Source organism: Hemitrygon akajei, chromosome 17, assembly GCF_048418815.1.
Source record: "Hemitrygon akajei chromosome 17, sHemAka1.3, whole genome shotgun sequence".
Taxonomy (NCBI): domain Eukaryota; kingdom Metazoa; phylum Chordata; class Chondrichthyes; order Myliobatiformes; family Dasyatidae; genus Hemitrygon; species Hemitrygon akajei.
This window is the reverse complement of record NC_133140.1, coordinates 25,078,956-25,223,134: the sequence shown is the minus strand read 5'-3', so window position 1 is coordinate 25,223,134 and position 144,179 is coordinate 25,078,956. Positions and strand designations below refer to the sequence as shown.

At 42.8% G+C, this 144,179-nt stretch overlaps 1 protein-coding gene and 1 long non-coding RNA gene across 2 annotated transcripts; one reads left to right on the top strand and one right to left on the bottom strand.

Annotated features, from left to right (window-relative positions):
• Positions 1–66,588: 66,588 nt before the first annotated feature.
• On the top strand, positions 66,589–110,482 carry LOC140740542 (adhesion G-protein coupled receptor G1-like). The gene is made up of 10 exons (XM_073069794.1): positions 66,589–66,684; positions 67,384–67,524; positions 67,762–67,881; positions 96,965–97,007; positions 97,095–97,198; positions 100,286–100,413; positions 101,839–102,107; positions 106,433–106,532; positions 107,970–108,247; positions 108,629–110,482. The coding sequence occupies exons 1-10, from the start codon at positions 66,604–66,606 to the stop codon at positions 108,706–108,708; spliced, it is 1,344 nt and encodes a 447-aa protein (XP_072925895.1). The 5' UTR covers positions 66,589–66,603; the 3' UTR covers positions 108,709–110,482.
• Positions 104,983–125,037, bottom strand: LOC140740543 (uncharacterized). The gene is made up of 3 exons (XR_012101875.1): positions 124,768–125,037; positions 109,210–109,355; positions 104,983–106,716 (listed from the first exon to the last, which is right to left on the bottom strand). It is a non-coding gene; the product is annotated as an uncharacterized lncRNA (long non-coding RNA).
• Between the last annotated feature and the right edge of the window lie 19,142 nt (positions 125,038–144,179).

Here is a 144,179-nt window from a genome sequence, read left to right as displayed (position 1 = left end):
ACCACTCTGGTCGTCCCCTGAGGGGCTTCAATGAATAGTACAGTACTCAATATACAATTCTGTCTCCAAGAGACAATAGCCGTTATCAATGGTTTTGTTTCGCTGAGGCCAGGACACATTCCAAACCTTGTGGATTCTCTCTCATTTCCTGGGTCCCAGACCCGAATTAATAGCGATCTTGTGATTCTCAAAAAGGAGGGGGCGACTTTGTACCCTTCGGCCCCTCAGAGTTGTGGAACATTCGTAACACCCCTTTCCTTCTAAGATTTTTACCACCGGTAAAAATGAATTAATACAGAGTCTTACAGGATTTTTTAGAATCTAACGCAATACAAAAGTTTTTTTTTTCACTACAGAATAATACAGTTATACATTCAATTCAGCATCTAAACAGTTAGTGATTACATTGTCACTTCCTTTAATATCTTAACATCTTGTACCTTAATATATTCTTGTAGCATCAGACTCCAATTTGATAACCACCTATTTTTATTCCTTTTCTTCAGCAAACAAAAACTAAAGAGTTGTGATCTTAGCTTACATGTATACTACAAAAGTTCATGCAAATACTAATCTTTATTTTACTTTCAAACCTAACAGTCAAACTTCCATGGGGGTTGTCTTTATTATTCACATGCTTTGTCGAAATCCCTTAAAACCGGATCCTGTTGTTTAAAATGGCATCCCGTCAACCCTCGCCCCTTTTCCAGTTAACTCCCATGTGGTTAACTTGTATACTAGTGTGGAATAAGCTTTCGCATGCTCCTTTCATAGGAGTTATTTTATCAACAATGTGTTCCAAACTTAGACCATTTTCCAAATTTCCACACAATTCTTTAATTTTAAGCAAGTTGTTAGTTTTATCTTCAGGACCCTTCATGCTATTAGTTTTCAGTTTAAACTCTGCAAGCGATCCCTCTTTGTTCAAACAGCATTTCAAATTCTGCCTCTTCACAGCACACTCTTGAATAACAATAGCGTGTGGGGCACCTTTACATTCCAAATCAACCTGTAATTGATTTGCAGGCACCGTGTTACCAAGCCATTGTCTCTGTAGCCTGGTTGCTGCTTCTGACATCAATCCAGACTTTAAATTTTCTTCATTCAATTTAGGAACTACACTTTTCCCTTTTCCTTCAATAATAATATTCACCTCACCACCTTTTATCTCCTCACTAACTTTTAACACACCTTCGAACACAAACAGCTGGGAATTCTCACTTCCCACTATTACCAAGGTTAACCCTTTCTTCACTGAACCAAGTCCATCTGACCCACAAGGACTGCATTCCTTTTCAACTGAATCAAATACCTCAGACATTTTCTGAGCTCCATTACTAGGTTCAGTACCACATGCATCCACATCTTGAACACACTCAAATGGGACATCTGCCTCTTCCAGGCTTTCAATACCCATACCCTTTTCAAATTCTAAATACCCCTGATCCTCCCAGTTACTCTCTGGGCAACTCCCTTCCGGAGTAAACTCAACCCCGCGGGCTGAAACAACCTCATCTGCCAACCCAGCAGACTTCTTCAAGGTAATGGCATCCTTTTCATCTAGGACTGCCCTCATTTCATTATTGGGAACACCTTTCGAATTTTCAACTTCTTCAAACAGTTCTGCCAAACCAGACAGATCATCCATGTCCAACCCTGGACCTTTTAACAGCCTTATCTGTTTCTCATCTTTACTCCGTGCCTCTATAAATTTCCTCTTGGCTAAGGGAAGGTCTACCTCCTCTCCCTTACTCTCTTTCACTTTCCTATTCTCTGTTTTACCACCAACTCCTCTTGGTACAGGGTCGGTAAAAATGTCTTGGCCAAATCGATACTGGCCAGATTTAAACTGGTCTCGTTCTCAGCTGCCTTTCTCGACATGCTGTGAGTGGTTGCGCATGCGGGATAGATCTTGGAATCTAGGGGCGGGTCCTCAACACTTACAGTCTGGCTCGTCTGCTCCATGGCCGACCAAATGTCACCATCAGCTAAATCGTTACCCAGAAGGATGTCTATGTCAGTTCTCGGGAATTCGGATCGCACCCCTATTTCAACTGGTCCAGATACCAGCTCACAATTTATAACGATCCTACGCAAGGGCACCACTTCTGTCCCTTTTCCTATGCCTCTCAAAGCTACCTCTCCAGTCTGAGGACCAAAATCTAGTATCTTACTGCGAATCAATGACAGTTCAGCTCCCGTGTCTCTCCAAATCCGCACTGGAACTGGTGTGTCTCCCTCTTTCATAGACACGGTTCCTTCTGAAATACATTTCTCAGACCCCTCTCATATTCTGTCTACCTGGGGCTTTCTCGTTGATTTACTGATCACCACAACACATCCTGTAGGTACTGCTGCTTTCCATTTTCCTGTCTCCTTCCTCGGAGCAAAGCACTTAGATGCAATATGACTCACCTTTCCACAATTAAAACAGGTCAAGCCAGGAACCCTCCTGCCGTCTTGCCTTTCCTCCTCCTTAATTTTACCACTAGCTCCCGGCGGGATCTCTGCCTCAGCCGGCAGGCTTTCTCTACCATTCCCACGGTCTCTCTGGTAACTTTTATTTGAGGAAAACTTTGTCTTGTGGCTTAGGGCATATTCATCTGCCTACCTAGCAAATTCGGAGATGGACTTATTCGACTTCTCATTCAAATACATCTGGATATCATCCAAAACACAACCTTTAAATTCTTCAATCAGAATTAACTCCCTGAGATGCCAAAAATCTTCTTCCACCATTTCTGCTCCACACCAACGATCCAAGAGCACACCCTTCTCATAGGCAAACTCTGCATACGTCTGATTCCACCCTTTCTTTAAATTTCTGAACTTTTGTCTATAGGCTTCAGGTACCAATTCATAGGCCCGAAGAATGGCCTCCTTCACTTTTTCATAATTCTCAGACTTCTCCTCTTCCATGGACAATGCCGCATATGCCCGTTGTGCCTTCCCTTTTAACACACTTTGTAACAACGCCGCCCACTGATCTCTGGGCCACTTCTGACTCACTGCCACCTTTTCAAAATGCAAGAAATAATTATCAACATCTGTCTCCTCGAACGGAGGTACTAACCTAAACTCCCGACTAACATTAAACCGCTCCTCTCAGTCTGGCCCTTGAGCTCTTCGCTTTTGCCTTAACTTCTCCATGTCCAAGTCATGTTGCCTCTGTTTCTCTTTCTCCTCATACTCCCTCTGCTTCTCGGCTCTTTCCTTCTCCTTTTCAGCTGCTTCTGGCTGTTTTAACTGAATTTCATGCTCCCTTTGTTTTTCAGCTCTTTCCTGCTCCCTCTTCACCTCTAACTCCTTTAGCTGGAGCTCATGCTCCCTCTTCACCTCTAACTCCTTTAGCTGGAGCACATGCTCCCTCTTCACCTCTAACTCCTTTAGCTGGAGCACATGCTCCCTCTTCACCTCTAACTCCTTTAGCTGGAGCTCATGCTCCCTCTTCACCTCTAACTCCTTTAGCTGGAGCGCATGCTCCCTCTTCACCTCTAACTCCTTTAGCTGGAGCACATGCTCCCTCTTCACCTCTAACTCCTTTAGCTGGAGCTCATGCTCCCTCTTCACCTCTAACTCCTTTAGCTGGAGCGCATGCTCCCTCTTCACCTCTAACTCCTTTAGCTGGAGCTCATGCTCCCTCTTCACCTCTAACTCCTTTCGCTGGAGCTCATGCTCCCTCTTCACCTCTAACTCCTTTAGCTGGAGCTCATGCTCCCTCTTCACCTCTAACTCCTTTAGCTGGAGCGCATGCTCCCTCTTCACCTCTAACTCCTTTAGCTGGAGCTCATGCTCCCTCTTCACCTCTAACTCCTTTAGCTGGAGCTCATGCTCCCTCTTCACCTCTAACTCCTTTCGCTGGAGCTCATGCTCCCGTTGCTTTTCGGCTCTTTCCCTTTCCCTTTCGCCTCTTTCTTTTTCCTTTTCAGCTGCTTCCAGCTGTTTTAACTTAATTTCATGTTCCAACCTTAATTTCTCCAACTCTAACTGAGCCGTCCCACTAGCTGGTGCCTTTTCAGGGATATTTTCCAATACCTCAGCTGAAAACACGTTCTTCACAATATAGTACTGAATTATGGCCCTCCGCACCTCTGCAAGGTTTAGTCCTTTCGCAATATTTATCAAGTCCGACTTTGTGGCAGCCTCTAGCGCCTCCAGAGTCGGGTTTTCTATAAATTTGTCAACGTCCATCTTTGCTGGTTTCCCGTCTGGTTACCCGCGCAACCAGACCCACGTTTGGACTTAAATGCCTGATTCACTGGCCCCCCAATTTGGTATCAAATCTCGAGACGAGGCCCCCACTGTGTTACGAACCCCGTAACTGGGACACCTACCAGCAAAGATAGAGAGGTCCGTTGAAGTCTGATGTTACTATTTTAAAAGTATTTATTAGCAAAAATACACAAAAATAATATCAATGCAAATACACAGATAATATACGTCGTCAATACTAAATCTAAAAGTGCGGGTATAATAATAATCAATAAGAAATAAGCTCTATCGTTGTGTAGGGGATAATGTATTGTCCGATGAAAATATAAAAGTCACTCAGTTCATGCAGGCTGCAGCCTTTGGGGACCGCTGGGTTGCAATGGTTGGAGAGAGAGAGAGATTTGGAGAAACTTGCCGGCTTTCCTTTTATGATTACGATCTGTCGGAGTCTCGTTGGTGTGGCCGTTCACTTGTGGCCTCTCCTTTAGCTAAGCCGTTCTTCCGTGGCGAGCCCGCCAATCCCAGGCAAGGGAAGGATGCACACGAACCCTCCACCAGCTGTCGCTATTAAACACAGTCACGGGATTTCTAGCGTGTCTCCTGGTGCGTCTAAAGGGGTTGTTCCCCAGACCCTCTTATATCCTTACTCACGGGGTTTCAGATGTCAATCAGGTTGGGATGATGCAATCCTTCAACCAGACCACTCTGGTCGTCCCCTGAGGGGCTTCAATGAATAGTACAGTACTCAATATACAATTCTGTCTTCAAGAGACAATAGCCATTATCAATGGTTTTGTTTCGCTGAGGCCAGGACACATTCCAAACCTTGTGGATTCTCTCTCATTTCCTGGGTCCCAGATCCAAATTAATAGCGATCTTGTGATTCTCAAAAAGGAGGGGGCAACTTTGTACCCTTCGGCCCCTCAGAGTTGTGGCACATTCGTAACACACTGGATTAAACTTCATAAGAGGTGATAGTATTCTAGCCTTGGCACAACTGTCGAACATTCTTTGTTGATTCAAGTTTGGTCCAGAATTTCCATTTCACCCATGAGATGGCATTCCAGAGATCGTACCTAGACCGCTTGTAACTTTCTTGGTCACCATACTTGAATGCCGCTTATCTGGCTCTCAGCAGATTGTAGATCTGATAGTTCATCCAAGGACTCTGATAAGGGAAGAGTAACTTATTTACACTCATCTACAGCTGTATAAATAAAGTCCATTACAACTAAGGTGTATTCATTCAGATCCCTAGATGAGTCCTTGAACATGTCCCAGTCCACTGACTCAAAGCAATTCCATGGCCACTCCTCTGCCTCCTGCAGCCACCTGTATATTGTCCTGATCATCTGGAGCCTTGCTCTTTAGCCTCTGCCAGTACACAGATAGGAGAAGGACAGCCAAGTGATCTGATTTACTGAGACGTGGTCTTGGAGTGGAACAATAATCATTCCTTAGCAATGTATAACAGTGGTTCAGTATGTTGGGAACTTCGGTAATATGTAAACAATCAACAAGATGGTGAATTCCATAGATCGAGCTAAATGCATGTAAAACCTTATTTAAATTCCAGTTTAACTCACTTCTACTTCAGTAGAAATTGATTTGGACAAGTATAATTTAATGAAAATTCAGAAAACAGGCTATTAGGAACTGCAGAGTAATTGGAAGGATCCTCAGGCAGGTTGATTGAGTATTGAATACAGCTCTGGTCATCAAACTACAGGAATGATGAGTGTCGTCGTAAGAAGCTGAAGGAAAGTAGATAGTCTCGGCTATTTCGCACCAGAATGTAGATTCCCAGGAGTGACATTATAGAGTGTTTGATAATCATTAAGTGCTTGGATAGGATAGATGCTCAAGGTCTTTTTCCAAGTTCAGGTGAGTCCAAAACTAACACGAATGAGCTGAAATTCAAGGATGTGATGACCAAGCAGATTCAGAGCACTGGATCAGTTCCCTAACAGTTGATTGTGATTTTTATTTCCTTACAGCGTATGGCAACAATCAAAAATGGAAAAGTCAGTAACTAAATCTTAAACATCGTGAGAGACATTCCGCTCTTAGATTCCTTTCCCATTTAACCAATTTATGACCAATACTGATGTTCGTTCATGGAACCTGGCAATTATTAACTGCTTTCCTCTGCTACGTGTTTTCCCAAAGTAAATCAGGATGAAATACAATGCAAATGATTCCAATTTTGGGTGCGGGGTGGGGGGAGGTTTTGCAGAATAATGTATAGTAAGATCCCACCTCAGACATTATGGTGCATGGTCCAGACACAGCGTGAGGCCGGTGGAGCTCCGGTTGGCAGGTGGGATCCTCCAAACTGCTCACCAACTGTGACCATGTGTGTGAGGTGACTGAATCTTACCCATGATGCACCATGTCAGTGCTTTCCTCCACCACTGATCCCATAGTGATCACCTCCCACTGTCACTCAACGTGACCAAGGATGACTGACACAGACCCAGCAAACACTGGGCCTCCATCCTTCTCCTCAACTCATTAAGCAGGGTGTCCAGATCCACACCAAAAACCACAATGCTGCAAATCTGAAGTTAAAACACAAACACTGGGAATGATTGGTGGGAGGAGGGAAGCATGTGAAATGAGACACAAGGTTAATGTTTTCCCACTGTTCCTCAACCGTCTTACCAAATAGCCTGTACTCCCAATCCACATTAGCCAGCTCTTCCCTTATCCTGTTGTAGTCTCAACAGAGCATAATACACTTGTTCAAGCATAATACACTAGTTTTAGATCTAACTATTTCATCATCCATCTGTATGTGAAATACAGTTATACTATGATCAATCTTTCCAAGATGGTCCCTGACTGCAATATCATTAATCTGACCTGTCTCATTGCACTGGCCTAGATCTAAGATAGTATTTTCCCCTGTAGGTTCACTAACATCTGCTCAAGAAAGCCATCATGGATGCATCCTATGAAGTTCTCCGTAAGACTTCCTTCACTAGCCTGATTCACCCAATCTGTGTGAAAGTTAAAATCCCCCATGACAACAGCCATTCCGTTCTTACAAGCCTCAGTTATTTCTTGCTTAATCGCCTCTGCCACTGCAAAATTTTTATTAGGTGTCCTACAGACAACTCCCACCACTGATTTTTACCCTTTATTATTTTTAATCTCTACCCAGATGGATCAACACTCTGCTCCATAGATCTTATATCATCTCTCACAATCACCCTGAACTCATCCTTAATTAAGAGAGCCACCCCAACTCCTTTCCCTTCCTGTCTATCTTTCTGTACTACCTGATACCCTTAAAAATTTAATTCCCAGTAATCTTCACCTTCTAACCAGGTTTCTGTAATGGCTACTAAATCCCATGCCTTGGTATTGATCTACACCACAAGTTCACTAACCTTGTTTCTAATACTCTGGGCATTTAAATAAAGTGTCCTTATACTCATTGTCCTTTTAGAATCTAGTGACCAATGCAATTTTTGCTTTTTACTTTTATTCACACTACTCTTGCTTCTCTCTTCACTAACTCTACCTTTGGTCTTTGCATCACTTCCCCCTTCGTTTCTGAGTGGGATCCCATCCCCCTGCCATATTAGTTTAAAACCTCCCCAGCAGCACCAGCAAACAATCTCCCTAGGACATTGATCCCGGCCCTGCCCAGATGTAGACTGTCCTGATGGTACAGGTCCCACCTCCCCCAGAAGTGCTTTACTGCTCTCTGCAGATCCTGTCAGCCCAGAGCACAGCAGTTCCCGTTCCAGGCTGAGATGCAACCCAGCAGAATACCCAGACACGGTTGTGTTACTCTATTGCCATCTTGCACTTCAATCTGCCTGGAAGCCAGCAACCGGAGCACAAATAGATTATCTGACTGGCCAAATAACAGCAAGGATGAACAAATAAGCAAGTTTTATCTTGTTGCAGCAGTGGCCTGGAGCGTTAATCACCTGAGTTTTACTGGAGACCTGCCGATGGTATTTGGACAGTATGTTCCTGCAGTTTGCTTGATTAAAGTCACCAGCAATGTTGAACAGAGTATCAGGCATTTGCTGTCTTAAAAGGTTGACGACTGAGTATAATTTGTCCTGTACTACCTGAGTGTCACTTGAAGTAATATGTAAACAATCAACAAGAAGGTGAATTCCATAGGTTGAGCAAAATGTATGTAAAACCTTATTTAAATTACAGTTTACTCACTAAATGTAAATTCACTGCGGCCATGTAAAATTTATCCTCAGTTTGGAAAATCAATGGCAGGTAGAAATTGATTTGGGCAAGTCTAAGTTAATGAACATTCGGAAAACACAGACCATTAGGAACAGCAGAGTAATTGGAAGGATCCTTAGGCGGGTTGATTGAGTATCGTTTACAGCTCTGGTCATCAAACTACAGGAATAATGAGTGTCGTAGTGAGAAGGTGAAGGAAAGTAGATAGTCTCGGCTATTTCACACCAGAATGTAGATTCCCAGAAGTGACGTTATAGAGTGTTTGATAATCATTAAGTGCTTGCATAGGATAGATGGTCAAGGTCTTTTTCCAAGTTCGATTTATACTTCAAGGAGCGCGAAGTGCAGAATCAAATTTCACTGTGATTATTGTACGCACTATTATCAATTGTTTGGTGACAATAAAGTAAAGTAAATTACAGTAAAGTTCAAATGAGTCTAAAACTAAGGCGAAAGAGCTGAAATTTAAAGATGTGATGAGCAAGCAGATTCAGAGCACTGGATCAGATCCCTAACAGTTGATTGTGATTTTTCTTTCCTTACAGAGTGTTGCAACAATGGAACATGGGAAGGTCAGTAACTAAACCTTAAACATCGTGAGAGACATTCCGCTCTTAGATTTCTTTCCCATTTAACCAACTTCTGACCAATACTGATGCTTGTTCAGGGAACATGGCAATTATTAACTTCTTTCCTCGGCTACGTGTTTTCCCAAAGTAAATCAGGATGAAATACTGTGGAAAACTATGTATACCTGTTTGGACACGCCCCTCTGCTGACTGCTCCTGAAGCTCCTCCCACAGACCCCTGTATAAAGGTGATTGGAGGCACTGCTCCCTCCTCAGTCTCTGAGATACTGTGCTCTGTTTTGCTGCTAATAAGAGCCTATTGTTCGCCTCCCTTCTCCGAGAGTTATTGATGGTGCATCAAATACAATGCAACTGATTCCAATTTTGGGTGCGGGGTGGGGAAGAGGGTCTGCAGAATGATGTATAGTAAGTTCCCACATCAGACATTATGGTACATGGTCCAGTCACAGCCTGAGGCCCGTGGTGCTCTGGTTGTCAGGTGGGATCCTACAATCTGATCACCAACTGTGACCATGTGTGTGAGGTGACTGAATCTTACCCATGATGCACCATGTCCTCAGTGCTTTCCTCCACCACTGATCCCATAGTGATCACCTCCCACTGTCACTCACCGTGACCAAGGATGACTGCACAGACCCAGCAAACACTGGGCCTCCATCCTTCTCCTCAACTCACTAAGCAGGGTGTCCAGATCCACACCAAAAACCACAAAGCTGCAAATCTGAAGTTAAAACACGAACGCTGGGAATGATTGGTGGGAGGAGGGAAGCATGTGAAATGAGACACAAGGTTAATTTTTTTACTCAGTCATCTTCTTCAGATCTGGAGAAGTGAACAGAATTGAATTTGGATGTCATCACAAGTGGACGTCTACCCTTTATTTCCAGCCTAGAGTGCTCTCAATAGCATAGTTTCCAAGGCAGTTTAACACTTAACCACGTTGTTTCAGATCATGAAGAGACAAACTGCAGCATGATGGGAGATTTCCACCCATGAACAATGTTGGCCAACAACAGAGTCTTTTATGTTTGTGCCATTGTCATGTTTGGAAGCCTGTTTTTGGTTTTAGATCAAATTATGTTATTTTGGTGTAAAACAGTGTGCATTGTTAACATGGAAGCTCACACAGTAAATAGTTTACACGATATTAATAAATACAACAAGAATGAGTGTAAAACTGCAGAATGGTGTGAAAATGACAGTGAAATCTGAGGAAGTGCAGAGGAAAATACTAAAGTGAGAATAACCAAGGGATGTCAAGTTATGAATGAGAAAATGTCAGCACGTAGGGAAAGAGACGTGAAAAGAGGTGATTGATTCAAATGTCTGTTAGCAGTGGGGAAAAATTTGTTCTTAACTCTGGACACCCAGGCATTCACGTTCCTGTATCTTCTCTCAGAGGATAGATTACAGAAAATGTAATGGCCAGGGAGGCAGACATCTTTGCAGATAGTACGAGCCTTCCAAAAGCAGCACACCGTGAAGATGGACTGGATGGAACGACCTGATGTATCTGCGATGGACTGGGCTGAGTTTAGAACATAAGAACAGAACAACATAAGAAATAGAAGCAGGAATATGCCATCCGGCCCATCAAGCCTGCCTCGACATTTAATAAGATCATGGCTGATCTGTCCATAACTCAGCTCCATGTAACTGCCTTTTCCCCCCAAACCTTAATTCCCCTACTATGTAAAAGCATATCTAACTGTATCTTAAATATACTTAGTGAAGAAGCCTCAACTGCTACCCTGGGCAGAGAATTTCACACATTCATCACTCTCTGGGAAAAACAGTTTCTCCTCATCTCCATCCTAAATCTTCTCTCCTGAATCTTGAGGCACTGTCTCCTAGTTTTAGTCTCACCTACGAATGGAAACAATTTTCCTACTTCGTCTTATCTATCTCTTTCAAAATTTATGTTTCTATCAGATCCCCTCTCATTCTTCTGAATTCCAGAGATAGACGTCTCAGTTGACTCGATCTCTCCTGATAAGTTAGCCCCTTCATCTCTGGAATGAACCTGGTGAACCTCCTCTACACTGCCTCCAAAGCCAGTACATCCTTCCTTAAGTATGGAGACCAGAACTGCACACAGTACTCCAGGTGTGTCCTCACCAGTACACTGTATAGTTACAGCATGACCTCCCTGTTCTTGAATTCAATCCTCTAGCAATGAAAGCCAACATTCCGTTTGCCTTCATAATAACCTGTTGCACCTGCAAGACAACTTTTTGTGATTCTTGCAAAAGCACTCCCAAGTCCCTTCTGCACAAAAGCATGCTGCAATCTTTCACCATTTAAATAATAATCTGTTCTTCTATTGTTCCTTACAAAGTGGATCATCTCACATTTACCAACATTGTATTCCATCTGCCAGACCTTGGCCCACTCACTTAACCTATCTATATCCCTCTGCAGACTCTCTACATCCTCTGCATAAGTTGCTTTTCAACTCAGTTTAGTGTGATCAGCAAATTATGCTACACTACAATCAATCCCCTCTTCCAAATCATCAGTGTCATTGGTAAACAGCTGCAGGCCCAACGCCAATCCCTGCGGCACCCCACTCACCACTGACTGCCAACTAGAGAAACACCCATTTCTACCAACTCTCTGCCTTCTATTGGTTAACCAATCTACTACCACTGCCAATACACCTCCTCAGACTCCACGCGTCCATACCTTATTTATAAGTGTTTTGTGTGGCACCTTATTGAACGCTTTCTGGAAATCCAAGTATATGACATCCACCTGTTCCCCTGTATCCACAAAGAACCCAATTAAGTTTGCCAAACAGGACCTGCTCTTTCTGAATCCATGCTGCATCTGTCTAATGTAACCACTCCTTTCTAAATGCTTTGCTCTTCTTCCTTAATGACAGCTTCAGACATTTTCCCGACTACAAATGTTAAGCTATCAGACCTATATTTGTCCGACATTTGTCTGTAATGGCCACTAAATCCCATGCCTTGGTATTGATCTATGCCACAAGTTCACTAACCTTGCTTCTAATACTCTGGGCATTTAGATAAAGTGCCCTTACACTTATTGTCCTTTTAGAATCTAGTGACCTTTGCAATTGTTGCTTTTTACTTTTTTGCATTCTACTCTTACTTTTCTCTTCACTAACTCTACCTTTGGTCTCTGCATCACTTCCCTCTTCGTTTCTGATTGGGATCCCATCCCCCTGCCATATTAGTTTAAAACCTCCCCAGCAGCGCTAGCAAACAATCTCCCTAGGACATTGATCTCGGTCCTGCCCAGATGTAGACTGTCCTGATGGTACAGGTCCCACCTCCCCCAGAAGTGCTTTACTGCTCTCTGCAGATTCTGTCAGCCCAGAGCACAGCAGTTCCCATTCCAGGCTGAGATGCAACCCAGCAGAATACCCAGACACGGTTGTGTTACTCTATTGCCATCTTGCACTTCAATCTGCCTGGAAGCCAGCAACCGGAGCACAACTAGATGATCTGACTGACCAAATAACAGCAAGAATGAACCAATAGGCAAGTTTTCTCTTGTTGCAAGCAGTGGTCTCGAGCATTAATCGCCTGAGTTTGACGGGGGACCTGCCGGTGGTATTTGCACGGTATGTTCCTGAAGTTTGATTAAAATCACCCGCAATATTGAACAGGGTATCAGGCATTTGCTGTCTTAAAAGGTTGATGACTGAGTATAATTTGTCCTGTACTACCTGAGTGTCAGTTGAAGTCATATGTAAACAATCAACATGATGGTGAATTCCATAGGTCGAGCTAAATATATGTAAAACCTTATTTAAGTTCCAGTTTACTCACTAAATGTAAATTCACAGCGGCCATGTGAAATTTATCCTCAGTTTGGAAAATCGATGGCAGGTAGAAATTGATTTGGGCAAGTCTAAGTTAATGAACATTCGGAAAACACAGACCATTAGGAACTGCAGAGTAATTGGAAGGATCCTTAGGCGGGTTGATTGAGTATCGTATACAGCTCTGGTCATCAAACTACAGGAATGATGAGTGTCATCGTAAGAAGCTGAAGGAAAGTAGATAGTCTCGGCTATATCGCACCAGAATGTAGATTCCCAGGAGTGACTGTATAGAGTGTTTGATAATCATTAAGTGCTTGGATAGGATAGATGGTTGATGCACCATCAATAATTCTCGGAGACGGGAGGCGAATGATAAGCTTTTATTAGCTGCAAGAGACCACGATTAGCAGCAAGAGACCACCACACAACATCCTGGAGCTGAGGGGGGACAGTGCCTCAAATCGCCTTTATACTGGGGTCTGTGGGAGGAGCCATAGGAGCAGTCAGCAGAGGGGCGTGTCCAGACAGGTATACGTAGTTCACCACAATGGTTCAGGTCTTTTTCCAAGTTCAGGTGAGTCTAAAACTAACACGAATGAGCTGAAATTCAAAGATGTGATGACCAAGCAGATTCAGAGCACTGGATCAGTCCCCTAACAGTTGATTGTGATTTTTCTTTCCCTACAGTGTGTTGCAACATTGGAAATTCGAAAGGTCAGTAACTAAACCTTAAACATCGTGAAAAACATTCAGCAATTTGAATCTTTTCTGATTTAACCACTTTATGACCAATACTGATGCTCGTTCAGGGAACTTGGCAATTATTAACTGCTTTCCTCGGCTACGTGTTTTCCCAAAGTAAATCCGAATTAAATACAATGCAAATTATTCCAATTTCAGTGCGGGGTGGGAGAGAGGGTCCGCAGAATGATGGATGGTAAATTCCCACCTCAGACATTATGGTGCATGGTCCAGACACAGCGTGAGGTCAGTGGTGCTCTGGTTGGCAGGTGGGATCCTACAAACTGATCACCAACTGTGACCATGTGTGTGTGAGGTGACTGAATGTTACCCATGATGCACCATGTCCTCAGTGCTTTCCTCCACCACTGATCCCATAGTGATCACCTCCCAGTGTCACTCAACGTGACCAAGGATGACTGACACAGACCTAGCAAACACTGGGCCTCTCTCCTTCTCCTCAACTCATTAAGCAGGGTGTCCAGATCCACACCAAAAACCACAAAGCTGCAAATCTGAAGTTAAAACACAAACACTGGGAATGATTGGTGGGAGAAGGGAACCATGTGAAATGAAACACAAGGTTATTGTTTTTGCTATGTGCCACAAGTTCATTAACCTTGTTTCTAATACTCTGGGCATTTAGATAAAGTGCCCTTATACTCATTGCCCTTTTAGAATCTAGTGACCTATGCGATTTTTGCTTTTTACTTTTAATCACACTACTCTTGCTTCTCTCTTCACTAACTCTACCTTTGGTCTCTGCATCACTTCCCTCTTCGTTTCTGATTGGGATCCCATTCCCCTGCCATATTAGTTTAAAACCTCCCCAGCAGCACTAGCAAACAATCTCCCTAAGACATTGATCCCAGCCCTGCCCAGATGTAGACTGTCCTGATGGTACAGGTCCCACCTCCCCCAGAAGTGCTTTACTGCTCTCTGCAGATTCTGTCAGCCCAGAGCACAGCAGTTCCCATTCCAGGCTGAGATGCAACCCAGCAGAATACCCAGACACGGTTGTGTTACTCTATTGCCATCTTGCACTTCAATCTGCCTGGAAGCCAGCAACCGGAGCACAAATAGATGATCTGACTGACCAAATAACAGCAAGAATGAACCAATAGGCAAGTTTTATCTTGTTGCAGCAGTGCCTTCGAGCATTAATCGCCTGAGTTTGACTGGAGACCTGCCGATGGTATTTGTACAGTATGTTCCTGAAGTTTGATTAAAATCACCCGCAATGTTGAACAGGGTATCAGGCATTTGCTGCCTTAAAAGGTTGATGACGGAGTATAATTTGTCCTGTACTACCTGAGTGTCAACAATCAACAAGATGGTGAATTCCATAGGTTGAGCAAAATATATGTAAAACCTTATTTAAGTTCCAGTTTACTCACTAAATGTAAATTCACAGCGGCCATGTGAAATTTATCCTCAGTTTGGAAAATCGATGGCAGGTAGAAATTGATTTGGGCAAGTCTAAGTTAATGAACATTCGGAAAACACAGACCATTAGGAACTGCAGAGTAATTGGAAGGATCCTTAGGCAGGTTGATTGAGTATCGTATACAGCTCTGGTCATCAAACTACAGGAATTATGAGTGTCGTAGTAAGAAGGTGAAAGAAAATAGATAGTCTCGGCTATTTCTCACCAGAATGTAGATTCCCAGGAGTGACGTTATAGAGTGTTTGATAATCATTAAGTGCTTGGATAGGATAGATGGTCAAGGTCTTTTTCCAAGTTCAGGTGAGTCTAAAACTAACACGATTGAGCTGAACTTTAAAGATGTGATGACCAAGCAGATTCAGAGCACTGGATCAGTCCCCTAACAGTTTATTGTGATTTTTCTTTCCCTACAGTGTGTTGCAACATTGGAAATTCGAAAGGTCAGTAACTAAACCTTAAACATCGTGAAAAACATTCAGCAATTTGAATCTTTTCTGATTTAACCACTTTATGACCAATACTGATGCTCGTTCAGGGAACTTGGCAATTATTAACTGCTTTCCTCGGCTACGTGTTTTCCCAAAGTAAATCCGAATGAAATACAATGCAAATTATTCCAATTTCAGTGCGGGGTGGGAGAGAGGGTCCGCAGAATGATGGATGGTAAATTCCCACCTCAGACATTATGGTACATGGTCCAGACACAGCGTGAGGTCAGTGGTGCTCTGGTTGGCAGGTGGGATCCTACAAACTGATCACCAACTGTGACCATGTGTGTGTGAGGTGACTGAATGTTACCCATGATGCACCATGTCCTCAGTGCTTTCCTCCACCACTGATCCCATAGTGATCACCTCCCAGTGTCACTCAACGTGACCAAGGATGACTGACACAGACCTAGCAAACACTGGGCCTCTCTCCTTCTCCTCAACTCATTAAGCAGGGTGTCCAGATCCACACCAAAAACCACAAAGCTGCAAATCTGAAGTTAAAACACAAACACTGGGAATGATTGGTGGGAGAAGGGAACCATGTGAAATGAAACACAAGGTTATTGTTTTTGCTATGTGCCACAAGTTCATTAACCTTGTTTCTAATACTCTGGGCATTTAGATAAAGTGCCCTTATACTCATTGCCCTTTTAGAATCTAGTGACCTATGCGATTTTTGCTTTTTACTTTTAATCACACTACTCTTGCTTCTCTCTTCACTAACTCTACCTTTGGTCTCTGCATCACTTCCCTCTTCGTTTCTGATTGGGATCCCATTCCCCTGCCATATTAGTTTAAAACCTCCCCAGCAGCACTAGCAAACAATCTCCCTAAGACATTGATCCCAGCCCTGCCCAGATGTAGACTGTCCTGATGGTACAGGTCCCACCTCCCCCAGAAGTGCTTTACTGCTCTCTGCAGATTCTGTCAGCCCAGAGCACAGCAGTTCCCATTCCAGGCTGAGATGCAACCCAGCAGAATACCCAGACACGGTTGTGTTACTCTATTGCCATCTTGCACTTCAATCTGCCTGGAAGCCAGCAACCGGAGCACAAATAGATGATCTGACTGACCAAATAACAGCAAGAATGAACCAATAGGCAAGTTTTATCTTGTTGCAGCAGTGCCTTCGAGCATTAATCGCCTGAGTTTGACTGGAGACCTGCCGATGGTATTTGTACAGTATGTTCCTGAAGTTTGATTAAAATCACCCGCAATGTTGAACAGGGTATCAGGCATTTGCTGCCTTAAAAGGTTGATGACGGAGTATAATTTGTCCTGTACTACCTGAGTGTCAACAATCAACAGGATGGTGAATTCCATAGGTTGAGCAAAATATATGTAAAACCTTATTTAAGTTCCAGTTTACTCACTAAATGTAAATTCACAGCGGCCATGTGAAATTTATCCTCAGTTTGGAAAATCGATGGCAGGTAGAAATTGATTTGGGCAAGTCTAAGTTAATGAACATTCGGAAAACACAGAACATTAGGAACTGCAGAGTAATTGGAAGGATCCTTAGGCAGGTTGATTGAGTATCGTATACAGCTCTGGTCATCAAACTACAGGAATTATGAGTGTCGTAGTAAGAAGGTGAAAGAAAATAGATAGTCTCGGCTATTTCTCACCAGAATGTAGATTCCCAGGAGTGATGTTATAGAGTGTTTGATAATCATTAAGTGCTTGGATAGCATAGATGGTCAAGGTCTTTTTCCAAGTTCAGGTGAGTCTAAAACTAACACGATTGAGCTGAACTTTAAAGATGTGATGACCAAGCAGATTCAGAGCACTGGATCAGTCCCCTAACAGTTGATTGTGATTTTTCTTTCCTTACATCTTGTAACAACAATGGAAATTCGAACGGTCAGTAACTAAACCTTGAACATCGTGAAAAACATTCAGCAATTTGAATCTTTTCTGATTTAACCACTTTATGACCAATACTGATGCTCGTTCAGGGAACTTGGCAATTATTAACTGCTTTCCTCAGCTACGTGTCATCCCAAAGTAAATCCGAATGAACTACAAGGCAAATGATTCCAATTTTGGGTGCGGGGTTGGGGGAGAGAGTCTGCAGAATAAAATATAGTAAGTTCCCACATCAAACATTATGGTACATGGTCCAGACACAGCGTGAGGCCAGTGGTGCTCTGGTTGGCAGGTGGGATCCTACAAGCTGATCACCAACTTGGACCATGTGTGTGAGGTGACTGAATCTTACCCATGATGCACCATGTCCTCAGTGCTTTCCTCCAGCTCTGATCCCATAGTGATCACCTCCCACTGTCACTCAACGTGACCAAGGATGGCTGACACTGACCTAGCAAACACTGGGCCTGTCTCCTTCTCTGCAACTCATTAAGCTGGGTGTCCAGATCCACATCAAAAACCACTGTTACGTTCCCCAGTAACCGGGTAATTTTCCAGCAAAGTTAGATGGATCCACCGAAGCCTGATGCTACTATTTTCAAATGTTTTTATTTATAAAGGGGCACAAACGTATGGTTAATACAAAACATTCAGATCATATACGTCGTCACAACTCAATCTAAAGCACAGGTATAGTAATAATCAATCAGAAATAAGCTCTACAGTTGTCTAGTGGTAATGTAGATATATATTGTTTACTGGATATTTAAAAGTCTTTTTGCGGTCACTGCAGTTCCACCAGCCGCCGTCGGTTGTGGTGTCGTGTTGGTGCACTTTTGTTAGAAAGAGAGAGAGAGATGTCATTAAACAGCTTCACCTGCCCGGGTCCCTACGGAGCACCGCCGTGGAATCAGAAGAGCAGGCTTCCCGGTTGTTAGTTAAAAGCGATTGTCCGTGATTCCATCCACAGACTCCCGATCCAGAGTCTAATGCACATGGCTTCCTTCAGAATGGCGTCCCGCTCCGACGGGAAGCACTATCGTGTCTTCTTCGTGTGTCTCCTTGGTGCGTCTGAGGCCCCGCCTCGGCAGCCCACCTTTTTATCTGGACTGGCAGGGTTGTAGATGTCAATCGGGGTGGGGGGGGGGGGGTGAGGTGATCTTTCCCCCATTCCCTATCTCACATGGCCCTGAAGGTTTGCACGTAGCCCACGTCCTTATTCCACAAAAGGTGCCTCCCAAGACAATGGCTGTGCCTTGCTGAGCGGCCAATCCACATTCCAGACCGTAAGGCTCTCTCTCTCTTGCGATTCTCCCAAAGGAGGGGGCTGAGGTCATAACACCTCCCCCCATAGCAGGTTTTTTACCAGCGGTTAAAAACAGGTTGGTACAGAGTTGTACAGGACTTCTTTTTTTTTGAATCTACATACTACACAAGCTTTTCTCTTCACAGAGTACTACCGTGATACATTCAAGTCAGTATCTAAACAGGTAACAAGTACAGTGCCCCTTTCTTTAATATCTTAACCTCACATGCCGTACTAAAGTCTGGTAGCATCAAACTTCAGCTCAATAACCACCTTATTTATTTATTTTCTTCAGCAACATAACTAAGGAGGTGTGATCTTAGCTTAGGTGCATCTACAAAAGTTTATACAGATACTAATCGTTTTGGTCATGGTATTTCTCCAGCAGGTCTCCAAAGGGGTTGTCTTTATTTTTCACAGGCTTTGGCGCAAATCCGTACAACCGGCGTTGCTGTTTAAAAATGGCATTTCTATTACCCATCGCCTTTTCCCGGTGAGTCCCCCCGTGGGGAACGTGAGTAATTTGGCGAGGTACTCTCCCGCCTTTCCTTCCCACAAGGGTTATTCTCTTAACTCCCCGTCCCCAACCTAGTCCATCAGGGGAATTTCCACCCACGTCTTTAAGGCCACCCAGGTAGTTAACCCTTTTTCCAAGACCATACAGGCTGATGTGTTTCAGTGCGAACCTTTTCCTCCAGCCGCATTTAAATTTCTGCTTCCTCGCAGCACTTTCTTGAATAACAATAGCGTGTGAGGCACCTTTACATTCCAAATCAGCCTGTACTCGATGCACAGGCATCAATCTAGACTTTAACCTTTTTTCATTCGAGTTGGGAACTACAGATTTACCATTCTCCCCCACAACAACAGTTATCTCCCCATTCATAAACTCCACATTAACTCTGATCACTCCCCTCAGCAAAACCCTCTGGGAACTCGCACTCCCCAAGGTTAACCCTTTCTTTCCCGAACCAAGTCTATCTGCTCCAAAAGGACGACTGTCTCGTCCAGCTGAGTCAAATACCTCAGACTTTTTCTGAGCTCCGTGACTAGGTTTAGGACCACGGGCATCCCCATCTTGGACACACTCAAATGGGGCATTGGCCTCTTCCAGGCTTTCAATACCCGTAACCTTTTCAAATTCTAAATTCCCCTGATCCTCCCAGTTACTCTCTGGGCAACTCACTTCCGGAGTAAACTCAACCCCGCGGGCTGAAACAACCCCATCTGCCAACCCAGCAGACTTCTTCAAGGTAATGGCATCCTTTTCATCTAGGACTGCCCTCATTTCATTATCGGGAACACCTTTAGAATTTTCAACTTCTTCAAACAGTCCTGCCAAACCAGACTGATCATCCATGTCCAACCCTGGACATTTTAACAGCTTTATCTGTTTCTCATCTTTATTTCCTACCTCTAGGACCTTTCTCTTCGCTAAGGGAGGATCTACCTTCTCTCCCTTACCCCCTTTTACGTTACTATTCCTCGTTCTACCGCCCTCGAAACCCTCGTGGCACAGGGTCGGTAAAAACGTCTGAGCCAATTTTAAACTGCTCGCTTTCTCAGCTGCCGTTCTCGACAGGCTGCGAGTGTCCACGCATGCGGGATAGCTCAGGGACTCTATGGGCGGGGCCTCAACACACACCGGTCGGCAGGTCATAGTAATGGCCGACCAAACTTTTCCTCCTGCTAAATCGTTCCCAAGGAGGACATCCACATCAGTTCTCGGGAATTCTGATGGCACCCCCATTTCAACTGATCCATACACCAGCTCACAATCCAAAATGACCCTACGCAAAGACACCCTTTCTGTCCCTTTTCCTATTCCTCTCAGGGCTACCTCGCCCGTCGGAGGTCCGAATTGTAATACGTTACAGCTAATTAATGATAGCTCCGCCCCCGTGTCTCTCCAAATCTGTACGGGAATTGGCGGGTCCCCCTTCCTCACAGACATGGTTCCGTGTGACATATAAATCTCCGACCCCTCGTGCTCTCTGCTCCCCTGGGACCCTCTTGCCGATTTTCTGATTACCACTGCACACCCGATAGGGATCGCTGCTTTCCCTCTCTCTGGCTCCTTTGTTTCTCTTTCTCTTCTGCTTCTGCTTCTAGCTGCTTTAGCTGGAGCTCATGACCCTGTTTCATCTCTAATTCCTTTAGTTTGAACACCTGCTCCCTTTCCTTTTCCTTTTCTTTTGCAGCCTGTTCCTCAGCCTTTTCCTTTGCATCTGCTTCTAGCTGCTTTACTTTAAGATCATGGTCCAACCTTACTTTCTCCAACTCTACCTGATCTGTCCCACTCGCTAATCTCTTTTTGGGGATATTTTCCAAATCCTCAGCTGCAAACACCTCCTTTTCAATGTAATACTGATTTATGACCCCTCACACTTCCTGCTTTTTCATTGATGACCTCACCTCTGCGAGGCCTAACCCCTTTGCCAGATTTACCAAGTCTGATTTGGTAGCCGTCCCTAGCGCCTCTACAGTCGGATTTCTCATAAGTTCACCCACATCCATCTTTGCTGGTTTCCTGTCTGGCTACCTGCGTAACCAGATTTAAGTTTGGACTTACAGCCCGATTCACTGACCCTCCCCTTTGGTTTCAAATCCGGGACGAGCCACCCAATTGTTACGTTCCCCAGTAACCGGGTAATTTTCCAGCAAAGTTAGATGGATCCACCGAAGCCTGATGCTACTATTTTCAAACGTTTTTATTTATAAAGGGGCACAAACGTATGGTTAATACAAAACATTCAGATCATATACGTCGTCACAACTCAATCTAAAGCACAGGTATAGTAATAATCAATCAGAAATAAGCTCTACAGTTGTCTAGGGGTAATGTAGATATATATTGTTTACTGGATGTTCAAAAGTCTTTTTGCGGTCACTGCAGTTCCACCAGCCGCCGTCGGTTGTGGTGTCGCGTTGGTGTACTTTTGTTAGAAAGAGAGAGAGAGATGTCATTAAACAGCTTCACCTGCCCGGGTCCTTACGGAGCACCGCCATGGAATCAGAAGAGCAGGCTTCCCGGTTGTTAGTTAAAAGCGATTGTCTGTGATTCCATCCACAGACTCCCGATCCGGAGTCTAACGCACATGGCTTCCTTCAGAATGGCATCCCGCTCCGACGGGAAGCACTATCGTGTCTTCTTCGTGTGTCTCCTTGGTGCGTCTGAGGCCCCACCTCGGCAGCCCACCTTTTTATCTGGACTGGCAGGGTTGTAGATGTCAATCGGGGTGGGGGGGGGTGAGGTGATCTTTCCCCCATTCCCTATCTCACATGGCCCTGAAGGTCTGCACGTAGCCCACGTCCTTATTCCACAAAAGGTGCCTCCCAAGACAATGGCTGTGCCTTGCTGAGCGGCCAATCCACATTCCAGACCGTAAGGCTCTCTCTCTCTTGCGATTCTCCCAAAGGAGGGGGCTGAGGTCATAACACCACAAAGCTGCAAATCTGAAGTTAAAACACAAACAATGGGAATGATTGGTGGGAGAAGGGAACCATGTGAAATGAAACACAAGTTTATTGTTTTTGCTCTGTGCCACAAGTACATTAACCTTGTTTGTAATACTCTGGGCATTCAGATAAAGTACCCTTATACTCATTGCCCTTTTAGAATCTAGTGACCTATGCGATTTTTGCTTTTTACTTTTAATCACACTACTCTTGCTTCTCTCTTCACTAACTCTACCTTTGGTCTCTGCATCACTTCCCTCTTCGTTTCTGATTGGGATCCCATTCCCCTGCCATATTAGTTTAAAACCTCCCCAGCAGCACTAGCAAACAATCTCCCTAAGACATTGATCCCAGCCCTGCCCAGATGTAGACTGTCCTGATGGTACAGGTCCCACCTCCCCCAGAAGTGCTTTACTGCTCTCTACAGATTCTGTCAGCCCAGAGCACAGCAGTTCCCGTTCCAGGCTGAGATGCAACCCAGCAGAATACCCAGACACGGTTGTGTTACTCTATTGCCATCTTGCACTTCAATCTGTCTGGAAGCCAGCAACGGGAGCACAAATAGATGATCTGACTGGCCAAGTAACAGCAAGAATGAACCAATAGGCAAGTTTTATCTTGTTGCAGCAGTGGCCTCGAGCATTAATCGCCTGAGTTTGACTGGAGACCTGCCGATGGTATTTGTACAGTATGTTCCTGAAGTTTGATTAAAATCACCCGCAATGTTGAACAGGGTATCAGGCATTTGCTGCCTTAAAAGGTTGACGACTGAGTATAATTTGTCCTGTACTACCTGAGTGTCAACAATCAACAAGATGGTGAATTTCATAGGATGAGCAAAATATATGTAAAACCTTATTTGAGTTCCAGTTTACTCACTAAATGTAAATTCACAGCGGCCATGTGAAATTTATCCTCAGTTTGGAAAATCGATGGCAGGTAGAAATTGATTTGGGCAAGTCTAAGTTAATGAACATTTGGAAAACACAGACCATTAGGAACTGCAGAGTAATTGGAAGGATCATTAGGCAGATTGATTGAGTATCGTATACAGCTCTGGCCATCAAACTACAGGAATGATGAGTGTCGTAGTAAGAAGGTGAAGGAAAGTAGATAGTCTCGGCTATTTCTCACCAGAATGTAGATTCCCAGGAGTGACGTTATAGAGTGTTTGATAATCATTAAGTGCTTGGATAGGATAGATGGTCAAGGTCTTTTTCCAAGTTCAGGTGAGTCTAAAACTAACACGATTGAGCTGAACTTTAAAGATGTGATGACCAAGCAGATTCAGAGCACTAGATCAGTCCCCTAACAGTTGATTGTGATTTTTCTTTCCTTACAGAGTGTTGCAAGAATGGAAATTCGAAAGGTCAGTAACTAAACCTTGAACATCGTGAAAAACATTCAGCAATTTGAATCTTTTCTGATTTAACCACTTTATGAACATTACTGATGCTCATTTAGGGAACTTGGCAATTATTAACTGCTTTCCTCAGCTACGTGTTTTCTCAAAGTAAATCCGAATGAACTACAAGGCAAATGATTCCAATTTTGGGTGCGGGGTTGGGGGAGAAAGTCTGCAGAATAAAATATAGTAAGTTCCCACATCAGACATTATGGTGCATTGTCCAGACACAGCGTGAGGCCAGTGGAGCTCCGGTTAGCAGGAGGGATCCTACAATCTGATCACCAACTTTAACCATGTGTCAGAGGTGACTGAATCTGGTGATCACCTCCCACTGTCACTCAACGTGACCAAGGATGACTGACACAGACCCAGCAAACACTGGGCCTCTCTCCTTCTCCTCAACTCATTAAGCAGGGTGTCCAGATCCACACCAAAAACCACAAAGCTGCAAATCTGAAGTTAAAACACAAACGCTGGGAATGATTGGTAGGAGGAGGGAACCATGTGAAATGAAACACAAGGTTAATGTTTTTACTCAGTCATCTTCTTCAGATCTGGAGAAGTGAACAGAATTGAATTTGGATGTCATCACAAGTGGATGTCTACCCTTTATTTCCAGCCTAAAGTGCTCTCAATAGAATAGTTTCCAAGACTGTTTAACACTTAACCACATTGTTTCAGATCATGCAGAGACAAACTGCAGCATGATGGGAGATTTCCACCCATGAACAATGTTGGCCAACAACAGAGTCTTTTATGTTTGTGCCATTGTCAAGTTTAGAAGCCTGTTTTCGGTTTTAGATCAATTTAAGATACTCTGGTGTACAACAGTGTGCATTGTTAACATGGAAGCTCACACAGTAAATAGTTTACACGATATTAATAAATACAACAAGAATGAGTGTAAAACAGCAGAATGGTGTGAAAATGACAGTGAAATCTTAGGAAGTGCAGAAGAAAATACTAAAGTTAGGAATGAGAATATGGCAGCACGTCTGGGAAGAGATGTGAAAGAAGTGATCGATTCAAACGTTTGTTAGCAGTGGGGAGGAATTTTTTCTCAAGTCTAGACACCCAGGCATTCACGCTCCTGTATCTTCTCTCGGAGGGTAGAATAGAGAAAATGTAATGGCCAGGGAGGCAGGCGTCTTTGCAGATACTACGAGCCTTCTGAAAGCAGCACACCATGAAGATGAGCTCGTTGACTTCATTAACTTTGCCTCCAACTACCACCCTGCCCTCAAATTTACCTGGTCCATTTCTGACACCTCCCTCCACTTTCTTCATCTTTCTGTCTCTATTTCTGGAGTCGGCTTACCTACTGATGTCTGCTATAAGCCCACGGACTCTCAAAGCTACCTGGGCTATTCCTCTTTCCCCTACTATGTAAAAATCTACCTAACTGTATCTTAAGTATATTTAGTGAAGAAGCCTCAACTGCTTCCCTGGGCAGCGAATACCACAGATTCACCACTCTCTGGGAAAAACAGTTTCTCCTCATCTCTATCCTAAATCTTCTCCCCTGAACCTTGAGGCAATGTCACCTAGTTCTAGTCTCACCTACCAATGGAAACAATTTTCCTACTTCTATCTTATCTATCCCTTTCAAAATGTATATGTTTCTATGAGATCCCCTCTCATTCCTCTGAATTCCAGAGATTATAGTCACAATCGGTTCAATCTCTCCTGATAAGTTAACCCCTTCATCTCTGGAATCAGCCTGGTGAACCTTCTCTGCACTGGCTCCATAGCCAGTATATCCTTCCTCAAACATGGAGACCAGAACTGCACACAGTACTCCAGGTGCGGCCTCACCAGTACACTGTATAGTTACAGCATGACCTCACTGCTCTTGAATTCAATCCTCTAGCAATGAAGGCCAACATTCCGTTTGCCTTCTTAATAATCTGTTGTACCTGCAAGACAACTTTCTGTGATTCATGAACAAGTACTCCCAAATCCCTTCTGCACAACAGCATGCTGCAATCTTTCACTATTTAAATAATAATCTGCTCTTCTATCATTTCTTACAAAGTGGATGATCTCGCATTGACCAAGGTTGTATTCCATCTGCCAGACTTGGCCCACTCACTTAACCTATCTATATGCCTCTGCAGACTCTCTATGTCCTCGGCACAATCTGCTTTTCCACTCAGTTTGGTGTCATCAGCAATTTTTGCTAAGTTACACCCAGTCCCCTCTTCCAAATCATCAATGTAAATGGTAAACAGCTGCGGGCCCAGCACCGACCCCTGTGTCACTCACTCACCACTGACTGCCAACCGGAGAAACACCCATTTATATCAACCCTCTGCCTTCAATTGGTTAACCAATCCACTATCCCTGCCAATACACTTCCTCCAACTCCATGTGTCCGTATATTACTTATCAGTCTCTTGTGCAGCTCCTTATCGAATGCCTGATGGAAATCCAAGTACACGACATCCACCTGTTCCACTCAATCCACTGCACTTATTATGTCCTGAAAAAAATCCAGTAAGTTTGTCAAATAGGACCTGGCTTACTGAATCCAAGCTGTGTCTGTCTAGTGGAACCACTCCTTTCTAAATGTTTCACTATTTCTTCCTTAATGACAACTTAAGGCATGTTCCTGACTACAGATGTTAAGCTAACTGGCCTGTAGTTGCACTCTTTTGACTATGTTTTTAAAATGTGCAATGACAGTTGCTGTCTTCCAGTCCATTGGGACCTTCCTAGTGTCTAGAGAATTTTGGTAAATGATTACCAACGCATCTACTATAGACTCCGCCAATTCCTCGGCACCCTGGGATGCATCCTATTAGGATGAGGGCACTTACCTACCTTCAGGACCTCTAGTTCGCTCATTACCATATCTTTAGTGACAATGATTTTATCGAGGTCCTCATCTCCCATTTCCATATAACCATATAACCATATAACAATCACAGCACAGAAACAGGCCATTCCAGCCCTCGTAGTCCGTGCCGAACTCTTAATCTCACCTAGTCCCACCTACCGACACTCAGCCCATAAAATATTATTAGCATATTACACGTGTCCTCCACCGTGACGACCAACACAAAATAGTCGTTCAATGCCTCAGCCATTTCCTTACTGCCCAAAATCAATTTCCCCTTGTCATCTTCCAATGAGCCAAACTTAACTTTAGCCACCCTCTTCCACTTCATATATTTATAAAAACTCTTGCCATTTGTTTTTATATCTTGTGCTAATTTACTTTCATACTCTATATTCCCTTTCCTTATTTCTTGTTAAGTTGTTCTTTGTTGATTTTTAAAGTTTCCCAAATCTCCTGTCTCCCACTGCTCTTTGCGACTTTGTACACATCAGCTTTTAATTTGATACTATCTTTTATTTCCTTAGTTATCCAAGGCTGGCTCTCCCCACACTTACTGTCCTTACTTTTGACTGGAATATACTTCTTTTGAGCACTGTGAAAAACCTCTTTGAAAGTATTCCACTGTTCCTCAACTGTCCTACCAAATAGCCTGTGCTCTCAATCCACATTGACCAGCTCCTCCCTCATCCTGTTGTAGTCGCCCTTGTTCAAGCATAATACACTAGTTTTAGATCTAACTATTTCATCATCCATCTCTATGGGAAATTCAATCATACTATCATCACTCTTTCCAAGAGGATCCCTGACTACAAGATTGTTAATCTTACCTGTCTCGTTGCACAGGACTAGATCTAAGAAAGCATTTTCCCCTGTAGGTTCACTAACATCTGCTCAAGAAAGCCATCATGGATGCATCGTATGAAGTTCTCCTCAAGGCTTCCTTGACCAACCTGAATCACCCAATCTATGTGGAAGTTAAAATCCTCGATGACAACTGCTGTTCCGTTCTTAAAAGCCTCAGTTATTTCTTGCTTAATCGCCTCTGCCACTGCAATATTTTTATTAGGTGACCTATAGACAACTCCCACTAGTGATTTTGTCCCTTTATTATTATTAATCTCTACCCAGATAGACCCAACATTCTGCTCCGTAAATCTTATATGGTCTCTCACAATCGCCCTGAACTCATCCTTAATTAAGAGAGCCACCCCAACTCCTTTCCCTTCCTGTCTATCTTTCTGTATTACCTGATACCCTTAAAAATTTAATTCCCAGGAATCTTCACCTTCCAACCAGGTTTCTGTAATGGCCACTAAATCCCATGCCTTGATATTGCTCTACGCCACAAGTTCACTAACCTTGTTTCTAATACTCTGGGCATTTAGATAAAGTGTCCTTATACTCATTGTCCTTTTAGAATCTACTGACCAATGTGATTTTTGCTTTTTACTTTTATTCACACTACTCTTGCTTCTCTCTTCACTAACTCTACCTTTGGTCTCTGCATCACTTCCCTCTTCGTTTCTGAGTGGGATCCCATCCCCCTGCCATATTAGTTTAAAACCTCCCCAGCAGCACTATCAGGTATCAGGCATATGCTGTCTTAAAAGGTTGACGACTGAGTATAATTTGTCCTGTACTACCTGAGTGTCAACAATCAACAGGATGGTGAATCCCATAGGTTGAGCAAAATATATGTAAAAACTTATTTAAGTTCCAGTTTACTCACTAAATGTAAATTCACAGCGGCCATGTAAAATTTATCCTCAGTTTGGAAAATCGATGGCAGGTAGAAATTGATTTGGGCAAGTCTAAGTTAATGAACATTCGGAAAACACAGAACATTAGGAACTGCAGAGTAATTGGAAGGATCCTTAGGCGGATTGATTGAGTATCGTATACAGCTCTGGTCATCAAACTACAGGAATGATGAGTGTCATCGTAAGAAGCTGAAGGAAAGTAGATAGTCTCGGCTATTTCTCACCAGAATGTAGATTCCCAGGAGTGACGTTATAGAGTGTTTGATAATCATTAAGTGCTTGGATAGGATAGATGGTCAAGGTCTTTTTCCAAGTTCAGGTGAGTCTAAAACTAACACGATTGAGCTGAACTTTAAAGATGTGATGACCAAGCAGATTCAGAGCACTGGATCAGTCCCCTAACAGTTGATTGTGATTTTTCTTTCCTTACAGTGTGTTGCAAGAATGGAAATTCGAAAGGTCAGTAACTAAACCTTGAACATCATGAAAAACATTCAGCAATTTGAATATTTTCTGATTTAACAACTTTATGACCAAAACCGATGCTCGTTCAGGGAACTTGGCAATTATTAACTGCTTTCCTCAGCTACGTATTTTCTCAAAGTAAATCGGAATGAACGACAAGGCAAATGATTCCAATTTTGGGTGCGGGATTGGGGGAGAGGGTCTGCAGAATAAAATATAGTAAGTTCCCACATCAGACATTATGGTGCATTGTCCAGACACAGCGTGAGGCCAGTGGTGCTCTGGTTGTCAGGTGGGATCCTACAATCTGATCACCAACTTTAACCATGTGTGTGAGGTGACTGAATCTTACCCATGATGCACCATGTCTTCAGTGCTTTCCTCCACCACTGATCCCATAGTGATCACCTCCCACTGTCACTTCACCATGACCAAGGATGACTGCACAGACCCAGCAAACACTGGGCCTCCATCCTTCTCCTCAACTCATTAAGCAGGGTGTCCAGATCCACACCAAAAACCACAATGCTGCACATCTGTAGTTAAAACACAAACTCTGGGAATGATTGGTAGGAGGAGGGAACCATGTGAAATGAAACACAAGGTTAATGTTTTTACTCAGTCATCTTCTTCAGAGCTGGTGAAGTGAACAGAATTGAATTTCGATGTCATCACAAGTGGACGTCTACTCTTTATTTCCAGCCTAAAGTGCTCTCAATAGAATAGTTTCCAAGACTGTTTAACACTTAACCACATTGTTTCAGATCATGCAGAGACAAACTGCAGCATGATGGGAGATTTCCACTCATCAACAATGTTGGCCAACAACAGAGTCTTTTATGTTTGTGCCATTGTCAAGTTTAGAAGCCTGTTTTCGGTTTTAGATCAAATTAAGATATTCTGGTGTAAAACAGTGTGCATTGTTAACATGGAAGCTCACACAGTAAATAGTTTACACATGTAAAATACCATATCTTTAGTGACAGTGATTTTATCGAGGTCCTCATCTCCCATTTCGTCCATAAAATATTATTAGCATATTACACATGTCCTCCACCGTGACGACCAACACAAAATAGTCGTTCAATGCCTCAGCCATTTCCTTACTGCCCAAAATCAATTTCCCCTTGTCATCTTCCAAGGAGCCAACCTTAACTTTAGCCACCCTCTTCCACTTCATATATTTATAAAAACTCTTGCCATTTGTTTTTATATCTTGTACTAATTTACTTTCATACCCTATATTCCCTTTCCTTATTTCTTCTTTAGTTGTTCTTTGATGACTTTTAACGTTTCCCAAATCTCCTGTCTCCCACTACTCTTTGCGACTTTGTACACATCAGCTTTTAATTTGATACTATCTTTTATTTCCTTAGTTATCCAAGGCTGGCTCCCACAGACTTACTGTCCTTACTTTTGACTGGAATATGCTTCTTTTGAGCACTGTGAAAAACCTCTTTGAAAGTATTCCACTGTTCCTCAACTGTCCTACCAAACAGCCTGTGCTCCCCATCCACATTAACCAGCTCCTCCCTCATCCTGTTGTAGTCTCCCTTGTTCAAGAATAATACACTAGTTTTAGATCTAACTATTTCATCCTCCATCTTTATGGGAAATTCAATCATACTATGATCACTCTTTCCAAGAGGATCCCTGATTACAAGATCATTAATCTTACCTGTCTCATTGCACAGGACTAGATCTAAGAAAGCATTTTCCCTTGTAGTTTCACTAACATCTGCTCAAGAAAGCTATCATGGATGCATCGTATGAAGTTCTCCTCAAGGCTTCCTTGACCAACCTGATTCACCCAATCTGTGTGAAAGTTAAAATCCCCGATGACAACTGCGGTTCCGTTCTTACAAGCCTCAGTTATGTCTTGCTTAATCGCCTTTGCCTCTGCAATATTTTTATTAGGTGGCCTACAGACAACTCCCACCAGTGATGCTTTCCCTTTACTATTCTGATCTCTATCCAGATGGACTCAACATTCTGCTCCACAGATCTTATATCATCTTTCATAATCAACCAGAACTCATCCTAAATTAATATTACCAGCCCACCTCCTTTCCCTTCCTGCCTATCTTTCTGTATTACCTGATACCCTTAAAAATTTAATTCCCAGTAATCTTCACCTTCCAACCAGGTTTCTGTAATGGCCACTAAATCCCATGCCTTGGCATCGATCTATGCCACAAGTTCACTAACCTTGTTTCTAATACTCTGGGCATTTAGATAAAGTGCCCTTATACTCATTGTCCTTTTAGAATCTACTGACCAATATGATTTTTGCTTTTTACTTTTAATTCACACTACTCTTGCTTCTCTCTTCACTAACTCTACCTTTGGTCTCTGCATCACTTCCCTCTTCGTTTCTGATTGGGATCCCATCCCCCTGCCATATTTGTTTAAAACCTCCCCAGCAGCACTAGCAAACAATCTCCCTAGGACGTTGATCCCGGTCCTGCCCAGATGTGACCGTCCCGATGGTACAGGTCCCACCTCCCCCAGAAGTGCTTTACTGCTCTCTGCAGATTCTGTCAGCCCAGAGCACAGCAGTTCCCGTTCCAGGCTGAGATGCAACCCAGCAGAATACCCAGACACGGTTGTGTTACTCTATTGCCATCTTGCACTTCAATCTGCCTGGAAGCCAGCAACAGGAGCACAAATAGATGATCTGACTGGCCAAATAACAGCAAGAATGAACCAATAGGCAAGTTTTATCTTGTTGTAAGCAGTAGCCTCCAGCATCAATCGCCTGAGTTTGACTGGAGACCTGCCGGTGGTAATTGTACAGTATGTTCCTGAAGTTTGATTAAAATCACCCTCAATGTTGAACAGGGTATCAGGCATTTGCTGCCTTAAAAGGTTGACGACTGAGTATAATTTGTCCTGTACTACCTGAGTGTCAACAATCAACAAGATGGTGAATTTCATAGGTTGAGCAAAATATATGTAAAAATTTATTTAAGTTCCAGTTTACTCACTAAATGTAAATTCACAGCGGCCATGTAAAATTTATCCTCAGTTTGGAAAATCGATGGCAGGTAGAAATTGATTTGGGCAAGTCTAAGTTAATGAACATTCGGAAAACACAGACCATTAGGAACTGCAGAGTAATTGGAAGGATCCTTAGGCAGGTTGATTGAGTATCGTATACAGCTCTGGTCATCAAACTACAGGAATGATGAGTGTCGTAGTAAGAAGGTGAAAGAAAATAGATAGTCTCGGCTATTTCTCACCAGAATGTAGATTCCCAGGAGTGACGTTATAGAGTGTTTGATAATCATTAAGTGCTTGGATAGGATAGATGGTCAAGGTCTTTTTCCAAGTTCAGGTGAGTCTAAAACTAACACGATTGAACTGAACTTTAAAGATGTGATGACCAAGCAGATTCAGAGCACTGGATCAGATCCCTAACAGTTGATTGTGATTTTTCTTTCCTTACAGAGCTTTGCAAGAATGGAAATTTGAACGGTCAGTAACTAAACCTTGAACATCGTGAAAAACATTCAGCAATTTGAATATTTTCTGATTTAACATCTTTATGACCAAAACCGATGCTCGTTCAGGGAACTTGGCAATTATTAACTGCTTTTCTCAGCTACGTATTTTCTCAAAGTAAATCCGAATGAACGACAAGGCAAATGATTCCAATTTTGGGTGCGGGATTGGGGCAGAGGGTCTGCAGAATAAAATATAGTAAGTTCCCACATCAGACATTATGGTGCATTGTCCAGACACAGCGTGAGGCCAGTGGTGATCTGGTTGTCAGGTGGGATCCTACAATCTGATCACCAACTTTAACCATGTGTGTGAGGTGACTGAATCTTACCCATGATGCACCATGTCTTCAGTGCTTTCCTCCACCACTGATCCCATAGTGATAACCTCCCACTGTCACTTCACCATGACCAAGGATGACTGCACAGACCCAGCAAACACTGGGCCTCCATCCTTCTCCTCAACTCATTAAGCAGGGTGTCCAGATCCACACCAAAAACCACAAAGCTGCAAATCTGTAGTTAAAACACAAACTCTGGGAATGATTGGTAGGAGGAAGGAACCATGTGAAATGAAACACAAGGTTAATGTTTTTACTCAGTCATCTTCTTCAGAGCTGGTGAAGTGAACAGAATTGAATTTCGATGTCATCACAAGTGGACGTCTACTCTTTATTTCCAGCCTAAAGTGCTCTCAATAGAATAGTTTCCAAGGCAGTTTAACACTTAACCACATTGTTTCAGATCATGCAGAGACACAACTGCAGCATGATGGGAGATTTCCACCCATGAACAATGTTGGCCAACAACAGAGTCTTTTATGTTTGTGCCATTGTCAAGTTTAGAAGCTTGTTTTCGGTTTTAGATCAAATTAAGATATTCTGGTGTAAAACAGTGTGCATTGTTAACATGGAAGCTCACACAGTAAATAGTTTACACATGTAAAATACCATATCTTTAGTGACAGTGATTTTATCGAGGTCCTCATCTCCCATTTCGTCCATAAAATATTATTAGCATATTACACATGTCCTCCACCGTGACGACCAACACAAAATAGTCGTTCAATGCCTCAGCCATTTCCTTACTGCCCAAAATCAATTTCCCCTTGTCATCTTCCAAGGAGCCAACCTTAACTTTAGCCACCCTCTTCCACTTCATATATTAATAAAAACTCTTGCCATTTGTTTTTATATCTTGTACTAATTTACTTTCATACCCTATATTCCCTTTCCTTATTTCTTATTTAGTTGTTCTTTGTTGACTTTTAACGTTTCCCAAATCTCCTGTCTCCCACTACTCTTTGCGACTTTGTACACATCAGCTTTTAATTTGATACTATCTTTTATTTCCTTAGTTATCCAAGGCTGGCTCCCACAGACTTACTGTCCTTACTTTTGACTGGAATATGCTTCTTTTGAGCACTGTGAAAAACCTCTTTGAAAGTATTCCACTGTTCCTCAACTGTCCTACCAAACAGCCTGTGCTCCCCATCCACATTAACCAGCTCCTCCCTCATCCTGTTGTAGTCTCCCTTGTTCAAGAATAATACACTAGTTTTAGATCTAACTATTTCATCCTCCATCTTTATGGGAAATTCAATCATACTATGATCATTCTTTCCAAGAGGATCCCTGATTACAAGATCATTAATCTTACCTGTCTCATTGCACAGGACTAGATCTAAAAAAGCATTTTCCCTTGTAGTTTCACTAACATCTGCTCAAGAAAGCTATCATGGATGCATCGTATGAAGTTCTCCTCAAGGCTTCCTTGACCAACCTGATTCACCCAATCTATGTGGAAGTTAAAATCCCCGATGACAACTGCGGTTCCGTTCTTACAAGCCTCAGTTATGTCTTGCTTAATCGCCTTTGCCTCTGCAATATTTTTATTAGGTGGCCTACAGACAACTCCCACCAGTGATGCTTTCCCTTTACTATTCTGATCTCTATCCAGATGGACTCAACATTCTGCTCCACAGATCTTATATCATCTTTCATAATCAACCAGAACTCATCCTAAATTAATATTACCAGCCCACCTCCTTTCCCTTCCTGCCTATCTTTCTGTATTACCTGATACCCTTAAAAATTTAATTCCCAGTAATCTTCACCTTCCAACCAGGTTTCTGTAATGGCCACTAAATCCCATGCCTTGGCATTGATCTATGCCACAAGTTCACTAACCTTGCTTCTAATACTCTGGGCATTTAGATAAAGTGTCCTTATACTCATTGTCCTTTTAGAATCTACTGACCAATGTGATTTTTGCTTTTTACTTTTAATTCACACTACTCTTGCTTCTCTCTTCACTAACTCTACCTTTGGTCTCTGCATCACTTCCCTCTTCGTTTCTGATTGGGATCCCATCCCCCTGCCATATTTGTTTAAAACCTCCCCAGCAGCACTAGCAAACAATCTCCCTAGGACGTTGATCCCGGCCCTGCCCAGATGTGACCGTCCCGATGGTACAGGTCCCACCTCCCCCAGAAGTGCTTTACTGCTCTCTGCAGATTCTGTCAGCCCAGAGCACAGCAGTTCCCATTCCAGGCTGAGATGCAACCCAGCAGAATACCCAGACACGGTTGTGTTACTCTTTTGCCATCTTGCACTTCAATCTGCCTGGAAGCCAGCAACAGGAGCACAAATAGATGATCTGACTGGCCAAATAACAGCAAGAATGAACCAATAGGCAAGTTTTATCTTGTTGCAAGCAGTGGCCTCCAGCATCAATCGCCTGAGTTTGACTGGAGACCTGCCGGTGGTATTTGTACAGTATGTTCCTGAAGTTTGATTAAAATCACCCTCAATGTTGAACAGGGTATCAGGCATTTGCTGCCTTAAAAGGTTGACGACTGAGTATAATTTGTCCTATACTACCTGAGTGTCAACAATCAACAGGATGGTGAATTCCATAGGTTGAGCAAAATATATGTAAAAATTTATTTAAGTTCCAGTTTACTCACTAAATGTAAATTCACAGCGGCCATGTAAAATTTATCCTCAGTTTGGAAAATCGATGGCAGGTAGAAATTGATTTGGGTAAGTCTAAGTTAATGAACATTTGGAAAACACAGACCATTAGGAACAGCAGAGTAATTGGAAGGATCCTTAGGCAGGTTGATTGAGTATCGTATACAGCTCTGGTCATCAAACTACAGGAATTATGAGTGTCGTAGTAAGAAGGTGAAAGAAAATAGATAGTCTCGGCTATTTCTCACCAGAATGTAGATTCCCAGGAGTGACGTTATAGAGTGTTTGATAATCATTAAGTGCTTGGATAGGATAGATGGTCAAGGTCTTTTTCCAAGTTCAGGTGAGTCTAAAACTAACACGATTGAACTGAACTTTAAAGATGTGATGACCAAGCAGATTCAGAGCACTGGATCAGATCCCTAACAGTTGATTGTGATTTTTCTTTCCTTACAGAGTGTTGCAAGAATGGAAATTCGAACGGTCAGTAACTAAACCTTGAACATCGTGAAAAACATTCAGCAATTTGAATCTTTTCTGATTTAACCACTTTATGACCAATACTGATGCTCGTTCAGGGAACCTGGCAATTATTAACTGCTTTCCTCAGCTACGTATTTTCTCAAAGTAAATCCGAATGAAATACATTGCAAATGATTTCAATTTTGGGTGCGGGGTTGGGAGAGGGTCTGCAGAATAAAATATAGTAAGTTTCCACATCAAACATTATGGTGCATGGTCCAGACACAGCGTGAGGCCAGTGGAGCTCCTGTTGGCAGGTGGGATCCTACAATCTGATCACAGACTGTGACCATGTGTGTGAGGTGTCTGAATCTTACCCATGATGCACCATGTCCTCAGTGCTTTCCTCCACCACTGATCCCATGAGCAATCTTCTCCCACTGTCTCTCAACATGACCAAGGATGACTGACACAGACCCAGCAAACACTGGGCCTCCATTCTTCTCCTCAACTCAATTAGAAGTGTGTCCAGATCCACATCAAAAACCACAATGCTGCAAATCTGAAGTTAAAACACAAACGCTGGGAATGATTGGTAGGAGGAGGGAACCATGTGAAATGAAACACAAGGTTAATGTTTTTACTCAGTCATCTTTGTCAGAGCTGGTGAAGTGAACAGAATTGAATTTGGATGTCATCACAAGTGGACGTCTACCCTTTATCTCCAGCCTAAAGTGCTCTCAATAGAATAGTTTCCAAGGCAGTTTAACACTTAACCACGTTGTTTCAAATCATGCAGAGACAAACTGCAGCATGATGGAAGATTTCCACCCATGAACAATGTTGGCCAACAACAGAGTCTTTTAAGTTTGTGCCATTGTCAAGTTTAGAAGCCTGTTTTTGGTTTTAGATCAATTTAAGATACTCTGGTGTACAACAGTGTGCATTGTTAACATGGAAGCTCACACAGTAAATAGTTTACACGATATTAATAAATACAACAAGAATGAGTGTAAAACAGCAGAATGGTGTGAAAATGACAGTGAAATCTGAGGAAGTGCAGAAGAAAATACTAAAGTTAGGAATGAGAATGTGCCAGCACCTCTGGGAAGAGATGTGAAAGAGGTGATTGATTCAAACATTTGTTAGCAGTGGGGAGGAATTTGTTCTTAAGTATGGACATCCAGGCATTCACGCTCCTGTATCTTCTCTCGGAGGGTAGAATAGAGAAAATGTAATGGCCAGGGAGGCAGGTGTCTTTGCAGATTCTACGAGCCTTCCGAAAGCAGCACACCATGAAGATGAGCTCATTGACTTCATTAACTTTGCCTCCAACTATCACCCTGCCCTCAAATTTACCTGGTCCATTTCTGACACCTCCCTCCCCTTTCTTCATCTTTCTGTCTCTATTTCTGGAGACGGCTTACCTACTGATGTCTACTATAAGCCCACAGACTCTCAAAGCTACCTGGGCTATTCCTCTTCCCACCCTGTCTCTTGCAAAACTGCAATCCCCTTTACGCAATTCTTTCATCTCCGCTGCATCTATTCTCAGGACGAGGCTTTTCATTCCAGGACAAAGGAGATGTCTTCCTTTTTTAAAGAAAGGAGCCACCATTCTTTCACCATCAACTCTGCTCTCAAATTCATCTCTCCCATTTCCCGCACATCTGCCCTCACCCCATCTACCCACCACCCCACTCGGGATAGGGTTCCCCTTGTCCTCACCTACCACTCCACCAGCCTCCAGGTCCAACATATAATTCTCCGTATCTTCCGCCACCTCCAACTGGATCCCACCACCAAGCAGATAGAAACATAGAAAATAGGTGCAGGGGTAAGCCATTCGGCCCTTCAAGCCTGCACCGCCATTCAGTATGATCATGGCTGATCATCGAACTGAGAACCCTGTAGCTGCTTTCTCTTCATACCCTCTTTCCCTTCATCTTTCCCTCCCCCACACTTTCTGCTTTCTGTAAGGATTGCTCCCTACGTGACTCCCTTGTACATTCGTCCCTCCATCCCTTCCTACCGATCTCCCTCCCGGCACTTAGCCTTGTAAGCAGAACAAATGCTACCCCTGCCCTTACACTTCCTCCCTCACCAGCATTCAGGGCCCCAGACAGTCCTTCCAGGTGAGGCGACACTTCACCTGTGAGATGTCTGGTGTGATATACTGTGTCTGGTGCTCCCAGTGTATCCTTCTATATACTGGTGAAACCCGACGCAGACTGGGAGACTGTTTCGCTGAACACCTACGCTCTATCCGCTAGAGAAAGCAGGATCTCCCAGTGGCCACACATTTTAATTCCACGTGCCATTCCCATTCTGATATGTTTATCCATGGCCTCCTCTACTGTCAAGATGAAGCCACACTCAGGGTGGAGAAACAACATTTTATATACCGGCTGGGTAGCCTCCAACCTGATGGTATGAACATTAATTTCTCTAACTTCTGTTAATGCCCATTCTCCGCTTCTTACCCCATCCCATTGTCTAGTTATTTATTTATTTGATTGCTTTTGTTTGTTTATTTATCTATGTATGTATGTATTTATTGATTTATTTTCCCTTTCTTTTTTTTCTCTCTCTTTTTTGCCTCTCTGTACCTCTCACAATCACTCCTTGCCTGCTCTCCATCTTCCTCTGGGCTTCCCCTCCTACTTTCTTTCTCCCAAGGCCTCCCATCCCATGATCCTCTCCCTTCTCCAGCTGCATATCCCTTTTGCCAATCCACTTTCCAGCTCTTAGCTTCATCCCTCCCCCTCCAGTCTTCTCCTATCATTTCGGATCTCCCCCTCCCCTTCCCACTTTCAAATCTCTTACCATCTCTTCATTTAGTTAGTCCTGACGAAGGGTCTTGGCCTGAAACATTGACTGTACTTCTTCGTATAGATGCTGCCTGGCCTGCAGCGTTCCACCACCATTGTGTGTGTGTTGCTTGAATTTCCAGCATCTGCAGAGTTCCTCGTTTTTGCACCATGAAAATGGACTGGGTGGTAGGACCTGATGTACCGGCGATGGACTGGGCTGCGTTTAGAACATAAGAACAGAAGAACAGAAGAAATAGAAACAGGAATAGGCCATCAGGCCCATCGGAGCCTGCCCCGCCATTCAATTAGATCATGGCTGATCTGCCCGTAACTCAGATCCATCTACCTCCCTTTTCCACATAATCTTTAATTCCCCTAATATGTAAAAATCTACCTAACTGTATCTTAAATATATTTAGTAAAGAAGTGAATATATTTACTGCTTCCCTGGGCAGCGAATTCCACAGATTCACCACTCTCTGGGAAAAACAGTTTCTCCTCATCTCTATCCTAAATCTTCTCCCCTGAATCTTGAGGCAATGCCACCAAGTTCTAGTCTCACCTACCAATGGAAACAATTTTCCTACTTCTATCTTATCTATCCCTTTCAAAATGTATATGTTTCTATAAGATCCCCTCTCATTCTTCTGAATTCCAGAGAATATAGGCACAATCGGTTCAATCTCTCCTGATAAGTTAACCCCTTCATCTCTGGAATCAGCCTGGTGAACCTTCTCTGCACTGGCTCCATAGCCAGTATATCCTTCCTCAAACATGGAGACCAGAACTGCACACAGTACTCCAGGTGCGACCTCACCAGTACCTTGTATAGTTGCAGCATGACCTCACTGCTCTTGAATTCAATCCTCTAGCAATGAAGGCCAACATTCCGTTTGTCTTCTTAATAATCTGTTGTACCTGCAAGACAACTTTCTGTGATTCATGAACAAGTACTCCCAAAACCCTTCTGCACAACAGCATGCTGCAATCTTTCACTATTTAAATAATAATCTGCTCTTCTATCATTTCTTACAAAGTGGATGATCTCGCATTGACCAAGGTTGTATTCCATCTGCCAGACTTGGCCCACTCACTTAACCTATCTATATGCCTCTGCAGACTCTCTATGTCCTCGGCACAATCTGCTTTTCCACTCAGTTTGGTGTCATCAGCAATTTTTGCTAAGTTACACCCAGTCCCCTCTTCCAAATCATCAATGTAAATGGTAAACAGCTGCGGGCCCAGCACCGACCCCTGTGTCACTCACTCACCACTGACTGCCAACCGGAGAAACACCCATTTATATCAACCCTCTGCCTTCAATTGGTTAACCAATCCACTATCCCTGCCAATACACTTCCTCCAACTCCAAGTATCCGTATATTACTTATCAGTCTCTTGTGCAGCACCTTATTGAATGCCTGATGGAAATCCAAGTACACAACATCTACCTGTTCCACTCAATCCACTGCACTTATTATGTCCTGAAAAAAATCCAGTAAGTTTGTCAAATAGGACCTGGCTTACTGAATCCAAGCTGTGTCTGTCCAGTGGAACCACTCCTTTCTAAATGTTTCACTATTTCTTCCTTAATGACAACTTAAGGCATGTTCCTGACTACAGATGTTAAGCTAACTGGCCTGTAGTTGCACTCTTTTGACTATGTTTTTAAAATGTGCAATGACAGTTGCTGTCTTCCTGTCCGTTGGGACCTTCCTAGTGTCTAGAGAATTTTGGTAAATGATTACCAACGCATCTACTATAGACTCCGCCAATTCCTCAGCACCCTGGGATGCATCCTATCAGGATGAGGGCACTTACCTACCTTCAGGACCTCTAGTTTGCTCATTACCATATCTTTAGTGACAGTGATTTTATCGAGGTCTTCATCTCCCATTTCGTCCATAACATATTATTGACATATTACACGTGTCCTCCACCATGACAACCAACACAAAGGGAGGCAGGCATCTTTGCAGATACTACGAGCCTTCTGAAAGCAGCACACCGTTAAGATGAGCTCATTGACTTCATTAACTTAGCCTCCAACTTTCACCCTGCCCTCAAATTACCCTGGTGCATTTCCGACACCTCCCTCCCCTTTCTTCATCTTTCTGTCTCTATTTCTGGAGCCAGCTTATCTACTGATGTCTACTATAAGCCTACGGACTCTCACAGCTACCTGGACTATTCCTCTTCCCACCCTGTCTCTTGCAAAAATGCTATCCCCTTCTCACAATTCCTCCGTCTCTGCCGCATCTGCTCTCAGGATGAGGATTTTCATTCCAGGACGAAGGAGATGTCTTCCTTTTTTAAACAAAGGGGCTTCCCTTCTTCCACCATCAACTCTACTCTCAAACGCATCTCTCCCATTTCCCGCACATCTGCCCTCACCCCATCCGCCCACCGCCGCACTCTGGATAGGGTCTCCCTTGTCCTCACCTAACACCCCACCAACCTCCGGGTCAATTCTCCATAACTTCTGCTACCTCCAACCGGATCCTACCACCAAGCAGAACTTTCCCTGCCACATTCTTTCTGCTTTCTTCAGCGATCACTCCCTATGCGACTCCCTTCTCCATTTGTCCCACCCCCATCCCTTCCCACTGATCTCCCTCCTGGCACTTATTCTTGTAAGCGGAACAAGTGCTACACCTGCCCTTACACTTTCTCCCTCACCACCATTCAGGGCCCCAGACAGTCCTTCCAGGTGAGGCAACACTTCACCTGTGAGTTGTCTGGTGTGATATACTGTGTCCGGTTCTCCAGGTGCAGCCTTCTATATACTGATGAGACCTGAAGCAGGCTGGGAGACCACTTCACTGAACACCTACGCTCGGTCCACCAGAGAAAGCAGGATCTCCCAGTGGCCACACATTTTAATTCCACGTCCCATTCCCATTCTGATATGTCTATCCATGGCCGCCTCTACTGTCAAGATGAAGCTTGGAGGAACAACACCTTATATTCCACCTGGGTAGCCTCCAACCTGATGGCATGAACATTGATTTCTCTAACTTCTGTTAATGCCTCTCCTCCCCTTCTTACCCCATCCTTTATTTATTTATTTATTTATTCATCTAGCTATGTATTTATTTATTATTTTCCCTTTCTTTTTTTCTCTCTTTTTTCACTCTCTGTCCCTCTCACAATTACTCCTTGCCTGCTCTCCATCTTCCTCTGGTGCTCCCCTCCATTTCTTTCTCACTAGGCCTCCCATCCCATGATCCTCTCCTTTCTTCAGCTGTGTATCCCTTTTGCCCTCAACTTTCCAGCTCTTAGCTTCATCCATCCCCCTCCTATCTTCTCCTGTCATTTTGGATCTTCTCCATCCCCTCCCACTTTCAAATCTCTTACCATCTCTTCTTTCAGTTAGTCCTGACGAGGGGTCTTGGCCTGAAACATCGACTGTACTTTCTTCCTATAGATGCTGCCTGGCCTGCTGCATTCCACCACCATTTTGTGTGTCTTGCTTGAATTTCCAGCATCTGCAGAGTTCCTCGTTTTTGCACCATGAAGATGGACTGGGTGGAAGGACCTGATGTACCAGCGATGGACTGGGCTGTGTTTAGAACATAAGAACAGAAGAACTTAAGAAACAGAAGCAGGAATAGGCCATCCGGCCCATCGATCCTGTCCCGCCATTCAATAAGATCATGGCTGATCTGTCCATAACTTAGCTCCATCTACCTGACTTTTCCCCCAAAAACTTAATTCCCCCACTATCTAAAAATATATCTAACTGTATCTTAAATCTATTTAGTGAGGAAGCTTCAACTTCTTCCCTGGGCAGCGAATTCTCAAGATTCACCACTCTCCTGGAGAAACAGTTTCTCCTCATCTCCGTCCCAAATCTTCTCCCCTCAATCTTGAGGCAGTGTCACCTAATTCTAGTCTCACCTACCACTGGAAACAACTTTCTTATCTTATCTAACCCTTTCAAAATTTATATGTTTCTATAAGATCCCCTCACATTCTTCTAAATTCCAGAGAGTATGGTCGCAGTTGACTCAATCTCTCCTGATATGTTAACCCCTTCATCTCTGGAATCAACCTGGTGAACCTCCTCTGCACTGCCTCCAAAGCCAGTATATCCTTCCTCAAGTATGGAGACCAGAACTGCGCACAGTACTCCAGGTGTGTCCTCACCAGTACACTGTATAGTTACAGCATGACCTCACTACTCTTGAATTCAATCCTCTAGCAATGAAGGCCAACATTCCGTTTGCCTTCTTAATAATCTGTTGTACCTGCAAGACAACTTTCTGTGATTCATGAACAAGTACTCCCAAAACCCTTCTGCACAACAGCATGCTGCAATCTTTCACCATTTAAATAATAATCTGCTCTTCTATCATTTCTTACAAAGTGGATGATCTCGCATTGATCAAGGTTGTATTACAGCTGCCAGTCTTGGCCCACTCACTTAACCTATCTATATGCCTCTGCAGACTCTCTACATCCTCAGTACAATTTGCTTTTTCACTCAGTTTAGTATCATCAGCAAATTATGCTACGCTACAATCAATCCCCTCTTCCAAATCATCAATGTAAATGGTAAACAGCTGCGGGCCCAGCACCGACCCCTGTGTCACTCACTCACCACTGACTGCCAACCGGAGAAACACCCATTTATATCAACCCTCTGCCTTCAATTGGTTAACCAATCCACTATCCCTGCCAATACACTTCCTCCAACTCCATGTGTCCGTATATTACTTATCAGTCTCTTGTGCAGCACCTTATTGAATGCCTGATGGAAATCCAAATACACGACATCCACTTGTTTTCCTCTATCCACTGCACTCATTATGTCCTCAAAGAACTCCAGTAAGTTTGTCAAACACGATCTGCCCTTTCTGAATCCATGCTGCGTCTGGCTAATGGAACCACTCTTTTCTAAATGTTTCACAGTCTCTTGCTTAATGACAGCTTCAAGCATTTTCCCGACTACAGGTGTTAAGCTAACTGGCCTATAGCTGCCCGACTTTTGCCTAAAAATTGGCGTGACGGTTGCTGTCTTCCAATGCGCCATGACCTGTCCACTGTCTAGAGAATTTTGGTAAATGATTAGCAATGCATGTACTATAGCCTCTGCCAATTCCTCAGCACCCTGGGATGCATCCTATCAGGATGAGGGAAATTACCTACCTTCAGGACCTCTAGTTTGCTCATTACCATATCTTTAGTGACACTGATTTTATCGAGGTCCTCACCTCCCATTTCGTCCATAACATCATTCTTTGGCATATTACACGTGTCCTCCACCATGACGACCAACACAAAATAGTCATTCAATGCCTCAGCCATTTCCTTACCACACAAAATCAATTTTCCCTTGTCGTCTTCCAAGGGCCATCATTGACTTTAGCAACAATCTTCCACTTTATATATTTATAAAACTCTTGCTACTTCTTTTTATATTTTCTGCTAATTTACTTTCATACTCTATCTTCCATTTCCTTATTTCTTGTTTAGTTGTCATTTGTTGCTTTTTAAAGTTTTCCCAATCCTCCAGTCTCCCACTACTCTTTGTGACTTTGTACATGAGCTTTTAATTTGGTACTATCTTTTATTTCCTTAGTTATCCAAGGCTGGCTCTCCCCACACTTACTGTCCTTACTTTTGATTGGAATATACTGTGAAAAACCTCTTTGAAAGTATTCCACTGTTCCTCAACTGTCCAACCAAATAGCCTGTGCTCCCAATCCACATTGGCCAGCTCCTCCCTCATCCTGTTGTAGTCTCCCTTGTTCAAGCATAATACACTAGTTTTAGATTTAACTATTTCATCCTCCATCTTTATGGGAAATTCAGTAATACTATGATCACTCTTTCCAAGAGGATCCCTGACTACAAGATTGTTAATCTTACCTATCTCGTTGCACAGGACTAGATCTAAGAAAGCATTTTCCCCTGTAGGTTCACTAACATCTGCTCAAGAAAGCCATCATGGATGCATCGTATGAAGTTCTCCTCAAGGCTTCCTTGACCAACCTGATTCACCCAATCTATGTGGAAGTTAAAATCCTCGATGACAACTGTCGTACCGTTCTTACAAGCCTCAGTTAATTCTTGCTTAATCATCTCTGCCTCTGCAATATTTTTATTAGGTGGCCTACAGACAACTCCCACCAGTGATTTTTTTTTCCCTTTACTATTCTTATCTCTATCCAGATGGACTCAACATTCTGCTCCACAGATCTTATATCATCTCTCACAATCAACCAGAACTCATCCTAAATTAATATTACCAGCCCACCTCCTTTCCCTTCCTGCCTATCTTTCTGTATTACCTGACACCTTGAAAATTTAATAGCCAGTAATATTCACCTTGCAACCAGGTTTCTATGATGCCCACTAAATCCCATGCCTTGGCATTGATCTACGCCACAAGTTCACTAACCTTGTTTCTAATACTCTGCACATTTAGATAAAGTGCCCTTACACTTATTGTCCTTTTAGAATCTAGTGAACTTTGCGATTTTTGCTTTTTACTTTTATACACTCAACTTGTGCTTCACACTTCACTAACTCTACCTTTGGTCTCTGCATCACTTCCCTCTTCTTTACTGTGTGGGTTCTCATCCCCCTGCCATATTAGATTAAAACCTCCCCAGCAGCACTAGCAAACAATCTCCCTAGGACATTGATCCCGGTCCTGCCCAGATGTAGACTGTCCCGATAGTACAGGTCCCACCTCCCCCAGAAGTGCTTTACTGCTCTCTGCAGATCCTGTCAGCCCAGAGCACAGCAGTTCCCGTTCCAGACTGAGGTGCAACCCAGCAGAATACCCAGACACTGATCTGTTACTCTATTGCCATCTTGCACTTCAATCTGTCTGGAAGCCAGCAACCGGAGCACAAATAGATGATCTGACTGGCCAAGTAACAGCAAGAATGAACCAATAGGCAAGTTTTATCTTGTTGCAGCAGTGGCCTCGAGCATCAATCGCCTGAGTTTGACTGGAGAGCTGCTGATGGTATTTGTACAGTATGTTCCTGAAGTTTGATTAAAATCACCCACAATGTTGAACAGGGTATCAGGCATTTGCTGCCTTAAAAGGTTGACGACTGAGTATAATTTGTCCTGTACTACCTGAGTGTCAACAATCAACAAGATGGTGAATTCCATAGGTCAAGCAAAATGTATGTAAAACCTTATTTAAATTCCAGTTTACTCACCCTTTGTAAATTCACAGCGGCCATGTGAAATTTATCCTCAGTTTGGAAAATCGATGGCAGGTAGAAATTGATTTGGGCAAGTCTAAGTTAATGAACATTCGGAAAACACAGACCATTAGGAACTGCAGAGTAATTGGAAGGATCCTTAGGCGGGTTGATTGAGTATCGTATACAGCTCTGGTCATCAGACTACAGGAATGATGAGTGTCGTAGTAAAAAGGTGAAAGAAAATAGATAGTCTCGGCTATTTCGCACAAGAATGTAGATTCCCTGGAGTGACTGTACAGAGTGTTTGATAATCATTAAGTGCTTGCATAGGATAGATGGTCAAGCTCTGTTTCGAAGTTCAAGTGAGTCTAAAACTATGACGATTGAGCTGAAATTTAAAGATGTGATGACCAAGCAGATTCAGAGCAATGGATCAGTTCCCTAACAGTTGATTGTGATTTTTCTTTCCTTACAGTGTGTAGCAACAATAAAGAGTTCAAAGGTCAGTAACTAAACCTTAAACATCGTAAGAGACATTCAGCTCTTAGATTCCTTCCCCATTTAACCAATTTCTGACCAATACCGATACTCATTCAGGGAACCTGGCAATTATTAACTTCTTTCCTCGGCTACATGTTTTCCCAAAGTAAATCCGGATGAAATACAATGCAAGTGATTCCAATTTTGGGTGCGGGGTGGGGGAGAGGGTCTGCAGAATGATGTATGGTAAGTTCCCACATTATGGTGCATGGTCCAGGATCAGCGTGAGGCCAGTGGTGCTCTGGTTGACAGGTGGGATCCTACAATCTGATCACCAACTGTGACCATGTGTGTGTGGTGACTGAATCTTACCCATGATGCACCATGTCCTCAGAGCTTTCCTCCACCTCTGATCCCATAGTGATCACCTCTCACTGTCACTCACAGTTACCAAGGATGACTGCACAGACCCAGCAAACACTGGGCCTCCATCCTTCTCCTCAACTCATTAAGCAGGGTGTCCAGATCCACACCAAAAACCACAAAGCTGCAAATCTGAAGTTAAAACACAAACGCTGGGAATGATTGGTAGGAGGAGGGAACCATGTGAAATGAAACACAAGGTTAATGTTTTTACTCAGTCATCTTCTTCAGATCTGGAGAAGTGAACAGAATTGAATTTCGATGTCATCACAAGTGGACGTCTACCCTTTATTTCCAGCCTAAAGTGCTCTCAATAGAATAGTTTCCAAGGCAGTTTAACACTTAACCACATTGTTTCAGATCATATTTTGACAGAACTGCAGCATGATGGAAGATTTCCACCCATGAACAATGTTGGCCAACAACAGAGTCTTTTATGTTTGTACCATTGTCAAGTTTAGAAGCCTGTTTTCGGTTTTAGATCAAATTAAGATATTCTGGTGTAGAACAGTGTGCATTGTTAACATGGAAGCTCACACAGTAAATAGTTTACACGATATTAATAAATACAACAAGAATGAGTGTAAAAAAACAACAGAATGGTGTGAAAATGACAGTGAAATCTGAGGAAGTGCAGAAGAAAATACTAAAGTTAGGAATGAGAATGTGGCAGCACGTCTGGGAAGAGATGTGAAAGAGGTGATCGATTCAACCGTTTGTTAGCAGTGGAGAGGAATTTATTCTTAAGTCTGGACATCCAGGCATTCACATTCCTGTATCTTCTCTCGGAGGGTAGAATAGAGAAAATGTAATGGCCAGGGAGGTAGGTGTCTTTGCAGATGCTACGAGACTTCCGAAAGCAGCACACCATGAAGATGAGCTCGTTGACTTCATTAACTTTGCCTCCTACTATCACCCTGCCCTCAAATTTACCTGGTCCATTTCCGACACCTCCCTCTCCTTTCTTCATCTTTCTGCCTCTATTTCTGGAGTTGGCTTACCTACTGATGTCTGCTATAAGCCCAAGGACTCACACAGCTACCTGGACTATTCCTCATCCCATCCTGTCACTTGCAAAAATGCCATCCCAGCCTCCCAATTCCTCCGTCTCCACCGCATCTGCTCTCCGGATGGGGATTTTCTTTCCAGGACAGAGGAGATGTGTTCCTTTTTTAAAGAAAGGGGCTTTCCTTCCATCACCATCAACTCTGCCCTCAAATGCATCTCTTCCCATTTCACGCACATCTGCCCTCACCCCATCCTCCCGCCAACCCACTCGTGATACGGTTTTCTATTACCCATAGTGCTTTCCCCTTACATTCCTTCTTCACCTCTCCTGCCTCTCCCCTACCTACTTCCGCTCCCCCACCCCTTGATCTTTTCTCTGATTGGTTTTTCACCTGGCACCTACCAGCCTTCTCCTTACCACCCACCCTCCTCACAGCTTCTTAATAGGGCCCCTACCCCCTCCCTCTTCAGTCCTGATGAAGGGTCTCGGCCCAAAATGTTGACTGATCATTACCATGGATGCTGCCCGACCTGCTGAGTTCCACCAGTGTGTTGTACGTGTTGATTTGACCACAGCATCTGCAGTGCACTCTGTGTGTTAACACTTGACCACGTTGTTTCAGATCATATTTAGACAAAACTGCAGCATGATGGAAGATTTCCACCCATGAACAATGTTGGTCAACAACACAGTCTTTTATGTTGTGCCATTGTCAAGGTTGGAATGTGTTTTTCTGTTTTAGATCAGATTATTTTATTTTGGTGTAAACATGGAACATTGTTAATACGGAATCTCACACAGTCAATAGTTTACATGATAGGATAGGGTTCCCCATGTCCTCACCTACCACCCCACTAGCCTCTGGGTCCAACATATAATCATTCTCTGTAACACCCGCCACCTCCATTGGAATCCCACCACCAAGCTCTTCATTCCCTCCCCCACTCTTTCTGCTTTCCGCAGGGATTGCTCCCTATGTGACTCTCTTGTCCATTCGTCACCCCCCACCATCCCTTTCCACCAATCACCCTCCTGGCATTTTGAGTGTCAACAATCAACAAGATGGTGAATTCCATAGGTGAAGGTAAATATATGTAAAACCTTATTTAAGTTCCAGTTTACTCACTAAATGTAAATTCACAGCGGCCATGTGAAATTTATCCTCAGTTTGGAAAATCGATGGCAGGTAGAAATTGACTTGGGCAAGTCTAAGTTAATGAACATTCGGAAAACACAGACCATTAGGAACTGCAGAGTAATTGGAAGGATCATTAGGCGGTTTGATTGAGTATCGTATACAGCTCTGGTCATCAAACTACAGGAATGATGAGTGTCATCGTAAGAAGCTGAAAGAAAATAGATAGTCTCGGCTATATCGCACCAGAATGTAGATTCCCAGGAGTGACTGTATAGAGTGTTCGATAATCATTAAGTGCTTGCATAGGATAGATGGTTGATGCACCATCAATAACTCTCGGAGATGGGAGGCGAACGATAGGCTTTTATTAGCTGCAAGAGACTACGATTAGCAGCAAGAGACCACCACACAACATCCTGGAGACTGAGGGAGGAGCAGTGCCTCCAATCGCCTTTATACTGGGGCCTGTGGGAGGAGCCACAGGAGCAGTCAACAGAGGGGCGTGTCCAGACAGGTATATGTAGTTCACCACAATGGTTCAGGTCTTTTTCCAAGTTCAGGTGAGTCTAAAAGTAAGACGACTGAGCTGAAATTGAAAGATGTGATGACCAAGCAGATTCAGAGCACTGGATCAGTTCCCTAACAGTTGATTGTGATTTTTCTTTCCTTACAGAGTGTTGCAAGAATGGAATATGGGAAGGTCAGTAACTAAACCTTAAACATCGTGAGAGACATTCTGCTCTTAGATTTCTTTCCCATTTAACCAACGTCTGACCAATACTGATGCTCGTTCAGGGAACCTGGCAATTATTAACTTCGTTCCTCAGCTACGTGTTTTCCCAAAGTAGATCAGGTTGAAATACAATACAAGTGATTCCAATTTTGGGTGCAGGGTGGGGGGAGGGTTTGCAGAATGATGTATAGTAAGTTCCCAACTCAGACATTATAGTACATGATCCAGACACAGCGTGAGGCCAGTGGTGCTCTGGTTGACAGGTGGGATCCTACAAAGTGCTCACCAACTGTGACCATGTGTGTGAGGTGACTGAATCTTACCCATGATGCACCATGTCCTCAGTGCTTTCCTCCACCACTGATCCCATAGTGATCACCTCCCACTGTCACTCAACGTGACCAAGGATGACTGCACAGACCCAGCAAACACTGGGCCTCCATCCTTCTCCTCAACTCATTAAGCAGGGTGTCCAGATCCACACCAAAAACCACAAAGCTGCAAATCTGAAGTTAAAACACAAACGCTGGGAATGATTGTTGGGAGGAGGGAACCATGTGAAATGAAACACAAGGTTAATGTTTTTACTCAGTCATCTTCTTCAGAGCTGGAGAAGTGAACAGAATTGAATTTGGATGTCATCACAAGTGGGCGTCTACCCTTTATTTCCAGCCTAAAGTGCTCTCAATAGAATATTTTCCAAGGCAGTTTAACACTTAACCACGTACAACACGCTGGAGGAACTCAGCAGGTTGGAGAGCATCCGTGGAAATGAGCAGTCAATGTTTCAGGCCAAGACCCTACATCAGGACTGAAGAGGGAGGGGGCAGGGGCCCTGTAACGAAGGTGGGGGGAGGGTGGGAAGGAGTAGGCTGGTAGGTGCCAGGTATCCCTCCCCACCTACATCCGGGATACATCTCATGCCCTCCACCTCTTCAATAACTTCCAGTTTCCCAGTCCCGAACACTTCATTTTCACTATGGACGTCCAATCCTTATACACTTTAATTCCCCATCAAGAAGGCCTCAAAGCCCTCCGCTACTTTCTTGACAATAGACCTCACCAGTTCCCCAACACCACCACACTCCTCCGGTTGGCGGAACTGGTACTCACACTTCATAACTTCTATTTTGGCTCTTCCCACTTTCTTCAGACCTAGGGTGGAACTATGGCACTCACGTGGGCCCCAGCCATGCCTGCTTCTTCGTTGGCTATGTGGAACAGTCTATGCTGCAAACTGGTACTGCTCTCCAACATTTCCTTCGCTACATTGACGACTTCATCGGTGCTGCTTCCTGCACCCATGCTGACCTCGTCAATTTCATCGACTTTGCCTCTAACTTTCATCCAGCCCTCAAATTCATTTGGTCCATCTCGGATACTTCTCTCCCCTTTCTCCATCTCTGGAGACAGACTGTCCACTGACATCTTCTATAAACCCACTGACTCTCATAACTACCTCAACTATACCACTTCCCACCCTGCCACATACAGAAATGCTATTCCCTATTCCCTGTTCCTTCGTCTCTGCCACATCTGCCCCCTGAATGAGGCTTTCCTTTCCAGGACATCTCAAATGGCCTCTTTCTTTAAGGATCGTATTTTCCCTTCTGCAGTCATCAACGATGCCCTCACCCGCATCTCCTCCATTTTCCGCACTTCAGCCCTCACCCCATCATCCCGTCACCACAACAGGGATGTGTTCCCCTTGTCCTCACTTACCACCCCACCAGCCTCCGGATCCAGCACATTATCCTTCTCAACTTTGGCCACCTTTAACAGGACCCCACCACCCAGCACATCTTTCCCTCCCTACCCCTCTCAGCTTTTCGCAGGGATCATTCCCTCCGCGACTGCCTGGTCCACATGTCCCTCCCCACAGATCTCCCACCTGGTACTTATCCCTGCAAGTGTAAGTGCTACGCCTGACCCTACACCTCCTCTCTTACCACCATTCAGGGCCCCAAACAGTCGTTCCAGGTGAGGCAACACTTCACTTGTGAGTCTGTTGGTCATCTATTGCATCCGGTGCTCTCGGTGCGGCCTCCTCTACACCGGCGAGACCCGACGCAGATTGGGGGACTGCTTCGTCAAGCACCAACGCTCTGTCCGCCACAACAGACGGGATCTCCCGGTTTCCACCCACTTCAACTCTGCTTCACATTCCCATTCGGATATGTCCATACATGGCCTCCTCCACTGCCATGATGACGCCAAACTCAGGTTGGAGGAACAACACCTCATATACCGTCTCCAACCCTTTGGTATGAACATCGAATTCTCCAACTTCCGGTAATTCCCTCCCTCTCCCTTCCCCCATCCCACTTTCACTCTGCCTCCTCTTCCAGCTGCCTATCACCTCCCTCATGGTTCTGCCTTCTACTGTTACCCATAGTGCTTTCCCCTTACATTCCTTCTTCACCTCTCCTGCCTCTCCCCTACCTGCTTCCCCTACCCCACCCCTTGATCTTTTCTCTGATTGGTTTTTCACCTGGCACCTACCAACCTTCTCCTTACCATCCTCCCCCCAGCTTCTTTATAGGGCCGCTACCCCCTCCCTCTTCAGTCCTGATAAAGGGTCTCGGCCCAAAACGTTGACCGATCATTACCATGGATGCTGCCCGACCTGCTGAGTTCCTCCAGTGTGTTGTACGTGTTGATTTGACCACAGCATCTGCAGTGCACTCTGTGTGTTAACACTTGACCACGTTGTTTCAGATCATATTTAGACAAAACTGCAGCATGATGGAAGATTTCCACCCATGAATAATGTTGGTCAACAACACAGTCTTTTATGTTGTGCCATTGTCAAGGTTGGAATGTTGTTTTCTGTTTTAGATCAAATTATTTTATTTTGGTGTAAACATTGAAAATTGTTAATACGGAAGCTCACACAGTCAATAGTTTATATGATAGGATAGGGTTCCCCTTGTCCTCACCTACCACACCACTAGCCTCCGGGTCCAACATATAATACTTCTCCGTAACACCCGCCACCTCCATTGGAATCCCACCACCAAGCTCTTCATTCCCTCCCCCACTCTTTCTGCTTTCCGCAGGGATTGCTCCCTACGTGACTCTCTTATCCATTCGTCACCCCCCACCATCCCTTTCCACCAATCACCCTCCTGGCATTTATACTTGTAAGCGGAACAAGTGCTACACCTGCCCTTACACTTCCTCCTTCCCCACCATTCAGGGCCCCAGACAGTCCTTCCAGGTGAGGCGACACTTCACCTGTGAGTTGGCTGGTGTGATATACTGCGTCCGGTGCTCCCGGTGCAGCCTTCTATATACTGGTGAGACCCAATGCAGACTGGAAGACCATTTCCCTGAACACCTACGCTCTGTCTGCCAGAGAAAGCAGGATCTCCCAGTGGCCACACATTTTAATTCGACATCCTATTCCCATTCTGATAAGTCTATCCATGGCCTCCTCTACTGTCAAGATGAAGCCACACTCAGGTTGGAGGAAAACCACCTTATATTCCATCTGGGTAGCCTCCAACCTGATGGCATGAACACTGATTTCTCTAACTTCTGTTAATGCCCCTCCTCCCCTTTTTAGCCAAAACTTTATTTATTTATTTGTTTGTTTGTTTATTTATTTCCCCCCTTCTTCTCTCTCTCTCTCTCTCTCTCTCTCTCTCTCTCTCTCTCGCTCTCGCTCTCGCTCTCTCTCTCTCTCTCTCTCTCTCTCTCTCTCATCACTCCTTGCCTGTTCTCAATCTCCCTCTGGTGCTCTCCTCCCCCTTTCTTTCTCCCCAGGCCTCCCGTCCCATGATCCTCTCCCTTCTCCAGCTGCATATCCCTTTTGCCAATCAACTTTCCAGCTCTTAGCTTCATCCCTCCCCCTCCGGTCTTCTCCTATCATTTCGGATCACCCCCTCCCATTCCCACTTTCAAATCTCTTACCATCTCTTCATTCAGTTAGTCCTGACGAGATCGTCATTGACCATCCAGCTCAATGTCAGATTTCCTCAGTCATCCCCGTATCTCCTGGTTCTGCTCAGGTCTAAAATCCTATGGGTTTGTGAATTGAATCTACAGAGCAACTGGACATGCATGACTCTCCCAAGGAGATACTGTGATGCAGCAACACCTTAACAGTGGCTACTTATTTTTGTCTCTGCAGGTATACGTTGCAAAGATAAAAGCATTAGGGCATGCAAAGGTCAGTAATTTAATTTTTAACATCACAAGAAACACTTAGCTCTTTAAATCCTTTTATTTCCATTCCCCTTTTAACCAAATTAATGACAAATATCTAAACACAGATTCAGGAAGTTTGCAATTATTACTCTGTTTTCCTAGCTACAGATCTTTATCAAAGTAAGTCAGAATTAAATATTTTGGAATTGATTACAGTCTGGGGGAAAATGACATCCAGATTTGCCCAGTAAGTTTCCACATCAGACATTATGGTACATGGTCCAGACACAGTGTGAGGCCAGTGGTGCTCTGGTTGGCAGGTGGGATCCTACAAACTGATCACAAACTGTGACCATGTGTGTGAGGTGACGGAATCTTACCCATGATGCACCATGTCCTCAGTGCTTTCCTCCACCACTGATCTCCTGAGTGATCTGCTTCCACTGTCACTTCATGGTAAAACTGAGCAGTGCGGGGTGTGGGAATTATGAGTTTTTTGGCTGAGGATGGAAGGTCTCCAGAGTTGATAAGGGCAGTGATGGTACGGGAGACAATGGTTTGATGTTTTTTGGTGGGGTCCTGATCCAAGGGTAAGTAAGAGGAGGTGTCAGAGAGCTGCCGTTTGGCCTCAGAGAGGTAGAGGTCCGTCCACCAGACTGCTATGGCACCACTGTATATGTACTTTGATAATCTATTTACTTTGATCTTTGAACATCATCCTTCTCTACAGCCACTGCATTATTTAGTCACCCTGGCACTTTGGTTCCTGTCCCCCTGCGTCATTATCTTAAACTCCCTGGAGCAGCACTAACAAACTTCTTTTCTCTACGATGGCATGCAATTAAAGAACTTCACATATCCCAATGAGATCAACTCTCAAGCGTCTAGCTTATGGAGAATGTTAATCTTGTGCACTCAGTGTCTCAGCATAAGAGGACTTCCCTTTCCAGAAATCTTAAGACCATAAGACATAGGAGCAGAATTAGGCAATTCTGTCCATTGGATCTACTCCGCCATTTTATCATGGATGATTTCTTATCCCTCTCAACCCATTCTTCTGCCTTCTCATGTAACCTTTGACACCCTTACTAATCAAGAACCGATTAACCTCCACTTTAAATATACCCAATGAATTGGCTTCCACCATTGCAATGAATTCCACTTGCTAAAGAAGTTACTCCTTATCCCTATTCTAAAGAAAATCCTTGTATTCTGAGGATGTGCCCTCTGGTCCTAAATTATCCCAACTATAGGATACAACTTCTCTATGACCACTCTACCTAGACTTCTCAATATTCAATAGGTTTCAATGAGATCCCCCCCCCCCCCCCATCTCCATCATTCTTCTAAACTCTAGTGAGTACAGACCTAAAGCCATCAAATGCTTCTCATGCATTAAACCTTTCATTCTTGGGATTATTCTTGCGAAGCTTCTCTGGCTCCTATCCAAAGTCAGCACATCCTTTCTTTGATAAGGTACCCAACATTGCGGTGTATAAAGGCTCAGTATTAAATCCTTGCTTTTTTATTCTAACCCTATCAAAATGAATTTTAATGTTGCATTTGCCGCCTTTACTGCTGACTTAACCTACAAATTAATCTTTAGTAAATCCTGTACTAGGACTCCCAAGTTCCTTTGCACCTTCTATTTCTGAATTTGCCTCCATTTAGGAAATAGTTTACACATTTATTCCTTCTACCAAAATGAACAACCATACACTTCCTTACACTGAATTCCATCTGCCACTTTGCTAGTTCTCCTAATCTGTCCAAATCCTTTTGAAGACACACTACTTCCTTAACATTCCCTGTCAATCTACCTATCTTCATCCACAAACTTGGCCACAAAGCCATTAATTCTGTAACTCAGATCATAAACATATAAAATGAGAAAAAGTGATCCCAACATTGACCCCTGTGTAATATCAATAGTTACTGACAGCCAACCAGAACAGGCCCCCTTTATTCCCACTTTTACCTCCTGCCAGTCAGCTAATCTTCTATCCAAATTTGTATAATCTTCTTGAAGAAATTCATGGCTGCATCATTCGTTTGCCTACACTGATGCTACTCAACCCACTGAGGTCCTTCCAGCATCTTCAGTCTCTGCTGTTTACCAAAGCAGACTGTTGGGCCATTCACTGGAATGACCTGATTTAATGATCTATAATTGTTTATTGCTTTCCATTATCCATCCTGTTACTTTACCAGCCAGCCCAGTGAAATATGTTCCCAGTAAAACAGGCAACGCTAACCTGTTTGGTGGTTTGACCATAAGAAATGTTCTGGGTTTATTGGGATTGTAAAAGGCTGATGAATAGTTTCACTCCAGCTAAGGTCTGAGCATTGAGGAATGAATGCAAACTCAGTAGAACCACATGGCTGGTTCTCTGTGGATTTGTACACTTTGTGGGTAGATCATACTACAGGGGCTCAGAGAAGGATACAGATAACTTCAGCAACCACTATGTAGTAAGGCCATTTTTCACGACAACTGTCCGACACTTTACATACATTTGTTTTTTTCAGTTAAATTAATTCTCACTGCATTTCTGCATACAGCTGCAGTTTTACCCTTTGTGGTGCTCCCTGTGTAGTTTCACTCTCCACGGTGCCATGATCTGGACTGCCCTCTGGACTCATCTCCATCAGTCTCTAATGTTGGGTACTGATTTGAGAATGTTTGCTGCTGTTTTACCCATGCTGTTTCTCCCTACCCTTCAAATGACCACTCATTTATCATTTAGTCTACATCCTGGAACGTACAATCCAGGAAATTCAATTTCCCTCATGCTTCACGGAGACTTCTGAAATCTTAAACCTGAGTGTGATCAATCAGAGGCACTGCCTGTGCAGCGTGACATCCGGAGACACAAAGAGCAGAAATACCCATATCTTCAGGAATAGTCCACAGTTACCGGCCATGATTTAAGAAATATTTTACTCTCCTTTCTCTTTCATAAAGATACTGATCTTCCATTTGTATCCTGAACTGATCCACTCTTTTTTTGTCATTGTTGTGTTAGATTCTGGGTTAGTGATTAAATACTTGATAATTTCTTCTTAATTTAGCACTTTAATTTTGGTGAATCGCTTACTTGACCTTAAGTTATTGACTCTTGCTCTCTTGTCCAACTAATTCCAATTCCTTGCAGTTGGCACAGATTGCACTCTGTGTAAACCTGTCCTCACTGCCAAGTACAACATATTGATTTCCTCTATAGAACTGATGACCTGTTTAATCACTGGCTAACAAAGGAGTGAAGTGTGGGTAGATAAAGCAACAGGAACACAAATTATTTCTGAAATACTTAAAACAATTTTTTCTACCATTTCATTTCAGATTTTCTAAATGTGACCAAACAACAAACAAATTCAATGACTCTATGTCAGAAGAAGTATGTTTTAATTGAACTATCTTTTCCACTGATGTTAGATATGAAGTATAAAGATTTACAGCTGGAAAATTATGATCAGGAAAGAAGAATTTCAGAATTGTGTTCTCATAATGTATGATGTATTTTGTACCTTGTATGCAATAGTCAGGTTATTCATCATCCAACTGACCAATACACTGGGACGAGTCTCTCAATGATACGTTACAAGGAGGATCTTTTATCAGCCTGAGTTGGTCAAATACTCCCATTGCTCCAGGTGGGGGTGGACAAAGATCATTCATCAGCTTACTCATAGCTGCTCACTGAACCTTAATGGAAATTGCACATACAAGAGAATTCAGCACAATTAGCCTTACCTTCAAACGACCTCTTGACACTGCCTCAATTAACACAGTATGGCAAAAAGTGGGAGTAGCAGCTTGCTAGAATTCATAGATATGGAGACTCTTTCAATCTTAAGCAGTAGGATACCACTGAAATAAATTGTTGTGGGATCCTGCTCCACACATATCCAAATTGATGGCCAGTGGAAGAGGACATTTGACCAAACACCAGGTACCCATGTCACCAGTGGTTAGTATAAGTTTTCTCACAGAACAATAGAGAGGAGGGAATTGCCTTTGGTAGGCTGCAGAAATGCAATTGTGCCATCACAGAAAATACAAATGCTCTCACTTTTATCATAAGGGACACAATTGGATATTCAGACCCTGAGGATTGCCCCACCATTCAATTTGAACATGGCTAAATTAACCTAGGCTAGTTCCATAAGACATAGCAGAATTAGGCCATTCAGCCCATTGAGTCTCTTCCACCATTCCATCATAGAAGATCCCAGATCTCACTCAACCCCATACATCTGCCTTCTCAACATACTGTATCCTTTGATGCCCTGACCGATCAGGAAATGATCAAATTCTGCCTTAAATATACCCACGGACTTGGCCTGCACCACACTCTGTGGCAGAGTGTTCCACAGAGTCACCACTCTGGCTGAAAAAAATTCTCCTTACCTCTGTTCTAAAAGGTCACACCTCAGTTTTGAGGTTGTGCCCTCTGGTTCTGGATACACCCACCATAGGAAACATCCTCTCCGCTTCCACCTTATCCAGTCCTTTCAATATTCAGTAGGTGTCAATGAGATCCCCCCCCACCCACAACCCCCTGCATTCTTCTAAGTTCCAGTGAGTACAGGCCCAAAGCTGCCAAACATTCCTCATATGTTAACCCCTTCATTCCCAGAATCATCTTTGTGAACCTCCTCTGAACTCTCTCTAATGACAATACATCCTTTCTGAGATATGGGGTCCCAAACTGTTGACAATACTCCAAGTGTAGCCTGAGAAGTGTCTTATAAAGCTTCAGCATTATCTCCTTGCTCTTATGTTCTATTCCCCTTGCAATAAATGCCAGCATTGCATTTGCCTTCTTTACCACAGACTCAACCTGTAAATTAACCTTCTGGGAGTTTTGCACAAGGACTCATATGTCCCTTTGCACTTCCGATGTTTGAACCTTCTCCCCATTTAGATAACAGTCCACACTATTGTTCCTTTTACCAAAATACATTATCTTCATTTCCTAACACTGTTTTCAATCTGCCACTTTTTTGCCCATTCTTCCAATTTGTCCAGGGCCTGCTGCAATTGCATTACTTCCTCCACATTACCTACCCCTCCACCTATCTCTGTATCATCAGCAAACTTTGCCACAAGCCCATCAATTCCATTGCCTAAATCAATGACAAACAATGTGAAAAGCACAGGTCCCAATACTGACCCCTGAGGAACACCACTAGTCACTATAGCCAACCGGAAAAAGCTTCTTTTAATTCCAATTGCTGCCTCCTGCCTGTCAGCCATTTCATTATCCAAGCCAGTATCTTTGTAAATGACATCAACTGACTCCTTTGTCCACACTGCTTGTTACTTCCTCGCAGAATTCTAACAAATTTGTCAGGCAAGTTTTCTCTTTACAGAAACCATGCTGAGTTGGACTTATTTTATCATTAGTCTCCAAGTTCCTCGAAACCTCATCCTTAATAATAGATTCTAATACTTTATCAACCGCTGGGGTTAGGCTAACTACCCAATAATTTATTTTCTTTTGCCTTCCTCTTTTCTTAAAGAGTGGAGTGATATTTGCATTCTTCCAGACCTCCGGACCATGCCAGAATCCAGTGATTTCTGAAAGATCGTGACCAATGCATCTGTTATCTCTCCCCCGACCTCTCTCAGGACCCTGGGATGTAGTCCATTTGGCCCGGGTGACTTATCCACCTTCAGACCTTTGAGTTTGCCTAGCACTTTTTTCTTTGTAATAGCAATGGCACTCACTCACGGACTACTGGCACACTGCTAGTGTCTTGCACAGTGAAGACAGATGCAAAGTACCCATTAAGTTCATCTGCCTTTTCTCTGTCCCCCATTACTACCTCACCAGCATCATTTTCCAGTGGTCCAGTGTCAACTCTCAGCCCTCTTTTACTCTTTATATAACTGAAAAAACTTTTGGTATCCTGCTTTATTGGCTTGTCTGCCCTCATATTTCAACTTTTCCCTTCTTGTTTCTTTTTACAATATTTTTATTCAGAAGAAAAAAAACAAGATTTACAGAGTGCAACACATAGATACATCTCAGCATAACTTGTGTATATTCATATATTGTAATAAAATTGATCAAAATGTTATAGCATAACACATAAAGGTATACCACTCTGTAATCAAAAATTTAAAGATAAGTCATACATCATAAAAGAAAGTTTTTATATAAAAAGTCAACCCCCTGCCAACTACCAAAGAAAAAAGCTGATGAATAATAATGGATAATTAGAAAAAAAAATATTCGCTTAAGAGAAGATAAAAATATACATAAAAGTCTGTGCACTGTTAAACTTTATAAATTGGAAAAGTAATTTAGGAAAGGTCCCCAGATATCATAAAAAGATTATTTCGAATTTAAGACTGAGCAGCAGATCTTTTCTAAATTTAAATATGACATAATATCACATAGCCATTGAAGATGTGTAGGAGGGGTAGACTCCTTCCATTTAAGCAAGATTGCTCTTCTTGCTAAAAGAGAGGTAAAAACTAAAACCTGTAGGTTAGGAGTATTTAAAGTTATATCTTCATTTGCAATAATACCAAACAAGGCAGTAAAGGGATTTGGGTCAAATTGGACCCTAAAAAGTTGTGAGAAGGTATGAAATACTTCCGGCCAAAACTTTTCAATTGTAGGGCAAAACCAAAACATATGAATTAAAGAGGCATCAGCAGAGTTGCATTAATTACAAAGTGGAGAAACATTTGGGTAAAAACTGGACAGCTTCTGTTTAGAATTGTAAGCTCTTTGAAACACTTTAAATTGTAGAAGAGAATGACGAGCACAGTAAGATGATTTATTAACGCGTTTAAGAATTTTATTCCATCTACCATCAGAAATCTGACAATTTAGGTCATCCTCCCAGGCTCTTTTCATTTTATCTAAAAGGTCTTGTCTAGAATCAATCAACAAGTTATAGATACCGGTAATAGAACCATTAACAAAAGGTTTTAAATTTAAAAGATCATCCAGTAAATTAAGAAATGGGTGGATTAGCCCTACCCAATTTTAGGTTTTACTATTGGGCTGCCAATATAAGGAATATTACTTTCTGGTCCTATTATATTTATCGTAAAGATTGCCCATCATGGGTCTCCTTAGAAGTTAATTCTGTAAAAAAATCCTCTATTGTCTCTCTTCTTGGATCATACTCTTCTTTTTCAGTAAATAAAATAACAGATAACATAATTGTTAAGCAAACTTTAAGGATTTGGGCTCAATTTAGGAAATTTTTTGGTTTAGCAAATTTTTCATTATCATTTCCCATTCTCCTTAATTATTTTTTTTTATCCCTTCCATGACTGACAAAGTCTTTAAGGATTGGGATGAACTAGGTATTAAGTGTTTTTGGGACCTGTTTATCTCAGGATCTTTTGCTTCATTTGACCAATTGTCAAATAAATTTGCACTCCCAAAAACACATTTTTACATATACCTTCAAATTAGAGATTTCCTACGTTTCCAATTAACTACTTTTCCTATAGGTCCTGATAAAAATTTACTGGACGATCTTTTAAACCTTTCCCTTCTTATAGTGTTTTTAGTTGCCTTCTGTTGGAGTTTAAAAGCTTCCCAATCATCCAACTTCCCACTCACTTTTCCTACCCTATATACCCTTTCCTTGGCTTTTATGCAGTCCTTAACTTTCTTTGCCAACCACGGCTGCTCCCCCCTACTATTTGAGAACTTATTCCTCTGTGGGACATATACTGCTGTATTCCCAGAAAGTTCAGCCATCTCTGCTCTGCCGTCATCCCCGCCAGTATCCCCCTCCAATCCACCTGGGCAAGCTCCTCTCTCGTGTCTCTGTAATTCCTGTTATTCTATTGCAATACAGATGCATGTGACTTATGCTTCTCTCTCTCTCTCAAATTGCAGTATGAATTCAATCCTATTACGATCACTGTCTACTAAGGGTTCCTTTACATTAAGCTTCCTAATAAGATCTGGGTTATTACACAACACCCAATCTAAGACAGCCTTTCCCCAAACAGCCTCAAGCACAAGCTGCTGAAGAAGGCCATCTCATAGGCATTCACAAAATACCTCTCTTGCGATCCAACACCAACTTGATTTTTCCAATCCTCTTGCCTATTGAAGTCCCCCCATTACAATTTTCCAGCTCCCTTTGCATCTCAACCCCATATTGTGGCTGCTATTTGGAGGCCCATGTATTATTCCCATAATGATTTTTTAACCCTTGCAATTTCTCCCACAATGATTCAACATTCTCTGACCGTATGTCATCTCTATGTCACCTATATTCCCCATAATTCTAAATTTCCTTTCCCCCAAAAATGTATATCCGTCTACTTTAAGAACCCCCAGGGAACCAGCTTCCACCACCCTCCAGAGTAGAGTATTCCAGAGATTCACATTATCTGCCTGATGTTCCTCCACAATTCGATTTCAAATAACCACTCCCTAATCTTGTAACTATGTCCCCTTGTTAGAGTTTCTCCCACTAACGGAAATAAGATCTGTGGGATTTTATGCATTTCAGTATGATCACTCGATGTTGTCCTAGTTCGTTCCACCACTCATGACAGAACAATTTCTCAGGAATAGACTGTCATGTTGTTAAAAATAGCTCACTTGATCCGACAAGGCACTTGTGGATCTATGTTTTTCAGCAAAGGTCCAAATCAATGTTGGGAGTGTAAATGGCTATCATCCTTAGAAAGAGGATTGTTTTGTTCTTCAGAAATGTGAAAAGAAAGGAGGAGGGGGAAGAAATTACCAGAAGTTAGAGAAATCAGTGTTTATGCCATCTGTTTGGAGACTACCCAAACAGAATATGAGTTGTTCTGCTCCAAATTGAGAGTGGCCACATTGTGCCAGTACTGGAGACCAGGGACTGGCATGTTGGAATGGAAAGTAGAATTAAAATAAGTAGCCACCAGGAACGTCCGCAGTTTTATACCATAAGCCTATAAGATACAGGAGCAGAAGTAGGCCATTCAGCCCATAGAGCCTGCTCCGCCATTCAATCATGAGCTAATGCAACTCTTCCAATCATCCCCACTCCCCTGCCTTCACCCCATACCCTTTGATGCCCTGGCTAATCAAGAACATACCTATCTCTGCTTTAAATACACCCAATGACTTGGCCTCCACAGCTGCTCGTGACAACAAATTTCACAGATTTACCACCCTCTAACTAAAGTAATTTCTCTGCATCTCAGTTCTAAATGGATGTCCTTCAATCCAGAAGTCGTGCCCTCTTGTCCTAGATTCCCCTACCATGGGAAATAACTTTGCTATATCTAATCTATTCAGGCCTTTTAGCATTCGGAAAGTTTCTATGAGATCTCCCTCATTCTCCTGAACTCCAGGAAATTCAGCCCAAGAGCTGCCAGATGTTCCTTATACGGTAACCCTTTCATTCCTGGAATCATTCTCCTGAATCATCTCTGAACCCTCTCCAATGTCAGTATATCCTTTTTAAAATAAGGAATCCAGAACTGCACACAATAATCCAAGTGTGGTCTCACAAGTACCTCGTAGGGCCTCAACATCACATCCCTGCTCTTTATACCTCTAAAAATGAATGCCACCATTGGATTCGCCTTCTTCACAACCGACTCAACAGGGAGATTAACCTTTAGGATATCCTGCACAAGGACTCCCAAGTCCCTTTGCATCTCTGCATTTTGAATCCTCTCCCCAACTCAATAATAGTCAGCCCATTTATTTCTTTCACCAAAGTGTATGACCATAAACTTTCCAACATTATATTTCATTTGCCACTTATTTGCCCATTCCCCTAAACTATCTAAGTCTTTCTGTAGGCTCTTTGTTTTCTCAACACTACCTGCTCCTCCACCTATCTTTGTATCATTGGCAAATTTAGCCACAAATCCATTAATCCCATAGTCCAAATCATTGATATACAATGTAAAAAGCAGTGATCCCAACACTGCTCCCTGTGGAACTCCACTGGTAACTGGCAGCCAGCCAGAATAGGATTCCTTTATTCCCACTCTCTGTTTTCTGCTGATCAGCCAATTCTCCATGCATGCTAGCAACTTCCCTGTAATTCCATGTGCTCTTATCTTGCTAAGCAGCCTCATGTGCAGCACCTTGTCAAAGGCCTTCTGAAAATCCAAGTACACCATGTCTGCTGCATCTTCTTTGTCTACCCTGCTTGTAATTTCCTCAAAGAATTGCAGTAGGTTTGTCAGGCAGGATTTTCCTTTCAGGAAACCATGCTCTCTTTGGCCTATCTTGTCTTGTACCTCCAGGTGCTCTGTAATCTCATCTCTAACAATCGATTCCAACAACTTCTCAACCACTGATGTCAGGCTAACAAGTCTATAGTTTCCTTTTTACTGTCTCCCACCCTTCTTAAATAGCGGTGTAACATTTGCAATTTTTCAGTCATCCAGTACAATGGCAGAATCTATTGATTCTTGAAAGATCATCATTAATGCCTCTGCAATCTCTCCAGCTACTTCCTTCAGAACCCAAGGGTGCATTCCATCAGGTCCAGGAGATTTATCCACCCTCAGACCATTAAGCTTCCAAAGCACCTTATCAGTCATAATTTTCACTGCACAAGCTTCACTTCCCTGACACTCTTGAATGTCGGGTATACTGCAGATGTCTTCCACTGTGAAGACTGATGCAAAATATGCATTCAGTTCCTCTGCCATCTCTGCATCTCTCATTAAAATATCTCCAGCATCATTTTCTATTGGTCCTATATCTACCTTCAACTCTCTTTTACCCTTTATATACTTAAAAAAGCTTTTAATATCAGCTTTCTTTCATAATTCATCTTTTTTTCCTAGTGACTTTCTTAGTTTCCTTCTGCAAGTTTTTAAAAGTTTCCCAATCCTCTATCTTCCCACTAGTTCTGGCTTCCTTGTATGCCCTCTCTTTTGCTTTTACTTTGGCTCTGACTTGACTTGTCAGCCACGGTTACTGTCCTTCTTCCATTTGAAAATTTCTTCTTATTTGGAATATATCTGTCTTGCACCCCTCATTTTTCGCAGAAACTCCAACCATTGCTGCTCTGCTGTCCTTCCTGCAAATGTCCCTTTCCAGTCAACTTTGGCCAGTTCCCTTTTCATGTCATTGTAATTTCTTTTATTTCACTGAAATACTGATATATTGGATTTTATTTTTCCCTTTCAAATTTCAATGTGAACTCAATCATACTGTGATCACTGTTCCCTAAGGGTTCCTTAACCATAAGCTCTCTTACCACCTCTGGATCTTTGCACAACACCCAATCCAGCACAGCTGATCCCCTAGTGGGCTCAACAACAAGCAGTTCTAAAAAGCCATTCTACAAATTCTCTCTCTTGAGGTCCAGTACTGAGCTGGTTTTCCCAATCCAGTTTCATTTTAAAATCCCCAACGATTATCATGGCATTCCTTTCTGACATGTCTTTTCTATCTCCTGCTGTAATTTGTAATCAACATCCCGGCTGCTGTTTGGAGGCCTGTATACAACTGCCATTAGAGTCATTTTACCCTTGCCCTTTCTTAACTCAACCCATAGAGACTCTACACCTTCCAATCCTATGTCATCGGTTTCTAATGATTTAATATTATTTGTTGTACACAGAGACACACCACCCCCTCTACCTACTAACTCATCTTTCCAATACACTGTATATCCTTGGATGTTCAGCTCCCAATAGAAGCCATCCTTTACCCAAATTTCAGAGATGGCCACAATGTCATTTTTGCCAATCTGTAGCTGAATTTCAAGATTGCCCATTTTATTCCGTATGCTGCGTGCATTCAAATATAACACTTTCAGTCCAGTATTTGTTGCTTTCTGTTTTAACTGCCCTGTAACTCATGCCACTGGCCTCATCTCCTGCTTGTTCTTTCTATAATCTCTGTTGCACGCTATCTTTGATTTATTTCTGTTTTCCCCTTCCTCAGCCCTATCACTCCAGTTCCCATCCCCCTGCCAAATTAGATTAAACCCTCCCTAACAGCTCTATTAAATGTGCCTGCTGGGATATTGGACCCCTTTGGGTTCAGGTGTAACCCATTGTACCTCCCCCAGTGATCCTGGAATCTGAAGCCCTGCCCCCTACACCAGTCTCTCAGCCACACACTAATATGCCTGATCATGCTATTCTTGCTCTTGCTAGCACGTGGCACAGGCAGCAATCCTGAGGTCCTGCTTTTCCACTTCCGACAACTCCCTGAACTCTCTCTTCAGGACCTCCTCCCTTTTTCTGCCTGTCATTGACACCAACGTGTACCAAGACTTCTGGCTGTACACCCTCTCCTTTTAGAATACTCTGCACTCAATCCGAAACATCCCGTACCTGGGAAGCAACACACCATGTGGGTATCTCTATCAGGCTGACAGAACCTCCTGACTATCGAATCCCCTGTGGCTACCGCAGACAGAGCAAAGGTGCGCGACGAAATGACTCTCTGGATTATGCCAGTTCTCACCAATGTAGAGGAGAAGCATGGGAGGACTGGATAGGGCAGACAAGTATAGTAGGCTGTCCCCTCACCCCTTTTCTTCTCCTCACCTGCCTATCATTTCCCTCTGGTGCCCCTTCTCCTTCCTTTTCTCCCATTCTCCGCTCTAAATTTCCTTCTCTTTACCTCTTGCACCCAGCAGCCCCCAGGTTCTCAGTTCATCGCCCCCCCCAACTCCTTACTCACCCACCTTTTACCTCATCTAGTTTCACCTATCACCTTCCAGCTTGTACTCCTTCCCCTTCACACCCCCCCCCCACCTTCTTATTCTGGCTTCTCCCTTCCTTTTTAGTCTTGATATGGGTCTCAGCTCGAGATGTCGACTGCTTATTCCCTCCATAGATGTTACCTGACCTACTGAGATCTTCCAACATTTTGTGTGTGTTGCTCTGGATTTCTCTTGTCTGTAGATTCCTATGTTCAACTGAATGTAGGTGCTTTCATCAATAGGGCTGTTGAGGGTGTAGATGAGGCAGAAAAAATAATGAAAGGGATCAAAGAGGAAAGAAGCTGAATTGAGTTGAAGGTATTTTCCCATTCATAAAGACAGTCATAATTTCACCTGTAACGTTGCCGTTCATATATTTTCATATCTTCTGGTTTCACAGGTTCAGGAGGAACTGCTTGGAATTGTTACTTTTATATGAGGATTTTAAGAATGACATATTTCAAATGCACAAAGATTATAAAGTTTTGAAAACAAAGGAAATGCCCAAAAAACAACCAATAAGACTGATTGCTAATTCATCATGGGTAAGTACAAGGGACTCACCTCTGCTGCAACTACATATGCAGCTGATCTTCAGATCAGTCATTAACCATCTCTCGGATTAACAAAACATTTAGGAAATTTGTCTTATAGCAGCAAGTCGATGACATTTGTGTGTCAATTTCAATGTTCCTCTCAAAATAAATCAACTTGAAATTCTCCATATTAGAGGGCCTGATTTATGACGAAGGGCTTGGCAGGCGAGGATGTTATTCCCTGAAAGGTTGGGGGTTGGTGGTTGATCTTATAAAGACGGGTTTTGATGGGGTAAACACACACAGGAAAGGGACACTAAACAACAGAGGGCATGGGTATAAGGTGAGGGCAGAAAAAGTTAAAGAGAACCTGAGGGGTAAGTTTACTACACAGAAGATGGTACGTTATGGAAGAAATGCCAGAGAAAGTGGTTGAGTCAGGTACAATAACAACATCTAAGAGACATTTTGGATAAGTTCATGGGTAGTAGGGCTTTAGAGGGGTATTGGCCAAATACAAGCCAATAAAACCAACCTGGTGGGCACCATGGTTGGCATAGAGGGGTTGGGCCAAAGATCTCGTTTCCAAGCAGTATTACTAAATGACACCTTCCTACTTGATAATTAGATCAAGTGGTGTTAAATCTGTACCTATTATCAACAGAACACAGAGTGAATGGTGAAATTGTTTCCCTTTGACTTGTATAGGTTGGTAAACGAACCACTGATAATCAGGATGCTGATGTTGAGGTGATCCTTCCAGCTGAGCTATCTGAGAGAGCTGAAGAGCAACAGAATGACTTTTCAAGGCTCATTTTCACCGTATTTAATGACACCGAACTATTTCAGGTAAATTGTTCAAAAGTGTCATTGTAGCCTGCATAATGTGAATCTAGATCCCAGTCTAATTAGTGATGGTCCATCACAGGCAGGAGTGCAAAGCTGACCACAGGTTTTGGCCAAAATATAGTTACTCTAAAGTTAAAAATCTCTAAAAAAAAATAGTGGAAATTGTGAAAAGTATCTGATGCTGTGTTCTTCAACACTGCACCTTGCTGAAAGGACTCTTGGTTTATTTCTCTATAGACTGAAAAAGATTGCACACTATTAAATGACAAAGTGTTTGGAATTAATGTGGGAAATACAAGCATTCAGAACTTAACGAAAGGTGTGACTATTAAGATTAATCACCGTAACATAGTGCAGGTAAGAATTTCATCAGTAATTAAGAAAAAAAATTCAAAACAGATTAAGGTCTTAAAGTTAATTAAAGCTTTTTTTTTCTTGAATGACTTCACCCCTTGACCAAGGTCTGTGTGGCTGTCTTTACACATCTGACCATCTGCTGTCTTGGATGCTGGACACTGTGGTAGCGTTGCATCTAACACTCTGCAGTTTTCTTTCCAAAAGTGCTTCAGCTGGTGACTTCCCTCAAGACCTGGATGTGGTGTAATTTGATATGTCAGCAGAAACGTATTGAGACCCTCTGCCAATGCTCCCGCCCCTCTCGATTTCAGAAGCAACTGCTTGAAAGTACCACAAAACTCTTTTCTTGGCCTTTGGACTGTGGATGATATAGGAGTGAGCTGATGAGGATAATTCCACTGTACTGACAGAATACAGCAATCTGCTGTGGACTGAATTGAATGCTGTTGTCAGAAACAAGTGTTTCCGGAATTTCAAAGCAGCTGTTCAATGGTAGCCTCCGTCATTGTTGACTTCATAGATAATATTTCTGGCCATTTGGAATAGGCATCAATCAGGACAAGGTGGGTACACCCTTTGATTGGGCTGGTGAAGTCAACATGTACTCAACTCCAAGGTCTGGTAGGCTTAAACCATGGTTGTCTATTCCTTCTACTTGGATTCTTTGCTGCCATGGAGCATGGAGTACACTACTTGAATATGGATGTGATATCTTCATCTATGCCCAGCCAGTTTAGACTATTTCCACATAGCACCCTTGCTGAGCAGGGCATTGAGTGGCTCTCTCTGCTGGTGCACTGATGGGAGAAAAGCTGTATAATGACTGATCATGCACAAAAATGATCATAAACTGCTGACATCTGATGCTGGAGGCAACTTTAAGATAGCAGTGGTGTTTTTGGGATCGGGGGTGACAACTGTGTTCATCTATGATAAATCCAAGATACTTGAGTGAAGACATCAGGAGGCTGCATTTCTCTGTCCAAAATCAGAATCCAAAGTTATGTAGTTTGTTCAAATCATGGTCCAGGCATTAACCTAGTTCTATCCAATCCATGCTTGGTCAGGAAGCGTATGTACCGGTTTTTTGGGGCAGAAGACTGGCTTTGCATCTGGACAGAGATGGAGTTCTGCTTGCAGTTTGGTGCAGCAACCTAAACTTTCTTGATACACTATTGCATATAGATGTTGCAGTTGTTGTATGGTCTCGCGTGCTAATGATGTTATGGCGTTGACTGAGGTGATTTGAATGGCTAATGTCTTTGTACAGACTTCATCCAGAGGGATGTTCTAGAGATTAAGCTTGTCCATCTAGTCCAAGCCAAGGGCAGTCTGATTTAACTGATTTAACACACACCATTAACTTGGTTACCGTTCAGCTTCACCATGCAGTGAAGTTCACTGATCAGCGAGAGTGTCCCACCCGATCCACTGCAGGTGGAATGATGAGTTGATTTGACTGGTGGGGACCCAAGTGCCTGCCACATGTGTTTGAAGATAATGGTGATGTCTGATGCTGTATTGAGTTGTATCTTGATCAACTGATAGTGAATAAGTACATTGACATACCTTCTCTTGGTGTGAAGTGAAATTTGAACATGCCCATTAAATGTCTTGCAGATTTTGATGGCTTTGAAACTACTTGTCCATGTGTTTCTTGTATTGCCAGTTTCTTGTGTAATGCCATGCACCAGAATTCCAACAAGCTGTTTTTGGCTGCTTTAAGTATTGAATTCTGGGCCATTGGAAACTGCATTGACATGAATCATGTTTCAGGTTGATCAAATCTTGATCATTCTTGAGTGACAGCTTGTAAAGTCATATCAGAAACTTGCTCCAGACTGGCCACAGGAGCCATTTGCGACTGTCTGCATTGCCAGTGTCCTGAAGTCTGCAAATAAAAATCAGACATTTGAACCGTGATTCAGTCATGTTACCCAGCTTGAACTTCTCACATTCGTGATTGACGACACCTGCATCTATGGAGTTGTCAGTGTCATGTTTAACAAGTTTTAGGCGTTTGTAGCGAACATTTAAGAGAGATGATTGCTCTTCAAAAATGCTTGTTAGCTTTTGGATAGTTTCATCAAATGATACATCACATGGGTTCTTAGGCAGAATGAAGTTGAAATAACATTCATGTTCAGCAGTATCCACTTTTCAGAGCAAACTATAATCTTATTAAGCTCCCAAATATGATCTTCTTTCAGCCACGACTCAGTGATGCACATGACATCATACCTGCCAGTTTCTATCTGCACTACAAGATCATCTATCTTACTCTGTTTACTGCATGAATTAAAATATGACACCTTCAGTGCAGTATTTATCACTCATTTTGATTTTGTTCTCATATTACTCTTCAACTCATCCCACTGACTGCAATTATGCCCTATTATCTGCCTGTTCTTCCTCAAAGTCTCACTACACAATACATCAGCTTGCATACCGACGGCCTCATCCTCAGCCCTATCACCCCCATTCCCATCGTAAGACCATAAGATATAGGAGCAGAATTAGGCCATACAGTCCACTGAGGCTGCTCTGCCATTTCATCACGGCTAATCTAATTTTCCTCTCAGCTCCAATCTCCTGCCTTCTCCCCACATCACTTCACACTCTGAACAATCTATCAAGCTCTGCTTTAAATATACATAAAGACTCGGCCTCCAAGGCCAAGCTGTTATTCTGTTGCAAAGAAATTCTCCCTCATCTTCATTCTGAAGGGATGCCCCTCTATTCTGGGCTGTGTCCTCTGATCTTAGCCTCGCCCACCATCCTCTCCACATTCACTCTAAAATGACCTTTCACCATTCAATAGCTTTCAATGAGGTCACCCCATAATCTTCTGAATTACAGTGAATACAGGCCCAGAGCAATCAAGTGCTCTTCATATGGCACACCATTCAATCCTGAAATCATTTTCATGAATGTCCTTTGAACCCTCTCTCGTTTCAGCACATCCTTTCGAAGATAAGGAGCCCAAACCCATTCATAATACTCCAAGTTAAGTGACAAGAGGTGCTTTATAAAGTTTCAAAATTACATACTTGCTTTTATATTCTAGTCCTCTTGAAATGAATGCTAACATTGCATTTTCTTTCCTCACCACAGACTCAAATAGCAAATTAACTTTGAGGGAATCCTGCACAAAGACTCCCAAGTCCCTTTGGGTCTCTGTTTTTTTTTTGTGTTTTCTCTCCATTTAGAAAATAGTCAACCTCTTCATTTCTTCCACCAAAGTGCATGACCATACACTTCCTCACCTTGTATTCCATCTGCCACTTCTTAGCCCATTCTCCTAACCTATCTGAGTCCTTCTGTAGCTTCTGTGCTTCCTCAAAACTATCTGCCCCTCCACCTATCTTCATATCATCTGCAAACTTTGCAATAAAGCCATCAATTCCAGCATCCAGATCATTGACAAATAATGTAAAAAGTATCAGTCCCACCACTGACTCTTGTGAAACACTACAAGTCACAGGCAGCCAGCCTTTATTCACACTCTTTGCCTCTTGTCAATCAGCCACTGTTTTATCCCTGTTCGGACCTTTCCTGTAATACCATGGGCTCATAGTTTGTTAAGCAGCCTCATGTGTGCCACCTTGCCAAAGACCTTTTGGAACTCCAAGTGCACAACATCAACCAATTCTCCTTTGTCTGTCCTGCTTGTTACTTCTTAAAAGAATTCCAAAGAATTTGTCAGGCAAGACTTTCCCTTGAAGAAACCATGCTGACTACGGCTTATTTTATGTGCCTCAAAGTACCCTGAGACTTCATCCTTAACAATCGACTCTAACATCTTCCCAACCAATGAGATCAGCCTAACTGGCCTATAGTTTCTTTTTTTCTACCTCTTTCGCTTCTTGAAAAGCAGAGTAACACTTTCAATTTTCCAGTCTTGTGGAACCATTCCAGAATCTAGTGATTCTTGAAAGATCATTACTAATGCCTCCATAATCTCTTCAGTCACCACTTCCAGAACCCTGGAGTGTACACCATCTGGTCCAGGTGACTTACCTGCCTTCTGACCTTTCAGTTTCCCAAGAACCTTCTCTCTAGTTATGGTAACTTCAGACACTTCATGCCCTCTGACACCTGGAACTTCTACCATGCTGCTAGTGTCTTCCACAGTGAAGACTGATGTAAAATACTTACTCATTTCATCCACCATTTCCCTGTCCCCTATTACTACTTCTCCAGCATCGTTTTCTAGTAGTCTAATATCCACTCTTGCCTCTCTTTTGCACTTTATGTATCTGAAGAAATTTTTTGTATCCTCTTTAATATTATTGGCTAGCTTATTTTTGTATTCTATCTTTGCTTTCTTTCTGACTGTTTTAGTTGACATCTGTTGGTATTTAAAGGCTTCCTAATTCTCTAACTTCCCACTAATTTTTGCTTTAATATATGTCCTCTCTTTGGCTTTTATGTTGGCTTTGTCTTCCCTTGTCAGCTAGGATTGTGTCATCTTTCCTTTAGAATACTTCTTCCTCTTTGGGATGTATATATCCTGTGCCTTCCGAATTGCTGAAAGAAACTCCAGCCATTGTTGCTCTGCCATCATCCCTGCCAGTGTTCTTTATCAGTCAATTCTGGCCAACTCCTCTCTCATGCCTCTGTAATTCCTTTTACTCCACTGTAATATTGATGCAACTGACTTTAGATTCCTCTCAAATTTCAGGGTGAATTCGATCATGTTATGGTCACTGGCCACTAAGTGTTCTTTTACTTTAAACTCACCAATCAGCTCTGGTTCATTGCACAACACCCAATCCAGAATAGCTGATCCCCTAGCTGGCTCAACCACGAGCTGCTCTATAAAGCCATCTTGTAGGCACTCTACAAATTCCCTACCTGTAATCCTGCACCAACCTGATTTCCCCAGTTTACCTGTATATTAAAGTTCCCAATAACTATTGTAATATTGCTCTTTTAGCATGCATTTTCTATCTCCCAGTGGATTTGTAGACCACTTCCTTACTACTGCTTAGGGGTCTGTGTATAACTCCCATCAGCATCTTATTACCCTTGCAGTTAGCTTTATCCACAATGATTTAATACCTTCCAACCCTATGTCACCTCTTTATAATGATTTGATTTCATTTTTTACCAACAGATAAATGCAACCGCCTCTGCCTTCCTGCCTATCCTTCCAATATAATGCGTATTTTGGACATTAAGCTCCCAACTATAATCTTTCAGCCATGATTCAGTGATGCCTACAACATCATATCTGCCAATTGGCAACTGTGCTGCAAGTTCATTAACCTTATTCCATATATGGCACACATTCAATTACAATGCCTTCAGTCCTGTATTTAGTCTTTTTGATTTTGTCTGCCTTTTTACGTTACAGCTCATCCTGTTGACTGTAATTTTGCCCTATCAATGGCCTCTCTCACTACACATTGCCTCTGTTTGTAAACCAGCTATTTCATTTTCAGGACTATTTTCTGCCTTTCCTACGATACTTCTTGCATTGAAACATACGCAGCTCACAACACTAGTCACACCATACTCAGCCTTTTGATTCCTAACTTTGTCTGAGGGCTTACCAACATCTGCCTCCACAACCTCTCCACTAACTGTTCTGGCACTCTGGTTCCCATCCCCCTGCAACTCTAGTTTAAACCGTACTGTGCAGCAATAACAAACCTTCCCGCAAGGATATTAGTCCCCCTCAAGTTCGGGTGCAAACCGTCCCTTCTGTACAAGTCGTATCTTCTCTGGAAGAGAGCCCACATATTAAACTGTATAATCTTCCGAGTTCTGCCCTCACTAGCACGTGGCACGGGTAGCAATCTAAGATCACAACCCTGGAGGTCCTGCCCTTTAACTTAGCACCTAACTTCCTAAACTCCCTATGCAGAACCTCGTCACTCATCCTACCGAAGTCATTGGTACCTACATGAACCACAATTTCTGGCTATTCATCCTGTCACTTAAGAATGCTGAGGACACAATCTGAGATATCCTGGATCCTGACACCCAGGGCAACATCCCATCTGGAAATCACGTTCTCACCCACAGAACCTCCTATCTGTTCCACTAACTAACAAGTCCCCTTTCACCACAGTGTACCTCTTCTCCCTCCTTCTCTTCTGAGTCACTGAGGCAGACTCAGTGTCAGAGTCCCGACCACTTGACTTTCCTCTGTTAGCTCATCCCCCCCCCCCAACCCCCGCCGACAGTATCCAAAGTGATATACAATACCTGTTGTTGAGGGGGTTCTCTGCACTGACTCCTTAAACTCCTCTCCCTTCCTGACTGTCACCCATTTTCCTGTGTCCTGCACCTTGGGTGTAACTCCCTCTCCATATGTCCTACCTATCACCCCCACAGCCTCACAAATGATCCCGAGTTCATCCAGTTCCAGCTCCGACTCCATAAAATAGTTTGTTAGAAGCTACAGATGGATGCTCTTCTTGCAGTTGTCAGGGACACTGGGCATCTCCCTGCCTTCCCACATCCCACACAGGGAGCATTTCACTATCCTGCCTGGCATCTCTGCTGTCCTAGCTGACCATATATAAGGAAGAGAAGGAAAATAACCTGAGCTTTTCGTTTCTTTGCTTTCTCTTCACGGAAGACTCAACGAGCTAAAACCTCAAGACCACCAGTCTGACTCCGTCCACTCAAGATGACGGCAGCCGTGACTATGGCCACTACGCTTGACCCTGCCTTCCTTTAATTTGCACTTACTAATCAATCCCAAACGCCAATTGGTAGCTGGTCAAAACTCTTTCTCGCTGCCGCGATCCCCTTCTGCCTTTTATCCTCAGGCAGTGGACCTAATTGAAGTCCGCTCATCTCCAAACTTCTGATGTCCAGATTGACAACTGATTAAAGCTCTTTCTCACTGCCATCCCTTTGCCAAATTAGTTTAAACCCTCCCCAACAGCTCTAGCAAACCTTCCCGCAAGGATGTTCATTCCCATCGGGTTCAGGTGTAACCCATCACTTTTGTACAAATCATTCCTTCCCCAGAAGAGATCCTAATGATTCAGAAATTTGAAAAGCAAACACGAGGAAATCTGCAGATGCATCTGCAGAAATTTGAAACCCTGTTTCCCTGCACCACTTCCTCAGCCACACATTCATCGGTACTATCATTCTATTCCTGCCCTGACTAGCACATGGTACTGGCACTGATCCAGGGATTACTCCAGATTCTTCCCTGACTCCCTACTCTCACTTCGCAGGACCTCTTCCCCCTTTCTACCAATTTCATTGGTAGAATGCACCTTGACCTCTTGCTGCTCATCCTTCTCCTTGAGAATCTTCTGCAATCACTCTGAGTCATCCTGGACCCTAGTACCCAGTGGGGTGGGGAGCAACACATCATCCTGTGTCTCTTTCGCAGCCAGGGAATCTCCTGTCCATCCCTATAACTATTGAGTCTCCTTTCACTATAGGGATGAAGGAGTACAAATGGTTAGTTGATTGAAAGGAGCATCTTGGGTAAACAGGGTAATGAAATAGTTGTTTAACTAATGGATATTCATCAATAAGGACCTTGAGTATATAAGACCATAAGACTATAAGATATAGGAGCAGATTTAGGTCATTTGGCGCATCGAGTCTGCTCCGCCATTTCATCATGGCTGATGCATTTTCCTCTCATCCTCAATCAAGAATCAATCAACCTGGGTGATCCAGTGGATGTAGTGTACCTCGATTTTCAGAAGGCATTTGATAAGGTCCCACATAGGAGATTGGTGGGTAAAATCAAAGCTCATGGCATTGGGGGGGAAGACATTGACATGGATAGAAAACTGGTTGGCAGATAGAAAGCAAAGGGTAGCGGTGAATGGGTGTTTCTCCGAATGGCAGGTGGTGACTAGTGGGGTGCCACAGGGCTCGGTATTGGGACCACAGCTGTTTATGATTTCTGTCAACGATTTAGATGATGGCATTGAGAATAACATCAGCAAATTTGCTGATGATACTAAGCTGGGTGGCAGTGTGACATGTGGTGAGGATGTTAGGAGAATTCAGGGTGACTTGGATAGGCTGGGTGAGTGGGCAGATACTTGGCAGATGACGTTTAATGTGAATAAGTGTGAGGTTATCCACTTTGGGAGTAAGAACAGGAAGGCAGATTATTATCTGAACGGTGTAAAGTTAGGTAAGGGAGAAATACAAAGAGATCTAGAAGTCCTTGTTCATCAGTCACTGAAGGTGAATGAGCAAGTGTAGCAGGCAGTGAAGAAGGCTAATGGAATGTTGGCCTTTATTACAAAGGGAATTGAGTACAAGAGCAAGGAAATCCTCTTGCATTTGTACAGGGCCCTGGTGAGACCACACCTTGAGTATTGTGTACAGTTTTGGTCTCCAGGGTTAAGGAAGGACATCCTGGCTGTAGAGGAAGTGCAGCGTAGATTCACGAGGTTAATTCCTGGGATGTCCGGACTGTCTTACGCAGAGAGGTTAGAGTGACTGGGCTTGTACACGCTGGAATTAAGGAGATTGAGAGGGGATCTGATTGCAACATATAAGATTATTAAGGGATTGGACAAGATAGAGGCAGGAAATATGTTCCAGATGCTGGGAGAGTCCAGTACCAGAGAGCATGGTTTGAGAATAAGAGGTAGGTCATTTAGGACAGAGTTAAGGAAAAACTTCTTCTCCCAGAGAGTTGTGGGGGTCTGGAATGCACAGCCTCAGAAGGTAGTGGAGGCCAATTCTCTGGATGCTTTCAAGAAGGAGCTAGATAGGTATCTTATGGATAGGGGAATCAAGGGATATGGGGACAAGGCAGGAACCGGGTATCGATAGTAGTTGATCAGCCATGATCTCTAAATGGCAGTGCAGGCTCGAAGGGCTGAATGGTCTACTTCTGCACCTATTTTCTATTGCCTATTGTCTGCCTTAAATATACATAAAGACCTGACCTCCACAATTGCCAGTGGGAATGAATTCCCCATATTCACCACCCTGCCTAAAGAAATTCCTCCGAATCTCCATTCCAAATTGACATCCCTCCCACTATAGGAAGCACCCAATCCACATGCATTCTATCAAGACCTTTCATCATTCATAGGTTTCAATTATGTCTTCCCTCATTCTTCTGAATTCCAGTGAGTAGAGGCCCAAAGGCATCAAGCATACGATAAGCCTTTCAACCTTGGAATCATTTTCAAGAACCTCCTTTGATCCCTCTCCAATGTCAGCACAGCCTTTCCAGATAGAGGCCCAAAACTGTTCACAATACTCCAAGTGAGGCCAACCACTGTTTCATAAAGCCTCAATATTACATCCTTGCTGTTATATTCTAGTCCTCTGAAAATTAATACTAATATCATATTTGACTTCCTTACCACTGACTCAACCTTTTTGAATTTTCTCTCCATTTAGAAAATCATCTATATTTTTATTTCTTCTATCAAAGCACATGACTATACACTTTCCAACCCTGTATTCCATCTGCCATTTCTTTGCCCATTCTCCTAATCTGTCTAAGTCCTTCTGTGACCTCTCTGCTTCCTCAATACTACCTGTCTCTCCATCTATCTTTGTATCATTTGTAAACTTGGCCACAAACCATCAACTCTGTCATCAAAATCATTGACATATAACATAAAAAGAAGCAGTCCCAACACAGACCCCTGTAGAACACTAGTCACCAGCAGCCAACCAGAAAGGATCCCTTTATACCCACTCTATGCTTCCTGCCAATCAGCCAATGTTCTGTCTAAGCTAGTATCTTTGCTGTTATACCATGAGCTCTTAACTTGTTAAGCAGCCTCATGAGTGGCACCTTGTCAAAGACCTATATATCCAAGTACACAACATCATCCACTGATCCTCTTTTGTCCATCCTGCTTGTTATTTCTTCAAAGAATTCCAAAAGGTTTGTCAGGCAATATATTCCCTTGAGGAAACCATGCTGACAAAGGCCAATTTTATCATGTGCCTCCAAGTACTCCCAAACCACGTCCTTAACAATCAATTCCAGCATCTTCCCAACCATTGAGCTCAGTCTAACTGGCCTATTATTTCCTTTCTTCCGTCTCTTTCCCTTCTTGAAGAGTGGAATGACATTTTTAATTTTCCAGTCCTCCAGAACCATGCCAGAATAGATTGATTCTTGAAAGATCATTACTAATGCTTCCACAACCTCTTCAGCTACTTCTTTCAGAACCCTGGGGTGTGCACCATCTGGTACAGGTGACTTTTATACCTTCGGACCTTTCTGTTTCCCAAATACCTTCTCTCTAGTGATGGCAACTTCATGCTCTCCTGCCCCCTGGCACTCTCAAATCTCTGGCACACTGCTAGTGTCTTCCACAGTGAAGACTGATGCAAAGTACTTATTCAGTTCCTTGCACCCTGTAACTACCTCGCCAGTATCATTTTCCAGCAGTCTGATCTCTACTCTTGCTTTTCTTTTACACTGTAGTGGTGTACTACATGCAGCGCTGAAATAACGACACGTAGTCGGTGAGCTGCAGTTGCAAAAAGAGATTTATTCAAACTTTGCGGCCTCGCTTTAAAGCCTTCCTGTTCCCGCCCTCCCTGGGCGGAAATGCTGTAGGGGGCGCATATTCACAGTCCCATCCCACGCGCGGGCTTTTCCCCTTGCTGGTGAAGAAGGCCTGGTGCCCTTTTAGGGGCCGGCCTCAATGCCAGCGCACCCCACTTTGTGAGCCGGTTCGAGTGCGCTGGGAAGTGGGTCGCCAAATAACACCCCCCCCCAGAACCGGCGATGCACCCCCCAATGTCCTCAGTCTGGGTCGGACTCTGTTTGGGAGGTCTGCCTCTGCGTCGTGGTGCCCGAATCTCGACCGGCTGCACCAAGTCCACGTGGGCTGGTTTGAGTCGGTCCACTGCGAAAACCTCTTCTTTCCCCCCAATGTCCAGCATGAATGTGGACCTGTTGTTTCTGAACACCGTGAATGGCCCCTCGTAGGGCTATTGTAGCAGTGTCCGTTGTCCACTCCGTCACACAAAAACAAACACAGTTCTGCAGGTCTTTGGGTACGCAGGTCGGGTTCTGCCCATGCTGCGAAGTGGGTATGGGGGCCAGGTTACCGAGCCTCTCGCGTAGTCTGCCCAGGACTGCTGCGGGTTCTTCCTCTTGCCCCCTTGGTGCTGGTATGAACTCTCCTGGGACGACCAGGGGTGCGCCGTACACCAACTCAGCTGACGAGATATGCAGATCCTCTTTGGGCGCCGTGTGGATTCCGAGCAGGACCCAGGGAAGCTCGTCCACCCAGTTAGGCCCTTTCAGACAGGCCATGAGAGCCGACTTCAGGTGATGGTGGAAACGTTTCACTAGTCGTTCGACTGTGGGTGGTAGGCAGTTGTCTCTTTTAATCTTTTTATTAGTATTAAAAATATTATGAACAAAATACAATCAAAATATTAATAATGGATTACAAACATATAAACTCCCATTACACATGAAGGAATACATAAACAATGAATACAGTATAAGTAAGCTTTCCCAAAACATAAACCATATAGTGTATATATGAACAAGGTAAGTCTAGATATTCCATAATATATAATATAAAAAAAGAGAAAAAAGAAATAAATCTATATATGAAAGTTAACTAATCTACTAATCTAATATCTAAGAAAAAAAACAAAAAAGGAAGAAAAAACTAAAAAAAACTAAAAAAAAGAGAAGAAAAAAAAGGGGCTGTTCATAATATCTCACAAGCATACATAAACATCAATGTCGTCAACTCCGATCCTCTCAACATACATACAATTAAAGCTGAAAAACCCAATAAGCTTGGCACAGGGCCATATTACATCATATGAAAATATTGAATAAATGGTCTCCATATCTTTTCAAATTTAATAGAAGTATCAAATACAGCACTTCTAATTTTTTCTAAATTTAGACATAACATAGTTTGAGAAAGCCAATGAAATACCGTGGGAGGATTAATGTCCTTCCAATTCAACAAAATAGATCTTCTAGCCATCAAAGTGAGAAAAGCAATCATTCGACAGGCGGAAGGAGATAAGTGAAGTGAGCCCATCATCGGTAAACCAAAAATTGCGGTAATAGGATGGGGTTGTAAATCAATATTCAGTACCGCCGAAATAATATCAAAAATATCTTTCCAATATTTTTCCAAAATCGGACATGACCAAAACATATGAGTTAAAGACGCGATTTCTGATTGACATCTGTCACAAATAGGGTTTATATGAGAATAAAAATGAGCTAATTTATCCTTGGACATATGGGCCCTATGCACAACCTTAAATTGTATTAATGAATGTTTGGCACATATAGATGATGTATTAACTAATTGAAGAATTCTATCCCAGTTCTCAATAGGAATAATAAGATTAAGCTCTCTTTCCCAATCATTTTTGGTCTTATCAAAGGGCACTGAACGTATCTTCATAATTATATTATAAATTTTGATATGAGCCCTTTTTGAAAAGGGTTTAATTCAAACAAACTCTCCAAAATATCTGAAGACACAAAATTTGGGAATGAAGGAAGTACCGTACTTAAAAAATGCCTAACCTGTAAGTATCTAAAAAAATGAAATCTAGGCAAATTATATTTATTTGCTAATTGCTCAAAAGACATAAAACAGTTGTCCAAAAATAAGTCAGAAAATCTTAATAATCCCTTAGTTTTCCAAGCCAAAAAAGCTTGATCTATAATTGAGGGGTAGAAAAAACAATTAGATACAATAGGACTATTTAACACGAATTGAGTCAACCCGAAAAATTTCCGAAATTGAAACCATATACGTAAGGTATATTTAACTATCGGGTTGTCAATTCGATTCGGCAATTTAGAAAAAGCAAAAGGGAGAGATGTCCCTAAAATAGAACCCAGAGCATAAGCAGATACCGATTTAGTTTCTAAATTCACCCAATGAGGGCCAAAAGGACCATCCCATTCTTTCAACCAACATATCAAATATCTAATATTAACTGCCCAATAGTAAAATCTGAAATTGGGTAATGCCAACCCACCATCCTTCCTTGTCTTCTGTAAGTATATTTTACCTAACCTGGGATTTTTATTCTGCCATATATATGAGGAAATTTTTGAATCAACATTAGTAAAAAAGGATTTCGGAATAAAAATTGGTACCGCTTGAAAAATATATAAAAATTTAGGTAAAATAACCATCTTAATAGCATTAATCCTACCTATCAGAGACAAAGATAATGGTGACCACTTAGTAAACAAGCCTTTAATCTGATCAATTAAGGGTAGAAAATTAAACCTAAATAATTCTTTATGGTTTTTTTGTAATTTTAATCCCTAAGTAAGTAAAAGAATCTTTAACTAATTTAAATGGTAAAATACCATAGTTTGGGACCTGTCTATTCAAAGGAAACAATTCACTCTTATTAAGATTTAACTTATACCCAGAAAACTCACTAAATTGAGCCAACAATGATAAGACTGCTGGAATAGATTTCTGAGGGTTAGAGATGAATAATAATAAATCATCTGCGTATAAAGATACCTTATGAATATCTGTTCCTCGATTAATACCCAAAATATCCTGTGATTCTCTGATGGCAATTGCCAAAGGTTCTAAAGCGATGTTAAATAGTAATGGACTAAGAGGACAACCTTGTCTAGTGCCCCGAAATAAACGAAAAAATGGAGATCTTTGATTATTAGTAAACACCGAGGCTACTGGAGTTTGATATATCAGTTTAATCCAAGAAATAAAGGTCGGACTGAAATTAAACTTCTCCAGCTCATAAAATAAGTAAGGCCATTCAACTCTATCAAATGCTTTCTCTGCATCTAATGAAATAACACATTCTGAAGTATTGTGTGAAGGAGTATAAACAATATTCAATAATCTCCTAACATTGAAAAAAGAACAGCGATTTTTAATAAAACCGGTTTGGTCTTCCGAAATAATTTGGGGTAGTACCTTCTCCAGCCTGGAAGCCAGTAACTTGGAAAAAATCTTAGAATCCACATTCAATAAAGATATTGGTCTATAAGATGCACAAGCATTAGGGTCTTTACCTTTCTTCAGTATTAAGGAAATGGAAGCTCTATAAAAAGATTGAGGCAAATTCCCCAATCTAATTGCTTCTTCAAAAATCTTGCAGCGCCAAGGAGATAGAGTAGCAGAAAAACATTTAAAAAATTCTACTGTGTACCCGTCTGGACCTGATGCTTTCCCAGAATTCATTGAGGAAATGACCCCTTTAATTTCCGCATCCGTAAATGAAGTATCTATTACTGAAAGATCATCAGATGATAGTTTTGGAAAATTCAATTTCCCGAGAAAATCACACATGGTATTACGATCCTGAGGGAATTCAGATTGATACAGGGAGGTATAAAAGTCTTGAAAAGACTTATTTATCTCATCATGGTTAACTGTCAAATCCCCATTCTGCTGACGAACCATAGTGATTTGACGTTTAACTGAAACATTCTTCAGCTGACTAGCTAACAGTTTTCCCGATTTATCACTATGTATATAAAAATCAGATCTGGTTTTCATTAATTGATTTTCAATCGGAGATGTGAGTAATAAACTATGTTCCATTTGAAGTTCAACCCTTTGTTTGTAAAGCTCATTGCTAGGAGTAGTCGAATATTTCTTGTCAATCTCTTTAATTTTATCAACCAATAAAAGAGTTTCCTTCTTAATGCGTTTTCTCAGACCAGCAGAATAAGAGATAATCTGTCTACGTATATACGCTTTAAAAGTGTCCCAAAGTATTCCGCAAGAGATATCCTCCGTGGAATTAGTTGAAAAGAAGAAATCGATCTGTTCCTTCATAAAGTCCGGCTCTTGCAATAAGGTAGAGTCAAATCACCATTGTCTAGCACTTAAAGCTGTATCCGTAAAATTAATAGAAAGGTTTAATGGAGCATGGTCGGAAATAGCTATAATATCATAATTACAACCAATTACCGATGGAATAAAACAAGAGTCAATAAAAAAATAATCAATTCTCGAATAGGAGTGATAAACATGTGAGAAAAAAGAAAACCCTTTGTCATTAGGATGACGAAATCTCCAAATATCAAAAACTCCATTATCAGTCAAAAAGGAGTTAATACAAGTGGCCGACTTATTGGGTAGAGTCTGAATAGGTGTAGATTTGTCCATCAAAGGAATTAGACAACAATTAAAGTCACCACCCATTATTAACTTATATTCATTTAAATTAGGTAAAGAAGTAAATAAGGACTTAAAGAAATCAGGACAATCCACATTTGGGGCATAAACATTAACCATAGCAACCTTTTTATTACCGAGTAAACCCGTAATTAACAAAAATCTACCATTCGGATCTGAAAGGATATCATGTTGAACAAATGCAATAGAGGAGTCAATAAAAATTGAAACTCCCTTAACTTTGGCATTCGAATTCGAATGATACTGTTGACCCCGCCAAGACCTAAAAAAGCGATATGAGCATTAAGTCTTTGGAATACTTTGAAAATCTTCTTTCGTTTAATCGGATGGTTTAATCCATTAGTATTCCAAGACACAAAGTTAATGGTTTGAGCCATGTTTCTAAAGTCATCCCTTTGGTATATAAAGGGATAACCATGTTATAAACTCATGCACCCGGAAGAGGAACAAAAATAAAGAGCGGACCCGGAAGTGACGACATCGTAGACATATTTGTAGTTCAAGAACAGCCCAAGTAAAAAAACTAAAACAAATTGATAAGAGAAAAATTAAAAAGGAAAACAGACCAACCCCCACCCCCACATGAAAAAGAAAAAAAAGCCAAAATATGGCTAGAAAAAAGAAAAAATGAGACTAACTCTACCCCCATATCAGCGCAGACCACTCCGTGTTTAAAGGATATATAAAAAAAAACCACCCGAACTTTAAGAATTATGAACGCAGTACTAAAAACTACGCTTCTTAATATGCTGAGTTGTAAAGAAAAAGGGAGTATAATCACTAAAAGTTTATAAATCGGGTTATAACCCAAACAAATCAAGAAGTATTTAAACTATGATAAGCGATGCATTATAGGAAGAAGACGAAAAAAAGAAACAATAACGCCATCTTAAACAAAACCAATACTTTGCAAAAAACCATTATCTTGAAATTAAACAAAAAATTCACTTCGAAAGGTTAAAAATATACCTTCAAGGGAACAAAAATAATAGACAAAAATATAGTATAGTAGTTAAAGTGTATAAGACAAAGCGATTAATATAACGAAAACACACTTTAACTTAAATATGAAGTATAGGATAAACCTACACCAATAACCAGAGACTAACCCTGGTTTAAGGAATCGAAAACCATCTTTCACGATCAGAATCACTCATTTAATGAAGAGTAGTAACTGTATCAGTAGGGAAGTTCTCCTCCAAATACTTTTTCGCTTCAAAGGTAGACAGGAATACTTTACGCGGAGCATTCGGGGGGGAGATCCTGAGCTTCGCCGGGTATAAGAGCGCAGGTTTTAGATTTTTCTCATAACATTCAGACATCAGAGGTTTAAAAAGCAGCCTTTTCTTCATAACTTCTGGGCTAAAATCATCCACCAAACGAAAGCAATAATCATGAAGTTTAATCATCCCAGCCCTTCGAGCTTCACGAATGAGTTGTTCTTTGTCGTGTACGTAATGAAATCGGACGATTACCACCGGGGGCTTATCTGAAACCGTCGGTGAACGACTCCAAATTCTATGTGCTCGGTCAAGTACCGGGAGGTTTTCTGGAAAAACCGACGGAAACGCATCTTTTAGAAATTGAGCAAAGTATTTCGAAGGATCGCCTTTTTCTATGCCGTCTGGGAGACCAAGTATGCGTAGGTTCTGTCTTCTGGACCGATTCTCCAAATCGACACTCTTGGCTTTAAGTGTCTCCACCAGTTTAATGGTCGAAATTAAATCCTGTTGCAATTTTTCAATTGTCAAATCTCGTTTCCGCGCTTCATGTTGCAGAGACGCGATAAGCGCTTGCTGCTGGTTAATTACTGAATCCGTCTTAACCATATAATCTTGAAAAGCCTTTATATCTCGTTGAAAAGCCTGATGTTGTTCCTCAAATTTTTTTATCCAAAACCTCCATAAGCAGTTCATAAGTTAACTCAGTGCGTTGCGGTTGAGCTAGCTTCTTTCCATTACCGTTCGGGTTTCGCCCAGGTTCTCGTCCTTTGGATCTAAGAGCCATTTCTGTTTGCATATCTTCCAAAATTCACAATAAAATCTTAACGATAAGCCTGGAGAAAGTAGCAAAAATCTTTTGGTGTAGGTAACAATAAGTTGAATAAGGGTGATCAAAGGTTAGAAAAAGTAAAGGTTATGGAGCGGATCTGAAACAGTACTCACTCCATGAGCGTCTCCCGCTGACTCCGGTAGGCAGTTGTGTGGTGCAGCTGTGTCCCCAAAAGGCTGGACATAGCTGACCACAGGCTGGAGGTGAACTGGGCGCCTCTGTCGGAGCTAATGTGGGCTGGTACACCAAAGCGAGATACCCAGGTGGCAATCAGTGCCCGGGCACAAGATTCAGAGGTGGTGTCAGTGAGCGGGACCGCCTCTGGCCATCTTGTGAACTGGTCCACGATAGTCAGGAGGTGCCGCGCTCCTCGCGACACTGGCAGGGGGCCCATGATATCCACATGAATGTGGTTGAAACGCCGGTAGGTGGGGTGGAACTGCTGTGGCAGGGCTTTGGTGTGCCGCTGCACCTTGGCTGTTTGGCAGTGCACGCACGTTTTGGTCCATTCACTGACCTGCTTGCGGAGTCCGTGCCAAACGAACATGTTGGCTACCATCCGGACGGTTGACCTGATGGAGGGGTGCACTAAGTTGTGAATGGAGTTGAAAACGCGCCGCCGCCAGGCTGTCGGGATGACGGGACGGGGTTGGCCGGTGGTGACATCACAGAGTAGGGTCCCCTCACCTGGGCCTACGGGGAGGTCCTGGAGCTGCAAACCGGAGACTGCAGTCCTGTAGCTAGGGATCTCCTCGTCTGCCTGCTGCGCCTCCTCCAGCGCTTCATAGTCTACCCCCTGGGACAGGGCTTGGATGTTAGGTCTGGAGAGAGCATCCGCTACGACATTGTCCTTTCCTGAGACATGCCGGACATCCATCGTGTATCTGGAGATGTAGGACAGATGTCGCTGCTGGCAGGACGACCAGGGATCGGATGCTTTCGTGAACGCAAAGGTAAGCGGTTTGTGGTCCGTGAACGCGGTGAAGGGCCTACCTTCTAAGAAGTACCTGAAATGCCGGATTGCCAGGTATAGCGCCAACAGTTCCCGGTCGAAAGCACTGTATTTGAGTTCAGGTGGTCATAGGTGTTTGCTGAAAAATGCCAGGGGTTGCCAGTGACCCTCGATGAGTTGTTCCAGCACCCCACCGACTGCCGTGTTAGATGCGTCCACTGTGAGGGCAGTAGGGACGTCTGTTCTGGGGTGTACGAGCATCGCGGCGTTTGCCAAGGCTTCTTTGGTTTTAATGAAAGCGGCGGCGAACTCCTCACCCCAGGTAATGTCCTTGCCCTTACCCGACATCAGAGCAAACAGGGGGCACATGATTCGGGCTGCAGAGGGGAGGAAGTGGTGGTAGAAATTCACCATACCCACAAATTCCTGAAGGCCGTAGATTGTGTTGGGTCGGGGGAAATGGCGGACCACGTCTACCTTAGCGGGCAGAGGGGTTGCCCCGTCTTTAGTAATCCAGTGGCCCAGGAAGTCGATGGTGTCGAGCCTGAACTGGCATTTGGCCGGGTTGATTGTCAGGCCGTATTCATTCTGTCGGGTGTAGAGTTGACGGAGGTGGGACAGATGCTCCTGGCGACTGCTGCTGGCTATGAGGATGTCGTCCAAGTAGATGAAAGCGAAGTCCAGGTCGCGTCCCACCAAGTCCATTAGCCGCTGGAACATCTGTGCGGCTTTCTTTAGGCCAAACGGCATGCGGAGGAACTCGAAAAGGCCGAACGGGGTGATGAGTGCCGTTTTGGGGACGTCGTCCGGATGCAACGGGATTTGATGGTATCCCCGGGCGAGGTCTACCTTGGAGAAGATCCGTGCGCCGTGCAGGTTTGCTGCAGTCCTGAATGTGCGGCACAGGGTAGTGGTCTGGTGTTGTAGCCTCGTTCAGCCTGCGGTAGTCGCCGCACGGTCTCCAGCCCCCTGTCGCTTTGGGCACCATGTGCAGGGCGGAGGCCCATGGGCTGTCGGACCGCCGTATGATCCCCAATTCCTCCATCCTCTTGAACTCCTCCTTCGCCAGTCAGAGGTTGTCCGGGGGAAGCCTTTGAGCAAGGGCGTGGAGGGGTGGTCCTTGTGTCAGGATGTGGTGCTGTACGCCGTGTCTGGGCATGGCTGCCGTAAACTGAGGTGCCAGAACCGATGGGAAATCGGCCAGGACTCTGGTGTAGTCGTTGTCGGACAGCGTGATGCAGTCTAGGTGTGGGGCCGGCAACTGGGCTTCACCCAGGGAGAACGTTTGAAAGGTCTCGGCGTGGACCAGTCTCTGCCTCGGCAGGTCGACCAGCAGGCTGTCAGCCCGCAAAAAATCCGCCCCCAGGAGCGGTTGGGCTACGGCGGCCAGTGTGAAGTCCCACGTGAACCGGCTGGAGCCGAACTGTAGCCCCACCATACGGGTGCCGTAGGTCCTTACTGTGCTGCTGTTCGCGGCCCTCAGGGTGGGACCCGGTTCTCTGTTGCGGGTGTCGTAACTCGTCAGAGGTAAGACGTTGATCTCGGCTCCGGTATCGACCAAAAAGCGGCGTCCCGACTGCTTGTCACAGACATACAGGAGGCTATCCCGATGGCCAGCTGCCGTAGCCATCAGCGGCGGCTGGCCCTGGTGTTTCCCGGGAACTTGCAGGGCGGGCTACAGCGGCGGGCTTCTGTGCCCCACCGCTGGTGGTAGAAACACCATTGTTCGTTGGTCTCCTCACCCCTGCCTCTGGGGTTAGTGGGCTCTGCAGCCGGGCCTGGTCTGGTCTGCTGCCGGGAGTGTGGCCTGGTGATCTGTGCGACGGACGCCCCACTCTCCTTCTTGACTTTCCACAGCATGTCTGCCCGGGCCGCCACCTTCTGGGGGTCGCTGAAATCCGCGTCGGACAGCAGCAGGCGTATGTCCTCGGGCAGTTACTCTAGGAACGCTTGTTCGAACATGAGGCAGGGCTTGTGTCCTCCGGCCAGGGACAGCATCTCATTCATCAAAGACGATGGCGGCCTGTCTCCCAAACCATCCAGGTGCAGTAAGCGGGCAGCTCGCTCGCGCCGTGAGAGTCCAAAAGTCCTTATGAGCAAGGCTTTGAATTCCGTGTATTTGCCGTCCTCCGGGGGCGACTGTATAAACTCCTCAACCTGGGCGGCTGTCTCCTGGTGGAGGGAGCTCACCACGTAGTAGAAACGTGTGGCATCCGAGGTTATCTGCTGAATGTGGAATTGGGCTTCTGTTTGCTGGAACCATAGGTGAGGTCGCAGCGTCCAGAAGCTTGGCAGTTTTTAACGAAACTGCATTAACAGATGCGGTGTCATTCATCTCCGGTCCAAATATCGTTTGGGCCGTCTAGCGGTGTGCTACACGCAGCGCTGAAATAACGACACGGAGTCGGTGAGCTGCAGTTGCAAAAAGAGATTTATTCAAACTTTGCGGCCTCGCTTTAAAGCCTTCCTGTTCCCGCCCTCCTTGGGCGGGAATGCTGTAGGGGGTGCATATTCACTGTCCCGTCCCGTGCGCGGGCTTTTCCCCTTGCTGGTGAAGAAGGCCTGGCGCCCTTTTTGGGGCCGGCCTCAATGCCAGCGCGCGCCACTTTGTGAGCCGGTTCGAGTGCGCTGGGAAGTGGCCACAACATTTCATATATCTGAAGAAACTTCGGGTATCCACTTCAGTATTATTTTTGTAGCTTATTTGTGTATTCCATCTTTTCCTTCTTTATGGCATTTTTAGTTGCCTTCAGTTAGTTTTGAAAAGCTTCCTAATCCTCTAATTGCCTACCAATTTTTGCTCTAATATATGTCCTCTCTTTGGCTTTTATGTTGGCTTTGACCTCATTTGTTGGCCACCGTTGCATCATTCTACCATTAGAATACTTCCTCTTCTTTGGGAAATATCTATCCTGCAACTTCTGGATTGCTCCTAGCTATTGCTGTTCTGCTGTCATTCATGCTAGTGTCTCTTCCAATCAATTTTGGCCAGTTCCTCTCTCATGCCTCTGGAATTCCATTTATTCCATTGCAATGCTGATACGTATGACCTTCAGCAGTTTGAACGGGGCACAAATGCATAAGTGTTCAGCCAGGGAAAGCAGCGAGAAGAGTTTAAAAAGAAGACAGATTTATACAGCAGGCATGAGAGTAGAGAGAGACAGAGGAGGAAGGCTTTCGCTCAATGGGGCTTCAGCGATAAAGGATCGAGGTGAGGTTGGTTATCAGACAGAAAGTATGTGTGTGAGGCCGGTTTTTTGTGCTCAGTGTCAGATGTGGGAGGCCCTGGAGACTTCCAACCTCCTGGACGGCCACATCTGTACCAGGTGCATCGAGCTGAAGCTCCTTAGGAACCGCGTTAGGGAACTGGAGATGCAGCTCGATGACCTTCATCTGTTCAGGGAGAGTGAGGAGGTGACAGAGAGGAGCTATAGACAAGTAGTCACACCGGGGCCTGGGGAGACAGATAAGTGAGTAACAGTCAGGAGAGGGAAGGGCGGGAGTCACAGGCTAGAGAGTACCCCAGTGGCTGTCCCCCTTGACAATAAATACTCCTGTTTGAGTAGTGTTGGGGGAGATGGCCTACCTGGGGGAAGCGACAGTGGCCACGCCTCTGGCACAGAGTCTGGCCCTGTGGCTCAGGAGGGTGGGGAACGGAAGAGGAAGGCAGTGGTGATAGGGGACTCTATAGTTAGGGGATCAGGCAGGCGATTCTGTGGGTGCAGGAAAAAAACACGGATGGTAGTTTGACTCTCAGGTGCCAGGGTCTGGGATGTTTCTTATCACGCCCACAATATCCTGAAGTGGGAAGGAGAACAGCCAGAGGTCGTGGTACATATTGGAACCAATGACATAGGTCGGAAAAGGGAGGAGGTCCTGAAAGCAGACTACAGAGAGTTAGGAAGGAAGTTGAGAAGCAGGACCTCAAAGGTAGTAATCTCAGGATTACTGCCTGTGCCACGAGACAGTGAGAATAGGAATAGGATGAGTTGGAGGATAAATGCAGGGGGCAGGGATTCAGATTTCTGGATCATTGGGACCACTTCTGGCACAGATGTGACCTGTACAAAAAAGGACGGGTTGCACCTGAATCCCAGAGGGGACCAATATCCTGGCAGGGAGGTTTGCTAAGGCCACTGGGGAGAGTTTAAACTAGAATTGCTGGGGGCTGGGAACTGAACTGAAGTGACAGAGGAAAGAGAGGTTGGCTCACAATTAGAGAAAGTTTATAGACAGTGAGAAAGGGAGGATAGGCAGGTGATAGAGAAGGGATGCACTCAGACTAATGGTTTAAGATGTGTCTATTTTAATTTGAAGAGTATCATGAATAAAGCAGATGAGCTTAGAGCGTGGATCAGCACTTGGAGCTATGATGTTGCAGCCATTACAGAGACTTGGACGGTGCAGGGACAGGATTGGTTACTTCAAGTGCCAGGTTTTAGATCTTTCAGAAAGGACAGGGAGGGAGGCAAAAGAGGTGAGGGTGTGGCATTGTTGATCAGAGATAGTGTCACGGCTGCAGAAAAAGAGGAAGTCATGGAGAAGTTGTCTATGGAGTCTCTGTGGGTGGAAGTTAGGAATAGGAAAGGGTCAATAACTCTACTGGGTGTTTTTATAGACCACCCAGTGGTACAGGGACATCGAGGAGCAGATAGGGAAACAAATTCTGCAAAGGTGTAATAATAACTGGGTTGTTGTGGGAGATTTTAATTTCCCAAATATTGATTGGCATCTCTCTAGAGTGAGTGGTTTAGAGGAGGTTGAATTTGTTAGGTGTGTTCAGGAAGGTTTCTTGACACAATATGTAGATAAGCCTACAAGAGGAGTTGGTGGCTTAGCGGCATCAGTGCCGGACTCCGGAGCGAATGGTCCCGAGTTCGAATCCAGTCATGCTTTCCATCCGTGCTGGGTTGAGTTTTGAGCTAGCAACTCGACGGCTGAAATGCCACATGAAATGCCACATCACCAAAAGGTTTGTTACAAAAAGCTTGTCATGCTGGCGCCCCGATGACTCCACCAGGAGTTAAGGGCATTCTTCTTCTTCTTCTTCCTACAAAGGGAGAGGCTGTACTTGAGAAATGAACCTGGTCAGGTGCAGATCTCTCAGTGGAAGAGCAGTTTGGAGATAGTGATCACAATTCTATCTCCCTTACCATAGTATTGAACAAAGATAGGAACAGACAAGTTAGGGAAATGTTTAATTGGAGTAAGGAAAAATATGAGACTATCAGGTAGGAACTTGGAAGCATAAATTGGAAATGTGTTCTCAGGGAAACGTAGGAAGAAATGTAGCAAATGTTCAGGGGATATTTGCGTGGGGTTCTGCATAGCTACGTTCCAATGAGACAGGGAAAAGATGGTAGGGGACAGTAACCGTGGTGTATTCAAAAGCTGTTGTAAATCTAGTCAAGAAGAAAAGAAGTGCCTACGAAAGGTTCAAAAAACTAGTTTATGATAGAGATCTAGAAGATTATAAGGCTAGCAGGAAGGAGCTTAAGAATCAAATTAGGAGAGCCAGAAGCGGCCATGAGAACACCTTGGCAGACACGATTAAGGAAAACCCCAAGGCATTCTACAAGTATGTGAAGAGCAAGAGGATAAGACATGAGAGAATAGGACCAATCAAGTGTGACAGTGGAAAAGCGTGTATGGAACCAGAGGAGATAGCAGAGGTACTTAATGAATACTTTGCTTCAGTATTCACTATGGAAAAGGATCTTGGCGATTGTAGGGATGACTTGCAGCAGACTGAAAAGCTTGAGTATGTAGATATTAAGAGAAAGGATGTGCTGGAGCTTTTGGAAAGCATCAAGTTGGATAAGTCACTGGTATTGGATGGGAAGACCTCAGGCTACTGTGGGAAGCAAAGGAGGAGATTGCTGAGCCTCTGGTGATGATCTGTGCATCATCAATGAGGACGGAAGAGGTTCCTGAGGATTGGATGGTTGCAAATGTTGTTCCCTTATTCAAGAAAGGGAGTAGAGATAGCCCAGGAAATTATAGACCAGTGAGTCTTACTTCAGTGCTTGGTAAGTTGATGGAGAAGCAGGATTAATGAAAATTTGGAGAGGTACAATATGATTAGGAATAGTCAGCATGGCTTTGTCAAGGGCAGGTCATGCCTAAAGAGCCTGATTGAATTTTTTGAGGATGTGACTAAGCACATTGATGAAGGAAGAGCGGTAGATGTAGTGTATATGGATTTCAGCAAGGCATTTGATAAGGTACCCCATGCAAGGCTTATTGAGAAAGTAAGGAGGCATGGAATCCAAGGGGACATTGCTTTGTGGATCCAGAACTGGCTTGCCCACAGATGGCAAAGAGTGTTTATAGATGGGTCATATTCTGCATGGAGGTTGACCAGTGGAGTGCCTCAGGGATCTGTTCTGGGACCCCCTACTCTTTGTGATTTTAATAAATGACCTGGATGAGGAAGTGGAGGGTTGGGTTTGTAAATTTGCTGGTAATACAAAGGTTAGGGGTGTTGTGGATAGTGTGGAAGGTTGTCAGAGGTTACAGTGGGATATTGATAGGATGCAAAACTGGGTTGAGAAGTGGCAAATGGAGTTCAACCCAGGTATGTGTGAGGTGGTTCATTTTGGTAGGTCAAATATGATGGCAGAATATAATATTAATGGTAAGACTCTTGGCAGTTTGGAGGATCAGAGGGATCTTGGGTCCAAGTCCATAGGACACTCAAAGCTGCTGCGCAGGTTGACTGTGTGGTTAAGAAGGCGTACGGTACATTGGCCTTCATCAACTGTGGGATTGAGTTTAAAGGCCAAGAGGTAATGTTACAGCTATACAGGACCCTGGTCAGACCCCACTTGGAGTACTGTGCTCAATTCTGGTCGCCTCACTACAGGAAGGATGTGGAAACCATAGAAAGGATGCAGAGGAGATTTACAAGGAGTTACCTGGATTGAGGAGCATGTCTTATGAGAACAGCTTGAGTGAACTCGGCCTTCTATCCTTGGAGTGACGGAGGATGAGAGGTGACCTGATAGAGGTGTACAAGACAATGAGAGGATTGATCATATGGATAGTCAGAGGCTTTTTCCCAGGGCTGAAATGGCTAGCATGAGAGGGCACAGTTTTAAGGTGTTTGGAAGTAGGTACAGAGGAGATGTCAGGGGTAAGGTTTTTAAGCAAAGAGTGGTGAGTGCATGGAATGGGCTGCCGGCAGCAGTGGTGGAGGTGGAAATGATAGGGTTTTTTAAGAGACTCCAGGATAGGTACTTGGAGCTTAGAAAAATAGAGGGCTATGTGTAACCGTAGGTAGTTCTAAGGTAAGGACATGTTCAGCACAGCTTTGTGGGCCGAAGGGCCTGTATTGTGCTGTAGTTTCTTTCCTTTCGGTTAGTCCTGACGAAGGGTCTCAGCCCGAAACGTCGACAGCGCTTCTCCCTATAGATGCTGCCTGGCCTGCTGTGTTCCACCAGCATTTTGTGTGTGTTGTTTGAATTTCCAGCATCTGCAGATTTCCTCGTGTTGTGCTGTAGTTTTCTATGTTTCTATTCTTCTATGACCTTAGCTTCTCCTTCTCAAATTTCAGAGTGAATTCTGCTATATTCTAATCATTGTAATCACTGTTCCTTTACATTAAGTGGTCTAATCATTTCTAGTTCTTTGCACAATATCCAGTCCAGAAGAGCTGATCCTCCAGTGGGCTCAGCCACTAGTTTGCTCTAAAAATGCCATCTCATCAGCATTCTACTGATTTCCCCCTCTTGGAATCCAGCACCAACCTGATTTTCCCAATTTACCTGCATATTGAAATCCCCATGACTATTGTAACATTTCCCTTTTAACATGCATTTTATATCTCCCGTTGTAATTTGCAGATCACATCTTTACTACAGTTTGGGGATCTGTATACAACTCCCAGCAGGATCATTTTACCCTTGCAGTTTCTTGGCTCCACCCACAACAACTCAACATCTTCCGATCTTAGTTCATCGCTTTCTGATGATTTCATTTCATTTTTCCATCAGACTCAATCCACACCCTCTGCCTTCCTGCCTGTCCTTTTGATACAATGAGTATCCTTGAATGTTAAGCTTTCAGTTGTAGTCTTTCAGCCATAACTCAGTGATGCCCACGATGTTATACATGCTAATCTGTGCTACAAATTAATCTACTTTATTCTGTATGCAGTGTGCATTCAAATCTAACACCTTCAGTCTTGTATTCACCCTTTTTGATTTTGTCTGCTTTTACATTGTAACTCATCCCATTGACTGCCGTTTTGCCCTATCATTTGCCTTTCCTTCCTGACAGTCCAACTACAGACTGTCTCTGCCGATTACCCCATCCTCAGCCCTAGCACTCTGGTTCCCATCCTTCTGCAAGCTAGTTTAAACCCCTCCGAACAGCTCTTGCTAAACTGCCCACAAGGATATTGGTCCCTCTCAGATTCAGGTGTAATCCATCCCTTTTGTACCTTTCCCAGAAAATATTCCAATGATCCATGAATCTGAACCCCTGCGCCTTGTGGCAGTTCCTCAGCCATGCACTCATCTGCCAAATTATCCTATTCTTACCCTCATGGCACATATCACAGGCAGCAATCCAAAGGTTACTACCCTAAAGGTCATGTTTTACAGCTTTCTCCCTAGATCCCTAAAACCTTTCTTCAGGACTTCCTTACCTTTCCTGCCTATGTCATTGGTGCCAAGAATTCTGGCTGCTCACCGTCCCATTTTAGAATGCTGTGGACCCAAACCGAGACATCCCTAACCCTGGCACCTGGGAGGCAACATACTATTCAGGTGTCTCTATCACACCCACAGTATCTCATCTCTGTTCTTCTGACTATGGAATCTCCTATCACCACTGTTCACCTCTGTTCTCTTCTGATTCTCAGCACCAGCCTCAGTGCCAGAGACCTGATTGCTGCGGCTCTTCCCAGTAGGTCGTACCCCTCCACAGTATCCAAAGAGGTATACTTACTATTGAGGGGAATAACCACAGGGGTACTCTGTACTGGCTACCCATTTCCCTTCCTTCTCCTGACATCAGCTAGTTACCTACCTCCTACAACCTCCCTGTAACTCCCATCTGCCACTTCCTCAGTCTCCCATGTGAGGGGAAGGTTATCGAGACGCAGCTCCAGTTCCTCAACAGGTCCTCTGAGGAGCTGCAGCTCAGTGCTCCTGGTGCAGACGTGGTTATAAGGAGGCCTGATGTCTGAATGAAAAAATAAAAAGGAAGAAGATACTTGCTAGATACTTACCTCACCTAAGCCTGATCTCACCGCAACCTACTGGGCCAAAGCCACTCCAACACCGGGCCAGTCACACAATGGCCACTCTGCTCGCGCCTGACTTATTTTTACTTACCCTTTCTAATTCCCCATTCACTGATTGGGTGCAGTTTGACTCCGAAAACTGCTGCAAAGCCTTTTTTTCAACTTTAGTGGCGGGCATAAATGAAATTGCTGCTTCTCGGCATGCTCACTGATTGAGCTTGTATTGCAGCTGTATAAATCTTTGCTGAGGTCATACTTCGAGTACCAAGGATCAAACTTATAGAAATGTTTACATTTATAAGAGATAGGGATGCAGTGGATTATAACAGTCTTTCTTTGCAGGGCAGGAGAGTCCAAAACAAGAGATTTAGGTTGAGAGCAAAGACTTAAAATGCACTGAGGGGCAACTTTCTCATGCAGTGGGTAATGAGTGTATGAAATGAGTTACCGGAGGAAGGTGTTGAATCAAGTACTATAGTATCATTCAAGAAACACAAGGACAGGTTCATGGATGATCATCAAATCTTGATGCTTTAACTCTTCGAGGCTTCAGTCAGAGAAAACAAGGCAAAGAAAAGCTCTTGTGGGATGTGGGAAGACAGGGAGAGCAGTTTCCCTCACAACTATAACTGCAAGAAGTGCATCCAGCTGCAGCTTCTAACAATCTGGATGAACTCCAGATCATTCGGGATGCTGAAGGAGTGATAGGATATATAGAGAGGTAGTTAAACCCAGTAAACTGGTGACAGTCAGGAAGGGGAAAGGGGTTAAGGGCACAGAGCAGGGAAACCCTGTGGCCACCCCCCTCAACAACAGGTTGGAAATTTCTGGTGGGGCTGACTTAGCAGAGTCACAGTGGTCAGATCTCTGGCACTCAGTCCACCTTTGTGACCTAGAAGGGAAGTAGGGGAGAAGAAAAAGCACTTTCTGGTGAGTGATAGGCAATATGAGGAATGGACAGGAGGTTCTGTGGGTGAGAATGAGATTCCCGGATGGTATGTTGCCTCCTGGGTGCCAAGGCCTGGGATGTCTTGGATTGGATCTTTAACATTCTTAAGTGGGAGAGCGAAGAGTCAGAGGTCATGGTCCATGTACTGTAGGTACCAATGACATGGGTAGGACATATGCCGAGGTCCTGCATAGGGAGTTCAGGGAGTTGGGTGCTAAGTTAAAGTGCAGGACCTCCAGGGTTGTGATCTCAGGATTGCTACCCATGCCACATGCTAGTGAGGCTAGAACTAGGAAATTATACAGTTTAGCATGCCACTAAGGAATTGGTGTAGGAGGGAGGGCTTAAGATTTTTAGATCATTGGGCTCTCTTCCAAAGAAGAAGGGACCTATACAGAAGGGACGGTTTGCACCTGAACTCGAGGGGGGCTAACATCTTTGTGGAAAGGTTTGTTAAATGCTGCATGGTGGGGTGTAAACTGGAGTTGCAGGGGGATGGGAACAGAGTGCCAGAACAGATAGTGGAAACATTGTGGAGACAGATGTTGCTAAGTCCTCAGACAAAGTCAGGCATCAAAAGGTTGAGCATACTGTAACTTGGGTCCTGAGCTGTGTATATTTCAATACAAGAAACTTGTTATAGCACTAGGACTCTTTTGTACAGACCCTGGTGCCCACAGTGGTACATGTATACATTGCTGAACAGTCATTGCATCAGGTTTCTGGTAACACACAAACTAACTAAACAAATCCGTATATTTCAGAACGGATCACATCGATGTGTATTCTTTTTAAAAAGTGACAACGGTAAGCTGAAAACCAGTTCAAATATTTCAGTCAGTGTTGGAAACCTCACTTACAGTGTAATCTTTAAACCTTGAATTAATGTTACAGAAAACATCTCAGAATCCTGGAATTCCACAGGCTGTACGACAACAGTTGAGGATCATCAAACCATTTGTGTGTGTGACCATCTGACCTTCTTTGCTGTGCTGCTGGTAGGTTTTACATTTGTAGTCCCAACCCCCCCCCCCCCCAGATAAGTGATAACATTACGTCTGTCACGCGTACAATGCATAGCTGTCCGTCCCTTAATGTTACATCTACTGCGCACAATGGGCCATTCAGCCCACCAAGTCTGATATGACCAACAGGAACTCATTTATACCAATCCTACAGTAATCTCATTTTATTCTCCCCATAATCCCCACAATCTACCCAGTCACTTCACACTGGGGCAATTTACAGTGGCCAATTAACCTATCAACCTGCAGGACTTTGGGACATGGGAGGAAACCAGAGGAACCAGTGGAAACCCGTGTAGCCTCAGGGAGAGCATGTAAACTGCACACAGACAGGATTTCACCTGTGTCACTGGAGCTATGATTCAGAGGATCTACTAGCTCTGCCACTGAGCTGCCCACTTCCTTCTTTCCTCTTTTCAACACTTCACCTTCTTCAGCCAGTCCTGTTTGTCCTTCAAAGTCCTCAAGGTCAGCTGCTGACCAGAATAAGTCTCCCCACCATACAGCATATAGAATCTATCTCCCATCTCTGGTCAGGATGGAGTCATTCCGGTACTGAGAATTGGCACCCACATGGTTAATGATACAGCAAATGTACGCACTTGGCCATAAACATGAGCAGCTCTGTTCCACTCCAAGAGAAGACATGAATACCAACAAGGTCCAGCCCAAGGCAGCATTTTACTAATGGTGACCTACAATGACTTAAGGCAGAATAGCCACTAGAATTTGTATTGCCTTTGGAACTTCCACCTGCTGTTCAGTAATGGGGACAGCAGTGATCATCATGGGGTCATACAGCAAGGAAACCGTCAATCGGTGCACTGACCATGCTCACCGTCAAGCACCCATTTACCCTGATCCCATTTTAGATCAGCTCCCATTGAGGGTTGACATGGTAATCTCCCCACTGTAGCTTTCTTGTGCTTCATAATACTGACACTAAATATGTTGGGAGGAAAACAGAATCATTTTAAAAAGTAACTCAACTTCTTGTTTGCCTCCGAACCCATTGATGTACAATCCCCCTTGAAACCAATGTAGTCTAACAACCAGTGTGAGCCTTGTCCGGGTCTGGAATTCAACTAGTGATTTCTGACTGGTGCAACAGCGAGCAGCAACATGATTGGGGTGTATCTGTAGACACTACACCAGATGGCAGTGACAGATTCTATCCCTCAGCTCATCTGGGAAGTGTGGCTACATCTGTGGGGAATTTGAGAGGGAGAAGCTAAAATCAGTAAAGTTAACAACAGGGGTGTGAGTGGGGAGCTGGCCAGACTTGATTGGAAGGGGGCACAAGTAGGGATGATAGGGGCTGATAGTAGAGAAGCAAAGTGATGAGTTTCAAAATATACAGGATCATATCATCTGCATAAAGAAGAATTTTAAAAGGAGATTGAGACAATAGTGGCTGACATGGGAAGTCAAAGTCAGTATTAGTGAGAATCTAGAGGATTGTAAAGATCTTAAAAATCTGCAGAAGGCAACTAAAAATGCAATAAGGGAGAAAATATGAAATATGAAGGTAACTTAGCCAATAATAAAAGCAAATACCAAAATTTTGCAGGCATATAGTATGCCAATAATATAAAAGCGATGCCAAAAGATTTTTCAGATTTATAGTAAGTAAGAGTGAGGCGAGTGGACCCCAGATAATGACATTGGAGAAGCAGTAATGAGGATAGGCAATGAATGTTGTTTACTTGGATTTTCTGAAGGTCTTTGACAAGGTGCCACAGAGGAGGCTGCTAGACAAGAAAACAAGTATTACAGTTAAAGTATTAGCATGAATATTACACTGAGTGGCAGAAGACAAAGAGTGTGAATAAAGGGGGCCTTTTTCGGTTAGCCACCATAGACTGGTGGTATTCTGCAGGGGTTGGCGTTGAGTGCATAATTTTTGTGTTATACATGACGATCTGGATGAAGCATCTGATGGTTCTGTGGCCAAGTTTGCAATGATGCAATGGTCTGTCAAAGGAGAGAAAATGCTGAGGAAGCAGGGAGTCTGCAAAAGGACCTGGACAGATCAAGAGAATGGGCAAAGGTGTGGCAGATAGAATACAGTTTAGGGAAGTGTATGGCCATGTACCTTGGTTGGAGGAATAAAGATGCAGACTATCCTAGGTGAAGTGGCAAAGAGAATTGGGAGACCTGAAGGTTAACTTGCAGATTAAGTCAGTAGTATTATAGTCAAATGAATTGTTGGGATTCATTTCAAGAGGACTAGAATATAAAAGCAAGAATGTAAGGCTGAGGAATTATAAGGTATTGGTCAGACCACATTTAGAGTATTGTGAGCAGTTTTGGGCTCCTTATCTAAGGAAGGATGTGCCAGCATTGGAGAAAGTCCAGAAGTGGCTTATGGGAATGATCCTAGGAATAAGAGGAATGAAGCAATTGATGTATGAGGAAACATTTGATGGCTCACTAAAATTTAGAAGAACTGGAAATATCATTGAAGCTTATCAAATATTGCAAGGACTGGATACCATTGATGTGGAGAGGATGTTTCCAGTAATGGGAGAGTCTAGGCCCAGAGGGAACAGCCTCTGAATAGAAGGATGCCTCTTTAAATCAGAGATGAAGAGATGATTCCTCTTTAGCCAAGGAATAGTGAATCTGTGGAATGCATTGCTTCAAATGGCTGTGGAGGCCAAATCATCAGATATATTTAAAGCAGAGGTTAATAGGTTCCGGATTGTTGAAACTATCAAAGGTTGCAGGGAGAAGGCAGGAGAATGGGGTTGAGAGGGAAAATAGATGGACCATGATCGAATGTTGAGGCAGACACAATGGAGCAAATGGACTAATACTACTCCTATGTCTTTTGGTCTTATGGGCTTTAATTTCAGCGTGAACGGTAAATGTGTTCAGAGTTGCTGTCTGGGCCTTGTTTGTTCCTGGTAACAATTCCAGTTTACATCATATACACTTTAGGCATTGTTAATATTCAATTAACTTTATTTACAATAACTTAAATCAACTCTGTGAATAAACAGTTCAGACTGCTAACAGGTTTAATTTTTGCTCAACAATCACCATTATTTCCCAAAGGACTTGCGGCTGGACAGCCACACGTTGGATGAAAAAGATGTGATGTCATTAACGTACATCACAGTGATTGGCTGTGCGATCTCTGCCGTCTTCTCAGTCATCACAGTATTCCTTTACTGTGTGGTGAGGTGAGTGACCCCATCCAGTGAGTTCTGTGGGAGCATCACTGATCAGACTGCACCTTGTCATAACCTCAGTCCACCCAGGAGCTTGTGTGTTTCACAGATCAGTCTCTGCTGTGAACCTTCTAATTATCCCTCCATGGAGCAGTAAAGAAATGGACACTGATTATTCATCACTCACACTGTCACTAACTATCTCTGTATAAATTACCCAACAATGACCCTGACACTAACTACAGATTACCCAGCTCCGACACTACGTTACAAACCAGTTGACGGCTAAGCTGATTCCTTTACAACACAAGGGTGTTGACAGTGGTGTCCTCAGTGTTAAAAGCTGAATGCTCATTACTTACTGGATGCACAACGTTAATTGAGGTAATCCGCATCGGAATGAGCAGCTGGGTGGAAAGGGAATCAATTAGTGCCTTGGGAATGTTTGTACATCATTTGACCATCAGGGAACAGAAAAACTGGAGACGCTGGTCCATCTCAGGGCCAGTCAACAGCATCCTAGCTCAGCAGTATCAACATATCCATTGCCTAGTGAAGGTTAACTCTTCAGGTGTCATCTATTCCTATGAAGCCTAAGACCAGTTAAGTCTGAGACATGACCTTGACAAAGGTCACCACTTGGCACCATCAAGTGCTTGCCAAACACATTTCACCATGCCAGGACAATCAGTGACACCCTCACACAGTGGAGTTGTTGTACACTGACTCTGGCTTAGTGCTGAGGTACAGAGCTATTCATTGTCTTGAACACATCGCAGGTACCTGCTGAAAGTTAACTCCTTCTGTGCCATCGGCTGTAACCCAGCTGTGTCCCCCTTGCCTGAGTCACTGTTAAACCAAAGGGGTGATCGATTCCTTTACCACCTGGCTCCTGATTCCGGTGTGGATCCCACACAAGCACAACAAAAGCCTCGGTGATGGCTCCAGGCTCGCTGATGAAGTGTTTCAGTGTGTGAAACTCTCTGGAGGAGCTCAGCACCACAGTGGCTCGTGGTCACTGCACTCTACAGAATGCAGCTCAGTCTCTCAATTCAGAGTCTCAAAGGGCTGGGGAACAGGAGCAGAGGGAGCAAGGGAGGGAGAGGAGGAAGGGGGAGAAGCAGGGGAGGAGAAGGAGAAGGGAAGAATGGCAGAAAGGGGACATTCCGAGTCAATGCTGAGAGATGTTTTCTACCTGGAATTCAGACTGTCCCTTCTGTAAACACAGTTCTGAATCCTGGTTCTCCATGCCGCCACCGTTCCCACAGTAGCTTCCCTCTTGTTCTGACAGTCACCGAGCCCCTTGAAAATGACTGAAGCAGCTGTGTAAAGCTGAATTGTCTGTTTCCATGTGATATTATCTCTGTAGAATCAGAAAGGTTCTTGAAGTATGACTACAGTTCACAATGTTGTTATCTGGTTGTCTCTTTGTTTTAGGAAGACTAAAGGTGATCACACCACCCAGATCCACATTAACCTCTGCATTGCTTGCTTTCTACTGAATATGAATTTCCTGACCAATGAGTGGATTAGTAAGCTGATGATTGATGGTCTCTGTAAGACGATGGCTGTGCTCCTTCACTATTCATTACTGTGCACTTTCACATGGATGGCAATTGAAGGACTTCATCTCTACCTGATGCTGATCAAAGTGTTCAACACCTATGTCAAACACTACATACCAAAACTGGCTTTGATGGGTTGGGGTAAGTATCATCTCATATATTTTGTTTTTTGATGACTCTGCTTTACGCATGGAACATTGGCAGATCAAATTGAACATCCATGCACTTGCCCTGGGCTCCGGGTCTCAGCAGCTTTCCACGCATGGCAATGGTTTTCGCTCCCTCCTGAGATTCTGAGACTAATTTGCTTGAGTTTTTATTTCATTCCCATGCCGAATAGTTAAAGCACTTCTGCAACATGAATTATGCATTTCAGGCACTCTCCATCCTTTTCCAGAAGTTTTATCCTTTGTTTTATGCTGCCTTCTACTTATTGTAATTGCAGTTTTTATTTTATATTCTAGTAGCTTTATTATCTCCTATCGCTGTCCACCCCCTCTCGCTCTCTCTTTCTGTACCTCTCTCACTTACCCTCACCCATAGATTTTCTCTAACTTCTGCCATGTTTGTTACAATTTTTCCCAATGTGCCCTCCCTACAAAGACATTGAATGGATAGCCATCTATCTGGTGCAGATTCCCATTATTAGAGAGATAGAACTGAAGGGATTTTTCAGTCTCTCTGTCCTCTTCCCAGACATTAAGTTTCTAACCTAGGAATTGCACAATCTCTTTCACAAAAAGGTGAAAAGATCCTGGCAAGGCAGAAGTAAACCAATGAGCCCCAGACACAGCAGGAACTTGCCTCTTTTGTAGTGTATGGTATACTTTGTGCAGGAGCCCAGGTAACTTTTCCCACATGACCTGCGGCAGTGTAAGATTCGATGGGAAGGGTGGTGAGACATGCTCCCGGGCCACCTGTGAATCTCACTGGGTACGTCTCTGATCAGCTGAGCAATGTTTCCAGCTAATATCACACTGGCATGAAGACAAAACATCCTTATGAAATCAACTACAGATGAATTGTGCTTCTGTCAGTATTGAAGAAATCAAAATTTTAATCAATAATCTATCTTTTAATCAGTGTTGATTAAAAGTTCCTGCATTCAATCTACAAATCCCCTTCTGAAATACCAAGTGCCTCTTGGTTGTCAAACCATGAGCTTTCAGGTGGGTAACCTGATCAGACACGGCCATCAACACCTTTCGTTATTGATTACTGTGTCTCCAGGTGTTTGAAATTCAAACAACCTACAAATTAATGTTGCAATATTGGTAAAGGACTTCTGGGCAGATCTAACTAATTTCTTCACCTTACTCAAAAACACCATGATCTGTATAAGATTATGATCTGTATAAGCCACATGTGGTTTCTGAGCTGGGCAAACATAAACGTCAAAATGCTGTAAAGACAAGATAAATGACAATAATTCTTTCTCTATGGTGGAATAATTTATTTGATGCTCTTTGAGAATTCCTTTGAAAAGTAAGCCACAGGATGGTCACAGTTGTCTGCATCACGCAATTCAGCATTTGGTGCCTCGTTAAAAATGCATTTAATGTATCTTTTTTAAGAGGGCATAACTTTTCATTTCACATCTACTATTCTTGAATATGAATTGAGTAAAATAATTGAAAAATGGTTTATCTCTAATGCCAATCTGCAAATCTATGATAAAGTAATTATACCTTAACATTCACAATAAGGTACATAGTGTAATTACATATATCAGCGATTTGGGAGTGTGAGAAGACGTAGCTCACTCAGGTTCACCAACTGAGTTCATAAGGCATTGATTCATGGCAGTTTGGTAATTGAACAGTGATCAGGGTTGACTGGCAAGAACAAGTTAAAATAAGGCAGGGGCAAGTGGCACAGCCATTGTTGGAGTGGACAGTGTTAGAGTGGTAATTTGAGGATTTAGCTCTTTAAGGCTTCAGTGAGGACAGACTCGAGGGAAAAAGGCAAAAAAAGCTGTGGGTGGATTTTTTTTCCCAATCCATTTGTTGTTTCCTCCTTTATATTTGCACGGTAGGGATGCCAGACAGGGAATGCTCCTCTTCTGGGATGTGGGAAATCTTCCAGTTTCCCTGATGACTTCAACTGCAAGAAGTGCATCCAGCTGCAGTTTCTAACACTCCACGTTAAGGAGTTGGAGCTGGAGCTGGATGCACTGCGGATCTTTCGGGAGGCTGAGACAAAACATATAGAGAGGTCGTTACACCCAAGGTACAGGATAAAGGAGACTGGGTGACAGTCAGGAAGGGAAGAGGGGTTAAACAGCCAGTGCAGAGAATCCCTGTGGCCATCTCCTCAACAAGTATATCACTTTGGTGACTATTGGGGGGATGACTTAGCAGAGGAAAGTCACAGCGGTCAGGTCTCTTCCACTGAGTATGACCTGTCGTTGAGAAGGAGGGACAAGAGGTGAGGTGTAGTAAGTGGTGATTCATTAGTTAGGGGAACAGAAAGGAAGTTCTGTGGACAAGAACAAGATTCTCAGATGATATGTTGCCTCTCGGGTGCCAGGATCCGGGATATCTCAGATCGAGTCCTCAGCACTCTGATTTGGAAGGGTGAGCAGCCAGAGGTTGTGGTCCATGTAGCTACCAATGACATAAGTAGGAAAAGTGATGAAGTTCTGCAAAGTGAGTTCAGTGAGTTAGCTGCTAAGTTAAAGGACAGGACCTCTAGGATTGTGATCTCATGATTGCTACCCAGGCTATGTAAGGCCAGGACTAGGAAGGTCATACAGTTTTACATAGGGCCAAGGAATTGGTATAGGAGGGAGGGAAGCAGATTTTTGGATTAGTGGGCTCTCTTCCAGGGAAGGTGGGACCTATATAGCAGAGACACTTTGCACCTGAACAGGAGAGGGACTAAAATCCCAGCAGGAAGTTTTGATAGTGCTCATGAGACTAATGTTCTGAACTGTGAATATTTCAATGCAAGAAGTACTGTAGGAAAGGCAGATGAGCTCAGGACATGGATCAACACATGGAATTATGATGTTATAGCCATTAATGAGAATTGGTTGCAGGAGAGGTAGGATGGAAACCCAATATTCCAGATTTCTGTTGTTTTAGACACAACAGGACGGGAGGGATTAAAGGTGGTGTTACTAGTCAGGGAAAATGTCCCAGCAGTGCTCAGTCAGGACAGACTGGAGAACTCATCTAGTGATGCGTCATGGGTGAAACTGAGGTATAAAAAGATATAACCACATTAAAGGGGCTATATTATAGACTACACAACACACTGCGGGATTTAGAACAACAAGTTTGTAGAGAGGTTGCAGACTGTCGCACGAAACATAAGATTGTAACAGTAGGTGATTTTAATGTTCCACATATTGAATGGGACTCCCATACTGTAAAAAGATTAGATGGGATAAAGTTGTCAATTGTGTTCAGAACAGTTTCCTTAATCGGTACATAGAAGTCCCAATGAGAGAGTGTGCGATATTTGATCTCCTATTAGGGAATGAGATAGAACAGGTGACAGAAGTTTGTGTAGGGGAGCATTAATTTCAAACTAAAGATGGAAAAAGATAGATCTGGTCCGTGGGTTAAGATTCTAAATTGGTGAAAGACCAGTTTTGATGGTATCAGCAATGATCTGGCCAGTGTGGATTGGGATAGGCTGCTTTCTGGCAAAGGTGTAATTGGTAAATGGGAGGCCTTCAAAAGTGAAATTTTTTAGAGTACAAATCTTGTATTTGCCTGTTAAAATAAAAGGTAAATATAACAGGTGTCGGGACCTTTGATTTCAAGAAAAATTGAGGCCCTGGTTAAGAAAAAGAAGTACATAGCAGGTATAGGCAGGTAAGAACAAATGAAGTACTTATGGAGTATAAGAATTGCAAGAGGAATTGGCTTTGTGGCAGAAGCCAGAGAGTGGTAGTAGATGGTTGCCTCTCTGACTGGAGGTCTGCAACTAGGGGTGTGCCGCAGGGATATTTGGAGGATTTGAGTTATAAGGAAAGATTGAATAGGTTAGGACTTTATTCCTTGAAAAGTAGAAGATTGCGGGGAGATTTGATAGAGGCATACAAAATGTTGAGGGGTATAGATAGGGTAAATGCAAGTAGGCTTTTTCCACTGAGGTTGAGTGAGACTACAACTAGAAGTCATGTGTTAAGGGTGAAAGTTAAAATGTTTAAGGGAACATGAGGGGAAACTTCTTCACTCAGAAGGTCATGAGAGTGTGGAACGAGCTGCCAGTGAAAGTGATGAATGCAAGCTTGATTTCAATGTTTAAGAGAAGTTTGGATGAGAGGAGTGTGGAGGGGTATGGAAGGCTATGGTCCAGGTGCAGGTTGATGGGATTAGGCAATTTAAATGGTTCAGAACAGCCTAGATGGGCCAAAGGTCCTGTTTCTGTGCTGTACTTTTCTATGATTCTATATTTATCTGTGATAAACATTGATTATGTGATGAATACATGTCATTTTCTTCTATTGACAGGCATCCCTGCTGTGGTGGTGTCTTTGTGCATTGCAGTGGACAAGGACAATTATGGACAGTTTCAAATCAAAGTGCAGGACAATAACAGCTCTGTTTCCATGTAGGTCTGGTTAACCATGCCAACAGCAATAATGTTGATATTTATCTCCATTGCTCAGTCTGTGACGAGAATTTCAGCTGAACTAGATGTGTGTAGGTAGAGTCATACAGGCAAGAGCACTCTGAGGTTCTGAGTCAGCTGACATTGGGCATTAGATGGTGGCCACGTTACCACCCTGTGAAATCTGTCAGGAAACAGGTTCAGATTAGCTATGTTGTACCCAACAATCAAACATTCCACTGGCACTTTTTATCATGGAGAGACACTGGAGGGTGACCAGTAGGCCAGTAAAGCATCAATGTCTGTTGGGAAAAGGTACTGGGGAGAGCAGGATGGGCAGAGAAATAATGGAGTTGTTACAATTAAAGAGCTGTGTGAAATAGCAACAAGTTATACGTTAGTAACTCAGTATTAGCTGTAGAAACATCGTACAATTTTTGCCATTTCCTTTCCATCAACAAAGATGAATGGTTGCAGTGACTTAAACATGAAACAACATGTAGCATGTTATCTCAGGAGGTTCTTTATCAATTTTTCATTAACTCACTGCAATGAACAAATTTTCTTCTCTCCCTACCCCCTATCACAAATGGTGGATCTGCAAAGGATTAAGTTAAAGCCTTACTTGTAAAGAGGTGCATTTTTGGACTAGATGTCACTTTGCAATGACTGGTCAGGGCATGGAGCTTAAAAAAATATTGGGAAGTCATGTCGCAGAAGATTGGGCCTCATTTGGAGAATGATAGGCGGTTCTGGTTGCTGCATTACAGGAAGGATGAGGAGACTTTGGGGAGGGTGCAAACAAGTTCATCAGGCTGTTTCGTGGATTACAGAGTATTAGATACAAGGAGAAGGTTGGACAAACTTAGATTATTTTCTCTGGAGCATCAGAGGCTGAGAGGCAACCTGATAGGATGAAATAAAAGTATGCAAAATATAAACAGGATAAATATCAGAACATTTTTCTTGGGGCAGAAATGTTTAAAACTAGAGGGCATAGATTTATGGTGGGTGTGTGTATGGGGTGAGGGGTGGGGTGGCATAAAATTTAATGCATATTAACCAGGTAAGACTTTAGACACAGGGTGTAGAAGGCACTTGGAACTTACTGCCATGGGAGGTGATGGAAGTAGATAAAATTTTGGAGACATTTAGACAGGCACGTGATCAGGCAAGGAGTAGAGGGATATATTCCACATGCAGTGAGATGGGATTAATCTAATTTGACATTGGGATTGTGGAACAGGCATTGTGGAACAAAGGGTCTGTTTCTGTGCTGGTCTGTGTTCTGTGTTCAGAGACCTCGTGGTGTTAAAACATTTGTCCAGAGTGTTGGAGCTGGTTAGGCAGTGGATCAGAACACTGGATACAATAGAAAATTAATTCCAAACCAAATCAGCATATTGAATACTTCACTGTTTATATATTTTCACACAGGTGCTGGATAAGAAATAATATGGTCCATTATGTTACAAACTGTGGTTTTTTCGGCATGATATGGCTTTGGAACCTGATAATGCTAATCACCGTCTGTGTCAAGCTAGCTCAGATGAGAAAAGGATTCAGTTCTGTGTCAAGATCTGTGTGGAAGGATCTGTGGACGGTCCTTGGCCTCAGTTATTTGCTGGGCATCACGTGGGCTTTGCCATTTTTTTCACATGGACCAATGTACGTGGTTCAAACGTACCTGTTTTGCATCTTAAACTCCCTGCAAGGTTAGTGAGAGATTTACCAGGTATGTTGTGATAAATATAAGTTAGTGGCTATACATTGGTAACAAATCTTCTAGCGCTTGTGCAATTTTATTAACTTATTTTTTTCAATTATTTATTTGAATAATGATGGGAATTAATTGCAACATTTTTATTATACATTAGCAGGGGTTCCCAATCTTTTTATGCCATGGAGCCTTACCATTAACTGTGGACTCTATGGACATCAGGTTGGGAACCCTTGTAGGATACCCAGAGGGTATATTTGATATGTCTCATATTTTTATCCATTCCAAAACAAATATATTATCTAATTGTAGCTGCAGACAATTACTAAATAATGTTTACAATCTCAATGCCATTTTCTTCTTGAATCTTTTGCAGGGTTTTTTATATTCTTGTGGTACTGCACTGTAAAACTACCATCCAAAGAGCAAACTACAAATTATACATCAGATAAGTAAAGAAGGCATGGAAATGAAACTGGATTTGCTGGAAAAGACCCTGCTGATTATATACTTTAATTAAGAGCAGAATTTGTTATTTCAATTTGCCCTAAAAAATCAGAACTAATATCTTTGAATTCTCTTTGTATGGGTGACTTATATTTTACACTTGAGGGATAAAAAGGTTAATTAAAATTGATTGAACTAAAAAGTTATTCAGGTATCCAATTGCTGAGCTACAATGGGACTATCAAAGTCAATGCCATTTGGTGTGTAAGTTTAGACAGTAGTCAAAGTCTGAGGAATCAAATTGCTCAATATGTTTGAAAGGTATAACTGATTTAGAAGTGACCAGATAGTAAGTAATACTGAATTGGGTTTCAAATGCCACTTCCAATTTTACACTTAAACAATCATTTATGGCTAAAAGCAATGATTGCAGTGTTTAGTTTGTTACATGTTATGACCAAAATCACATACTACTGTAATTCCCAAATGTTCCCTTGTTTGTTGGAATACCTGATTTAAGTTTTGTATCATTTCCTGATAGGTTGAATTCTTTGTCATTCACAAACAGGCCAACGCCATTGGGGTTTGTCCTCACCCATCCCCTCTTTGAGCTTTCCACCACGAAGACAGTGGAATCAGACAGTTGCACCAATGTTCTGCAAAATTAACATTAGATTATGCTACAGCATAGCAGTTACCTTATTTCACAATGATATATCCTGTCTTATTTGATCAACTTCACAAGAAATATGTCTTAAATATATTTTTTCATGTTTTATTATGAATGACTTCCTAGTGACAGTTGCATATATTTATACAGGGCATTGAGATTTTACATGGTCATTTTGTATCTAATTCTATGTTGTAATGATGTCTATGTTTATTTATCGTAACCATTCCACATACAATGTGCTGTAATATTAAGATTTAATTCTTTTCATAACCTGCTTCAGGCCAACCAATAGAGTTCAGAACTGAAAATGTGCAGAATAACAGTTGATTCAGGTGAGGTACCTTTAGATGTGGTACCTTTCTCCTGCCTTGTTTGGACATTTGGTGATGTGCTTTGCTGAAGAACCGATGTATGTTGGGTAATACAATTCATCTTTGGCGACTAACATTTATGCAATGGTCTTTCACGGTTTCATCATCAACCCTTCCATTGGCAACTCGGAAAAATTAAACAGGACAATGTGATACAAATTGGATGGTAGAACAGAGTTTGACACCCCCACTCTGGTGAGTGGCAGAAAGGGTAACTCAACTTTACTCAGTAGGAAAGATGAAAGATCAGGAGGTATATAATAGCAGTGGGTGACTGGACCCTCCCTCATTTCTGCCTCGATGTCAGACTAGACCGTTCCTCAGCGTTGCATGGATTATAGCTCAGATGTTACTCCTGTGCCTTTTCAAAGAAGCCACAGGACCCTGCTACTCCAATAATTCTCACTCCCACCCAATTACCCCAAGATAACTTCATGGCTGCCCCATTACCCTAGGACTCAGACTCCTGTCCCAGTATTCCTGGGACTTGCTCACTGCTGCCCGGGAATTTCCAGTGCAGTAATAGTTACCAGAGAGTGCTGATTTGAGGTGCCAGCTAATTGAGAGTTTTCACCTAAACATTGTACTTTGTATATAGAATTCATACATAACCTGTGCTGTGAATACAATCAGGATATGTTGTATCTCTATTCATGGTACCAGCAAAACAACACCATCTCTCACAATGAATGGACCAACACCAGTCACATTCCCCCTGGCACATTACATGGATGAGGTGTATGAGAGGCTGTTACACAGGGCCCAGTCCCTCAGTGTCCAGGGATGGGGGATGGGGTGGGTTGCAGCTGTTGTGGATGAAAAGGGGAAACTGAGGCCCAAGCAGCCCCTCCAGGTCAGAATAAAGGAGCCCACCATACTCTCACAGAAGAGGACAGGTATCTCTGGATTCTGACCAATATTCATTGCTCAAACAACACCTCTGATTTGGCCACTAACACACTGTTGTTTCTTGCTGTGCCACATTGCCTGGTAATGAGTGACTGTGAATGGACGTCATTGCCGTGACCCACTTTGCTGTGACTGGAGGAAAATTTCTTTTGGTGTTAAGACTGATTGACATATACATAAACATTAGAATGTTACTCAGAGTGGAACTGAGTCTGATCTGGTGGTTTGTAAAGGGAATGAGTTTGATCCTTGTGACTGCGATTCCAATGGAGAGAATGTGTAAACATTGCAATTTATTTCATTTTGTGTATGGCAGCTTCTTTCCGCAACTTAAATAAAATGTATATAATAACATTTCTGCAGGGTTTTGGGTTACAAATATGGACCCCAGGATATGTCATAAACTGTATTTTCTCACTACATGGAAGGAGGCCACTTGGCCCATTCTGTATTTGCCAGCTCTTTGAGAAAGCCCATTAATCCTATTTCCCCAGTTATTTCAGTGTGTCGTGCCTCCCATACATACCTACCAACTCCACCCAGATTCCTTTCTCACTCGGCTCCCGTAGGGCAATTTCCAGTGACGAGTTAACCTACCGACGTACTCTTCTTTGGGATGTGGGAACAAATGGGAGTATCCTGCAGAAACTCCTGCAGTCACTGGAAGATCGTGCGGATTCCACACAGACAGCACTGCAGGACAGGGCTGAGCCTGGGTAGGTGGAACTGTGAAGTAGTACACTACCTGCTGAGCCACAGGTGGCAACAGCAATCTTATAGTGAAGGGCAGGAATGAGGAAGGGCCAGGATTCTGAAGTGAGTTACACGGTGAGTTTCTGTAGATCTCGTCAGAGAAGGAATTGCAATGAATATCCTGACCTCATGTTGCCCATCAAACAGATGCTCCTGTTCCATTTAAGAGTGGTGTTTAGGGTGTTTGTGGGTGTGTGGGGTGTTCAGGGATAGCACCTCTGGTGAGAGGGCTTGTCGTGACTATTCTGGAGCAGCACACTCACCTTTGGATGCCAGCAGACACTCAGCTCTCATCAAATAGTTGCCTGCATGCGACAGTGGCCACACCCCGGTACACTGTTTCTATGGGTGGGCTAAACCAGGACAGGGTAGCCGGTGGGCTTTGTATCCCGGAGAGATAGGGACATGCCTATCCAAGTATGTGAAGTCACCTCTGGTGGACTGGATGGATGAGATCCAATGGCTAGGAAGGAAATGCTGCAAGGCTTCATGGAGAGTGAAGCAGGTAACAGAGCACAGATAAGACATGGTCATCTATTGCAACCAAGGAAGCCCCCAGTTTGTAATGACCACTTGTACCACTGGACACGCACTTCAGAGGTCAAGAAAGCAGAACTGCCCCAGTGCAACAGCTTTTCCACGTTAAGAATTCTCCTCCACAGGTTTTCTGTTGTTATTGGACACAACGGACAACCAACCACTGTAGGGTGTTGGTGATTGCTGGCAAAGGTGCAGGATGGATATGAATCCCATTGCCAGGGTTCACTTCGACAATGACTAAATACACAAAGAGAAAAAGGATCTTCTGCTTTCCCAGTGTACATGACAAATAAACTCTTCTTGGGCTTCCTGTACCAGCACCTGGCTGGAAGCCCGGGAAAACTTTATACACAAAGAGTTTTTGAATTTCTATTTGTTTATTTGAAGAGAGATGGGTTGCTGCTGAAGGCTGAGGTGTTTAGGTGTCAAGATAACTTGCAGTAAAGTGACAGCATCTCTAGTTTGTCGAATTGTCCTTCCGTCCACTCCACCGACACTACTTGGGTCAATTCTGGAGGCGTCCATTAAGTGTTACTGCAGAATCAATTACCTCAGGGGTCTCAGATGAGGGAAATCTTCGGGAGAGGGCATCAGATTTTCCATTCTTGGAACCTGGGCGGAAGGGCAGTGTAAAATTGAATCTTGAGAAAAACAGGGACCAATGAGTTTGACGGGAGTTCAGACGATTGGCCATACGGATATATTCCAGATTCTTGTGATCAGTTCATACCAAGAATGGCTCCTTTGCTCCCTCCAGCCAATGCCTCCACTCCTCCAGAACTAGCTTCACAGCCAGCTGCTCCCAGTTTCCGACATCGTAATGGTCGGTACAACATTGTCAGCCAAAGGGCCTGTAAAGTGCTGCAGGTTTCTATGTTTTGCAGTCCTGAGTATTTTACGCAGCCTCACTGAGTAACCAAGTGCTCAACTGGCAGGGTGGTCAGCAAATATTTGAGGTATTTGACAATGTTTCTGTGGCATCTTGAAAGAGCAATCTACTTGGCATCATCCCTCTATGTCAATAACACTGACTGTGTGAAAAACACTTTGTTCCTTTTCTCAGTCCCTTAAACTTACTTCCCCTGGTTCAGCGATTCAGGAAGAGTTTCTTCCCCTCTGCCATTCAGATCCTGATTGGACATTGAACCCATGAACTAACCTCACTACTGCATTTTATTTATAGTTTCCCACTGTTATTTCACCTAACTTTTTAAATATACATAACGTCACATACAGTTTTAATTGTTATGTATTGCAATGTACTGCTACTGCACAATCACAAATTTCACAACATATGCCCATGATATTAAACCTGATTCTCATTCTGACCCCTCCACCAATAGAATGCAAACAGCCAAAAATCTGCAGATGCTGTTAATTCAAGGAACACACACAAAATGCTGGTGGAACGCAGCAGGCCAGGCAGCATCTATAGGGAGAAGTACAGTCCACGTATTGGGTCAAGACCCTTTGTCAGGACTAACAGAAAAAAGAGATAGTAAGAGTCAAGAGGGAGGGGGAGGGGAAGACCTGAAATGATAGGAGAAGACAGGAGGGGGTGGGATGAAGCTAAGAGCTGGAAAGTTGATTGGCAAAAGGGATACAGAGCTGGAGAAGGGAAAGGATCATGGGACGGGAGGCCTAGGGAGAAAGAAAGGGGGAGGGGAGCACCAGAGGGAGATGGAGAACAGGCAGAGTGATGAGCAGAGAGAGAAAGAAAAAAAAGGGAGGGGGATAAAACAAAAAAAACCTAAATATATCAGGGATGGGGTAAGAAGGGGAGGAGGGGCATTAACGGAAGTTAGAGAAGTCAATGTTCATGCCATCAGGTTGGAGGCTACCCAGCCGGTATATAAGGTGTTGTTCCTCCAAACTGAGTGTGGCTTCATCTTGACAGTAGAGGCGGCCATGGATAGACATATCAGAATGGGAGTGGGACGTGGAATTAAAATGTGTGGCCACTGGGAGATCCTGCTTTCTCTGGCAGACAGAGTGTAGGTGTTCAGTGAAACTGTCTTCCAGTCTACGTCGGGTCTCACCAATATATAAAAGGCCACACGGGGAGTACCGGACGCAGTATACCACACCAGCAGACTCACAGGTGAATTATCGCCTTACCTGGAAGGACTGTCTGGGGCCCTGAATGGTGGTGAGGGAGGAAGTGTAAGGGCAGGTGTAGCACTTGTTCTGCTTACAAGGATAAGTGCCAGGAGGGAGATCGGTGGGAAGGGTTGGGGGGGACGAGTGGACAAAGGAGTCGCGTAGGGAATGATCCCTGTGGAAATCAGAAAGTAGGGGGGAGGGAAAGATGTGCTTGGTAGTGCGATCCCATTGGAGATGGCAGAAGTTACGGAGAATTATATGTTGGACATGGAGGCTGGTGGGGTGGTAGGTGAGGTCAAGAGGAACCCTATCTCTAGTGGGGTGGCGGGAGGATGGGGTGAGAGCAGATGTGCATGAAATGGGAGAGATGTGTTTGAGGGCAGAGTTGATGGTGGAAGAAGGGAAGCCCCTTTTATTAAAAAAGGAAGACATCTCCTTCATCCTGGAATGAAAAGACTCATTCTGAGAGCAGATGCAGCAGAGATAGTGGAATTGAGAGAAGGGGATGGCATTTTTACAAGTAACAGGGTGGGAAGATGAATAGTCCAGATAGCTGTGAGAGTCCATGGTCTTATAGCAGACATCAGTAGATAAGCTGTCTCCAGAGATAGAGACAGAGAGATCAAGGAAGGGGAGGGAGGTATCAGAAATGGACCAGCTAAATTTGAGGGCAGGCTGAAAGTTGGAGGCAAAGTTAGTGAAGTCAATGAGCTCAGCATGCGTGCAGGAAGCAGTGCCAATGCAGTCGTCGATGTAGCGAAGGAAAAGTGGGGGATGGATACCAGTATAGGCCTGGAACATGGACTGTTCCACAAAGCCAACAAAAGGCAGGCATAGCTGGGACCCATACGGGTGCCCATGCCACACCTTTGAGATCTTCCTGGTGGAGGGGGGTGGAGGTATATAGGGACTGGTTGATGAACAATGAAAGACTTTCAAAGAGGTTTTTCACGGTACTCAACAACAGTATATTCCAGTTAAAAGCAAGAACAGTAAGGGTGGAGAGAGCCAGCCTTGGATAACTAAGGAAATAAAAGAAGGCACCAAACTAGAAGCTTGTACACACAAAGTCAACAAGAGCAGAGGGAAACTGGGAGATTGGGACATTTTCAAAAAGCAACTAAGAACCACGCAGTGAGCAATGAAGAAAAGCAAGCTTGATGATGAAAGTAGACTAGAAAAAATTATAAATACAGATAGTAAAATTTTGTATAATTATATAAAGTGGAAAAGGCTGGCTGAAGTGAACATAGCTCCTTTGGAGGACAAGAAGGGGGAATTGATATTGGGTAATGAGGAAATGACAGAGACTTTGAATGACCATTTTGTGTTGGTCTTCATAGAGTGCATCTCTAACATGCAAAAGAGAGATGATAAGGATGTGATGGAGGTGAGGACCTCGATAAAATAGCTATCACTAAAGAGCTGGTGCTGAACATACTTGTGTGCCTAAAGATAGACAAGTTCCCTGGTCCTGATGGAACGCAACCAAGGTACTGAACTAAATGACAAGAGTTATAGTAGAGGCTACTAGAATTCTCTGGACTCTAGGCAGGAACCAGCAGATTGGAAGATGGTGAATGCCAGGCCACTGTTAGAAAAGGATGTAGACAAACGGCAGGTAACAATAGGGCAGTTAATTTACCATCTGTGGTTGGGAAAATGCTTGAAGCTATCATTAAAGAAGAAATACATCCTTCAGGCAGATCATCATGGATTCAGCAAAGTCAGGTCCTGTTTGACAAACTTACTGGAGTTCTTTGAGGATATAATGAGTGCAGTAGATAGAGGGAAACTGATGGACAATATTTATTTGGATTTCTAGAGGCTTTTGATAAGGTGCCACATAAAAGTCTTATCCATAAGGTAAGGATGTATAGAGTTGGGGGTGATGTATTAGTATGGAGAGAGAATTGGTTAACTAACAGAACGCAGAGAGTTGTGATATGTGGGTGTTTCTCTGGTTGGCAATCAGTGCTGATTGGTGAACCACAAGGATCATTGCTAGCCCTGCAACTCTTCATTAAATACATTAACGTTCTGGAAGAGGGGACTGAGTGTACTGTATCTAAGTTTGCTGATGACACTAAATTGAGTGGAAAATCAAATTGTGCAGAGGATACAGAGAGTCTTCAGAGTGATATAGATAGGTTAAGTGAGTGGGCAAGAGTCTGGAAGATGGAGTACAATGTTGGTAAATGAGAGATCATCCGCTTTGGAAGGAAAAAGGAAAAAAAAAACATTACCTTAATGGTAAAAATTTGCAGCATGCTGCTGTGCAAAAGGACTTGGGAGTGCTTGTGCATGAATCACAAAAGGTTGGTTTGCAGGTGCAGCAAGCAAATGGAGTGTTGGCCTTCATCGCTAGAGGGATTGAATTTAAGAGCAGGGAGGTTATGCTGCAACTGTACAGGGTACCGGTGAGGCTGCACCTGGAGTACTGCGTGCAGTTCTGGTCTCCTTACTTGAGGAAGGATATACTGGCTTTGGAGGCAGTGTAGAGAAGGCTCACCAAAATGATTCCAGAGATGAGGGGCTTAGACTATCAGGAGAGATTGAGTCAGCTGGGATTGTACTTGCTGGAATTCAGAAGAATGAGAGGAGATCTTATAGAAACATAAATTTATGAAAGGGATAGATAAGATAGAGACAGGAAAATTGTTTCCACTGGTAGGTGAGATTAGAACTAGAGGACATAGTCTCAAAATTCGAGGGAGTAGATTTAGGACAGAGATGAGGGGGACTGCTTTTCCGAGATAGTGGTGAATCTGTGGAATTCTCTGCCCAATGAAGCAGTAGATGCCACCTCAGTAAATATATTTAAAATAAGGTTGGATAGATTTTTGCACAGTAGTGGAATTAAAGGTTATGAGAAAAAGGCAGGTAGGTGGAGATGAGTCCATGGCCAGATCAGCCATCATCTTATTGATTGGCAGAAGAGGATCAATGGGCCAGATGGTACCCTCCTGATTATATGTTCTTCTGAGTCCTGTTTGGGTTCCCTTTTGTACAGTACATGGCAAAGACAGCAGGATACCTCAACAGGAATAAATCCAGAGAAACTGCAATGTAAAATAAATGACTGAGAATGCAAAGGGTTGGTCAGTGACACAGTGTACCAAGTGATTCCCTGGGATGGCAGGACTGACATAAGAAGCACTGTTTGGTCAATGCAGGCCATATTTACAGAGCTTAGGGGTCAGAGGAGATCTCGTAGAAACCTGTAAAGTTCAAACATGGCCCGACAAATTATTTTCAGGCCAATAATTTTGAAGGTTGACTGTTCAGAATCAGCTTCACTATTCAGAGGCCCTGCTATTCAGGAGAAACTTCTTCAGTCAGAGTCTGGTGAATCTGTAGGATTCGCTACTTGAAGGCAGTGGAGGCCAAGCCTTTAAATGTGGTTGAGTTTGTGTTGGATACATTTCACAATGCCAGAGAGATAAGATATAGGAGTAGAAGTGGGTTGTTCTGCTCATCGAGTCTCACCACCACGATTCAATCATGGGCTGATCCAATTCTTCCAGTCATCCCCACTCCCCTGCCTTCACCCCACACCCTATGATGCCCTGGCTAATCAAGAAATTATCTATCTCTGCCTTAAATACACCCGATGACTTGGCCTCCACAGCCACTGGTAGCAACAAATTCCACAGATTTACTCCATTCTGGCTAAAGTAATTTCTCTTTATCTCAGTTTTAAATGAATGCCCTTCAATCCTGAATTCAGGCCCTCTTGTCCCTATCATGGGAAATAACTTTGCCATATCTAATTTGTTCAGGCTTTTTAACATTCGGAATGTTTGTATGAGATCCCCCATCATTCTCCTGAACAGGAATACAGCCCAAGAGTAGCCAGACATTCCTCATACAGTAACCCTTTCATTCCTGGCATCATTCTTGTGACGCTTCTCTGAACCCTCTCCAATGTCAGTACTGTATATCTGTTCTAAAATATGGAACCCAAAACTGCACACAATACTCCAAGTGTGGTCTCACAAGTGCCTTAAAGAGTCTCAACATCTCATCCTTACTCTTAGATTCTATACCTCTAGAAATGATTATCAACAGTGTATTCACCTTCTTCACAACTGACTCAACCTGGAGATTGAACTTCCAGGTATCTTGCACAAGGACTCTCAAGTTCCTTTGCATCTCTGCATTTTGAAATCTCCCCCCATCTAAATAATAGTCCCCCGTTTATTTCTTCCACTAAAGTGTATGACCATACACTTTCCAACACTGTATTTCATTTGCCACTTATTTACCCATTCCGCTAAACTCTCTCAGTTTCTCTGCAGGCTCTCTGTTTCATCAACACTACCTGCTCCTCCACTTATCTTTGTATAATCGGTAAATTTAATCACAAATCCATTAATACCGTAGTCCGAATCATTGACATACATCGTAAAAAGCAGTGGTCCCAAAACTGACCCCTGTGGAACTCCACTGGCAGCCAGCCAGAATGGATCCCTTTATTCCCACTTTCTTCTTTCTGCTGATCAGCCAATGCTCCACCCATGCTAATAACTTCCCTGTAATTCCATGGGCTCTTAAATTGCTAAGCAGCCTCATGTGTGGCACCTTGTCAAATGCCTTCTGAGAATCCAAGTACACCATGTCTACTGCATCTCATTTGTCTACCCTGCTTGTAATTTCATCAAAGAATTACAGTAGGTTTGTCAGGCAGGATTTTCCTTTCAGGAAACCATGCTCTCTTTGGCCTATCTTATCATGTGCCTCCAGGAACTCCATATTCTCATCCCTAACTATCGATTCCAATAACTTCCTAACCACTGAGTCATGCTAATAAAGTCTATAGTTCCCTTTCTGCTGCCTCCCACCCTTCTTAAATAACAGAGTAACCTTTGCGATTTTCCAGTCATCCGGTACAATGCCGAATCTATCGATTCTTGAAAGATCATTGTTAATGCCTCCGCAATCTCTCCAGCTTCTTCCTTCAGAACCCAAAGATGCATTCCATCAGATCCAGTAGATTTATTCATCCTCAGACCATTAAGCTTCCTGAGCACCTCTCAGTCATAATTTTCACTTTATATACTTCTAGCGTTTATATACTTAAAAAAGCTATTAGTATATTCTTTGATAGAAGTCACAAGCTTCATTTCATAATTCATCATTTCCTTCCTAATGACTTTCTTAGTTTCCTTCTGCAAGTTTTTAAAAGTTTCCCAATCCTTTATCTTCCCACTAGCTATTGCTTCCTTCTATGTCCTCTCTTTACTTTGGCTCTGACTTCACTTTTCAGCCAAGGTTGTGTCCTTCTTCTCTTTGAAAACTTCTTATTTGGAATATATCTGTCTTGCACTTCCCTCATTTTTCACAGACACTCCAGCCATTGCTGCTCTACTGTCCTTCCTGCAAATGTCCCTTTCCAGTCAACTTTGGTCAATTCCCCTCTCATGCCATTGTAATTTCCTGTATTTCACTGAAATAACAATATATCGGATTTAATTTTTCCCTTTCAAATTTTAATGTTAACTCAATTATACTGTGATCACTGTTCCCTAAGGGTTCCTTAACCATAAGCTCTCTTATCTTTGGATGTTCAGCTCAAAATGGCAGCCATCCTTTAGCCAAGTTTCAGAGATTATCACAATATCATATTTGCCAATCTGTAGCTGAATTTCAAGACCATCCATTTTATTCCTTATTCTGTGTGCATTCAGGTATAACAGTTTCATTTCAGTATTTGTTGCTCTCTGTTTTAACTGCACCATACCTCTATTACTCTGTAACTCACGCCACTGACTGTGATTACACCTCATCTCCTGCTTGTTCTTTTTATAATCTCTGTTGCATGCTATGTTCAATTTATTTCTGTTTTCCCCTTCCTTAACACTATCCCTCCATTCCCACCCCCTGTCTAATTAGTTTAGATTGAAGAAGATGGGAGAAGCTGGGAACAGGAGACTGAGGTGGATCAGACACACTCATGTTGGATGGTGAACAACTTCCGTTTCTTCTTTTCCCTAATTTTCTGAGCCTCCACTGTGCACAAACCACTCAGCCTCTCACCACAGCACATGGGGTCACCCTGGGGAACCTACCAGGAACACAGATACAAGGGGAATGTAACCCAGTCTCTCTCCCTCCCATACTACACAAAACTTGTTCCTCAAGCTTTTATGTGTGAAGTGATCTTTTCCACACGTTTGAAGCCCAGCTGATCAGATTTAAAGACACTTCACCCTGCTGATCGCAGAAGCTGAAGAAGTGGCCGGGACAGGACATGGAATTGGGAGGAGGGTTATCCGGTTCCTGGTAGGATTTGGAGAACACCAGCCCACACACCTTGGGCTAGAACAGAGCTGTGAAACCACTTACCTGGTGGATCTGACCACTCTTGCCATCAGTGACCTGACAAGCAACTCAAAATCAGGAAAACAATAGACAATAGGTGCAGAAGTAGACCATTTGGCCCTTCGAGCCTGCACCGCCATTTTGAGATCATGGCTGATCAATTCCTTATCAATACCCGGTTCCTGCCATGTCCCCATATCCCTTGATTCCCCTATCCATAAGATACCTATCTAGCTCCTTCTTGAAAGCATCCAGAGAATTGGCCTCCACTACCTTCCGAGGAAGTGCATTCCAGACCCCCACAACTCTCTGGGAGAAGAAGTTTTTCCTTAACTCTGTCCTAAATGACCTACCCCTTATTCTCAAACCATGCCCTCTGGTACTGGACTCTCCGAGCATCTGGAACATATTTCCTGCCTCTATCTTGTCCAATCCCTTAATAATCTTATATGTTTCAATCAGATCCCCTCTCAATCTCCTTAATTCCAGCGTGTACAAGCGCAGTCTCTCTAACCTCTCTGCATAAGACAGTCCAGACATCCCAGGAATTAACCTCGTGAATCTACGCTGCACTTCCTCTACAGCCAGGATGTCCTTCCTTAACCCTGGAGACCAAACCTGTACACAATACTCCAGGTGTGGTCTCACCATGGCTCTGTACAAATGCAAGAGGATTTCCTTGCTCTTGTACTCAATTCCCTTTGTAATAAAGGCCAACATTCCATTAGCCTTCTTCACTGCCTGCTGCACTTGCTCATTCACCTTCAGTGACTGATGAACAAGGACTCCGAGATCTCTTTGTATTACTCCCTTACCCAACTCTACTCCGTTCAGATAATAATCTGCCTTCCTATTCGTACTCCCAAAGTGGATAACCTCACACTTATTCACATTAAACGCCATCTGCCAAGTATCTGCCCACTCACTCAGCCTATCCAAGTCACCCTGAATTCTCCTAACATCCTCATCACATGTCACACTGCCACCCAGCTTAGTATCATCAGCAAATTTGCTGATGTTATTTTCTATGCCTTTATCCAAATCGTTAACGTAAATGGTAAACAGCTGTGGTCCCAATACCGAGCCCTGTGGCACCCCACTAGTCACCACCTGCGATTCCGAGAAACACCCATTCACCGCTACCCTTTGCTTTCTATCTGCCAACCAGTTTTCTATCCATGTCATTGTCTTCCCCCCAATGCCCTGAGCTTTGATTTTACCCACCAATCTTCTATGTGGGACCTTATCAAATGCCACCTGAAAATCGAGGTACACCACATCCACTGGATCTCCCCCGTCCAACTTCTTGGTTACATCCTCGAAAATCTCCAACAGAGTAGTCAAGCATGATTTGCCCTTGGTAAATCCATGCTGGCTCGGCCCAATCCCATCACTGCTATCTAGATATGCCACTATTTCATCCTTAATAATGGACTCTAGCATCTTTCCCACCACCGATGTCAGGCTGACAGGTCGATGGTTCTCTGTTTTCTCCCTCCCTCCTTTCTTAAAAAGTGGGATAACATTAGCCATTCTCCAATCCTCAGGAACTGATCCTGAATCTAAGGAACAATGGAAAATGATTACCAATGCATCCGCAATTTCCAGAGCCACCTCCTTTAATACCCTAGGGTGCAGACCATCTGGACCTGGGGATTTGTCAGCCTTCAGTCCCATCAGTCTTCTCATCACTGTTTCCTTCCGAATGTCAATCTGTTTCATTTCCTCTGTTACCCTATGTCCTTGGCCCATCCATACATCTGGGAGATTGCTTGTGTCTTCCTTAGTGAAAACAGATCTAAAGTACTCATTAAATTCTTCTGCCATTTCTCTGTTTCCCATAACAATTTCACCCAATTCATTCTTCAAGGGCCCAACATTGTTCTTAACTATCTTCCTTCTCTTCACATACCTAAAAAAGCTTTTGCTATCTTCCTTTATATTCCTGGCTAGCTTGCGTTCGTACCTCATTTTTTCTCCCCGTATTGTCTTTTTAGTTAAGTTCTGTTGTTCCTTAAAAACTTCCCAATCATCTGTCCTCCCACTCACCTTAGCTCTGTCATATTTCTTTTTTTTTAATGCTATGCAGTCTCTGACTTCCTTTGTCAACCACTGAGGCCCCTTTCCCCCCTTTGAATCCTTCCTTCTCTGGGGGATGAACTGATTTTGCACCTTGTGCATTATTCCCAAGAATACCTGCCATTGCTGTTCCACTGTCTTTTCTCCTAGGCTATCCGTCCAGTCAACTTTGGCCAGCTCCTCCCTCATGGCTCCATAGTTTCCCCTGTTCAACTGCAACACTGACACCTCCAAGCTGCCCTTATCCTTCTCAAATTGCAGATAAAAGCTTATCATATTGTGATCACTACCTCCTAATGGCTCCTTTACTGCGAGATCGCTTATCAAATCCTGTTCATTTCATAACACTAAATCCAGAATAGTCTTGTCCCTGGTCGACTCTTGTACAAGCTTTTCCAAGAATGCATCCCGTAGGTACTCTACAAACTCCCTATCCTGTGGTCCAGCACCAACCTGATTCTCCCAGTTCACCTGCATGTTGAAATCCCCCATAACTATTGCAACATTAACTTTGCCACATGCCAGTGTTAACTCCCTATTCAACTTGCACCCAATATCCATGCTACTGTTTGGTGGCCTGTAGACAACACCCATTTGGGTCCTTTTGCCCTTACTGTTCCTCAGTTCTATCCACACAGACTCTACTTCTCCTGACCCTATGTCCCCCCTTGCAAAGGACTGAATCTCATTCCTCACCAACAGGGCCACCCCACCCCCTCTGCCCACATTTCTGTCCCTATGATAGCACGTATACCCTTGTACATTCATTTCCCAGGTCAGATCTCCCTGCAGCCATGTCTCCGTTATCCCAACAACATCATAGTTACCCATTCGCACCTGGGCTTCAAGCTCATCTGCCTTATTTCTGACACTTCGTGCATTCAGATATAGAATTTTTAACCCATTTCTCCTCTCTCTGTTTGAATCGCTGCCTATTGTGCTTAACCCAGCTCCCCGAACTCCCATCGGGCTATACGCCCCTAGAATTTTGTTGTCCTTCCTACATTTACTTATTCTTGCAACACATTGAACTCAATGTTCCGTCAGACCATCCCTCTGAACACGAGTCCTCCTTCTCACTTGTTCTGCCCCACCTTCCTCTACTACACACTTAATATTCCGGAACCGTGTAGTCCCCACCTGTCCTTTATTCATCCTCTCGCTATCCTCTCTCACATTCTGGATCCCCGCCCCCTGCAAATTTAGTTTAAACCCCCCCCAAGAAGCTCTAGCAAACTTCCCTGCAAGAATGTTAGTACCGCTCCAGTTCAGGTGTAAACCGTCCCTTCGGAACAGATCCCACCTTCCCTGGAACAAGGCCCAATTATCTACAAACCTGAAGCCCTCCCTCCTGTACCATCCTCTCAGCCACGTATTAATCTTTATAATCCTCCTGTTCCTTGACTCACTCGCACGTGGCACAGGTAGCAATCCTGAGATTGTTACCCTGGTGGTTCTGCTCTTCAGCTTCGCACCTAACTCCCTGAACTCCCTACGCAGGACCCCCTCACTCATCCTACCCACGTCATTGGTCCCTACATGGACCACAACATCTGGATTCTTGCCCTCCCTCTCGAGAATAACCTGCACCCGATCTGAGATGTCTCGGACCCCGGCACCAGGGAAGCTACATACCATCCGAGACTCCCGATCTTCCCCACAAAATCTCCTATCAGCCCCCCTGACTATAGAATCCCCTATCACTACCGCTCTCTTCTCTTCCCTCCTCCCCTTCCTAATCGTGGGTCCAACCTCAGTGCCAGAGACAGGACCACTGCAGCTTGTTCCTGGTAGGTCATCCCCACCAACAGTATCCAAAACGGTATACTTATTTTTGATGGGAACGGCCACAGGGGTGCTCTTCTCTCTCTGTCTGCTCCCCCTGCCTCTCTTGACTGTCACCCATTTGCCTACCTCCTGTCTTTTCAGTGTGACTGCCTCCCGATAACTCTTATCTATCTCTGCCTCTGCCTCCCGAATGATCCGTAGTTCATCCAGCTCCTGCTCCAATTCCCTAACTTGGTCTGATAGGAGCTGCAGCTGGATGCACCTATTGCAGGTGTAGTCATCAGGGACAGCTGTGTTGACCCTGACCTCCCACATACTGCATACGGAGCACACCACTGCTCTAACCGTCTCCCCCATTACCTGATCCCAGATTAGCCAGAATAAATGAAAAGCAGGCTTCCTGCCAAAGCCCAGCACTCTGCTCCTGTGCACTCCGCTGCCCGCACCGACGCTGACCGCTCCTGAAAGTGGGTCGCTTTTTAAAGCCCGCGCTCACCGCTGACGTCACCCGCGCTTCCGCAGCTTTACCTTCCTCCTCAGGTATTTTCCAGGTAGGTCCGAGGGTCTCGGCCTACCTACAACGGCTGATCCTCCGATCTCCAGTCGTATGTCGATCACGAGCACTCCTTACTCCCGCTCCGCTGCTCGCACCGACACTGGTATGGTAGGTCTGAAGCACACAGAAGGAGGCCTATAAACTGCCTGACAGATTCAGAGAGTGTATAAATGCCTGCCTGCAATCTCATCATTCCTAAAAACTGGAATTTAAAACAACTTCCTTGTTTGCCTGCGCACCAACACCTCCATCACCAACAGTTAGGGGGACTCGGGCGCCTCCTAGTGTCTGCCCACAGTTTGTGTCTCAGGCACCAATGGTGCTCCAGACTTCTTAGTTTTAATTTTTAATTTCAAAATGAAAGTACTTACAGTACATCGGATCACAAGAACCACGACAGACCTGAAAGAAATCTATAAATTCTGACAGGCATAGACAGAGTATAGCTCGGGTATCTTTATCCTCAGGGGCAAACTATATTTTAGATGAGGGGAGTGGGGAAGTACAAAGGAAATGTGTGGGGCAAATACTTATTTACTCCACACAGAGAATGCTGAGTGCCTGGAATGTGCTGCCTCGGATAGCAGTGGGGTCTCCCGCTGACATCTCCCAAACCTGCACACGTAGGCATCCCCCCAGTCTCCACCCAGATAATAGAATCAGCTGCTGCTCATCCCAGACACATCACCTGCAGCCTATTTAACCCCAGTTCTCATCCACAGTCCTTGTTCACTTATCAAACCAGCTGGCCTCAACCAGTAGTCCTAGGTTTCATTCTCCCTGCCTGGAGTTTATCTAGTTTCTGTTGTGTTCAGTTAATGTTTTGTGGCCCCTTGTGGCTCATTACTTTGTGGTTATCATTCACTGCTAAGTCATCTCCATGGCTCCGCTTTTGGGACAAGTCTCTTCTACATTTCCTGAGTGACCCATCGATTGACCCAGCAGAGTATGCTCACCTAAATGAACTCATCCACTGACACAAGCACATGATCCAAAGAAAGAGCAGGAAGCCATTGGCTATCTGTCTGCAACTCTCATCCGAACTCTCGCCCTTGGTGTAGCATCTCTGCTCCAGTCAACCTCCTCCATCTGAGCCTCAGATGTGGTTCCTAAACGCTTCGATAGATTCCTAACTGGATGCTGCAACTTCCTGTCTTACATTTCAAGTTCCAGAGCCCAAGCTTGCCTTCCTCATCTTTCTCTTGACTGGGCGTGCTCTGTCCTTTGTCACTGCTATCTGGAATGATGAAACTATCACCTGCATGAAATCTGAGGACTTCACAACTGAGATGTGTTGGGTTTGTGACCATCTGGGAAATGGAACAGAAGCAGCAGAGCAGATACTTTGCCGATGTCAAGACTCACACTCTCCTCTGGATTGCACCAAGGAATTCAGGACCCTCGTGTTGGAGTGTGGTTAGAATGCAGAAGCACTGATGGGTCATTAGCATCACACCCTCTCCAAGTCCATGAAAGATGAACTGTACACCTGGGTGGTGCCCATCAGCATCAAAAGCCTTATCACTCTGATTGACAAGTGTCTTGTGGAATAACCCTCTAGCATCATCAGACAGAATCCCAGTTACGTTCTCAGAACTATTTCAAGTTGTTGGACCTCATCACCAATGCCTCTAGATCCATGCAGTTATAAAGAGCTCCCTTAACCCCACACTGTAAAGCAACTGACCTCCAATGTATCGAATGCCCATAGCATCAGGGAAATGGAACTTCCTTTTTCTTTTTCAATCTTTTATTGAATTTTTCAAAAACAGATACATAACAGTCATAATTGTACAAAGGGATTACATTGTTGGGAATTAACACAGAGTAAAAACTATAGGTAACACCAATATAATAGACCTCCCAAACCCTTGATATAAACAAGTTAAAAAAAAAATAAAAAGATGGAAAGAAAAACCCCAAATTGAAAAATAAAAAACAAAATAAACTAAACTAAACATGACTAAAATTAAACTAACAAAGCTGGGCTATTCTATTACATCAAAAAAAATCATTAGGGTCGTCAATTCCGTTCCTCTACTCAAATTAATGAATGATATAAAGGAATGGGAAAAGGTCAAATTACATTCTGTGAAAGTATTGAATAAAAGGCCTCCATGTTTCTTCAAATTTACCCAAGGGATCAAAGGTACCACTTCTAATTTTTTCTAAATTTAAACAGGATATGGTTTGAGAAAACCATTGGGATGTAATTGGAGGATTCATCTCTTTCCAATTCAATAAAATAAATCTTCTAGCCATTAAAGTAGCAAATGCAATCATCCGCCGATCTCCAGCGGGCAGATCAATCATTGGTAAGCCAAAAATTGCAGTAATAGGGTGAGGTTGTAAATCAATGTGCAAAACTGTAGAGAATGTAGTGTCCTACCTGCCAGCATGAACATTCAACTCACAGACCTCCGTTGATACCCTCCCTTACCCCATCCCTATATGTATAATTTTAGTCTGGTTCTCTTTTTCTCTCTTTTTGCCCCCTCACTATAATCTCCCCCCAGCCCTACCTTTCTTTCTCTTTTATTTCCCATAATTCTCCACCTTCCCCCAGCCCATTTCCCTCCAGCCTATCACTTCCCAGCTCTCTACTTCATCCCTCCCCCCCCACTTCTTATCCCCCCTCGACCATCCCATGTTACTTCCCTCCTGATGGAGGGTTTCGGCCCGAAACGTCATCACCACCTCCTCCCATAGATGCTGTCTGGCCTGCTGAGTTCTGCCAGAATTTTGTGTTTTTTATTTATTTCCAGAATCTGCAGATTCACTTGTGTTGCATTGTCAATAAGCTTAGATCCAAGACGGCGGCGCGACGCACTTGCAGCGGCCACTCCGGAGCTGATTATCTGCTATTTGTGAAGCGGGGTGCCGTGCGCAATCATAATCGATTGAAAATGGACGTGGGAGCACGGAGGAACATCGGGAAATCTCCAGGAAGACCTTCTTCATTGCTGCTGCTGCTGTGAGGCCCAGGACTCTGCTGGGAAGAACAGGCCCCTAGTCCTCGGGGTCGCGTTGCTGATGGCCATTGGCGGGGCCGTCTTAATAGGCTCGGCAGAGGATGGTGCTCGGAGAAGCTGTGCCGGAGGGCTTGGTTGTTGGCTCGGAGGTTCGACAGACTCGGAGTCTGCTGCAGTCAGGTCGCTGTCGGTGTGTGCTGCATCTGCGAGGCTGGGTCCGGCGGCGCCGTGGAAGTCCATAGCGGGGGTATTCCCTTCTGCCGCCGACGTGGAATGGCAAGTCTGTCGGGACCCTGGGGACTCGTGGAAACTCATGGTGATTTCTTTTGAACTTACAGTCCTTTAACATCTTTGGACTATTTTTACTGTGCCCATGGTCTGTTTTATATCAATTATGCTATTGTTTGCACTGTTGTAACTATATGTTGTAACTATGTGGTATTGTGCAGGTCTTGTAGCTTTAGTTTTTGGCCTTGTTTGTTTGGTGGATTTGGAGCTCCTTTCCGGGGAACACGCTAAGATGGTAGCACAATATTAATACGCAGCAGCCTCTCCAGGACTCTGGATTGGGGATTGCCAAATGTTAAGTGGATTTTCTTGTGTAGTCTGTTTTGTCATATGCTTTTGTGATATCATTCTAGAGGAAAGTTGTCTCATTTTTTAACTGCATTGCACTTGTGGTTTCTAAATGACAATAAACTGAATCTGAATATGTCATTGTGCGCAATAAGGAATTAAATTAGCAAATAACTGATAACAAAGCTAAGCAATATATCAATAATAATAAAAAAGTAAAGTGTAAAGAATATTTTTTGAAAGAAAAAGGAAAAAAAGAACCCGTGCTAACTTAAAAAAAATAGACACACAACCCCAGAGCTATATGTCATATAAGCTTCCATTAAAAAAAACCATCAATCTGCCAACTGAAATCCACAAAGAAAAATTTGAAGGAAACCATATTAATTAACTCAAATCAGATGACAGTAGCGAGCGAATTAACCCACTTTTTCTCAAAATTGAATCGTGGATCGAAAGTTCGACTTCTGATTTTCTCCGAACTAAGACCTAACATCACCTGGGAAAACCATTGTATCAAAGTAGGAGCAGAAGTATCTTGCCCACTCAACAAAATAGCCCTTCTGGCCAATAATGTAACAAATGCAATTACATGTTGGTCTGACGAAGAAATACCATGAATATATTGAGGGATTATACCAAATAAAACTGTTAATTTATTAGGTTGTAAATTAATTTTTAAAGCTTTAGAAATTGTAGAGAAAATAGACTTGCAAAAATGTTTCAATACAGAACACAACCAAAACATATGTGTCAATGTGGCTGTCTCGGTCTTACATCTGTCACACTGACTATCAACATTGGCAAACATTTTAGACAGTCTTTCCTTTGTCAAATAGTAATGATGTACAATTTTAAATTGAATTAAAGAGTGATTAAAGAGTCGAAGAAGAATTGACCAACTTCAAAATCCACAACCAATCTTCTGTTATTAAAGTCATGTTAAGCTCTCTCTCCCAATCTTGCTTAATCTTAAGTGAAGGGTAATTGTACTGCTGTAACGATAAATTTAAAAATTTCCCAATAAAACCCTTCACTAAAGGATTCATTTTAAAAAGAATATCTAACAGTTCAGAATCTAGTATATATGGAAAATTACTTAAGTATTTTTGTAAGAAGTGTCTGACCTGAAGATATTGCAGGAAATGTGAATATGAGAGAGAGTGTTTAGTCACTAATTTCTCAAAAGACATCAGTCGGCCATCTTGGAACAAACCCATGAAGGAATAAACCTCTTTATTCCTCCAAAGAAGAAAAGTAGGATCACTCAAGGATGTCTGTTAAGTCCTTTGTTATTTAATTTGGTGCTGGAACCCTTGGCTATTGCACTTTGTGAAGCTAAAGATATTCATGGATTTTTTTATAAATGGGACTGATTATAAGATCTCCCTTTATGCTGACGATCTTTTAGTTTATATAACTAAAGAATATATAAAGAATCCATTCCTAGTTTATTGAAACTACTAAATGATTTTGGAAAGATTTAGGGATATAAACTGAACCTTCATAAAAGTGAATTGTTTCCCCTAAATGATTCTGCTTCAATATATGATGACATTCCTTTTAGAGTTATGGACTTATTTAAATATTTAGGTATTATTATCACTAAAAATTATAAAGATCTTTATGAAGCTAATTTTGTTCCTTTAGTGGATTTTATGAGGCAATTATTTTGTAGATGGAATCCACTTACACTTTTGTTAGTCAGCTGAATTCATGCAGTTAAAATGATGATTGTACCAAAATTTTTATATGTATTTCAAAATATCCCTTTTTTTTTAACTGAGAAGTTCTTCGATCAGGTTAACTCCATTATTTCATCTTTTGTTTGGAATAATAAAAGACCAAGAATTGTTAAATATCATTTACAAAAATTAAAAAAAGATGGAGGTCTTACTTTGCCTAATTTAAGAATGTATTATTGGGCTGTTAATATACGTTATATGTGTTTTTGGTTATATTGGGCTGATAGAGATGAACAACCACCTTGGGCTGATTTGGAATTAAATGCTTGAAACAGTTTCACTTAACATCATTATTAGGAGCTTCTCTGCCTGTACAAATGACCAAAATTACTAGTTTAAATTTATATCCTGTGATTAAGCAGTCATTACAAATTTGGTTCCAGTTTCATAATTCTTTTTATCTTAAAAAAATTAAACTTTTTCATTTAATTTATCGAAATGATTTATTTAAACCTTCATTAAGTGTATCACACGTCCGCAGGAAATGCCAAATATAGATTTTTAATATAAATATAAATTTCTCAAGCGTACTAAATAAGTATGGCTATTCAACTCTATCGAACACTTTTTCAGCATCCAATGAGATGACACATTCCAGAGTTCTAGATGAGGGAGTATGAACAATATTCATTAATCTCCTTATATTAAAGGATGAATAGCTGTTTTTAATAAATCCAGTCTGATCAACTGAAATAATTCGAGGCCAGACATTCTCCAATCTAGTTGCCACTATTTTTGAAAAGATCTTAGAATCTACATTCAATAAGGATATAGGCCTATATGATGTGTATTCAGTGGGATATTTATCTTTTTTAAGAATTAAGGAAATAGAGGCACCATAAAGAGATTGTGGTAATTTACCTATAAATAATGCATCCTTAAAAATTTTACATAGCCAGGGAGAAAGTATAGTAGAGAAGGATTAAAAAAATTCTACTGAATAACCATCTGGGCTAGGTGCTTTACCTAAATTCGTCGAAGAAATAGCATCTTTTATTTCTTGTTCCATAATAGGAGCATCTAATACTAAATGTTCATTAGATGATAATTACAGAACATTCAATTTCCTTAAGAATTCATGTATTATAGTGGGGTCATCAGGAGATACTGATTGATATAAGGAGGTATAAAATTCTTGAAAAGATTTGTTTATCTCATCATGATCAACCGTCATACTTCCATCTCATTTACAAATTTTAATAATCTGATGTTTAACTGAAGCAGATTTCAATTGATTAGTCAATAGTTTACCAGATTTATCACCATGTATGTAAACCTAATGTATATAGACCTAATTAATTTATTTTCAATCGAGGATTTTAGAAGTAAACTATGCTCCATTTGAAGTTCGATCCTTTTTTTTAATAAAGCTTCTGACTAGGAGCAATAGAGTATATCTTGTCAATTGCTTTAATCTTATCAACCAACATACAAATCTCTTTATTAATTCATCTTTTCAGTCCAGCAGAATATGAGATAATCTGTCCATGGATGTATGTTTTTAAAGTATCCCATAAAACCCCACTGAAAATTTCATCTGTAGAGTTTGTTGAAAGAGAAAATCAATCTGTTCCTTAATGAAATTCACAAAGTCTGAGTCATGTAGTAATACAGAATTGAATCGCCATTGTCCAAAACTAGAAGGCGTACCCATAGGTTTAATAGAGAGTTTCAGGGGCGCACGGTGAGAGATGATAATAGAATCATAATTACAGTCAGTAACAGAGGGAATTAGATGAGAGTCAATAAAAAAGTAGTCAATTCTAAATTAACTATGATAAACATGAGAAAAGAATGAAAACTTTTTTTCCTTTAGATGTAGAAACCTCCATATTTCTGAAATTCCAAAATCAAGCATAAAGGAATTAATAAAGGTAGCGGATTTATTCAGAAGTGCTTGATTAGACTTAAATCTATCCATTGAAGGATTTAAAAAGCAATTAAAATCTCCTCCCATTATCAACATAGTCATTTAAAGTGGGCGAGGGATGTGAATAAGTGTTTAAAAAATTCAGGATAATCAATATTTGGAGCATAAACATTAACCATAACCATTTTTTTATTACTGAGTAGGCCAGTGATTACCAAAAATCTACCATTCGAATCCAAAATTGTTTTGTAATGAACAAATGAAATAGACGAATCTATAAAAATAGAAACGCCTCCCACTTTAGCCTGGGAATTTGAATGGTATTGTTGATCCTTCCAAAACCTGAAAAAATGCTGATTATCCTCTTTCCTCACATGAGTTTCTTGTGCAAAAATAATATGGGCATTCATTCTGCCGAATACCTTGAAAATTTTTTTTCTGTTTAATCAGATGATTTAAACCATTTGTATTCCATGAAACAAAATTAATAATCTTATCCATCACAATAAAACCAGTAATATGGTAATAAAGGGTTAACCAGAATAGAAACTCATGAACTTGGAAGAGGGAAAAAGGTTCAAAGAGGAACCGGAAGTTATGACATATCGGACATTTTAGTAGTTTCGAAGAAGCCTGGGTAAAAAAATCTAATCTAAAAAGAAAGAATCCTCCTCCCCACCACCCAAAAAGACCCTGAAAAAAGCCATAGATTGGCCAAGAAATAAGCTAAAGCTAATACTATCCCCATCTCTCCTGATGGCAGCCCAAAAGATAAAAGTTTTAAAGAAAAGCTACCTATAATCCAAAAAATATGACAAAATTATCAAAAAAAAGCAAAAAAAACTACCGCTATTTTTTAAAAAAGGTTTAAATCATGGAACAGAGTACTAAGATACTAGTGTTTCAGAAAAAAGAGAGAAAGCAAGCACCAGTTCATGTTGATTATTTTCACGCATAAACAATTGAAAGTGACATAGCAAGAAAATAAGACCTTATGGGAAGAAGAAAGCAAAAGGGAACAGAAAAGTTAATCTAGAATCTATGATAACGAGACAAAGTTTTTCAGGACCATGGTTTTACATGAACAATCCAAAGACTATACTGAACTATGTAAATCAACACAAAAATTACACTAGACTATAGACCTACCCAGTACTGCATAAGAAACACAGAACAGCGCAGGCATTACAATAAATAATAAACAAGACAATAGGCACAGCAGAGGGCAGTAGGTTGGTAGTCCAATGGGTTGGGGGAAAATCTGTTACATAAATAAACAGCTGAATGGCAGTGTCCGGGATTCCATCCATTTCTGTACTCCCGCCGAGTATTTCATTGCCACAAATGTAGTCCAATTTAATGTCCATTGGAGAGCAGAATGGACAGGAAAGCTGGCCGGCTAGGGCTTTCTTTTTTTCCTGGCACGGACTCCTGCCCGCTTGCCCCGCTTCCGCTTCCTCGCACACTGCTTACGATGTCCCCAACTCCGGCTACCGGCATCAGGCGATTTTGAGAACTGCAGGCCCAATTCCCTCAGCAAGCTGAGTCGTGCAATCTGACCATCAGATATTCATGAAGGTTTGTTTTTGGGCGATCTCTGGATAGTAGCAGTATCTGGTGATGGTAGATAGTCGCTCTGTTATCCATTGTTCTAAAACCTAATTGTGCCTTAAATTAAAAAACTAAATTAGATTAGCAGCAGAACTGAAAGGTTGCTGCTGCCGTGTGCCACGGCGACCATGACTCGCTTCACACCTATGACTGTGTGGCCAAGTACAGCTCCAACACCATAAACAAGTTTGCTGATATTGTAGGTTGTATCAAAGAGGCTGATGAATCAGCATACAGGAAGGAGATAGAAAATTTGACTGAGTGATGTAATAACAGCAACCTCCAACTCAATGTCAATAAGACCAAGGAACTGATTATAGACTTCAGAAGAGGGAAACCAGAGGTCCATGAACTAGTAATCATTGGTAGATCAGAGGTAGGGAAGCTCAGTAACATTAAATTCCCGGGTTCACCATCTCAGGTGACCTGTCCTGGACCCATCATATCAATATTATTGCAAAGAAAGCACAACAGCACCTTTACTTCCTCCGGAGTCTACGGAGGTTCAGCATGTCATCAAAAACCTTGACAAACTTCTACAGACGTGGGGTGGAAAGTGTGCTGACTGTCTGCATTACAGCCTGGTACGGAAACACCAATGCTTTTGAGCGGAAAATCATACAAAAGGTTATGGATTCGGCCCAGTACATCATGGATGAAACCCTCCCAATCATTGAGCACACCGACATGAAATGTTGCCACAGAAAAACAGAAAAGCAGCATCTATTATCAAAGATCATCACCACCAAGGCCATGCCCTTTCCTCACTGCTGCCATCAGGTTGAAGGTACAGGAGCCTCCGGACTTGCACCACTGGGTTCAAGAACAGTCACTACTCCTCAACCATCAGGCTCGTGAACTAAAGGGGATAGCTGCACTCCTTTAAGAACTCTGTTATAGTATTATTTCATGCTCATTATTTATTGCTATTTGTTTATATCTGCATTTGCAGAGCTTGTTTACAGTTTACAGGTACTGTTCTATAGATTTGTTTAGTATGGCTGCAGGAAAATGACTCCCAGGGTTGTATGTGGTGACATGTATGTACTTTGATAATAAATTTTACTTTGAATTTTGAACTTTGCTCTCTTCTTGCTGCTTTCAAAGTTCAAAGTAAATTTTTATTATCAAAGTACACATATGTCACCACATGCAACCCTGGGAGTCATTTTCCTGCAGCCATACTCAGCAAATCTATAGCATAGAAACTATAGCAGCAACAATGAGTGATCAACTCAAGTGCAGAAGACAACAAACTCTTCAAATGCAAATATAAATAAATAAATAGTAATAAATAATGAAACATGAAGTAACAAAATAAAGAGTCCTTAAGTGAGATCATTGGTTGCGGGAACATCTCAATGGATGGGAAAGTGAGGGTAGTTAGCCCCTTTTATTCAAGAGCCTGATGGTTGAGGGGTGGTAACTGTTCTTGAACCTGGTGGTGTGAGTCTTGAGGCTCCTGTACCTTTTAGCTGACAGTAGCAAGAAAAGAGCATGGCCTGGTGGTGAGGATGTTTGATGATGGATGTTGCTTTCCTATGACAGTGTTCCATGTAGTGTGCTCAGTGGCTGGGAGCCATTTATCTGTGATGTGCTGAGCTGAATCCACTACCAATTCAAAGCCATTGGTGTTTCCATACCAAGATGTGATGCAGCCAGTCCATACACTCTCCATTACACATTAACAGAAGTTTGTCAAAGTTTTAGATATCATCCCATATCTCCACAGACCCCTAAGGAAGTCGAGATGCCGCCATGTTTTCTTCACAAATACACTTGCATATTGGGTCCAGGACAGATCCTCTGAAATAGTAATACTCAGAAGTTTAAAGTTGCTAACACTCTCCATCTCTGATCCTCCGATGAGGACTGGCTTGTGGACCTCTGGCTTCCCACTTCTAAAGTCTACAATCAGTTCCTTGGACTGGCTGACATTGAGTGAAACGCTGACTGCACCCTTTTCCATAGATGTCGCCTGGCCAGCAGAGGACCTCCGGCATTTTGTGTGTGCTGCTGTCATCATTCCTGTCTCCTGCAAACACCTCTGAGATGTCCTAATCTCTGGAGCCTTGCTTTTTAGGCTCTGCCTGTACACAGGTAGGCGGAGCGCAGCCAAATGATCCGATTTACAGAAATGTGGTCAGGACAAGGTACAGCTGGCATTTCTTCTGTTGTACGATACGGCAACAATAAGTATAGTTTTGAGACAGGTTTTTATAAACAAATAAAACATTTATTTAAACTCAGCTCAACAACAAATGAAAAGTAAACGAACAACTAACTTAACTGGAAGTTAACTGCTATACGGCAACTCGAACAATTCTTAAAGCGATAAATGTGAACACAGTTCTTAAAGCGATAAATGCAAACACAGTTTTAAAGTAATAAATGTAAAAGTTCGAGTGATTTAGACAGTCAATTAGGAGAGACTTTCCCGAAGTAACAAATTCCATGGCGACGTGACATTACTGCTGATCCCAGCCGAAATATGCCTTGCCAAAATGATTTACGACGAAGGAAATAAAAATGGCTTAAAGGTACTGACCTTTTCCTTGGCGAATAACACTGCGCCAATCCTTTCTCCTCTTATAGCAGGGATTATCTCGGATGCAGGTTACTATCTCTTTGAATGAGGATTCAATAAGGTCAACCCTTTATTACTGCTGATGACACCAACTTTACTCAATTCTTCGGGTTTTCTGTACTTCGATAAATTCTTCACTCTCCAACTGGACTAAAACTGGCAGCATTGTGGTGAAACTGCCGGCAATAACCTTTGATACTTAGGATTGAAAGTAAAACTCCACTTTAAAACAGAACTGCATGATGAGACAAATATGCAGCATAATGGAGTAACTGACGAATTAAAGAACGGACTGACCTGTGTCACAGCATGACTTTCCCATTTTATACCTGTTGGAACAGGCCAGCACATGAACTCTCACTGGCAGGAAATTACATCATGTGACCTCACAGTGGCGGGAAATTAACATCACCCCACCATCACAAGACCATTACATCGTGCTCACCAGATACTCAATTACATCATGGTAATAAGACACTCATAAGATACCCATGGGGTATATAATACCTGCAATTATTTATTGGGAATGGAGAAAGAAACAAGTTGGAAACACAAGAGAAGCCAGTAATCGCTCTACTCTAAATGGAGGATTCCATAATCCAATTAAATTAAATTAATGTGATGTGAATGAACTGAGAAACCAAGGAGTGTCTGGGCCCCACCAGGCCATCAGTTACTGTTCCCAGGCAATGCCTCTCTCTGCACCATCAGGGTCCAACTGCAGACCTCCCCCCCCCCCCCCCAGGTGTCCCAGGTGACGTCTCTCTTTGTACTTAATCTCCTTCCTCCTCCTGTCTCCACTACTGGCACTCTCCAAAGCCTCTGCCACAAATCTTTCCTCAAAAATCACCCCCTAGCCCCCTCAAAGGAAACTCATGAAGATAATTGCTTTGTACATCTGTACATTCTCTCTCTGTTGGCAGAAGTGAGGGAGCTGCCAGAGATAAGGAGAGAATAATGTTTACCTTCAGAGCTTGAGCTCCAGTGCTGTTTGTGTTGACTTTACACAATTTCCCAGTAAACATTCGAGTTTCCACTGGGTGCTCCAATTATCAACCACTTCACACAGACCTAGGGGTCGGTTGTCTTCTCCGGGAATGAATAATTAGGAGTCTAAACTGACACTTTGTGTTATACACAATTATTAATCATTAACATATAGAACATGATAGATGGCAATTGATTGAGAGATACAGGAGGGAAACAGACCCTTCTATTAGCCACCTCATCCTGTAATTCATCTGTTATTTAATTCCATTGCCACCCACAAGAAGCCCTGACCCTCCCACTCACTAAAACATTAGGGACATTACAGTAGCAAATTAACACACCATCCCACACAGCATTGGAATGTGGGAAGAAACTGGAGCACACAAAAGAAGCCTTTGTGGTCACGTGGAGAACATACAAACTCCACACAAACAGCACCTGAGGTCAGGATTGAACCTGCGTCTCTACATTGCAGTGTCACAGGCCTCTGCAGCTTGTCATGTAGCATAGGGCTTTGAGGTTTCTCGAGCACCAGTATTTACTAACTGTTATCTCAACTGGAGCTGTTAACCCCTGGTGCTTTCTGTTTAATCTTGCCAAGTTGATTGTGACTGGCATATGTTTCCCACATTCTGTGATTATTTAAAGAGGACTTGTTTAGCAATGTAGAACATAGAACAGTACAGCACAGGATCAGGCGCTTTGGCCTACAGTGTTGTGTAGTCATTGTACTCGCATGGAGAATGAGTTGTGGTGTCGCTCAGTTGTGACTCCAGTGGTCCGTTGGTATTCATGTTTCTAACCTCTTGTTTCCATCTCATCATGGGGGGGTCTTCTATGGCTCCAGTCCTGTGTGCAACCACCAAGGTGGAATACAAGAGTCCCCTTTAAATAATCACAGAATATGGAAAACATGTGCCAATCAGAATTAACTTGACAAGATTAAACAGAGAGCACTAGGGCTTAATGCCTCCAGTTAAGATAACAAACCGTAAATAAAGGTGCTCAAGAACCCTCAAAACGCTCTGCTCTATGGCAAGCTGCAGAGACCCGTGTGGTTCATAACATTGTGAGGCATTAGTCTACCATCCGAGCCACTGTACCAATTCTGTCTACATCATCTTTCTGCTTCTCGTCTACACTCGCTTCTGAAATCAATTTAGCATCAGTTCCCAAAGTCATTACAAGAGTAAATCAGATCCACTCTGGAGAAACCAAACAGATAAACCAGTCTGAGAACAGCACTTCATCTTCCAAATGAACACTGTGCAATCATCCAGACCCAATGTTCAGTGTTATCATTTCTGTTAACTGACTTTCTCTGTATCAGAACTGGCCCATTGTGTCAATATTGTCTGCTGTGTGCTATCTGTCTATAATATTCACTCTAATTTTCCTTTAATAACAAGCCTTAGCTGCTGGGGAAAAGCTGCAGTTCTGCCCTGACTTCTATTTCACAGCTTTTCCCTCTCCCCTTGTTTGAAATTTTTACAAATCGCAGGTGGTGAAAATTTGAAATAAAACCAGAAAGTGCTGGAAACACTCAACAGGTCAGACAGCACCTGTGGTGAGAAATAGTTAATGTTTAAGGTCAGATATTCTTTCACCTGAAATAGGGAAGAAAGGAAACTCTCACATCTCTTACTGAGGTTTCAATGGCACTTTATCCCCCCCAGCACCATTGAACCATCCCCACTACAGACATTTGTCCCTTCTTCATTCCCTCTGACAACTAATTGGATTTCTCTCAAAGTTTGGGTCTTCAACATTAAACATAGACTCTGTTTCCTTTTCCACAGCCTGTTTCTCACCTGCTGAATGTTTTTTTGGTGACTCTTGTTTTTATTTCAGATCTCCAGTGTCTGTGTAATTTTAATTTTTTATTTCCTGTAGGTGGTTTACCATAACTTGGCTTGGGTTTTACTGTGCAAGTAAAAAATGCTTGCTTTATGATCATCAGGCAGCTGTGAATTGGAATGGGTCTATTGAACACATCCATAGGTCAACAAGCATTTATAGTTGTTATGGGTTTCCCTTTGGTTTTCTGTAATGATTGGCCAAGGCATTCCAAAATGCTGGAAAGTAATATGCAAACATGAACTATTTTAAACATTTTGCATTGTGAGAAATGTATGAATTCTTTTGTTATGGACAACAATTTACAATCAATCATACAAGGGTCCAGACTGTTAGGAGCACAAAGCTATATTTGACATTGTAGGAACACCACAGGATACTTCGTAAATCAGAATAGTTTTATTGTGTGTTTAACATTCTAGTTATATTTGAGAAATCACATATATATACTGGTGATTAAGCTCTCTGTTCATTTAAATCATTCATTATGGGTTATATGTAAAAATTCGTGAATTGCATGTGTCAACATGCTACCACGTGATACGTGCATGTCTCGCTTAAAGTAAAGATGAAGTTACACCTGTATTCCCAGACTCTTGTGTCTTCTTTTGAATTAATGAAATTACAAAACATAACATTGGTGAGGAGGTATTTTAAAATACCTGTAAATCAAGATGGCTACCAACCTGTTGTAGTGCAGCGAGTCATTCAAACTAAAAAAGACACAGCAAGCGAAAGCGACAAGTAAAAAAATAAAACAGCTCAGCACATACAGAGTTTTCATTGGAAGGAAAGACACAATTGAGTTTTAAAAAATAGTCAGCAAATGGAATTCATGTGTTCAGAAAGAGAAAGGAAAGATACATAGTTTCATAAAACCAATTACTGAATGATGATAATCATTTAAAAAATCATAAATGGCTTACTACATCGGAAAGATTAACAAGTTTGATTATACAAAAGGTAACTAGCTCAAGTATACCGAGCTATTGGAGCTACTGTTAAATACCCAATAACAAGTAAGTACTAATTTTGCTGAGTACATTGGGTTTAAAAGTATATAGTTTGCTTCAAAGTTTCACTGCCGCATTCAAACCATCAGAAATTAACTTTATTACTATTGTAAAAGTGATGAAGGAACACTTGGAACCAAAGCCTTTGTTGATTGCAGAATGCTTTAGGTTTCATAAGTGGAATCAAAATCCATTTCAGCACAAGTGTCTGAATTGAAGAGATTGTCTGAGCATTGTCAGTTTGGAAATGGGCTTAATGATGCACTGAGAGATTGTATAGTTTGTGGAATCTTAAAAGAAAGCATTCAAAAACCACTCCTAACTGAAGCAGAGCTTATGAGCAGTGGAGATTGCCGTTTCAACAGAAACTGCAGTCAGAGATGCAAATTGAGTTGCAGTCCAGAATGAAAGTGAGCGTGATCGAAACTGCATCATTAAAACAGAAACTGGCCTGGCTGAACAAATTGTGTTATCGTGTGGTAGGGGCTCACATGGGTTTAAAGTTGAAACTTACAGAAAATGCAACAAATTAGAACACACCAAAAGAGCATGTTGGGCATTGAAAAATAAATGGACTGCTCAGGAAAGAAATAAAGATTAACAAGTCAAGCTAAAGTTTTAAAAACAGCATTAATCTTAACACTGCTGATGAAAAATTTGATAATAATGAGAATGACATGGAATTTTGTAGCCTTGAGATTTACAGTGTGAAAATTAATAATAGTTAAACAATGTGGCTTATGCCAGAAGTGAACAACAAATTAATTAAAATGGAATTGAACACAGGCTCAGCTTTTTAAGTCATTCCATAAAATGAGTTTCAAGTGTATTTCAAAAAATATTAAAATATGAAGCCTGCAGAATCTAACTTATAAGTTATACTGTAGAAAAGATTACTCCTGTGGGAATAACATTTGTGGCAGTGAAATACAACAACCAACAAGCCACATTGAGCTTGTACGTGGTAAAAACAGGAAGAGCAGCATTGTGGGGGCTTGATTGGCTGGGACAACTACAACTCATTGGAGATCCATCCACCATTTGCATGCCACATCCCCTGCACTGAAGCCAAAAGAAAACAAGTTTAGAAAGTTACTGAATGATGCCAAAAACTGTCTCCATACCAATCACCATGAACCGTTGCCCAACAGAGGACAAACAAGTGTTGGTACCAATCTCTGGGCCTCTGATTGGAAAGCATATTGAACCAATGAAGGACTATGCTGCTCAGAGGAAGTGTGAAAGTGACGAAAGCAGTTTTCATAAGCCATGTATCTGAGAAAGCTTCTGATACGTTAATCAGCTAGTTGTGAAATGAGGTTTGGTTTTAAACTGGAAGAGATAAAAGGAGCTTCAGGAAAATTGTCAGCAAGCGGCTTTTGTGAGTATAAAGAAGCAAAGTCTACTCTGTGTACTTTAAAGTTATTGCATGAACTTGGAGGCGGAATTAAGATGCATCTTCGGAAACAGCTCTATTTCCATCTTCAATATCTTTATTTTTCCCTTTCAGAGTCCTTTTGAAGACATTGACCTGGAGTTACATGATAACTTCGGTCCTTTGCAGGAATGGGACCTGTTCTCGGGGTTTCAGGACCGGCCATTGTTCGGCACACCAAGGGTTTGGCGTGAGAGGTGGACTAGTGTTTGGCAGCCTAATATCTCGGGGTTCTGGAGACGGGTGGATTGACGGTTGGTGTCATGGCACTCATGTGCTGCCGGGGAGGCCAGAAAATCTTCCGCTGTGGGCCCGAAGACCTGAGATCTTTGTGACAGTTGAACACAGAGCTCGTAAAAAGTGACGAAACAGACTTTTTAACATCGTAAACCAGTGGGTTGTTGTTATGTCTCCCACTCACTGTGAAAATTAGGGAGAGAGAGAACCTGTGGTTTGTCGAATATCGGATGAAATGTAATAGTCTTTGGGGTAACTGCAAGGTCTTTGTCTTTGCTATCGCTTAGCTCACGCTTGTACTCGGTAGTGAATGCACTTTTTTTTTGCTGGGGCAAGAGATTATCATTGCCTTACTGCTGTTTACATGCAGGAGGGGGGAGCTGGGGAGGACTTTGGGATTCTCACGTTTAACTGCCATTCATTCTTTGGGGCACTTCTCTGATTTTGTGGATGTTTTGTGAAAAAAAAAACATTTCAGGATGTAGACTGTATATTGTATACGTTTCTCTTACATTAGATTGGACCTTTGAACCTGTGAATCTTTGAACTTCAAGGGGAACAGGGCAACGTTCAAGTGAATGGGAAGCAAGAGGGGAGCGTGGAGCTCCAGAGGACCTGAAGGAGACGCATCAGCATGGAACTAAAGGGGATGTGAAAGGGCTTAATGGGCTGTGTAGAGTGAACTAGGATGAGTGATTTACATGGTGAAGAGGCGACTAACCCACAAGAACTTGTGTCTGTTGTAAATAAGCTACCTACTGTGTCTTGTACTCTATCAGACAAGATGGAGATTAATTCTTAAGGCTACCAATTGAGAAAAAGTTCCTGCTAAGTTTAGTATCTTTAGCAGGGATGCCATCTGCTCCAGTGAACTTCCTGTTTCCATTTGGTTCTTCTCACCATCTTCGTCAGTCAAGAGCTTGTAGATCCAAACCAAGAACGTAAAGCTCATTGCATTAGTTAGCAGAGGTCAGGAACTTCCTACAGCAGGCACTTTAAAGCAGAAAGACCCTGCAAACTCCTGCAAATACAATGGCAGGAGAAGCAAACCAACATTAGCATCATCAGAGAACAGCTCCACTGAGGCCATAATTATGCCATCATCCAGTATGCAAATGATGTTCCATGCTGACACTGCATTTCCAATCTAGATACCATTCACGGCTCCATCATAGGAATAGATGTAAATGGCCAGGTGGACAGAAAACCAAAGATGTCTGTCTCCTTCAATCAAATGCAACATCCCTACACTTGGAGTAAACATTGACTCATAACTAACAGAACACCTTGTGGATCCAAGGTGTGGATAAGGCCAATGTATGCAAAACCACCACTCAAATGCAACACAGAAGACAATTCTAGGAAGTTTCTAACATTGGAAATGTCAAACTAGTCTAACCACACTGAAAATGTCAAAGACTTGACAATACTCATAGGATTACATATTTTCACCAATCCATTGTCACACGTGTTTAGTCATGTATTGATACTTTTACTTGGTTTGTTCTGACAATTTGAAGGAGTCTTCATGTTTTCATTACTTCAGCCAAAGTAATTGCAAGGGCAAAGAATACCATGGAAATTATTACAGACAGGGATGATAGTGAGCACAAGATCTGCAACAGAAGATTGAAAAGAATTATGCTGGTGTAGTTGCATCAAGAATAATAAACAGCTCATTCACTTTTAGAATACCACTTGCCTTGTAATACCATTCTCTGTTCAACTAAACACATTCAAATTTGATTATTTGTGTCATCAGTCAGGCTTTAAACTGCAAGAAAATTTGCAATTGTCAATGCAAATTGTAGGGAAAATAGTGTGATCTTCAATAAACGGTGGATGAAACTCAGGACGTCAGAGTACTTATGTGTATTGAAATATTCAGTATCCAACAGGGAACAAAACATTGCCAATTGACAAATAGATAGCTGATATTAATACTGGCAAATTTATTCAAATTAAGGCATTGGTACTGAGTGTTGTCAGGCTATTACCTTTAGTTGAAATACAGAGCAAAATTACTAACTGTTTAGTCAGTGGGTTTGGGGAAGGAGGAAGTATTGTGCTAAGATCAGGGTTGGACAGTTGTTTTATTACATTATAATACTGTGAAAAACCTGTGGCCAGACTTTAATTAGGTAGAACCTTGTACAAAGTAAAATCTTACTAACAAAGATTTGGCTTTGTTTTTACTACATAATACACAAAAACGCATTCAGCTTATGAACTTCAGGCAGATGTGACTGAGGCTGGGTCCATTGAATAAATGCATAAGGCAACAAACCTTTACAGATGTTGGTTTCCCTTTTCATTTTTGTGATGATTAACCAAGGTATTTTTACATATTGGGAATAAAAATAAAATGTAAACATGTGCTATTTTAATATTTTGCACTTTGAGTCTGGGGAAAGAACAAGTGCATAATTTCTTCAGGGTCAGGGACAAAGAAATTACAATCATACAAGGCTCCAGACTGTCAGGAACACAA

What these genes read in the sequence shown, in the direction of transcription:
- LOC140740542 (XM_073069794.1), top strand. Translation starts at nt 66,604, where the DNA reads ATGCACAAAGATTATAAAGTTTTGAAAACAAAGGAAATGCCCAAAAAA. An exon ending in CTTTTTAAAAAGTGACAACG is followed by an intron (nt 97,008 to 97,094) that starts GTAAGCTGAAAA and finishes TTAATGTTACAG; the next exon opens with AAAACATCTCAGAATCCTGG. An exon ending in TTCCTTTACTGTGTGGTGAG is followed by an intron (nt 100,414 to 101,838) that starts GTGAGTGACCCC and finishes TCTTTGTTTTAG; the next exon opens with GAAGACTAAAGGTGATCACA.